This window comes from Protopterus annectens, chromosome 5.part1 (assembly GCF_019279795.1).
Source record: "Protopterus annectens isolate FY-2018-M chromosome 5.part1, PAN1.0, whole genome shotgun sequence".
NCBI classification, from domain to species: domain Eukaryota; kingdom Metazoa; phylum Chordata; order Ceratodontiformes; family Protopteridae; genus Protopterus; species Protopterus annectens.
This window is the reverse complement of record NC_056736.1, coordinates 745642268-745786446: the sequence shown is the minus strand read 5'-3', so window position 1 is coordinate 745786446 and position 144179 is coordinate 745642268.

Sequence of the window (144179 nt, the reverse complement as noted above, 5' to 3'; positions counted from 1 at the left end):
TGAAAGAACAAAACTTAAGAAGAAATCTAGGTGAAAAACCCTGGGTTTTAGCATCTCAGGTTATGGTCTGGATATGTGTATTTATTACCATATTTCTATAATGTGTGTGTGAACTTAACTCACACAGACCTGTTTGCATATAGATAATATATGTAAATATGTAGAGATTAATATAACTGTAGATTCAAACTCTGCAGTCGCTATAATTGAGAAAAGTTTCAGCCATGAAATATAAAGAAAAATGTTTATTCAACATCTTTTACAAGGCAGATTTATCTGATAAATGATTTATTATAAAGCTGTGTGGTGTATGATGTGGAAAATCAGTATGTCACTTCATGCAGCAGTTTCCCATCTCAGTAACTTGAACAGTCCTGCTTTTATTTTATTAAACCTGAACTGGGATTGAAAGGACATGTAGCAAGTAAGTAGTTGCAAGAGTAATGATTGTATGTGCATGTTGCAGCATACCTTACTGATTACAGAAGTGAAATCTGTCATTAAAAATGCTGAATACAATATTTTTTTTTCCAAAAGGACCATTGAATGCATCTATAATTGTCCCAGTGAAGAGAAAATATCTTCCATGTATCGCCTGTTATCTCAGTTGAGTTCCTGTCTGGGTTGTTTACCTCAAAAGCTGTACAAAGGTCACAGAGGGTGAAACCAGTTCTAACCAGTTTCAGCCGCTGTGCTCTGTCCATGTTGAAGCTTGTCTGAGTGACAGCAGCTTCTGAATACATTCACTTGTAATAGCAGCTTTGCAGTGTGGATCACTGAGCAATTGCCTTGTTGAATTTTATCGCTAGCCCCACTGAAATAATGCGTGTAAAAGTACTGTTCAAGTGGAACGTGGTGCAGTAAAAGTTTTTATTTAGCAAAACAGACTGGAGATGACAGTTGTGATAACAGACATGCACCACCCCCATGCTGCCACTGTGGTTCATCTTGACATCATGAAAGTCAGCATATCTGCATTCGTGTCAGGGGTACTGCTTCCTTTACACGCATGGTCAGACAACAGCAGCAGGGACTTAGATGTGTCTTTTGGTCTTGTCTTGAAATGCATCCAGGCAGCATTTCACCCGCTGTTCTGCTGATGCCTAGCGTTTTGAGTTGGTGGTTATAATTTAAGTTGACTGTGAATGAAGCTCTACATAATGCTGACTTCTCACATCTCTCTCACTCATAAGATGTGACCATGAACAGTGCTGTATGTCTGCACTTACAAGATTTCTAAGAAGAGACTAGCTTTGGCTCAGTATGTGTACTGAGCAAGATTTCTAAAACAAAACCTACAGTGCAAGTTAACAGCCTTTAGAAGCTTTTTTATTGTTTATACAGTGGCTAGAAAAAGTGTACTCACCCCTGTTAAAATGCCAGGTTTTTGTGATATAAAAAAATGAGACCACAATAAATAATTTCAAAACTTTTCCCACCTTTAATCTGACCTCTAACCTGTACAATTCTATTGAAAAGCAAATCTGTTAGGGGAAAAAAGATAAAAAAAAAAAAAGTACAATAAGCTGGTTGCATAAGTGTGCACACCCTTAAATTAATACTTTTTTGAAGCACCTTTTGATTTAATTACAGCATTCAGCGGACCGGAGTTCCGGAGTTCCTCTGTGGCGACCCCTAACCGGGAAAAGCCAAAAAGACAAACAAGTCTTCTTGGGTAGGAGTCTATCAACATAGCACATCTTGACTTGGCAATATTTACCACTCTTCCTTGCAAATGCACTCCAAATCTGTCAGATTGTGAGGGCATCCCTTGTGCACAGCCCTCTTCAGGTCAGCTCACAGATTTTCTATTTTCTTGTGGTGAAGCCATTCTTTTGTTGATTTGGATATATGCTTGGGGTCATTGTCATGTTGGAAGGTGTAATTCATCTTCAGCTTTCTATCAGAGGCCTGATGGTTTTGGGCCAAAAGTGACTGGTATTTGGAACTGTTCATAATTCCTCCCACCTTGACTAAAGCCCCAGTTCCAAAAGCAACCCCAAAGCATGATACTGCCACCACCATGCTTCACCTTGGGGATGGTGTTCTTTTGGTGATGCAAAGTGTTGTTTTTGCCCCAAACGTACCTTTTGGAATTGTGGCTGGAAAGTTCAACCTTGGTCTCATCAGACTGTAACACATTCTCCCACATGCTATTGGGAGCTTGATGTATTGCTTTGCAAATTTTAGCCGGGCCTGGATGTTTTTCTGTGTAAGAAAAGGCTTTCATCTTGCAACCCTACCCCATAGTCCAGATATATGGAGAATACAGGAGATTGTTGTCACATGTACACAACCAGTACTTGCCAGAATTTCCTGCAGCTCCTTCAGTGTTGCTGTAGATCTCTTGGCAGCCTCCCTGACCAGATTTCATCTAGTCTTTTCATCAATTTTGGAGAGACATCCAGTTCTTTGCGACTGTTGTCCCATATTTTCTCCACTTTTTGATGACAGTCTTCACTGTGTTCCATGGTATATCCAATGCTGTGGAAATTATGATACCTTTCAACAATGAAATCCCTTTGATGCTTTGTAAGCTGTCTGCTGTAGCAGGCAACTGATTAAATGTCAGGAAAATCCTACTAGGACAGCTGAACTTTATTTGAGGTTAATCAGAGACTCTTTAATTGATGGCAGATGTGTACCCAAGAAGAATGAATGTTGTAATTAAATCAAAAGGTGCTTCAACAAAGTATTAGTTTAAGGGTGTACACAATTATGTAACCAGCTTTTTGTACATTTTTTATTTTTTATATTTTTTTCTTCTAACAGATTTGTTTGTTTTGCAATTGGATTGTACAGGTTATAGGTCACATTAAAGGTGAGAAAAGTTTGCAAATGAAATAAATAGGTTCAGAGATTGCTACTAGGCTAATTGCTCTTGTGGGACATTTTAGGCCTAGCCAGTTTACCCCATATGAGAATCAAACTTTGTACCTTATGTCTTTAAGATTGTTGTTGTTGTGTCTTTTGGCTTTTCCCGGTTAGGGGTCGCTACAGCGGAACTCCGGTCTGCTAATGATTGGCAGTAGATTTTTACATGCCGAGTTGCCAGCACTGACGCACAACCTTCAACGAAGGTACGCCCATTCACGCATGTCTACACACAGAAGACACTCTAGCTGAGAATCGAACAGGACGTCTTACTGTGAGGCGACAATGCTACCGCAGCACCACTATGTCTTTAAGGTAAACACCTTAATCATTATGTCAACCTCCCTACAAAAATGCATTGAAGCTTCCTTGACCGGGATTCAAACCAGGGCCATGGTGGTGAGAGCACTGAATCCTAACCAGTAGACCACCAGGGACTCCTTTATTATATTACAAAAACCTGGCATTTTAACAGGGGTGTGTACACTTTTTATATCCACTGTATGTAGCTTATTGGTACCACTGTGAGATATGTTTCATGTGTGCCATTCGTGACTGGTACCACTGTCAGATATGTTTCATGTGTGCCATTCACGACTGGTACCACTGTGAGATATGTTTCATGTGTCCCATTTGTGATTGTTACCACTGTCAGATATGTTTAATGTGTGCCATTCATGACTGGTACCACTGTCAGATATGTTTCATGTGTGCCATTCATGGCTGGTACCACTGTGGGATATGTTTCATGTGTGCCATTCATAGGATCATAGGAGGTTACTAGGCTAACGACCCCCAGGTCCCTTACAAGCCTAGCCAATTTCAGCCATGTTCCCAAGGGTTCTGGTTCAAGCAGACACTAAAATCAGCACCTGTTGCTCCTATCCAAGAGGGACACAGCTGGAATCCCTGGGGTAAATTTCTGGTTACCCATCCAGTCATCCAAATTACGCTTAAATAGGGCCAACAATGGGCTTTGTTTAACATGAATAGGAAGTTTGTTCCAAAGTTGGGGCAACTTCTGTGATTTCATTCTGTCTCTCCAGCATGTTCTGTTGATGTCACATATCAGGTTAAGGTCCTTTGAGTGAGTGACCCCATGTGCCATTTGACTTGCGAATGTGCAGCATTTCCATTAAAGCTGGGTCAGAGATTGTTCTGTATGTAAGCCACAGGTCGCCTCTGAGCAGTCTCTGCAACACAGAGTAAAGTGACAATGATTTCAGTCTGTTTGCATAAGACGGATCTCGAAGACCCTGAATTTTCTTTGTAAGGAGCCTTTGTGGTCTCTCCAGTTGCTGCAAGTGTTTGGAAAGGAACATACCAAAGGGAGAGTTGTACTCTGTTATTGGCCAGATGAGGGAATGTTTTTTTCTGGAGGCAATGCCGTTACTTTTGAGATCAGCAATATAAAATGCCCTTCATGTGAGAGTGTTCAATCTCGCCGTTTGTTCTTACACACGGGTTCGGAGCCGATCCTCGAATCCGAGTCGGCTGCATAGCAAAGCTCTGCATCTTAGAGAAGCTCGAGACCAGGCTATATCCCACAATCCTCCCTGCCATTACTCTGATCTAGTTTGCCGCTGCAACGGGTCACATCGATAAGAGAGCTCGGACCAGAGAAAACTTGTTATTGACAGATAAGATAGTTATTGTTTTGTTTAAAAGTTCTTATAGTTCTTATAGTTATTGAGAATTTAGTTTCTGACCTTACTACTAGTGTGTGTGTGTGTGTGTGTGTGTGTGTGTGTGTGTGTGTGTGTGTGTGTGTGTGTGTAGTGTAGTTAGTTCCTTTATAGGTTTCCCTTTGGGGCCTACCTTTCTATAACCTATAGCTCTATATTATATATATATATATATATATATATATATATATATATATATATATATATATTTTTTTTTTTCCTCTTAATTATAGCTAGTGTTTAAATTTTCTCTTTTTTACAGTAAAAGTGTTTTTTGCTTATTATGTCTGAGAAAGCCAAGTCTGGTTTTAAAAGGTGTCAGTGTGGGCAGAAAATGTCCATCACTGACAACCACACTTCCTGCGTCTACTGTCTTGGCCCTCTCCACTTGCAAGAGGATTGCTCCATATGCCATTCCTTCAGTGGGAGGGTCATGACAGATAGACGCAGGAAACTTATAGACAGGGGACTTCTTAAGCCTGCTTTCCAGGAGGCCTTGGACAAGTCTGACCAGGCTTCTAAGTCCTCGAAGGGGTTGAAGATGTCAGAGCCCATGTCATCGGCTCTGAGTTCATCTTCTAAAGTTCGTTCACTGGTTCCACAGACTTCGGGGCCGAGCGTCGAACGTTTATCTTTCACTGAGCCCCAGGTCTTGGAACCGGTGTCGGAGCTACCGCCACCTTCCATTCTTCGGTCGGTGCCATCTTCGGCCCCTTCGACCCGATCTTCCAGACCGTTATCCGATACTGATGTGGATCGTGTCGTGCAGAAACTTATGGAGAACACTGCCCTTTCCAAGTTGATTGCAGTTTCCTCCCAATTGGTGTCGAAACTAGAAGGCCTTCCCTTATCTCCAACAGGTCCTCCTTCGAGACTCATCCAGTCTTTGGAGCCGGAAGAGGGTGAGCCGATGATAGTGGAGCCCTCGGTGCCGAAACCTTCCATTGCACGATCGACACCATTGACCTCGACTCCTTCGGAACCTATAGGTGAGTCGCGGAGTCGACGATCTCTCCTTGGTTCCGGGACCGAGAGTCGTACCGATCTTTCGGTGCCGACTCTCCCTCTCGGGGCCTCGGCACAGAATGGCTCAGCTCCATCCTCGGGGACGAGACCCATGGGCCCCGTGTCTGGGATTCTTCCATGTTCTTCGGAACCGGGGGAGTCCTCGACTCGAGGTTCAGTGGTTTTTGACCTTATGAGGAAGGTTTTGTCTACACAGACAACCACTTCATCGGAGGCGTCTTCTCCCTCCCCTAAGGAGCCGCTCTCTGTTTTTGTTCCCACGACACATCCAAAGCGTGGAGCACCATTGTCTCAGCCACCCCCAGAGGGTGCCTCCTGTTCCTCGGAGGCCTCACCGGAATCCCCCTCCGATGAGGTTCCGAGGAAAAGATTGTGCAAGAGGAGGCACTTAGATTCCCCACAGGAATCTCTAACTTCTGACACTGACTTGGATGAGTCAGAGGGGTCCCCAAAATCCCCCTCCGAGGATGTCTCATTTGCGGACATCTTGGAAATTTTAAAACAGAGGGGTGATTGGCAGTCCCTAGCCCCCACTGAGGACAAGTCGGTGTTGCTGAAGGCTTTTGATGCTCAACCTTCTACCTCCTGGGTTACTCCGTCCTTCGATGAGTTAATGGATTTGATTGCTCGAAGGGCATGGGAGACACCGGACACAGCGGAACTGGTCCCTCGAAAACCAAGCAAATTTATTACCGCTCCCCAGGACAAGACTTATTTCACCAAAGGAGTCCCGGTTGACGCTATGGTGGTGGCTGCAGCCACTAAAAAGGAGATGTCTGAGTCTTCGTCTTCTGTTCATCCTCCTAATAAGGATTCTAGGACTATGGACAGATACGGGAAGCACGTTTTTAGTTCAGCGACTTTTTCCATGCGTTCCCTAAACTATTTGACACATTTTACACGTCTACAGAGGGATCTCATCAAGGAGCTGGGAGATACCCTCCAGGGTAACACAGATGCTGCTGTTTCAGATAAGGTAACAGCACAGCTTAACACCCTTACCTCCATAGTGAACTCGTCCATGAGGCTCATCTCGTGTGCAGCTGAAGGGTCGAGTAGAGCCGCAGCTTCAGTGATTGCTCTACGAAGACAATCCTGGATGCGGCTGTGCTCATTTGCGGAAGCCTTCAAGTCTTCCTTCGCCAACGCCCCCTTTAATGGTGCCACTCTTTTTGGGCCCAAGTGAAAGAGACATTAACTCGGTGTGAGCAAGAAGGAAAGACTCTGCTGTCGGAGTCCGTTTTTCCATTCCATCTAGACCGTACCCCAAAGGGCAATGAGGCGGAAAAATGTGGTTCCGTAAAACTCAGGGATCTTTCCAGGCCACACAGAGTGACCCCCCCCCCAGAGGCAGAGGGGGGGGGCAGACATGGAAGATGTCGCCCCGGCGGCAGAGGGGGTCCGCAGAACCTAGGCGACAGGGATCCTATCCCTGGTAAGCCTTTCCAGCACTCCTGAATGGGGGCCTGACTGTCCTGCTCTGGAGGCAGTTGGGGGTCGCTTGGCTTTATACCCACAGGCCTGGCTAACTCTCACCTCAGACTCCTGGGTAAAAAGCATTGTAACCAGAGGATACAAAATCCCCTTTATGTCATCTCCACCCCAACAAAGAAGGTTTCCAGATGTGCCACCCCATCTGCGAGGCCCAGCAGCAATAGAAATTTCAAAGCTGCTCAAAAAAAGAGTCATTCAGCCAGTCCCGGCGGACCAAAAAGGATCCGGAACTTACTCAAGGTTCTTTTTAGTTCCAAAAAAGACAGGGGACTGGAGATCCATTTTGGATCTCAGCAATCTCAATACCTTCGTGAAGAAGGAAAAGTTCCGGATGGTCACGCTTCAGTCGATCCTTCCATTTTTGCAGAAGGACGACTGGATGTGCTCGATAGATCTCAAGGACGCGTACTACCACATCAAGATGGCCAGACTATCTAGCGATCACCTGCGCTTCTGGCTGGGAGCCAGTCATTTTCAATTTCGAGCCCTGCCCTTTGGGCTCACCTCAGCCCCCAGGGTATTCACCAAATGCATGGCAGTGGTAGTGTCTCACTTGAGATGTCTAGGATTCCGGGTGTTTCCCCATCTGGACGACTGGCTCCTCACTGCCACCACCGAGTGTCGCCTCATACAAGCCAGAGACTATACAGTCAACCTTTGTTCCCACCTAGGGATTTCCATAAACTTTGAAAAATCTGCCTTAATGCCCTCACAGCATATTTCATTCATCGGAGCAGATCTAGATACGCGCTTAACACTGGTAAAGCTCCCTCAAGTAAGGGCTTCATCCCTCAAGGAACAGGTTCTTCTTCTACTGCAATGCAGGAAAGCCCCAGCCAAATTGGTGTGGAAGGCTTTAGGACTCATGGCAGCGTCCCTGATTGCAGTTCCTATGAGGAGATTGCACATGAGGCTCCTCCAATGGCTGCTGTTCACACAGTGGTCGTTCCAGCAGTTACCCCTAATGCACGAGATTCTGATAACAGATTCTTGCAAGCGAGACCTCTCATGGTGGGTGTTCAGTCAGGATCTCACTATGGGTCGTCCATTTGTTCTACCGAATCCGACGGCCACGATAACCATGGACGCTTCTCTGATAGGGTGGGGGGGACTTTTTCAGGGAAGAACAGTCCAATGGTCCAACATGGAGTACAACCTGCACATAAATGTTCTGGAAATGAGGGCGGTGTTCTTGGCGTTGCAACACTTTCAAACCCTCCTACCTCTAGGAACAGTAGCAGTTCAGACAGACAACATGTCTGTAGTCTGGTACATAAACAAGGGGGAACCAGATCTTACCCATTATGCAGAGAGGCCATGAGAATTTGGCAATGGGCAGAGTCCACGGGTCGCTTTCTGATAGCAATGCACATCCCGGGGTCATCCAACGTCATTGCGGACAGGTTGAGCAGAACCATCCTGTTACCTCATGAGTGGTCCCTCAAACTACAGGTGGCGGAAAGAATTTTCCGCAAATGGGGCCAGCCTTGCTGCGATCTATTCGCCTCCCCGATGAATACCAAATGCAGAAGCTATTTTGCCCTTCTACCCCCTCCAGGGATGTCCCCAGGACGCATTGATACACGATTGGCCCCGGGTCTCCTATATGCATTTCCACCTACCCCTTGATTCCCAAATTTCTTCAGAAAGCCATGAACCTGGAAAGGACAATTATACTCATAGCCCCATTCTGGCCTCGACAGATATGGTTCCCCTTTCTTCGAGCCCATCAAACAGAGGAACCGTGGATCCTGGACCCAGTACCAGATCTACTGACACATTCGTCAGGAGTTCCTCACCCGTCTCTTCTATCCCTCAAACTAGCAGCTTGGCTGCTCCACTTCCCCGCCTAGGCAGGTCTGATATACTTTCTCCGGCAGTTCAACGCATTTTGATTGCCTCTCATAAGGCTTCCACTACAAAACTCTATAGGAGTAAATGGAAACGCTTTGTGTACTGGGCATCTAGCCAACACTTGGACCCCCTGGTTGCTCCTTTACATAAAGTTCTAGAATTTCTATCCATCCTTTTCCACGAAGGAGCCTCTACTTCCACATTAAGAGTACAGTTGCCGGCCATATCCAACTTCCATGTTGGTGAGGACGGTTCTTCTATTATGTCCCACAGGCTTTGTAAGGCTTTTATGAAAGGTTCCTTCCATCTTCGACCGCCCGTCAGAGACCCTTTATTCCCATGGAATTTAAATTTGTTATTGTCGCAACTAATGTTGCCACCCTTCGAACCAGCCTCTTCTTGCCTCCTGAAGTTTTTGTCGTGGAAGACTCTTTTTCTTGTAGCGGTTACTTCAGCTCGGAGAGTGTCAGAGCTGCAAGCACTATCAATTAAACCACCTTACTTAATTTTCCACCCAGATAGTTTCCTTACAAACAAACCCGTCTTTCCTTCCTAAGGTATGTTCTGTCATAAATATTAATCAGTCCATTGAACTCCCTACTTTCTTCAAAAACCATACCAGCAAGTTGGAATATATGCTGCACAAGTTAGATGTCCACAGACAGCTAAGATTTTATTTGGACAGGACTAAGGATTACAGAAAAACAGATCAACTTTTTGTTGCATTTGCAGACAATAAAAAGGGCATGGCAGTTACAAAACATACGCTTTCTAAATGGCTTACTGATTGTATAGCTTTTGTGTATTCTAAGTCAAATCAGGCCTTGCCCACCAAACCTAAGGGCCATTCTACTAGATCCGTTTCCACTTCCTTGGCTCATGCAGCTCGCCTGCCTTTGGACACGATTTGTGCAGCAGCCACATGGTCTAAACCACATACTTTCATTGCTCATTATAGAGTTGACAAAGCCTCCAAAGACAGGACATCTTTTGGTTCCACTGTGCTCAGGAATGTTCTTCCATGAGTCACTCAGGGTGATGGAGCTAGGGACGCTACCCGTGTGTAAGAACAAACGGCGAGATTGAACACTCTCACATAAAGAAGTTATGTTCTTACCATAACGTTCCATGTGGAGTGTTCATCTCGCCTTTGTTCTTACATTCCCCCCCTTCCCTCCCTCACGTGTTTGGAAGAACGAGTAGGACTAGAGTCTGGTCCACATGTCTTTACCTCTTCCAGGTATATTGCCTCTTACCTCATGGGGTATATTTCGTTACCCTTTAGTTAATTTATCAGTGAGATAGTGTCTCTGAATTTTTGTGGCGGTATGTAGCCTTCGCACCTCAGGTTTATTGTTAGTCTGGTTTGCTTGCAAACTAGATCTGAGTAATGGCAGGGAGGATTGTGGGATATAGCCTGGTCTCGAGCTTCTCTAAGATGCAGAGCTTTGCTATGCGGCCGACCCGTGTGTAAGAACAAAGGCGAGATGAACACTCCACATGGAACGTTATGGTAAGAACATAACTTCTTTTTATAGGATCATAGGAAGTTACTTGGCCTTTGGCCCTGAGGCCCTTATAAGCCTAGCCAAGAGTTTAGTCCATGTTTAGACAAGTCAGCACCCAAAGCCCCTGTCCATCAGGGACACAGGTGGAATCCTAGGGGTGTATTTTCTGTTTACCATCCAGTTATCCAGGTTGCGCTTAAAAAGGGATGATGAGGTACTCTGCTTCACATGAAGAAGGGAGTCTAATCCACAGATGGGGGAGTCTCTGGGACACAAATCTGTCGTGCCAATAAGTCCTATTGATGCCTCAGACCAGGTTGAGGTCGCGCATGCCGGTTACTCAAGTGGAGTTTGACTTGCTGATATGCAGCAGTCCCATGAAGGTGGGGTCTGAGATTGCTTTGTATGCCAGACAGAAGTCACCTCTGAGGAGTCTGTATGCAACTAAATAGAGGGACAGGGTTTTTAGCCTATATGTGTAGGGTAGATGATTGAGGCCCTGGATTCTCCTGGTGAAGTACCTTTGTGGTCTTCCCAACTGCTGCATGTGCTTTGTGAGGTACATGCCAAAAGGGAATTGTACTCAATAATTGGCCTTATAAGGGAAGAATACAGGGATGTTATGAACTCCTTATCCCTGGATGAGATACCCTTACTTATGAGGTGGGCCATGTAGAAAGCTGTCCGTACAATGGAAGCAACATTGTGGTCATAAGTCAGGTTGCTATCAACCTGGGTGCCCAAATCCCTCACGACTGATTGAGTGCTTAGGACGTTATTAATGTGATAATATATGGGGACGTCACTCTCCCCAAAGGGGATGATGATGCATTTTGTGGCATTCAGCTTGAGGCCATGTTTCTGGCACCAGTCATTTGTTTGGGTGAGACCCTCTTGGAGGACGTCCACATCAATTGGGGAATTGTTGAGTGTGCCCAACTTGCAGTCATCTGCAAACTTGGTCAGCCATAGCCCACTGGTTTTGGCCTGCACCTCAGAGAAGTATATCCTGAATAATAGAGGCCCCATGACCGATCCCTGGGGTATGCCACTCGTTACAGGTCTACTGCTTGAGGTGGCTTCCCCTTTTTTGATTAGGTGGGTTCTATCAGTGAGCCAGTTTGCCACCCATCTGGTAACATATGGATTGATGCCAAGTTGAGAGAATCTATCTATTATGCCCAAGAGGGGAATAGTGTCAAAGGCTTTGGGCCAGGTCAAGGTAGGCGGTGTGCACTGTCTTCCCCTTGTCCATGGCTAGGGTGACTGTCTCAAAGACGTCGACCAGATTTAAGAGACATGACCTCCCCTTGACAAAGCCAAACTGTGTAAGGTTGAGTGTTTGGAGGTTGCCAGTGTCCACCACTGTGCAGACATGGTGATCGATGTTAAGGTTTCTGTCGACCTGTGTGCCCAGATCTTTCACCAGTGACTCTGTGCTTAGGGTATTGCTGTTGATGTGGTAGTTTGTAGGAACATCATCCTTGCCAAAGGGGATGGTGATACATTTTTTTGCATTGTTGAAGACCATGACTTTGGCACGAGTCATTAGTCTGTGTAAGACCTTCATAGAGTATGTTGACATTGCTAGGGGTTTCAGTGATCTCTCCAAGTTTGCAGTCATTAGCAAATTTTGTCAGCCTCAGTCCTTTAGTGTTACTCTGCACTTCAGAGAAGTAGGTTCTGAACAGTAGGGGTCCCAGAACCAGCCCTTGTGGAACACTACTGGTTATGGGACTGCTTGAGGAGGTGGAGTCCCCTATTTTGACCATATGAGTTCTATCAGTGAGCCAGTTTGTAACTCACCTGACAATATATGGGTTGATTCCCAGCTGGGTGAGTTTATCAGTGATACCTGAGTGGGGTATGGTGTCAGGCCTTGGCTAAGTCAAGGTAGGCCGTACACACAGATTTGCTGTCATCTAGGGTTTTGGTAACTGTCTCAAAGAAGTCCACCATGTTTAACAGGCATGATTTCCCCTTGACAAAGCCAAACTGGATGGGGTCGAGCATTTGGAGATTACCTACATCTTTGATAAGGCCCATGATGATTCGTTCCATGGCCTTGCAGATAAGGCTGATTAGGCCAATGGGTCTATAGTTCCTGGGGTTCGGGGATACACCCCCACCTTTGTGCAAAGGGATGACGGTAGCTGTTTTCCATTCCGCTGGGATGACACCAGTGCTTAGGCTGTGATTGAAAAGCGTGCCCAATGGTGATGCTAATTCCTGTTTTAACTCGTGTAGAAAACAGCCCGGGATGTTGTCTGGTCCCGTGGAGGCTGTATTTTTGGCCTTGCAGATGGCGTTTAAGACCTGCTCCTTGGAGACACTAGGTGGGGTCAGATGTTAGGGGATGCTTTGGGGTATATGTGGCGGAGACAGTGGAGTGAAGTTTTCACTGAACTTGTCACCTAGCAGGTTTGTTATATCCACACGTTCTGTATATGTAGTACCATTAACTGAGTTCAGCACAAATCTGGGCCTTACCTTTGAGGTTATGGATGTAACTAAAGAATGTCTTGTTGTTATCCTTGGTTAGGGAAGCTAATCTGGATTCATAGTTAGCTTTGAAGGACTTCATTAGGAGTCTTATTTGCTTGTTTAAGTTGAGGAGGTAGTGTTTCCAGTTTTGAGACCATTCCTTACTACTCTTAGACAGCAATTTCTTTCTCGTATTGTATAGCGAATTAATGGCAGTTGTCCACCAGGCAGGTTTGTTTTTCCTTGAAGATCTTGCTTTGGTTCTGTCAGGTACGACAGAGTCAATATAGGTGTCTGTTCCATCAGTGGGGGGAGGAGTTATAAAGCTATTTATGCTGTCACATAAGAGTTTGTAATTGGCCTTGGAGAAGTTTTTTTAGTTTAGTTGTTAGTAAGAAGTGGGGTCTTGTGTTATAGTTACTTCTAGAGAGACTGATTTGTGGTCAGATCTCATCAGGGATGGCCATGCACTGGGGGGGGGGGGTGCAGCTGTCCCCCATGTTGGTAAGTACCAGATGCAGGATGTTTGAGCCCCTTTTGGGTGTTTCAACCATCTGGCCCAGGGCATTGGAGTTAATGAAGTCCAAGAACCTTTGCGCAAGTGAGTTAGAACACTTATAACTTACCCGGTCAGTGGATGGTAAATTAGTCATCCAAAACCTGGGTGTTTGGTTGTGTCTTAACCAAAAGATACATTCATGATTGGTACCACTATCAGATATGTTTCATGTGTGCCATTTGTGATTGGTACCACTGTGAGATATGTTTCATGTATCCCATTTGTGATTGTACCACTGTGAGATATGTTTCAGGTCTGTCATTCATTTGTGGTAAAACTGAGAGGTATGTTTCAGGTCTTCCATTCATGAGTGGTACCACTGTGAGATATGTTTCACGTGTGCCATTCGTGAGTGGTACCACTATGAGATATGTTTCACGTGTGCCATTCATAAGTGGTACCACTGTGAGATATGTTTCACGTGTGCCATTTGTGAGTGGTACCACTATGAGATATGTTTCACGTGTGCCATTCATGAGTGGTACCACTGTGTGATATGTTTCACGTGTGCCATTCATGAGTGATACCACTGTGAAATATGTTTCACGTGTGCCATTCATGAGTGGTACCACTGTGAGATATGTTTCACGTGTGCCATTCGTGAGTGGTACCACTATGAGATGTTTCACGTGTGCCATTCGTGAGTGGTACCACTATGAGATATGTTTCACGTGTGCCATTCGTGTGTGGTACCACTATGAGATATGTTTCATATGTGCCATTTGTGAAGTATGATAAATTAGTTCAATTCCATCCTCCCCCTTTCCCCACAACACCCCCACTCCATGGCAGGGCATATATGGGTTTGTCTCATTTCCAAAGGTCAGTCTTTCCTCTCTCTTGGGAGTGTTCATGGGCATTAATTGATGTAATTATAAAAGCTAAATTTAAAATCTTTTTCATTTTGGGGCAAACTCACTGTGTTCTGTAAATGTGTGTTAAAGCAGATCTTCAAAGAAACAAAGATAAAAGTGATCTGGACTCTTGTTTTAAAGACATTTTAATAGCCCTAATTCAGTATCATAGGCACTGTCCCCCTGCTGTAGGACCCCCATGTAAGGATGTAAGACAAAAGGTGGTCATGTGCCAGCGGTGTTAATGGTGAGACGATTCAGAAAGGACAACATCACAGTACGTATTTCTGGAAGGACAGGAGGGAGAGAGGGCATGAGAGACATATACAAGTACTTTAACTACAACAGTGGAGAAGGGTTTAACTGCACAAGAATGAACCATGTAATACTGACAACCAGAAATCTGAGATTGAAAACCACTAAGGTACAATACTTAATGGGGAATGGCCTTCGAAAGGAAAGATCATGAACAGTGGCCCATATGCCCACTACAGTAGCTTTGATTTTGTTACAGGTGTGCTAATCATTTTCAAAGGAGCATAAGTGCTGCAGTACAAGATTTTTTCATCTCAAAATGTGAGTAAATAAATGGTAGGGTATGTGAGGATGCGCCCCCTGCAGATGAGGTATTGTGAAGCAGCTGTGTTTTTCACAGCTGTGTTCTGAGGGTCTGCGTTGGTCTTTTGCTGTAGTTGTTTTCAGTTCTTCATTATTGCATAGCAAAGCTTGATTGTGTCTTGTGTAGTGAATCCACAACAGGTTACATGACGATGTTTTTTAATTAAAACTATTCATGGGCCATAGATCATAAGATGAAGTTGGTGAAGTTTAAATTGCGTGAAACAGTATTTCTCCACATAATTGCTGTTGCACAAGTGTTTAAGTCTAAAACAATGGTGGAATTTAAGAATGGCAACTTGTACCTGCTTCAGTTCACCATGTTTACATACAGACTTGTGTCAGCACCTCCCATGTTTGCTTCCTTGAATACTAGTTACTCTGATACATAGTTCCTGAGAAACAAGCAACGAGATTAGTAACAACGAGCACCTGGTAACCCCATATTTCACTGTTTTCATAGCCATATTCTCTTGTTTTCAGTATAAACTAAAAATGTGCATTCATTGCATACATCTGTTTTTGTACTTCATCAGATTCAATCCAAATTCATTTATTTTATTTATTTACATTTGTTAATCAGAATACTCTGACTAAGCAAAATCCACTTTTTATCAGTCTTTGGGAGAAAAGCTCCACAGTTAGCGTTACAGTAAATTATATTGTGTTGTATGGTGAGGTGAAAGAGTATACAGCATTTTTGTTTAACCATATCAGTGTATCAGAGAGTGAGAATTAGTAAGGTATTGTTATTGTAACAGAATTGGGGAGGTGGGATAGAGAGAAAGGTGCAATATGTACTAGGTGGTGAAAGAGACTTATGACATGACAAAGAAAGTGTGAAGGATTGCAGTCTAGAGAATCAGGTTTAAGGGCCGGGCCACTTGGAGGTTAAGTAAGTTTTTAATTTTTATTTTTGATTAAGATTGTGTTTAGTTGTTGGGGGGTAGAGTTCCATAATTTGGCTATGTAAACAGAGTAGAGTTAGAAAGTAAAACTACAATAAACTACTATTTCCATGTGAATTGTGTAGGATGAATTAGAACCAACTAATTTCTCTCACCATAGCCTTGCTTCAGTCCCTTTATAGTTTCATAGTTCATACAGAGCTTATGGCTAAAGGGTCATCTAAAATCCTATCCATAATATCCCTTGGTATTTACAGTATCTTAGGTACCCACTTATAAGAATATTTTTTTCCACATACCCCAGTCATGAATTCATGGTCTACAGTCCAATTAGCAGGTCTGGTTTTGAAAGCCGATGGGGAGTTACTGTGTTTGACATGCCGAGGAAGTATTTCAAGCCTACTATGCGGGCTTAGTCTGTGCTTCAGTCAATGTGGGTGAACCTGCATTGGCCTTTTGTTGTTATTCAGACCACTCAACTCCCCGACATCCTTTGGTGTTGTCCTGTCAGCCACCACAATCCAGAGTTAGAAACATCCTCTTCAGCTGTTCTAGTATCTTGACCAGGCAATGGAGAACCACCTGTACTGGGACATGGAGTGTTAATGGTGGTTACCACTGGATGTGTCCAGGGGGATGAGACCTGTTGTAGAAGCACAGAGTCCTCCTGCAGCTGGTCTCAGAAGATACCGGTTAAGATAAAACAAATGGTTAAACATTGTACACCTGAAGACATAATATCAATAGGTAAAGATGATTTTCTTACCTTAGCTAAGAAATGTTCACAGACAGTCATTTCTAGTAAACAGCCTTTCACTTATACTCTTTTTTTTACAGAGGCACTAATGGTTGCTCCCTCTATATTGAGAAGATTTTTTGATGTTTTGCAAATGTTTTGCCTCATTCTGCACATTTCCTTCCTCTGATGTGAGGAGGGGGGCATGCTATATTACCTGTAAGAATTCTGATTCATGATCTTTAGTTGCCATAGAAGCAGAAGGTTTTACAAAGTTTCATAAACTAGTGAGCATGTCTTTCTTTAGTTCCATCGAAGCAGAAGGCTTTACAAAGTTTCTTAAACTAGCGAGCATTTCTTTCTTTAGTTCCATCAAAGCAGAAGGCTGTACAAAGTTTCTTAAAGTAGCGAGCATGTCTTTCTTTAGTTCCATCGAAGCAGAAGGCTTTGCAAAATTTCTTAAACTAGCGAGCATTTCTTTCTTTAGTTCCATCGAAGCAGAAGGCTTTACAAAGTTTCTTAAACTAGTGAGCATTTCTTTCTTTAGTTCCATCGAAGCAGAAGGCTTTACAAAGTTTCTTAAACTAGCGGGCATTTCTTTCTTTAGTTCCATCGAAGCAGAAGGCTTTACAAAGTTTCTTAAACTAGCGAGCATTTCTTTCTTTAGTTCCATCGAAGCAGAAGGCTTTACAAAGTTTCTTAAACTAGTGAGCATTTCTTTCTTTAGTTCCATCGAAGCAGAAGGCTTTGCAAAATTTCTTAAACTAGCGAACATGTCTTTCTTTAGTTCCTTCCTCTGTGCATTTCTAAGGGTAGGTTTGGGTACAGACTTGATATTCCAATTTTTTTTATTCTTCCACCTGGGCATGTAGAATTCTTAACTATTAGTCCCTTATCTGGATGTTCACAGCTCTATCTTATAGATTTTGCCATGTCTGTAGTATCTAAATATGTCTCTTGCAGGTATTGTATATAGGGACTCTGCTTATGCTACTGTTTGTACAAATTCAGATGTTTCTGTTTTAAAGACTTCAGGATTTTCTAATTCTGCTTTAGAGAAAAGGGTTTTATTTGGGCCATTGCTGCTCAGGTCCTATAGCATTTTTTTTTACTCAAATTATTTTTATTTTGATGAAATAACACAATTTAATACAGTCATAACATTCAATAATTATTTACAGTATTTACATTCAGCCTCTCAAAAAGGATTCAGATAAAAACATTTGTAATTAAATAAGTTAATATATAAACTATGATAGGAGGAGTTTGTTTCCATCTGTAGGGTATCAGTCAAATTCAAAACTTTCCTCCACAGACTATTAACCAATGGCTTAGGAAAACTTATTAACTCTTTAGTTCTTTTCTCCATTAGTATGCATTTCTTCAGTGATGATAGGAATTCCTCCATTGTGGGTGCTACATTAGATTTCCATCTTCTAGTTATACATTTTCTGGCTATTGCTAACATTGTCCACAACAAATACAGGTCATCTTTCTTCATATTATTATTATTATTATTATTAACAACATTCAATAAAATTAAAGACTTTGTCAAGACAAATATAGATAGCTTAAAGAAACGTATTAATCTCATTCCAATATGGTTCAGTATTAGGACAGTCATAAAAAGTGAGACCAGTCAGCATTGTTGGACAGATGACATCTCCAACATAGCTTGTTGTTTGATGGGTTCATTTCTGAGAGTTTCTCAAGTGTCAAAAAGGATCTGTGTAGAAATTTTCAATGAAAACTCCTCCAGAATTGTGAGTAAGAAGTTAGTTTAACTGAAAATAAAATGTTTGTTTTATCTTCCATTGATAATGATACTTGAAACCCTTTAGTTAGGTATTGCCAGTAAGAATCTTTAGGAGCTGTCTAGGTCCTCCAGCAATTTGATGAAAGAGGGAAATTAGTTTAAGGAATTTCTAAGATTTTTCAGGTCCCCCTTTCAAATCTCCCTAATTCTCTGTCATGCGTAAGAAACAAACAGAGATGAAAGAAACGGAACAATAACAAACTGGAATCTTTATGATAAAGGGACAGTATTCAACTTCAGGATAGCTGTGCTTCATGCCCCCCTTCCCCTACTGCCAGAATTTTTTTAAAATCTGTCCTAACAGCTGGTTTTGTTCATTCACTTGGGCAGCAAATTGTGACAGACTTATGAATGTTAAAGGTAGTTCGGGAGAGATGCTGTTAGCACTGGATAAAAAAAATACTCCTTTCAGGGGAGTTCCTCACCTCCCACTGAACCAAACAGAATTTCTTTCTCAGATTCTTCAGCTCTGCTCGCCCTAGAAGTCATAAAACCAGTGTCATTTATTCAAGAGACAAAGGCTTCTAACCCAGAATGTGTCTGGTACCTAAGAAAGAGCCTACTTGGAGACCAGTTATACACATTTCCTTCCTGTTTCAATGCCTCTGCATTACCATTTGGCTTATCTGTTTCAAACATGTTTGTAAAGTTTTAGTTCCAGCCTTAGCTTGTAGTAGGCTGAATGTCACTCATGTTTTCTTCCTTATTTGGATGACTTACTTTTCTTTGCAGAGACTTCTTCCAAATATTAAAAGTCCCTAACATGGGTTTCAACTCTTCTGATCAATGCAGGATTCCAGATAACCTTTCCGGGATCTTCCTTGATCTTTTCCCACCAGATTGTCTTTTATAGTGTGATAGGCACTGATATTTTTGACAGGAAGAAAACCTTCCTGAGTTTGCAGGGTTCTGGGCTTCACGACATCCATGTTTCTCATGATTCCTCTCTCTAGGTTGCACATGAGAAAGAACTTATGGTATCTAAAAAACACATGGAGCCATCTCTTGCATCCTTCAGATATCCATCTTGTGCTTTCTATTAATGGAACTCCACTGGTGTAGGCTGTGATGATTTGAGCAAGTGCCAACATAGCCAGTTGGAGTTTTGTAAAGAATTCTATGTCCTGTGAAAACCAAACTGATTTATACAAGATGCTTGTGTTACAAATGTATTAGAACTGTATGTCATTTGTATATCAAACTGATTTATACAGATGCTTGTGCTGAAAATGTATTTGTGAGGTTTGCTTGTGTTAAAATGTATCAACAGTCAGTGCACCCTGCTGAAATGAAAAGAAATGTATGTGCATTATTGCAACTGAATTATGTTTTATTAGAGGACACTGGGACAGCAAAGGTTAACTTTAAGAAAAAAAGGGAAATATAAATGAGCTGTTAAACCATTAAAAGGCACCCCACAGTGAGTAATAGGACCGGAGATGCTGGGTCTGGGAAAGAACCTTTGTCCATTAGCTCAGTGAAAAAAGAGGAGGCCCCAGGGACTGCCATAAACATTTGGATGTGTGTTGTGGCCATCTGTGCTAAATTCCTGTCTGTACTTCAAAGGGGAATACTGTGAGAACCTAGAGTCAGGTGACCAGATGAGGTCTTTCTGCAGCCCCCTTGGAAATCATATGTTAGATATGTAAAAGAAAAATCTCAAAAGTATTGAGTATTCTGTTTGGGAAGCCTGACTAGAAAGACCCTCACCCACAGCATCTTGATTTGCAGTAGTAAGTAACTTAACTAGGGAACAGTAATTATTTTAGATTATGTCAGATATATAGTGAAGCTTAGGTTAGAGAGTATTTTTCTTTATTTGCGCAAGTCTGTCCATCAGTGTTAATATCTTTATTTTCTGTGATTTGAACTCTGTGCTTTACAGTAACTATATATTCCGTATTTTCATGCTCTTTTAATTATTAAATATATTTAAACTTTTATTGTGGCTGGTCCTTGTAGAAAGTATCTAACCTTTGAGAGTACTGTATTTATTTGGTGACATTGTGTTGGCCACTCTAGAAGGCCTATCCATGTTGGTGAACTACTACCATTTGTATTAGTATTAATATTACACAGTATAATTGGACATTCTTTATTAAGGGCCTTTGATTAGCTGATTGAGGAGTGTCTGGTGACGTTGATAACTACCTTATAGTCTGGATAGAAGAGGGCATAGCTAGTAAACCTGTGCCAGCCTTTCCCAGGTGTGTGTGTGTGTGTGTGTGTGTGTGTGTGTGTGTGTGTTTGTCTGTGTGTGTGTGTGCAAATCAAATCTCTCAGATTGTGTGTGTGTGTGTGTGTGTGTGTGTGTGTGTGTGTGTGTGTGTGTGTGTGTGTCAGGTAATGGGGCAGAGGTATGAAGCACTGGGTTTACAGAGAGGGGGCTGAATGACTTGGCTTGGACACTCAGCTGAGAACCTAACCTTATAGCTGTATCAGTGGGGAGTCTTACTGGGGACCTGAAGGGAGACAGATATAGAGACATTCAGACCCAGGGCTGAGTTTGCTCCCGGTGTGCTCTTAAGGGAAATTGTGAAATACTGAGTGAATCCATTTGTATTCTAAATGCACATCCCTCTCCAGTGTCAGTGGTGAGGATTCAGGCTCCTTGATTACTGACCTAGTGTGGGGGTGACACATATTGGTGACCATCACATATTTGTAGCAGTGGTGAGCATCACATAGGCTACAAATACTATTACATTTACCTCCCCTTCCTCCACACTCTCCAAGTTAATCTTTATCTGCGCTACTAAATCTAATCCGACACAAATAAAGCTATACTTGTCACTACGTATCTCTTCACCATGCTTCTTTATGGTGCCACCGTCCTTACTGACCTTCAGGCATTACAAAACTTAAACCCTGAACAGTAGTATAACAATATTACTAAATCTGCATCAAATATCCCACTCAAAACACACCACTGTATAGCACTAAAAAGCATAACTTGCTTAGAACTATCCTATCAACTAACATATATACAGGTTCTTACCATCTATAAAATTATTCAGAATCCATGGGCTTGTCCAGCACTAAGTAATATTTTGCACAACTATGTTCCTAGTCAGATATTACGATCCAGTGACCAAATTTTCCTACCTATCCACAAACCTATCAAATCTGCTGGGCATTGTCGGTACTCAAACCATGTTGATATGGCCTGGAACTCCTTACCTGTGTTCATCAGGTCAGTGCCCTCCCTATCATCCTTTAAAACCTTTCAGAAAGACTTCCTAGCCAAACGTTGGTTCTCAACGCCAGGATAAACTATAACCGTAAATGTGGACAGATACCTGTTCATACCTCACATCTCCTTACTCTCCCTTCTTCACTTGTATCAGTTTCTGTCCCCTGGCTTTCCCTCTAAATATACCATAAGCCTGCTTTTCTCTCACTTCATATAGGAAATTCCAGTTTGTAGTATACTAATTTACCTTTAATTTCTCTATAAACTGGCTAAAGGTTCTCTAAATATTAATTCTGTCATATAACTTTTATCTATTAACCAGTGTTTTCATGTTATGCCTAATTTGGTATAATTATTTAAACTGTATTTGTTTTTGTATTATTTTTAATACTTTGGAGCTTTTCTCCCCGACCTCCATTGAAAATGGGCTCCTACCCAGTTGGACTTTCCTGGTTATCAAATGTCAATAAATAAATAAGTATACGCACTCATCAGAATTTCCTTGAAGGAAAGTTCCTATTAGGATAAAGGTGTAATGCCTGTTGGATTCTTCAGGCAGACCAAAGCATGTCAGTTTTGAAAGAGATGCTGGCTGTGGGTCATGCCTTTTAATCTCTGCATTATCTAGTTTGAGGGTTAGTTCCTCTGCATTTTAACCCCCCCCCAAAAAAGCATATTATATTTTCTGTCACAGCATATAGTGACAGACAAACTAAGCAGGACCAGGACAGACCCTCAAGAATGCTATTTGAAGGAGGGGATCTTTCAGTTTTATTGATTTAGTTCTGTGGAGCAGACCTCCTTTCAAAACTTTATGCATGCTTTTTTTTCATTCCCTGCAGAAGAATATTTCTTTATGTATTTCCACTGATGTCCGGGGCGATCTTGACTATTCAGAGGGGCTGTTCAGAAATATTTGCCAGACCCCCTTGTGGTACAGGCAGTGTTGATTCTTCCTTTTTTATAGAATTGGCCAAGGACAATTGCTATAAGTTTCATCAGTATCTGGATCTACTTAAACAACACATGGGGAGTTTGATAGATCTAAAATATCTTAAATTATCTGTCTGGACTCTGACACCTTTTAGGCACCTATGTTTAGGGGCATGCAGCAGATACTAAAGGAAACAAGAAGTTATGCTACTAGAAAGTCTTATATTGACAAATAACCAGGGGCCATATTTGGGATGGTACCACTGGTGCTCAAATATTGGCGAGAGTTATTCACCTCTGGCCTAAGTTCTACTTTGTCGAGGTACATTTTGCCGCCACCTTATTATGTGTGCCCATGGCTCTTTCTCTCTTTTCAATGTTTTTCTTAATAAAACAGTTCCTGATTGGAGTGTTTCACCTGAGATCACCTTGCAAACAGGTTCTCCTTCCTGGGATCTTAAACTTCTGGTGGTAAAGTTAACCACACCTCCATCTAAAGCTGTGCATCAGGCACATTTAAGATTCACTTTCTGGAAAACTATTCTCGTCTTTGCTCTGACATGTACAAGACGAGTCTCATGACTTGCTGGCTCTCTTGATGAGTTACCTCTCTCTGGTCCCCTTTTAGGATAGAGCATCAGTAAGAACAAATCCACTTATTCATGCCCAAGGTTATGTAAGAGATACTTTGAATCAGGCCATCAATCTCCCAGTGTTCTGTCTTAACTCAGAACCAGGGAGAAAACATATTCATACTCTGCAAATGCACACGGAGTTCAGGTTATATCTTGACATAACCAAGTCCTTTAGAAAAGCCATCTGGCTATGTATTTCTTATTTTAAGACAAAGAATGGACACCTCATGCCAGACAGGCTGTTTCCAGTTGATTGTTCTCAGTTATTGGCATTTGTTTATGATAAAACCACTTCCAGGCAGTGTTAAGGCACACTTTCCCAGGGCCTTGTATTCTTTGATGGTATACAACAAAGGCAGTGGCAATCTCCAAAGGCAAACGTTTATGTTAGCGCTTACATTGACAAACAATACATCGACTTCATCAGACATAAATTGAGTGGCAGATTCCCCAACAACCGTCGGCAAAAATGCAACAACAAGCGGAGGAGATAAATATTCAGGTTGCTAGCAATTCTGGAGTTATTACTGCTGCTGACATACCGATGCTAATGTACAGATTTTAACAAACCCTACAGGTGACTTCAAAATTTATAATTATTCAGATTTTGAATCATCTCCAGTCCTGATTGATTTATTATCTAAAGGGTTGACCTATGTGCCAACTTGTAGGGCTGATTTAGCTACCACTTTGCTGGACTTAAAAGATTTTTACTCGCAGTACCTGCACCCACCCACCACCCTCCTAGTGGTTCAGAGTATGTTGCACTTACTCATAGCTGCAGATGGTGCAGCAGTAGCTGCACCCACCCCCCACCCTCCTAGTGGTTCAGAGTATGTTGCACTTACTCATAGCTGCAGATGGTGCAGCAGTAGCTGCACCCACCCCCCACCCTCCTAGTGGTTCAGAGTATGTTGCACTTATTCATAGCTGCAGATGGTGCAGCAGTAGCTGCACCCACCCACCACCCTCTTAGTGGTTCAGAGTATGTTGCACTTACTCATAGCTGCAGATGGTGCAGCAGTAGCTGCACCCACCCCCCACCCTCCTAGTGGTTCAGAGTATGTTGCACTTACTCATAGCTGCAGATGGTGCAGCAGTAGCTGCACCCACCCCCCACCCTCCTAGTGGTTCAGAGTATGTTGCACTTACTCATAGCTGCAGATGGTGCAGCAGTAGCTGCACCCACCCCCCACCCTCCTAGTGGTTCAGAGTATGTTGCACTTACTCATAGCTGCAGATGGTGCAGCAGTAGCTGCACCCACCCCCCACCCTCCTAGTGGTTCAGAGTATGTTGCACTTATTCATAGCTGCAGATGGTGCAGCAGTAGCTGCACCCACCCACCACCCTCTTAGTGGTTCAGAGTATGTTGCACTTACTCATAGCTGCACCCACCCCCCACCCTCCTAGTGGTTCAGAGTATGTTGCACTTACTCATAGCTGCAGATGGTGCAGCAGTAGCTGCACCCACCCCCCACCCTCCTAGTGGTTTATAAGGTTATTTATTGTTTAGTTCTGGATGAGTACTTAACTTTTAGGCAAGAAAGTCCTGAAGGTTTTCCACTCTGACTGATGATTTTCCTCCTCAGGACTGACCAGTCAACAGTCAGAGTAGAAGTGTGGGAGGGAATGATATTTTAGAAGCAGGCGATTTTTGTGTCTTTCACAAGACACAACCTGTGTCGCATAACTACTGCAGCAGTGAAGAATGCAGGGCTGAGTCTTCAGTAGAAGCTTCCTTTGGGGAAATAATTCTAAATATGATGAAACCTTTTCAGTGGGAGTCCTAATAGATTTCAGAGATGTAGAAAAGACTCTACAGTCTTTTAGAAATGAGCACCCCAACTCCTTCATGTGTCCTCCCTGTCCTTGAAGCCTTTTTGAATACTTTTCAGTCCACTTCGGTTGCCCCTGGTTCCCACCCTCCAGCTCCCAAAAGACCAGGCAGGTTTTTTTTAAAGCCCCTGCTTACCTTAAGTTTCTGTTTAAGAATCCTGTGGCGAACCCCTCTGCAGTTACCCTCTCATCTGCTGAAACTTCAAACCTTCTGTATAATGTTAATGCCCTGCCTTCAGACAAGGGTAGCAGGGATATGGATAGGTGGGGTAAAAAGGTTTACACCTCCTCTGCCTTGGCTTTTAGGGCTACTAATTACAAACCCAGATGACGAAGTGTTTGATTTCCCTTTTCAGTTCTGTACAAAAGGTCATGGTGGAGCTGCAGGACACTAACCGTAAACAACAAATGTGATCCCTACTTAATCAGGCTACTCAAGTGACCAGATGCAACATTAAATGCAGTTATGCCGTAGTCATCTTGTCCAGAACAGCTGCTAGTGGCTCAGTAATATGCAGGTATGTATTGCTACATACTCTGCCTGTTCCTGAGGACCGGAAAGCAAAAATAGCAGACTCCCCTTTAGAGAGAAATCTCTTGTTTGGACCCCAAGTGGCCATCCTTTTCAAAACCCTTCAAGAGCAGGCTAAAACTATGAAGGACTGCAGACAATTTCTGTTAATATCTGTACCTAGATACAAGGCAATTGCCCAGCCAAACGTATCTCTTTTGTCAGAAAGGACCCTAGGCCTACCCCTGACAAAAAAACTGACCTAATATATCCCCACCTGGGAGAAGATCACCACAGACAAATGGGCACTGTCTGCTATATGCCATCTCTTGGGTTCAAATTACTTCTCTAAACTGCATAGCCCCCCTCCACACAATCAGATTCATCTTCTCCCACCTATTTTACAAGAGCTACAAACACAAGGCACAGTAGAGCCAGCACCAGACCAATTTGGGGGAAAGGGGGTTTATTCCAGACTTTTTCTTGTGCCAAGGAAAGAAGCCCAGTGTTGATCCGTACTGGATCTCTCCGTACTAAATACTTTCTTAAAAAAAGTGTCCTCTTTCAGAATGCACCCCATACACACGCACGTGCCTTTAATTCTGCCCAAGGCTTTTCTAGTGTCTCTATTTCTGAAGGAAGCGTACCTCCATATACCACTTTGGTCCCCCTGCAGGAGATTCCTCAAGTTTTGTACTGTCTAATCTGATAATCACTTAACTGCTTTGCATTTTTGGGTTTTCCACAGATCCAAGAGTTTTCACAAAGTGTCTGGCACCAGTGCTCACTTTCTGCCTTACCCAGGGAATTCAGATTTTTCCCTATTTAGACAACCTGTTAATTAAGGTTACTTCTCAAATTATCCAACAATACCTCCACTTCACCATCTTCCTTTAAACTCAGTTGGGTTTCACCATCAACAACAAGAAGTGCCCCCTGCAGCCATATCAGGATCTAGTTTTTCTGGGGCTGCAGGCTGGACACACAGAGAACTTATGCCTTCTTTTATTTTTTTTTTAATTTTTATTTATTTAACATTTGTTAACCGGGAAAGTCCGACTTGGAACGAAGCCAATTTTCAGCGGAGGCCCAGGGAGAAATGCTCCAGAAGGCACAGAGCCTTTCAAAATGTCTCTACAACCTTGCCTACCTCAAACATTGCTCAAAAAGAGAGATCCTAAGGGCTCTGGAGTTTATGGCGGCCACTATCCCAATGCTCTCCATACCCAGACTTCATATGAGGAAAATCCAGTATTACCTGAAAACTATTTGGTCTCAGTACGCACACCTTTTGGACACAGTAATCCATCTTTTAATATGTCCCAGACAGGAGCTTCACTGCTGGAAGCAACATGGTAATCTCAACCTTCCCTCTTCCAGTCCCAGTTCAGGAAATGCACACGGATGCCTCGGACAAGGCATGGGGCACTTGGACAGGCAACCAAAGAGTGCAAGGCAGGTGGCAGCCATATAAGAACACATCAGCATGATAGAAATGAGGACAGTCATCCAGGCTCTTCGGGTCTTTTCATACCTGTGGAAACCATATAGCCTACAAGTGTTCACAGACAGCACAACTGTAATGTGGTACATAAGCAAGGAGTGACCAAGTATTATCAGTTATGCAGATTGGCTCAGGAAGCCTGGGACCTTGCAACCCAGAAAAACGAGGAGCTCACAGCCACATACATCCCTTCACGGGACAATGACTTGGCAGACTCTTTAAGCAGGTACTCAGAGAATCCTCATGAATAGACCCTGAGCAGTAAGAGTTTCCAAGGCATCTCCAATGTTGGACCCCCCCCCCCCCCCCCAGGTAGACCTGTTTGCCTCTAAGACCAACAGATAGCTCCTTCTATTTTGCACCAAGGACCCTTACCCCTTAATTTGGAGGACAGGTCCTTCTCTTTCAGTGGACAATGAAGTTCCTTTATGCCTTCCCTCTGTTATCTCTTATCCCAAGATTTCTTCTAAAGACCCAGAAAGACCATGCAAAACTTTTGTTAGAGATTTAATTCTGGCCAAGACTGCATTGGTTCCCTGTCTGCTTTCTTCTAGTACAAATTTCCACAACAAGCTGATCTCTTCACTCAACAAATAGAAGTTACTACTGCACCCCAATCTGTCATTCCTAAACCTAACTCGTTTGATGATAGGGTTTGTTTCCTTACAGGAACCATTTCTGTGAGGATGTCATTAAGGTTCTCCAAGAAGCTAGAGAACCACCAGTTGAAAGTCATACTTAGCAAAATGGAAGCGGTTCTTCTACTGGTGCCAAACAAATGGACAGGAACCCAACCAGTCAGAGGTACCTTTCATTCTAAAAGATCTATGTGAGCTACTACATATAGGTCTGGTCTACTGTTCCAATAAAGCCCACTTGTTAACCATCTATCTCTGCTTGCTTGCCTCTCACTCCACCACTTAAGTCCAGATCTGAGGTAAAGCTATTCCTTAAAATGATACTGCATCTGGAACCACCTAGAAAGCCCATTACCCCTACTTGGGACCTCACCTTAACTCCTTTTTATCTGGCAACATCAGCAAATGTCAGATTCTTTTTACCCTCATCTCAGCTAGGAGAGTTTGAGCTTCAGGCTGTCATGCCAGTTCCTCCTTCCTTATTTTTTATAAAGACAGGGTCACCCTCAGGACGAAACCTTAATTTATGCCCAAGGTAGTGAATGAACTGTTGCTTAATCAGGCCATTAATGTATTTAAGTATTTTATTCTAGCAGTTCACTTGGCTTCTCCCTGTCATAACAGCTCTGTTTGGTGGCATTGAGCCAAAAGGTGAAGCTTGGTACTGTGTTCTTGGACTTTTCCAAGGCTTGTGATACTGTTCACCACGCAGCTGTCATTAACAAGCTGGCACAGATTGGACAGCTTTGTTTCGATTCATTTATTAGTCATGTTGGGGCAAAAAGCTCTATGTCAACTTTGAACATTATAAAATCTCCAGCTTTGTTTACTAATCGGTTTCCACAGGAATCAATGATTAGTTACCTCCTCCTTTTTTCCGTATATGTTAATGATATGTGAAGACTTAGCAAGGATAACCTTATTCAGTATGCGGATTATTCAATGCAAATTTGTTCAGGGGATTCTGTAACTTTTGTATAATGGAAAATTTAAGATGTCTTTGCCTTGTTGGGGAGTTGACTTTCTTCCACTGCTGTATTCCTTAACATCAAAAAGAAAAAGTAGTGGTGTTTCTTTCTGTCACACCAGATCCAAGTGAAGCCTTTTGTATCTGTTAGAAGTTTGTATTTATTGCTTTTTATTGACAGGGTAAGCCCACTGGACGTGCATCCCATTTCAACTGTCTGTTAAATGACTTGTTCAGTCACAGAGTGGCCAAAGAGGAACAAGCGGAATCAAACCTGAACTTCAGGAAGCAGCTAAAACACCAACATAGTCGATTCTTTAAAATATGTAGGATTAAAACTTGACAGTGTCATGAAATGTGATGTTCAGGTCAAAAAAGTTGTCAAAACTTTCACTCCAAACCTAGACTAAAGGTACAATACCAGATGTGCCTGTCCGGACAGACGAGGACAGGGTCAGTACTTCTGCTGCCCGACACCTGAATAGCTTATTCTTTTATTCACATCTGTCCACTAGCCGGCTAGCTATACTTGCTGGACATGTGAGAAGTGCAGAAGGGTGCAGAGATGATATATTTGCATGCACCCTTTATGGGATTTAGAATATTTTACCTCAAAACAGTAGAAAAGGCAGTAACTCCATCTTTAGGTCAGGACAAGGGCACTCTTCAGCACTGGGAATGCAGATCTAGGGTCACAAAGCTATATACTGCCAAATGTTCCCATAGGCCTCCATACCTTCACTGTCCGACTAAATTCTCAGCTTACTGCTTCTTGGTTATATTTATTATAGTAAACTTCTGAACTATGGATTTTTTCTTAATGCTCATAAAATGTGAAGTGTTACAACTGCAGCAGACTTCTGTTACGTACTTGCGTTGTTTATATACAATAATTATATGCCACTGTACTGTCATTATCAAACGTTTGCTTATCAAATAGTATTTATATACTCACTGCTGTAATTATGTACTTTGTACTGATGTTACCGAATGTAACTGTAGATGTAAACACTTCAGAGTTACAGGACAGGCAGTTCTGTTCCAAACAAAATTAAATTACTGAATAGATGGAGTCTGTTGCTGCATTTCAAACTCTTGATCTCTTGGAATAGAGTGGACAGCAGTTATTATATAGTTATTGTGTGCAAATGTAGTTTTCATATTTTCATTGGTTTCCATATTGCTACTGTGCAGCCTTGGTTGTTGCTTAGAGGGGCCTTTATGCCACTCCACCTATCTGGTTAACAAACAAAATAAAAGTAAATTGTTCACACTTTAAACTATTGTGTATTTTTTTAATTCCTTGTTATGTGTTTCATGCTATATTCTTTGCTGTGATTGTGTGTTCCTGGAATATTTATTCCAGCAGCTACTGAAAATGTCTATTTATGCCCATATGAACAATCAGAGTAATGAAATATAAATAAAAGAAATGCGTGTGCATTTTCTTCGAAGGGATATCAAACCATAAATCAGTTTGCTTTTGTCTTGTAACAACACAGGAAGAGGAAACTAAAACATGCCAAACTTGTGATGGAATCTGTACCCCATACTGTGTGCGAAAATGGAAAATGGTGCTCACAAGAAGGCCTTTTTCTTTTCCTCGCTGTGGGGTTTTCTGTAGTATGTAATCTTAATTGCCTTTTGTTGAACATAACTGGAAGGTCTTAAGAAGGTAAACAAGTTTCCGCCCTTCACCTACATTTATAACTTGTTTTTTGTCCATGTGGCACACATATGTTTAAACAGTGATATAGCATAATTTATAGCCCATTAGTTTTTAAAACACAATCTGTCTGCTATAACTTAAGACAGAAATAGAACTTCCTTATTTACTGAAAGCACAGAGGTGTTGTCTTAGACTCAGCTTTCTGTAGGCTGACAAGTGGGTGGATATGAAGTTAAAGGTTACATCTGAGACTGTAAAAACAAGTTGTTTTAATGTATCTGCCTGCATCTGCCTTTTATTGCCAGCCTTGTTTATTAGGCTAAGAAGCATGCAACATATATACAAGCATTTCAGTTTTCAAGCCAACTGAAAGTTGTTTTACATATATATATAAATGTATATATGTGTGTGTGTGTGTGTCTATATATATATTTTTTTTTATTTGTTTAACATTTGTTAACTGGGAAAGTCTGACTTGGAACAAAGCCAATTTTCAGCGGAGGCCCAGGGAGAAATGCTCCAGATGCATGTCTTTGTAATGTGGGAGGAAACCAGAGCACCCAGAGGAAACCCACACAAACGCAGGGAGGGCATGCAGACTCCACACAGAAGGCACCCCAGCCGAGAATCGAACCAGAGAACCTCTTGCTGTGAGGGGACAACGCTACCACTGCACCGTCCACTTTGGAATCTCGAAATACTGAAATGTTGAATTTCAGTATCTGGAGACCAAAGTGTCAAATCTGCAGATGCACGAAACTGCATTATATTGAACCCTGAAATGTCGAACCCACGGTACTGATGGCACATTAGGTGACTGTGTTCTTTTTTAAGGGTTTTAGGAAGGGTTTGTGAGTGTGTCGGGGAGTGTTAGGTGTGCGTTAGGGTATGTAGGTGAGAGTGTGTGTGTATCAGTGTTGAAAGAGGTGGTGGTTGTATCTGTGTGGTATGTATTTGCACGAGGGGGGTGTGGAATGTATGTTGGTGGGTTTTGTGTGTGTTGGTGTTTAGTGCAACCTCAGTTAGTATATGTAAGTAGGGGGGTGTGGGTATGTGTGTGTGTTCGGATGTGTGCGTGTGTTTGTTTTTTGAAAGTGTCAGAAGGTATGTGTATTTGTATGTGTTGTGTAGTGTGTGATGTGCTCGAGATTTTGTGTTTCGTGGTTTTGGTAATATGGATTTTAGGCTTCATGGTCTTGAGATACTGAAATTCGATATTTCAGTATTTCGAGATTGTGAAGTGAATCCATATATATATATATATATGTATGTATGTATATGTATAGATATATATATATGTAAATTTTTTTTCTCTTCCCTTCTAGGTGATTGAAGAAAAACAGTGGTTTATACCTACATATGTAAAAGCATTATAATTACATAATAAGGAAGTAATTATATCAGTTTTGCTTTTTGGACAAACTCAGGCAGTTAAGATTCTGATTTCATTATTTTAGCTGTGTTCAGTTTTCAGTGTAATTTAAATTGTGCTTCATTTTTTGGCACAGTAGTGAATATAATGTGTCACTAGACTGTTTTCAGCTGTCTTCACTAAGCCAGTATGGTGTGGCATCATGTTTTTCACTTTATTATCAGAAGCCGCCCACACTGTCTATTCCAGACATATCTGAGCTGCTATTGGGCAGGCTAACCATGAGAACTGCTTCCATATCTTACAAATTTGATAAACAACCCCCACCCTCAAAAAAGTGTTTTATCTCTATACCTGATAGCAGTACTAGAACATCTGGTGCTGAGATAACTGTTTTCTCATATTCCTCTTTCAGTTTTAAAACCATAAAGGCTATGATTTTAAAACTGAAACGAGAAGCCCCTCCCCCAGCCTGTAAACACGTAGGACTCATTATTCCATTGGTGCACACAATGATTTAACAGAATTCCTACATTAAACTTTAAAAGAAACATCCCATAATTTAATATAGAACATAGCTCTCAACCTCTTACAGCAAGAAATCTGGACAGAACCTAAACTAATGGGGGACAAGGGCCCAAAAACAGGGACAGATTTTAAAAAATGCTCTTACAAACTTAGAAACTTGCTAGAATTATAGGATTTGTGTTAGCATGTATTTTATGAAGGTTCTGAAGTCTGAAACTCAAATGTATGTCATTATTTAGTTATTTAAAGTCTCAGTGATTTGTCAGTAAACCATACATTTTATGACGAACAGACCAAAAATATGAGACAAAAATCTGGACTTGAGCTGTGATGCAGAAGTGAAACTGTAATATACTTTTTAGGATAGTGTCCCCCCCTCACTTCAGTTAGTACCAGTTTGCCCTTAGTCAAACCGTGGTCAGTTCCTGTGTGAGGTAAGCACATCAGCTGATTGGATACAGGCACTGTCGGTGTTTACCTGGTGATCTCTCATCATTTGAGAAAACAAAGCGTTTACCTGGTGATCTGTCATTTGAGAAAACAAAGCTGTTGGACCTTCTGATCTTCAGAAATTTGTTTTCTTAAACTGTATTAAAAATATTGGCACCACAAAAATAAATATGAGCAGTGTTAGTTCCAGTGCTGTGTGCAAGAGAACTGACACACGAATCACTGGACAGATTATTGGGAAGACTGCACTGCTCACAGCAATGATTGTTTTATTTTAATTATAAAGAAAGTGCCTGATAAATCAACATAAAGTGCCTGATAAATCAACATAAAATGTATGGTTTACTGACAAATCACTGAGTTTCAGACTTCAGAACCTTCATAAAATACATGCTAACACTAATTCTTGTTCGGCATTTATTTCTCAGATGTTAAAGCAAACATGGGAGGGCTGTGGCTGACAAAGTTTGCAGATGACTGCAAACTAGGCGCCACAGTCAATACACCAGCAGACACACACACATCCTACAAAAAGGCCTCACAGAAATGGAAAACTGGTGCCGGAGTCACAGCCTTAAACTAAATGCCAAAAAATGTATAGTCATCCCCTTTGGGAAAAACAAAGTACCCACAAATTATCACATAGACAGCAACCCACTGAGTACGGAAAAAGTAATCAGAGACCTAGGGACCCAAGTCGACAGCGACCTCTCATTTGACACCCACGTTGCCAAAGTGGTTAGAAAAACATTCTACCTTGCACACCTCATCATGAAGGGATTCACATCCAGATCCAAGGATGTCATTGTACCCCTATATTCCTCCCTCATCAGACCCATGATTGAGTACAATGCCCCATTTGGTATGTACCTCACCCGGCATTTGCAACAGCTGGAGAGACCACAAAGTACCTCACCAAGAGGATCAAGGGTCTCCAACATATGTCTTATTCTGCCAGACTAAAGAAACTTCAGCTCTATTCAGTAGCATACCGCCTGCTCAGAGGTGATCTCTGCCTGACGTACAAGGCCATGTCCAATCAGGATCTGATGGACATGCTCCACCTCAAAAATCCAAATCCATCAGGACCACGAGAGCTAAAGACTTAAACCTTGGCACAAGTATGAATAGGACATGCTGGAGGGATAGATTCATAATCCAGAGGCTTCCCATGCTTTGGAACAAGATCCCAGTTCGTATTAGGCAGAGCCCCTCACTGACTCTCTTCAAGAGAAATCTTGATGAGTGGATGGGAGATCGTAAGTTTACCCCAGGGGTCACATCTGTGTAACTGCTAGACAGGGGCACAGTAAACTAATTATATTATATAAGGGGACCTTCATTGTGTCACTACTAGACAGAGGCACAGTATTCTAAATTTATTCTATACATTTTTTGTACCATTTCATGGGGTGGCAAAAGCCACATCACTATGGCTAGGCTTACAAATGCCCCAGGGCAGATAGCCTAGTACTATACTATGAAACTATGAAACAGGGAGGCAGACAGTGATGCATAAAATGGTGATTTCTGTTGGAAAACAATACATTCACCCACTAAAATGGGGACATGGTCCCAGATTGTCTTGGAATGACAGTTCACCTCAATGAAGATTGTCAGAAGGCTGGAAGTACCATAGTGTTATGCAGACTGCTAGGAAGCTGAAAGTTAGAGGAAAAAGTGTGTGTGTGTGTGTATGTGTGTGTGTGTGTGTGTGTGTGTGTGTGTGTGTGTGTGTGTGTGTGTGTGTGTGTGTGTGTGTGTGTGTGTGTGTGTGTGTGTGTGTGCGTGATTGTACAAATAATTCCATTCTCTAAGTGCACCATGGCATTTCATGATGTGTGCGTGTGGGAGAGACAGACAAGCTGAAAAGCTGGTATACATTACTGTGAGCAAATTCTTTTTCAGTTGATCACAGTCAAATATTAATGTTATACCCGATGAGATAGAGATTATTGTCATGAAAGTAAAATATATAGACAGAAAAATGTATATATACAGTGTGTGTGTGTGTGTTTGTATGAGAAACAAGTTCAGCTACATTATTAATGCCAAAATTTGTTTTAGTTGGTCACAGTCAAGCGTCATAAATGTGCCCATTCAAATTATTTTTTTTTGGGAGGGATGGGTCAATTTGTTTGAGAAAGCATATGCTTCTATAATCCATTGACCACATTTACATGACAATTAGTAGTCTGGTTTTGTGTGTGTGTGTGTGTGTGTGTATTTATTGTAATATGTTTCATCTGGATCTACATAAGATCCTGGAAAGACCAAAACACTGGCACTCAAAACAGCAAGACCACATTGTTGAAATGACAGAACAGTGAATTTGAGCAATAAACCATACAAAACGTGCCTTGTGTATGTACTCCAAGATTGCACTACAGTGGGGAAGGGTAACCGTCACTGTTCCTTGACTCTCACAACCAGATACTGCCACATATTGATGTTTTATAGTTTCAACAATGTGGTCTCGCTGTGGACAGTATGATAGGGAATGGCTTCATATACTAGCAGTTCACTGTATGGCTTTAATACAAGTTTGTTTATACAGCGGGTATGAGGAGCAGTTTATATGCAGTGCAAGTTTATCAATTCAAAGATATTTCCATAAAACAGAAATACACCATTCAGGACATTCAGTTCTGAAGCCCAGCAGTCCGTGTAGTTCCTTTTCCTCGTGCTGCAACTCAGAGTAAGCACCTGTAAACTTCCTTACACATTTGCAACTTATTTTCCAAATAAATCCACGTGTAATGCCTGGAACTGGCTTCTCATAGTCCTCAGGTAGGTCTGCAACTTCTGATTATGGTATCTTCAAGAGTCTCCTTTCTTGGACTTGTAAATCCCTTTTCAGAGACAGACATCTCTTGCTTGTTTGGGGTTGCAGACCTCACTTTCCACAGTGCCGTAACAGGTGTTTTGCATTTACCTAGCTGTTATGAGTTTTCATTGCCATATTGCATAGTATAAATGTACCATAGCTAATTATAAGCTTTGACTACCATTACTGATAGTAAAAAGCACTTTTACACAAGTGAACCAAACACTTTACCACAATGACTGCTCCTCCCAGCATAGAACCCCAGTTCTGTCCTAATTGGGTTGGGTTATAGAACTAAGATAACTCATCTGTATTTGTGTTCTTTTTGCCCAGCCTATGTTTAAGAGTAAATTTAAAGACAAGATGGCTGCACACTGATCAACAGGTCAATTAGGGCTCTACAAGTTTAAAAACAGAAACTTTGGAAAGCAGCCGGCAAAACCCATTTTGGTAAAATTAATTTACTGGTCAATCATTATAATGTCTTGATGTCGGCAGGTAAGAAATTTGGAGAAAGTAAGAGAAAATCAACTACAAAAGGAGAAAAAAATCTCTATGGAAAAGAGCCGAGCAGCTGTTCATCAAACAGCAGATCAGGTTTCAGACTCCGTGCAAGAAATGGCTTCCAGTAATTTAGAGGACAAATCAAATGTATTCATAGGTATTTAAAATACGTGAGAGACTGGAGAAATCCATACAGTCAGATGACAAAAGGCTGAAAATAATTATTTGGATGAGGTGAATGAAAGACTAGATGAATGTGGGTTTCTCAAGAAGAAGTGGTTCAAAAATAGAGCTAGAAGCAGAAAACATGAGATTTTCTCCTCTACCAGGGAAACTGGAAGGAACAAACTGCATTAATTTTATTAAAATACAAATATGCAACTGGACTGGTATTCCACCACAGGATTTGTTAGTAGAAAAGGCACATTGTGTTAATGCACTAAGTTTGGCCATGAGAAAGAAACAAGACCTGTAGTAGTAAAGATGCAGTCATATCAGCAGAAGGAACTGCTTCTGACAAAATTGTAGCAGAAAAGTATTATCAACCATAGTTTGTGGAAATGATTATTCAGTGTACACTGGGCAGGCAAAGATGTAGGTTTAGCCTTCGGTCAGGGGTTGTCTAGAGGCAGGTGTGAGATTTAAGTTGTTATATCCATCTGTCTTCAGAATATTATCTTCAGTAGAAGCAAATGCATTCTCTGTTGCAGAACAGGCAAAGGAGGAAATACTTGTTTATTGATTTATTTTACATGTGTTTACCAGGAAATGTTTGACTGGGCAGGGTTGCCCGTGGAGAAAAGCTCCATATAGTAATACATAACATATTAAATAATACAGTAGTAAGTACAGAGCAAAATACAGTGATAAAATAGACAGTAAGTATACGTAGCGTATAGTATAATTCAGTAATAATGCACAGGGTACTGCAGACAGTTAGATAATACATTTGCATCTTGGGCAACATTTGTAGTTAGATGATGTTTTTGGCTAGTTTAGAACATACATTTAGCAGAAACAGTATTGAGGCTGTTGACTGGTTTATACATTTGATAAATATAGTTCAGTCTCTGTTTAATGGTGAACGTATATGATGGTGGGATCAGTAGGTAGACAGTAATGCACAGTAAACTGAGTCCGTGCTTTTTAATGGATTGGCAGTAATAGGATCTGTATGGTGGGTGAGTCTGTAGCAAATTTTGCTATTTTGTTATAGTAGATAGTTTATTTAAGTTGCCTTTGTTTAGATTGGTTAGTACTGGGGAGGCATAGAGTAGTGTGTAGAGTAGGTGGGTTCCTGCGATAGTGACTTTACTTTCAGAGGTTAGGTAATTTTTTTCATCTATACAGATTACCTAGCTTTTTGTGAACCTTTGTGATAGTTTATGCTATGTTTGTCGAATTTATTTATTTATTATTTATTCCAGTTTGATTACCGGGGAGGTCCACTGGGCGTGGGGGCCCGTTTTCAGTGAGGCCCGGGGAGAAAAGCTCCACAGGAAACAAAGTTTAATTACATGAAAATTCAAAGACAGTTTACATTACAAATAACAGGTTGCTACAAAAAAGAATAAACACTTACAATTTATATTTTTTCAGGAGGAAAAAAAAGGCATATAGCATAAAAACAAGATTTTACTATTTAGTTACCTGTGCTATCTATATTTAAAAGTGAGGTTAGGAAGGTAATGAGGTTAGCCCGGAGTGAAGGAGGAAGAGAGCTTGAGAGGTAAGGGCTGAAGAGTGCAGTTGCATTTCCTGTTTAGATAGAGGTAGGAATGAAGTTGGGTTTTGAAGTTAAGGTTGGTACATGTCCTCAGTGTGGAGGTCAGGGCATTCCATTTTTAGCTAGGGTAAAGGGTAAGAGAAGCTGACCTGCTGGGCGCTTAGGTTTTTGTACAGTGATCAGGTTTTGGTGAGAAGATCTAAGGGGGTATAAGGTTGTAGAATATTGGAAATAGCAGGGCAGTTAGGATGGGACAATAATTTCTGGGCTGTAGTGATTTGGAGAAAGTCAAGTAGATTGGGGAGTTCAAGCCAGTTTAGAGAGTGAAGGGAGGTGCAGTGATGAGAGGAGGATTTGGCATTGGTGCCAAATCTGGAGATTTTGTTGTAACATTGTTCCAATTTGGAGGTAAATGTTAATGACAAATTAGTGAGCAGAGGAGCGCCACACAGTAGAGAGGGAAGGAGGTAGGTAGAGGCAAGAGTTAGTCTGGTGGGAGGAGAGAGAAAGTGGTTGTTTCTATACAGTAAGCCAAGTTTTGTGTGTGTTTTTTTGATGTTTAGCTGGATATGAGTATTAAATTTTAGTTGGTCATCAATCGTAACACCAAGAAGTTTGGCAGAGGGTACGATATCGATAGTGGAGTTGTTAAGGCTGGTAATTTGAAATGAGTTTTTATCAAGAGAAGAGGATTTTGAGGGGGAGAAAAGAAGGATCTTAGTTTTGTTTGCATTTAGAGAGAGGTGATTTTGGAGCATCCAGTTTTCAGTGGTTGAGAAGGCACTTTGTGTCAGAGCTTGGAGCTCTGTTAGGTTAGAGGCGCAGCAGATCAAAGTGGAATCGTCAGCATATTGAACAATTTTGGTGTTATGAATGGCTTTGTGGAAGTCGTTAATAAAGATATTGAATAGTAACGGGCCAAGTATGGAACCTTGGGGTACTCCAGTAGGATTAGGAAGGAAAGTAGAGGTGGCTTGGCCCCATTTCACAGCTTGGGACCTGTTTGAAAGGTAGCTGGAGAACCAGGAAAGAGTTTTTTAGCAAAGGTTGAGATTAGAGAGATGGTTTAGAAGGTGGGTATGGGAGATGGTGTCAAAGGCTTTGGATAAGTCTAGCAGAACAGAGGATACCATATTACCGGAGTCACGTGCTGAATTGACAGAGTGTAAGAAGGAGAGAAGGGCGGTGTTAGTACTGTGTCCGGGGCGGAAGCCGTGTTGGGTAGAAGAGAGTAGTTGGTGTTTGGCAAGGAATGGCAAGAGCTGCAAGTGGATGCATTTTTCAAGGATTTTGAAGATGGGAGAGGATGGCTATGGGGCGGAAATTGGAGACATTACAATTTTTGCCACCCTTATGGAGAGGAAGAATAAAGGCAGTGTGCCATAGTTTGGGTACATAGGATTCAAGTAGAGACCTATTAATTAGGATGCTGGTAGGTAGAGCAACAGCGTCTGAGGCTATTTGTAGGAAGGAGGACGGAATGCTGTCAGGGGCATTGGAGCAAGGCTTTGGTTTATAGAGAAGTTTCTTTATTAAATCGGTGGATACAGGTTTGAGTTCGAAAGGGGGGAGAAGGGCAGGGAAGATTGAGCAGGGAGGGGAGGAGGGTTATTGTTGGTAAAGGTCTTGGTTAGCTCAGCGATGGAAGAGGTGAAGAAGGAATTGAATAGTGAGGCAATTTCAAGGTCAGATTTGCTGGTGTCAGAACAGAGGTGTTTTTTTTGTACCTGGCCTAAGGAGGGAATTAATAGAATTCCAGAATTGTTTGGGATTTCCTGCATGGTTTTCTTGTAGTTTGATGTAGTAAGACTTTTTATCTCTAATGACTTGTTTTTTGGCAAGGTTTCTCAACTGCTTATATTTAAGGAAGATTTCAGGCTGTTTGTGTTTAAGGTAGGTTTTCCATGTTTTATCCCTTTGTAGCATAATCTTTTTTGTATCATTGGTGAGCCAAGGGGTGGGTTTTGTTTTAACTCTTTTTATTCTTATAAGAGCTAAGGAGTTAAGTACAGTTATGAATGTTGAATTGAAATAGTCAATGGCTTCATCTAGTGGTAGTGTTTTAGGGGGTTCCAGTTAGTTAGCTTAAGGGAGTCAGAGAAAGAAGTAGGGTTAACATTAGATAGGTTATGAGTATGAATGTAGTGGTGAGAGTGTGGGGAGGTGGGAATAGCTCGAATGGAAAAGGCAGGGAGGTGGTCTCCTAATGAGTCAGGAGTGACACCAGGTTTTATAACTTTGTTAGGATGAGGTACTAGGATCCAGTCAATTATGGAGCCAGGGGGGTTGGTTTTGTTAGCTCTAGTAATGGTGTTAGTAAGTTGAGGGAAGTTGAACAGGTTGATTGTAATGGTGGGATTAGGGTTAATGATTTTGTCCCCAGTCAATATTTAGATCTCCCATAATGAAGGTTTCTAGCTTAATATTTGAGGGCGTCCAGGATAGGATATCTTCCAGAGTATTGGTATCATTACCAGGAAGAATATAGAGGCAAATAATGCAGATGCTTTTATGGTTGTTTATTTTTAGTATGCCAATTACAAGTTCAGCATTATTGAAAGAAGGGATGGGATTAGGGTAAGGAGTAATGGACAAGAGGTTGGAGTAGATTAAAGCAACACCACCACCTCTTCTATTAGGGCGGTCAGATTGGAGAGAATGAAATCCTGGAGGTAGGAATTCAGAGTCATTAATGTGAGGTTTTAGCCATGTTTCAGAGATGGCTGCTATTTCAGGAGAGTTGTGATTGAGCCAGGCATGGAAGAGGGTTAATTTATTTTTTAAGCTTTGGGCGTTGATACTGAGGAACTTGAGGATTTTATTAGAGGATTTGTTGTTGGTGCATGGGTGATTTGTTGGATAGAAGTTTGGTCCTGGATTGGGGTGAATGTCGCTGGCTAAGTAAAGGTAAGTGGGATGGGGGATACGTTTATTAGTTTTGTATTTTGTTAGAAGAGGCTGGTTGTGATTTGGTTTAGGTTTGTAGTTATTATTAGAGATTGAAAAAAGTTTTAATTTTAAGAGAAGAATAGGGTGGGAGGGAACTAAAGATGCTGAGGTGTTGTAGAAGTGGGATGTAACACCTTGTGCTGGGGAGCAAAAGGGGGAGAGAGTAAATGGAAATCAATATAGGAGGTGATTTGGTAGAGAGATAATAGAAGGAAGAGTAAGGATGAGAAGAAAAGGACTTTGGGAGGATGGGTGAGCATGGTAGTTGGAGTCAGAAGTGATAGAGAAGAGGGTAATGTGATATTAGGTGTGTGGGGGGAGTGGTAGTGAGACGTAGGTAGATTAGAGGAAGGGGAGGGGGAAAGGTGTGTCAGGATTGGTTGGTGGAGAGGGAGGGACTGGTAGGAGGGGAATAAATGTAGAATCACTGGGGCGGGTGGAAATTGGGGGCAGGGTAGGGGAGCGGAGTGAGCCCACAGGGCGAACAGAGCGGGAAGAGCCAAGAAGGCGGGAAGGCCCAAAAAAATAATCACTGACCTGAGGCTGGAGAAGGAGAACTACGGCAGGGGTGCAGGTATATGGTTACAAACTTTGTTTTACAGTTAATAACTTAGGACTTTTATGTTTGGTTAGTGAAAAACTCTCTAAAAGAATGTGCATAAGTGTGGGGAGGTAATTTATTGATTCCTTAGTGTAGGGCAGAGACACTTTTTATGCAGAGTAAATTAGTGGAGCAGGGCGAAGGGATTATTGCTGGTCTTTTTATCAGGAGTATGCTGCCACCTAGTGGAAAAAGGAGGGAGGTGCATTCAGAGGAGAAGACGTTCCACAGAGAAGTTAGGTTTACAGAGATTAAATAGAGGTATTGTGGTTTGAGATCTGGTAGTGCAGTTAGTAATTTGGAATGGGAAACCATGTCAAAGGCTTTGGATAGGTCTAAGAATATAGAAGAAACAAGATTACCATTGCCTTTGATTTATGGTGTTGGAGAAACTAATAAGGGCAGTAGTGGTACTGCGTTTTGGGTGGAACCCATGTTGCGTTTCAGTTGGGAGATTATTAGTTACTAAGTACTTTAGTGTTTGGTTGTGAATGCATTTCTCAAGAATTCTGGAGAGGTAGGATGGTATGGCAGTTGGATGGTAGTTACTTAAGTCAGTTGAGTTGCCACCTTTGTGAATTGGTATTATATGAGAGATTTTCCAGAGGGATGGCATATGTTGTTGAGCTATAGACCTGTTTATTAGTGTAGATACAGGATAACAGATTGTTTTGGCAGCAGTCTTGAGGAATTCACTTGGGAGTCTGTCAGCTGCTAGTGTAATGGGTTTTCATTTTGTTAGATATTTATATATATATATATATTAGTTGGAACTGGTTGTAGGGAGAAACCATTTTGGTCAAAGGTTGGTGTTTGGGGGTTTGAGTTGTAGGAGAGGTGGCATTAATCAGTTTTTGAATGGAGTTGGTAAAGTATTCACTAAATTGTGTTGCAGTGTCAGTAGTAGAGGTGTCAATATTAACGGGAGGGGTGGTTGCTTTTCTGGGTTGTAGTATTATCCTTATGGCTGCCCAGAATTTTTGAGGGTTTGTTTTGTGCTTGGTTTGTTCATCAGAGTAGTGGTTTCATTTGTCATTTCTTATTATTTTTTAGACTTGTTTTTAGCTCCAGGAAATTTTGCCTATTCTGGCTGGTTTTGTTTTGCCGCTATGTTTCCCAAGCCTTGTCTGTCTGTTTTAGGAGTTGTTGGGTAGTCTTGTAAGCCAGGTGGTGTAGTTGGACTTTGTTCTTGTAGTTCTAGTAGGGACAAGCTGGTTGATTATGTTTAGGAAAGTAGAGTTGAAGTAGTCCACTGCTTTGTCTAGGGGAGGATTAAGAGGGGTGACCAGTTACAGTGATTTAAAGCAGTTATGAGGTCCTGGGATTTTAAGTTTTTTGTATAGCGTATTTGTTGTAGGGAAGAGGTTTTTGTGTGTTTTATGTGGTGCCTTAGAGCAAAAGAAGGTTGGTGGTTGCTGAGATTGTCAGGTAGTAGTTAGGTGAGAAATAAAAACGTTTATCCAGCAAAAGAGTACGCCAGCAAATTGAAAGTGATTCTGCTTCTCATTCATCTGAGAGTGACGGTGCCCATAGATGGAACTTACCAGTAAAACCTTTTCCAGTGTTCCAAAGGTAAATGATTGAGCAACTTAAAAAAGGTCAGGAGGTAATGAGGAAAACAAGGAGGACACTGGATTTGAACCAGAGACAGATGTTAGGTAATCGAGAAGATGAAGAAGAAGAATCAGAAGGTAATGAGAAAAACAAGGAGGACATTGGATTTGAACCAGAGACTGATATTAGGAAATCGAGAAGATGAAGAAGAAGAATCAGAAGGTAATGAGAAAAACAAGGAGGACATTGGATTTGAACCAGAGACTGATGTTAGGAAATCGAGAAGATGAAGAAGAAGAATCAGAAGGTAATGAGAAAAACAAGGAGGACATTGGATTTGAACCAGAGACTGATGTTAGGTAATCGAAGATGAAGAAGAAGAATCAGAAGGTAATGAGAAAAACAAGGAGGACATTGGATTTGAACCAGAGATTAATGTTAGGTAATCAAGAAGATGAAGAAAAGCAAGACTATGAAAGCTGGAAACAAGCAGGCAAATTGTAAATGAATGTTTCTATAAGATGCAATTTGAATATGAGAATGATGCTTCTACAAGAAGTGGAGGGATGGTGAGGAGGACTGGAAGGTTGTGGATTACTTTTAAACGGGTCATGGACTATAAAGTGTTATTTTCCCATTTGTGTTTAGTGTTTAGAAGGATAATGAAAAAGTGAAGAAGAAACTGTAAGCAAAAGTTCCTTTTTTCATAGTAATATGCGTATTAACTGTAAGAAAAAATAAATGTATATAGCAAATTCATTGAAGGTAACTGCGTTATTGCATTGTAAAGTAGTTATATGCACTATGTACAAGTATTGTAAATGTGGGGTGGAGGAATCTTACAGAGACTGTTACTAATGTCAGTGATGATAAAGTAGTAATGTACTTTTTTCTATTTTTTTCCTTATCTGCCAGCAAACCTCTGCAAAAGAAACTCTACAGATGTAGGTAATAAATCAAGAAATGACTGAATCATAAACTTCAAGGTACTCTCATGAAGAACCATTAAATCAGTACTCAAAGATGTGCAGATGTAGGTAATAAATCAAGAAATGACTGAATCATAAACTTCAAGGTACTCTCATGAAGAACCATTAAATCAGTACTCAAAGATGTGCAGATGTAGGTAATAAATCAAGAAATGACTGAATCATAAACTTCAAGGTAGTCTCATGAAGAACCATTAAATCAGTACTCAAAGATGTGCAGATGTAGGTAATAAATCAAGAAATGACTGAATCATAAACTTCAAGGTACTCTCATGAAGAACCATTAAATCAGTACTCAAAGATGTGCAGATGTAGGTAATAAATCAAGACATGACTGAATCATAAACTTCAAGGTACTCTCATGAAAAACCATTAAATCAGTACTCAAAGATGTGCAGATGTAGGTAATAAATCAAGAATTGACTGAATCATAAACTTCAAGGTACTCTCATGAAGAACCATTAAATCAGTACTCAAAGATGTGCAGATGTAGGTAATAAATCAAGAAATGACTGAATCATAAACTTCAAGGTACTCTCATGAAGAACCATTAAATCAGTACTCAAAGATGTGCAGATGTAGGTAATAAATCAAGACATGACTGAATCATAAACTTCAAGGTACTCTCATGAAAAACCATTAAATCAGTACTCAAAGATGTGCAGATGTAGGTAATAAATCAAGAAATGACTGAATCGTAAACTTCAAGGTACTCTCATGAAGAACCATTAAATCAGTACTCAAAGATGTGCAGATGTAGGTAATAAATCAAGAAATGACTGAATCATAAACTTCAAGGTACTCTCATGAAGAACCATTAAATCAGTACTCAAAGATGTGTCAAGTAGCTCAGTGAGAACAAACAAAGTTTGTTAAATTTAAGAGAATACAGACAGATGCATTTTCTAGTAACAACCATGTTGTAATGGCCAGGCCTTGACAATGAAAAATCTATTCATTTAATCTTAGCAAGGGCACTTTATCTTAAGGCTGTATATGGGATTATGACAAGGTCTCTGACCATAACCAGTTTATTATGCGTTCGAGACATGAATGTCACGAAATTCACTTTATGAGTGAAGCCCTAGAAGTGATTCTTGTCACCAGTGTCACAAACACACAAAGGATTATGATCAAAGGTACAGTCATAATTCTTTGTACTGCATTGAATTTTATCTGCTCCCAGGTACTTTTAGTTGCAAAAAAAAATTTTGCTAAATGTTTTGTCAGCTTTCGAAGACATAAAGCACTTAGCGATCATTGTCAGAAAGGTAGTGTAACATGCCTTAGTGAGCTGTGCCAGAAAGACCGTGTAATATGTCTTATGTTAAGGAAAGTGAGGGACAGATTCCTGGCACAAACAGCAGGCAGAAAGAAATCTGTTTTTAATTATGTCTCTGTCATTTGGTGGCCAGTACTGGCAGGTATAACTACCTAGTGTGATACCAGATCATAACGACTGAAGCAGTGGTACTTTACCATTAAGATCAGGTCTCATGCTATAGAAGCACTTAAATGGTTTGCCTTTTGTTTGCGATATCAGAACATAGTCACTGCATTGCATGCACGACAATTCAGTTAGTATGTATGTTGTTGCTGACATTTGGGAGGGAAGTTGCGATGGAACAAGAAAGGATGTTATGGATGCAGAATGGATCCCAGGCATTAGTAGCATGATTAAACCTAAGTTTAGAATGGGAAGTCTGTGAGTGCAGCCGTCTGTCTGGGACATTTGCACAAATATGGAGAGGTGATGATCTTTTTTGGAAATTTTATATAGTTGTGTGCATTTGTTGTGAATTAAAAGTGTTGGGGTTAAAAATGAAAATGTTTATATATATTTTTTTTTAATGCTGTTATTTAAATGGAAAGTCTGTGAAAATGTGACATGGGTCTAAACAGAGACAGTAAGCTGCAGTTGCTATAAGTTCAGTCTGTTAAACACTAATGTATGCATGTAATTTCCAAGTTGGAGACACATTCAAAAATAACTGTCACATAGAATATGCAAATTAATAATATTTTATCAAAATGACTGATATCAGAGAATCTGGTTCAAAATGACTGATATCAGAATGTATTTCAAAATGACTGATATCACAGAATGTGGTTCAAAATGACTGATATCACAGAATGTGGTTCAAAATGACTGATATCACAGAATGTGGTTTGCATTGTGAGTATGAACAAGAAGCAAGTAGTACTGCAGTATATTAAGGAGTCTAGGGTATAGCAGTGAAGGAAAGGTGCAAGGAGAAACCGAGAAAGAAAAGGGGGGATAAAAGAGATGGCGGAACTGCAAAGGAAAGGTAAAGGTGCAAAGAGAAACAGAGAAATAAAAGTGAGATGACGTAAAGCCTGCAGGAATGGGGAGAGCAGAAGATATTGGAGACTCGAATCTGATTAGAAAGGTTATACTTTAGCAACACACCTAAACAAAAGAAAAAGCACTAGCAGTTAGAAGCAGGCATCAAGAAGTAGAGAGAGAGAGAGATTTTCCAAATGTAGAATGAGGTGAGGGGGACATTACAGGGGATTCTAGATATCTATAGAATGAGGTTGGGGGGACATTATAGGGGATTCTAGATAGCAATAGAATGAGATGGAGAGACATTGCAGGGGATTCTGGAAAGCTATAGAATGATGTTGTGGGGGCATTACAGGAAATTCTAGATGGCATAGGAAGATATTATAAGAACCTGTACACCAAAAGGAAAGAGGCAAGTGAAACAGAAGACGAGGGAGAAACAGGATGGAAGGTTCCAGAATTACCCAGGTTAAGAGTGGAAGAAGGTCAAGTATTGTAACACAGATTAAGCAGGAGGAGTTGAGTGTAATATGGGGCAAATGATGAAAGGATAACTACCAGGAAGTGATGGATTGCCAGTTGAATTATGGAAGTTGGTAAAAAAACATAATACTGATAATTTGGGAGCAACTATTTAATAAGATAATGTGGGGGGAGTGGCAGCCTTGTGGAAGGAGGCAGTTGATCATAGTTATTCATGAGGAATGCAGTGACCTGCTGAAACCTTCCTTGTATAGACCTATGTCAAAATTGATTCACAGTTGTAAAATGTTCCATGCTAATAATATCAGAAAGATTGTTGAAAATATTACCAAGAATAATACGTAAGAGACAGGATTTGTAGGGGAAAGAAGAGAGCTATCCCAATGTCACAGGATACACAGGTTAACAGTAAAATAAATGACCTCACTGTCATTAGATGCAGAGAAAGCATTCAGTAGGGTGAGATGGGCAGTTTTGTTTGAGCTGTTGGAGAACTGAGGGTTCCCAAAGAAATGGGTAGATAAACTAAAAAGTATATATAGAGGATCAAAGGCAAGAATCATGCTAACAGATTGGCAGCAAAGATGGACATTAGTAGGAGGACAAGACAGGGGTGCCGAATGCCCCGCCATACTGTTTGTGTTATACTTTGAACTTCTGGCAGTATTGAAAAGTAATTTGACAGTTTTGGGATATATGTGGGGAGCAAGACAGGAAACGATTCTGTCTGCAGATGAGATACTGTCATCCATTGAAAACCCAGAGTAAGATTTACAAGGAGTTTGACACTTACTGAAAAGCTTTGAGAAGTCTTCAGGCTGCAAGGTAAACTGCGAAAAATACAAGTGATACTAATAAATATAGATAGGAACAGACTACAGGAGGTCTGCCCTGAAGGAATGTGTAGGAATCACATGAAATCCTTAGGAATTTGGCTAAAAGATACATTAGATGGAGGAATGGGACTGACATATGGGAGAAAATATGAGAAAAATAAAAAGAATTGGAGAAGTGGAAGGGGGTAAGGTGGGAATTGGACCAGAAAGTGCAAATCTTGCAGTTGTTTGTTCTACAGCACTTGCTGTACATAGGCTGGACGGTCTGGAAAACTCCACTGATATCCTTTAAAAAAAAAAAAAAAAAAAAGAGAAATGCAGGAGTGACTCTTAGAAGATGAGTGGGAGCAAATGAAACTGCTCCTATGGCATTTTTTAAAAGCCAGGAGATATAGAATTTTTGCATGGCAACTTTTACATAAGTACTTTTATACCCTAGTGAGGCTTGCTAGAATGTTTCGAGGAACAGTGAATGGATGCTGGAGAATAAAACACAGGAGGTAGGGCACAGGGTTATATAGTTGTTTAGGAGTGTCAGGGGTTATTCACTTATAATGAACATGTAACATGCAAAGAAAGGATTCCAGAAAGGTTATTCAGCAAAGTAAAAGGAAAAGACAGACAAGCGTAGACATTTGGTAATAGGGGGTTATGGATAAGGAAATATTACAATGGGTAGACTTCTGGTAATTAGGGGGCTATTGATAAGGAAAGATTACAGTGGGTAGACTTCTGGTAATAAGGGGTTATGGATAAGGAAAGATTACAATAGGTAGACTTCTGGTAATATGGGGTTATGGATAAGGAATGATTGCAATGGGTAGACTTCTGGTAATAGGGGGCTATTGATAAGGAAAGATTACAGTGGGTAGACTTCTGGTAATAAGGGGTTATGGATAAGGAAAGATTACAATAGGTAGACTTCTGGTAATATGGGGTTATGGATAAGGAATGATTACAATGGGTAGACTTCTGGTAATAGGGGGTTATGGATAAGGAAAGATTACAATGGGTAGACTTCTGGTAAAAGGGGGTTATGGATAAGGAAATATTACAATGGGTAGACTTCTGGTAATAGGGGGCTATTGATAAGGAAAGATTACAGTGGGTAGACTTCTGGTAATAAGGGGTTATGGATAAGGAAAGATTACAATAGGTAGACTTCTGGTAATATGGGGTTATGGATAAGGAATGATTACAATGGGTAGACTTCTGGTAATATGGAGTTATGGATAAGGAAAGATTACAATGGGTAGACTTCTGGTAATAGGGGGTTATGGATAAGGAAAGATTACAGTGGGATGTATTTGTATTCCACTTAAAACTACTTTTAGTGAGTTTAAGAGAATTATGGAAGTGGTAATTGGCTTCTAGCAAGGAATTTTATTCTCGAGTGGGAACTGCAGTAATTAAGATGCATCAGGGGTACCTAGAAGTGTGAATGTAATAAAAGAGGATATGTTTCAAGAGAAATATATGAGAATATTTGGAATGGAATATGTAAATTCTGTATGGGTTCTTGCTAGTAATTTCAATGTTATTCTCCAAGGTATGATAACTGGGCTAGATTGGACAGAAACTATGGGCCAGATTCCAAAAGACTTGCTCTCCGTACAAGTGACTTATTCCAGAATAAGGTACTATTTCTACCTTGTTTAATCCCCAAAGCCTGGATCAAACCAGTATGTTAGGGTACCCAAAGAGCAAACACTGCCCCATGCTTCAGACATTAAAAAGTAATAAGCACCTTTATCACTGCCAGTTTCAGAACCTTCCAGAATAGTACTGGAAGTAAAGGATGGCTAATCTCGAGAGCATTTTTGTGCTGCTTGTCCAAATAAAGAGTTTTCCGTGTAACATCCACCTGTACTTTTGATTTATAAACTTTTCAGCAGGAAGCACTTTATTGTCACCCAGGAGACAGTCTGGTAGCAGCAAATGCCTGTGTTCTCTCCTCTGGACCACAGTGTGTCTTTATCTAGTAGCTAAAGATGTTAAGTCTTTCACCAGGAACCAGCAGTGGCACCAGAAGTGAAAAGGAAACGTGAAAAAAATTCTCTTCAGCAAAGATCAAGTCCCCTGAGTTCATCACCTCATATCATGAGAACTTCTCTTCATAGTCAGGTGCCTCAGTGGGCATTACATTTTCAGAAACTGTAATTTGTAAGAGAGCATTGAGAGAGATTTGTGGAAATTGTGGGTGCCAGAGTCCTAACCGAGAACCCTTCCTTTATTTAACATGTTTAGTGAACTGATTAAGACTGAATGCGTGCACTCTGCCCAGCTCTGTGGCACAGAGACATGAAGTCCTGACTGCTGCCCGGATGACCTGAGTGCGAATATTGCCTCAGGCACTGGAAGGAGCTGAGCAGAAATGTTTGAGAGTGAGTAGTCATTACTGGCTTGCCCATGCTGGGGAGGAGGGAGAGGTGACTTTTGGTCAGCTGATCACAATCATGCAAGTGTAAGCTTGTATGCCCCAGAAGAGCCATGGCAGAGGATATGAGCTTGACAGTCCAAAGATGATGATGGAATCTCATGTATATGCATAGAGAAGGAATGTGTGGGATGCCCTGAGGTGAGTTAGATGCTAATGTCATCCCCCTGGGGTGGGATTAGAAACTCATACAAGTACCATCATTGCCAGGAGTCTGTTGCAGTCATAACCTCCATGTCTGCCTGAATAACAGCCACTCTGGTCAGCTTTTATCTCCATGCTGGGAAAATCCAGTGAGCCTTGCTCAACCCCACACAAGTGAGACTGTGTGCATTGACCAAACCAAATGTATTGTAAAGCACCAAAATGTTCAGCACCATTCAGGAGGTAGACAGAGTCATAGTTTAATGTGACTAGAGCAACAAAAACAGCATACCAGTTTTGGCAAAACATACAGCCTTCTTCAGTGCATTAAATCATTTGAACATATTACACATTTGAATAATATTCAGTTAAACCATACTAGGATTGGTTTATAAAATAATTAATTTAATTCATTAAGGCCAGATTTGAACAAAGCTCCTAGCCTGACAATCCAACCATATTCCTTATTATTTAGTATAGAATGCCAACCTGCTTTGTTGGATTTATGTCCTTGAATTTTATCAGTGATGGTGAATTGAAATTTAGCAGTGACATGGGTCATTGTATATTTATAAAGTGCATTAAAAATCCTTTTAGTTCTTATATCACTAAGATGTTCACTAATCCTGTGTTTGAATGGCCTAGATTTTTGCCCTACATAAAAGGCCAAGCAAAAACAGGTGGCCAAATAGATGACCCAGCCACTGTTGCAGTTGCCAAAGCATCTAATTTCAAAAATATGTGGTGTATTGCTGCTGGTAAATTCTTTTGTTTTACATATATATGTACAAAAACTGCAGTGACCACAAGGGTTACTACCCACTAGCTTATCTCCAAATAGGGTGACCTGTTGTCTGGTAGTAGGTGAAGAGCGTTTATATTGGGTTAGATGGGAATTATTAGTACAGCCTCTTCTATATGAAAAAGACACTGTGGGGAAAGTATTCCAGCTAGTTTCTCATTTGCCAAACCAACAGACTGTCCCAATGATTATTAATCATATTTCTAAAGGCATCTGTATTTCTTCCAAATATAAATAAATATAAATATAAATGTCTGCAAGAAGCATTGCTTGTTAGTCTCTGTAGGTGGAATATAAGTTTGTAATTTTTTTATGACTTCCAGAAGCTGCACCAGATCTGAGTAATGCTCTTGTGTGTGTATTATTGACATGTAGGTGCTAAATCCTGGCAGTTTCTAACAATGGTGGGGGGTGTGCATGGTAAACAGAAGTCAGATGACCAGATGTATGTGATGTCGTCCTGTACAGAAATAATGTTTTAATATTAGGTAAGACAGAAGTTTCAGGGCAGTCTGTTTCTTGGAACCTGACATAGAAGGATCCCTCACCTACTTCATTTTGCCTTACTCTGTTAAGTAAATAGGCACAGTGCTTCTCTAGATCAGTCAGTAACCAATAGTGAGAATAGTTAAGTATTGTTTTTCTGGAACTGTGTTGTGTGAATCTTTACACCTGTGTTATTGTTTAATATTTCCTGTGATTAAAACTCTGCTATTTATTGTAAATAGGTATTCTGTATTTTCATGTTATTTTATTATTTATTTTTAAATATATTTAAAATTTTCATTGTGGCTGGTCTTTTAGAGAATATTTTAACTTTTGAGAGTACTTACATCTATTGGTGACACTGTGGCCACTCCTGAAGCCTGGCTATTTGGTCAACATTACCATTTGTATTAATATTAATTTCACTCAGTAGAATTGGGTACACTTACAAGAGCCTTAGGTAGCTGGCTTTGTAGTACATGGTGATGGTGTTACCTTATAGTCTGTGCAGAAGGGGTCAAAGGTAGGAAATTTGTGCCAGTCTTTCCCAGGTTGTGTGTGTGTGTGTGTGTGTGTGTGTGTAAATCAAATCTCAAAGAGTGTGTGTGTCAACTGCTTGGAGCAGAGGCACAAAGCACTGGTTTCACAGAGAGAATGGAACACGCAGCTGAGGTCTCAACTCTGCAGCTGTGCCAGTGAGGAGTCTTACTGGGGACATGGAGGGAGACAGAAACCCCAGACTGAGTGCGTTCTCTGTGTGCTCTTAAGGGAAATTATGCTTGATACAGATAGCTGCATCTGGAAATACTGGGCTTATTAATTTGTGGTCCAAGTGAACATCCCTCTCCACTGCCAATGGTGAGGATTCAGGCTCCTTGATTACTGGCCTAGAGTGGGGACGTCACAGTATCTATTAATGCAGTGGGGTAAACACTCCACACCACCATACTTAACTGTACCAACTACATAGTCTCCCTCAGTCCTGGGAAAAAGTGAAAATAGCAAAACACATGAATGAATTGCCAAAGCACAAATAGCAAAAAAAATCAAGCAGTGATTATGTGCAAGTAACCATAATCACCAAATGAAGCTTCCCCTTACATTTCTACTTTTGTATTACAGCACTGTTTGCAGTTTGACAAAATGGATATTCAGCCATCTGATTATTCAGATAAATGGGCTTTGAATCATTTTGATTCACTAATTTGTCATTCAACAAAATGTCTTTCACCCAAAATTCAGGGCTCCAAAAACACACACACACACACACACACACACACACACACACACACACACATATACAGTCTTTTCACTGCTGTGAAATGCATTAAGCTGATGAAAAAGTAATGCCCTTTTCTGGCCATCGTCTTATATATACTAACCGCATTCTGAAGATTACTGACTACACGTTTGTGATGTTTTGGGATTGGTAACAAATATAATTTTCTTTATGTTTCAGATTAGAAGTGGTCCTTCTGATGGAAGAATTCCTTTTTGTCGACCTAGGCGTCAAAGACCAAACTTAACCTCTGGTACTTTACCAAAGGAAGAAACCGCTAGAATCGCCAAGATATTTGCAGCACAGTTTCCCAAGAAAGAATGAAAGATGTGGCCCTGCGTAGAATCTTTGTGTTGTTTCAGATCCCAATGAAGAATAACCAACTCATCTGTTTCTTAAATTAAGGAACTAACACTATAGATGAAAATGAAAATTTGAAGCTTGCTGGATTGCAGTTGTAACCAACAACAGATTTGTTCATTCACCTGAGAGATTATGGTGGGGAAAGGGGTTAGGGATTTAAGCACAGTACCTCTCTGAGGCTACAGCTGATTTATATGCTTGAATGTTGTCAGCGGTTGGTTGAGACATTAGTACATATGACTTCATGATGCAGATAACCTGTTGAGCCATGTGCTTTCTCTTTGTGCTGACTGACCATCATCTTCCCTATTCTCAGCAGTAATTCCATTAAGCCGAATAAGGGAGATCATCATCAAGGTAGCCATGGGGGGGGGGTTCTACTTATCTTATTTTCTTGCCGCCCCAGCACCCTGAATGAGCAGTTTCCTATATTACCAGCATTGTTGGTACTTCCATGCACTTGTTCATCCCAGCTACAGCATGCAGATGTGTTGCTCGATGGGTCGTCATCCTTTCTCCTGCACCATCAAGCCTCCACTGGGTGTCAGTATTGCAACAGATCAAGCTGCCACATTCCCTAGGATGAGCGAGCCAGTGTCAGACGCTCACTCCCGGCCTTCAGAGTGTCAGATGCTCACTCCCGGCCTTCCGAGTGTCAGATGCTCACTCCCGGCCTTCCGAGTGTCAGATGCTCACTCCCGGCCTTCCGAGTGTCAGATGCTCACTCCCGGCCTTCCGAGTGTCAGATGCTCACTCCTGGCCTTCCGAGTGTCAGATGCTCACTCCCGGCCTTCCGAGTGTCAGATGCTCAGTCTCGGCCTTCCCAGTGTCAGATACTCAGTCCCGTTCTACCCAGTCGACTTTTCCAATACTTAGTATGTTGTTTAGACTCAGATTGTCTGGACTTTCCGGTGCATCAGACTATTTTATTCCAGACCTGACCCCTAAGTACTCCCAATGACTGTGCCCAAAACCACTTCCCCTTCCACTAAGGACATTTCTTCTCATTTCATTCTTAAAACGAGTTCATACGTTCTGCCAGTTATGGCTGCTTCTTCCTTACACTCTGACCATGCACCATAACATTACATTCTGCTAGATGTTCATCATGTATCACTGTTGCAGTCCTAACAAATGGGCTATCCGGACCCCGGTAGCCCTCAGTTGGCCAGAATACCAGAGATATCTGTATATGATGTCGGCTGCCGTCGGTTGTAAATGACATCAGGACATCAGATACAAAAGGAGGCAGCCAACGCCATTTCCTCAGTCTTTCTTGCAGTGAAGCCCAAAGCAGAAGCATTTTGCACGAGTGCCGGTTGGCTGCTTTGTTTTCCGACTACTAAGTTGAAGACCTCTAAAGTTAAGTACCCCGTTGGGGATCCTCTTTTTTTGCTTTAACGAATGTCAGAGAAAGTTAATAATTCTCTTGCCTGTGGAAAGAAGATTCCTCACCGGGATTTCCATTCATACTGTATCACTTGTTTAGGCCTTGAACATGACGTTCCTGTGATCTCTGTGCTTCCTTTAACCCGCTTACCATTCATCGTCGGGCTAAGTTTTTAGCTAAGCATTTTGGAGTTTGGCCTAAGTTCGTTGGTATGGCGTCTGCCGGTCTTACGACTTCCGATGTTCCTAAGAAATGTAAGGATAAAGACTGCGACAGGCTTCACAGGGTCAAATCTGCCAACAACGTTCCTGTTAAGTTGGTTGTCTGCCCAGCGATAACCAGTGAGGCACTTTTGCAGCCCTTGCAGTCCGCGGTTATTCTGCCTCAGGCCTCTGTTGAGACAATTTCGGAGTCCTCCATGCCGCAGGCTTCCACATCGTCTTCTGACCCTCTGCCTGTCTCCACCTTGGATGGGTCCATAGCCTCTATGCAGGCACCGGCTTCCGAGGCCTCTTGTCTTCATCCTGACAGCAGGCCCAAACCAACTACCTCTTCTCTGACTACAGCTGTGGCTAAGCCACCCGAGTCCTTATGTCTTGCGTGTAGATCCTCCAGCTGCAAGTCTGCACTAAAACAGGCTCCAGCTTCCTCACAAACCCCTCAGTCTCAAATGATTAAAATGGCGACCTTTTGACTCTTAATCGGGGCTCCCAGCCTCCTCCTTCCAAAAGGGGCAGAGATTTGTCCCCAGAAGTTTTGTCTTATTCTGGTTCTGATATTTCTAGCATTTCTGCTGATGAAGAGGAAGTTTCTCAGGTTTGTTCTGCTTTTGAGGATTCTGATGCAGAGGAATCTATTCCTTCTGCCTCTCCTCCAGACAATTTCTCTTTTGGGGATACTTTGAATACTCTTAGGGAACATTTTAAATGGGAAAGTCAGGACTACCCTCAATCTAAGAGAAGGATCAGGGAGTTCTTGGATTTGCCTCAGCATAAACTTCTGGCCATTCCTCCAGTGCTGGAGGTAGTTGATCATGTTTTCATGGAAAATTCTTTAACTCCAAGTTCTGTTCCTCCTGCTCCCAGGAAACCTGACCGGTATTGTAGGGTTCCTGATTCACATCAGTTTCTTTTTAGGAATCCTCCAGCTGACCCAGAGGTTATTTCTCAGGGTCCTAAAAGGGTTAAGGCCACTGTTATTAAGAATCCTGTTAACTCTGACAAGAAATCTAGGGCCTTAGATAGGTGGGGTAAGAAGGTTTATACCTCTGCCACTCTTGCTATTAGATCTACTAATTGTCTTTTTCATATGCTAAAGTTTCAACAGCATACCTTGGAAGTTTGTAAGGCAAAGATTGCAGGGGTACCTTCCCTGGCAGAGAGTAAGGATATGCAAGATTTGCTGCATTCTGCCAGTCTTGCCACTAAGCATTCATTACATTGTGGTTTTGACACTTTAGAAGCTTCTTGCAGGGCAGCAGCTACTGGATCTGTTATTAGAAGACATGCTTGGCTCAGGGAACAGTCCCTTCCAGAGCCTGTCACATCTAAGCTGTTAGATGTACCTTTGCACAAGGACAGTCTTTTTGGCAGCAAAGCTGAGGAGGTGTTGAAAAAGATGGAGGATAAGGCCAAGTCTATGCAAATGGTTAAAGGCTTTCTGCAAGTTCAACCTTCTCACTTCAGCAGGAATTCCCCCTCAAAGAATTGGACTTTTCCTGATCCCAGTAGACAGAGTCGTCCCAGGACTAGAGGTTGCAGGTCTGTTAGGGGGCATGCTGCTACCCCTCAAAGGACTAAACAATGGCATGCTTCCACTTCTAAGACAGGGAGTTCAAAGCCGACCTCCCAAACCAAGCATTTTCAATGACTCTGTCCAACCCTGCCTGTTCCTGCTTGCCCAGAGTTTCCTTTAGGGGGAAGGTTGGCCATTTTTGCAAATGTTTGGGCCACCATCACAGACGACAAATGGGTACTCAGAACTGTGTCACAGGGACACATATTATCCTTCCACACCTTTTCTGTACCCAAGGGATTCCCGGATATTCCCCCAAACCAGAAGGCAGAAGCAGAAAAAGAAATTTCTTCTCTGCTGAACCTGGGAGCAATAGAGTCAGTTCCTGCAAAGCAGGTAGGCCAGGGCTTCTACTCCAGACTTTTCTTCATTCCAAAAAAATAGGGCACCTGGTGTCCCATTCTATATCTGTCCATTCTGAACACCTTTTTGGTGATACCAAAGTTCAGAATGCTCACTCTGCAGCAGTTGCTACCAATGTTGGCCAAGGATGCCTGGCTGGTAACTGGATCTCAAAGAAGCTTATCTGTACATTCCTGTAAAGGAAAGCTGCAGGCAGTACCTTCATTCCAGAGCGGGCAAGCAGCACTTTCAGTTCTCTGCACTGCCCTTTGGCTTATCTACTGCTCCCAGAGTTTTCACGAAATGTCTGGCTCCAGTCATCGCTTTTTGCAGGCAGAGGAAAATTCAGATTTGTCCGTACTTGGACGATTACCTCATTCAAGCAAATTCTCAAGAACAGCTTTTAAAGGATTTAGAGTTTGTGAAGAATCTTCTCTCCTCCCTGGGTTACACTCTCAACGAAAAGAAATCCAAACTGGTACCCACCAAGGAGGTTACTTTCTTGGGAGCAAGTCTGAACACAGCCACCCAGATGATAGCCCTCAATCAGGAGAAACAGATGACTCTTTGAGGTTACTTCAAGGAATTGGCAAGCATGTCCCAGCTTTCTGCAAGGAAGTTCCTGCAAGCTCTGAGTTTCATGGCTTCTTGTATTCTGATGATTCCATATTCCAGACTGCATATGAGGAAATTGCAATGGTATCTCAAGAGCCTTTGGTGTCAACACACACAGGACCTGGACATGATGCTTCCTCTGATTCCATGTCTAGACACAGAGTTCCTTTTGTGGGCAGCAGCCTGTCTACAAAATAAAGGCATGCCCTTTCGTCCACCTCCTGCCGTCCAAACTCTTACCACAGACGCATCGGACTACGCTTGGGGAGCTCACCTGGATGGCAAATGCATACAGGGAAGTTGGAACAACCAACAGATTCACTTCCAGTTAAACCTGATAGAATTGATAGTGGTTCAGTCTTTTTCATATGCTAAAGTTTCAACAGCATCTGGCCTTCAAACATTTACTTTCCCCGGGACCCTGCTTATCAGGACAGACAACACCACAGTCATGTGGTACATCAACAAGCTGGGAGGGACTCACTCTTACCCTCTGCAGACCAAGTATGATACTGTGGTCCTTAGCGGCATCCTTGGGCCTACATCTGATTGCTCAGTTTTTTCCAGGGAGGCTCAACACCTTGACAGACCAGTAGAGCAGGCATACCCTGGATCCTCATGAGTGGCAATTGAACAAGACAGTCTTCTACAACATCATTCAACGTTGGGGCACCCCTCAGGTGGATGTCTTCTCATCTCCGACCAACCACCTTCTGCCAACCTTTTGCACCAGACAGCATCACAGCAAGGCCTGGAGAGTGGATGCTGTGTCCTTCCCCTGGACACTACTTTCAGTTTATGCCTTTCCTCCGCTGCCTCTTCTTGCCAAAGTACTGTTAAAGATCAGGGGCGAAACACCAAGGGCCATTGTCATAGCCCCAGACTGGCCCAGGCAGCACTGGTATCTACTGCTTTGCAGTCTGTCTCAGTTACAGCCTTGGCATCTTCCTCTGACACCAGATCTGTTGGTTCAGGAAGAGGGAAAAATTCTACATCCTCATCTTCAGACTCTGCATTTGACGGCCTGGCTCATAGCATGAATCATCCCCTCTCTACGACTCTATCCCAACAAGTGGTTAAGGTACTTCATGAGGCCAGGAGGTCTAGCACTAGGAAATCCTACTCTGACAAATGGAAAAGATTCTGTCTTTGGATGCAGGCTAGAGGGGAATCTTCTTCCCAGGCACCTCTCCCCCTGATCCTGGATTACTTGGCGGGTTTGCTTCATGGTGGCCTTTCTTTTTCCTGTATCAAGATCCATGCATCAGCTCTTTCTTCTCACTGTTCTTTTTAACAACGCATTTTTTCTCATCCCCTGATGAAACAGTTTCTCAGAGGGGCGAGCAACTTAAAACCCCCCAGAAGGGCACCTACTCCTGCCTGGGACCTTAATTTTGTTCTAGAAAAACTCACTGTGCCTCCTTTTGAGCCAGCTGCCACGGTAGATTTAAAGTTTCTATCTTGGACAACTGCCTTCCTCTTGGCTATAACATCAGCAAGAAGAGTTTCTGAGCTGCAAGCTTTGATGGCAGTGGAACCTTTTATCATCTTCCATGCAGATAGTCTCTCTTAGAACCAGTCCCTCTTTCATGCCTAAGGTGGTTTCTAGTCTGACTCTTAACCAGAAGACTATACACCTTCCTACTTTTTTTCCTAATCCACAGAATAGAGGGGAAAGGATCCTGCATTCTCTTGATGTATCCAGACAGCTCAGGTTTTACCTGGACAGGACTAAAGACCTTCGGAAGTCTGTTCAACTTTTGGTCAGTTTTACCCCTGGGGCTCAGGGCAGAGCTATTTCTAAACAGACCATTTCTAAGTGGATTGCACATTGTATACATTTCGGTTATACCTTTCATGGCAAGACTCCTCCAAAAGGGGTTAGGACCCATTCCACTAGAGCAGCTTCCACTTCTGCAGCTTTCTTAAGGGGTGTTCCTACTAAGGATATTTTGGAAGTGGCCACATGGACTTCTGTACACACTTTCACAAAGCATTATAATTTGCCTTTGTTTTCTAAATCCAGAGCAGGTTTTGCCACTGCTGTTTTGCAAGGCATTCTCTCTAACCCTTAATGCAGTTGATATTCCTCCTCCCATTTCTCTGGACATTGGCAATCAACCCATTTGTTAGGACTGCAACAGTGAAACACGAAGAACATAGTACAGTTGTGTACACTTGCCATAAATGTAGATGTTCAAGTGTATTCACTGTTGCAGTCCTGGTTCCCCCCTTCCCCCTATTTGTTTTTTCTGCTCTTTTTCCCTAAGGCACAGGCTGGATTTTGTTTATTTTATTTATCAAGGGTATATGTATCTTGGTCTAAGCCTTTTTTGGGGGGGGGCTCCTGGCTGTTAAGGCAAGAAAAACTGAGGAAATGGCATTGGCTGCCTCCTTTTGTACCTGACATCCTGACGTCTTTTACAACCGATGGCAGCCAACGTCATATACGGATTTTGGTATTCTGGCCGATTGAGGGCTACTGGGGTCAGGATAACCCATTTGTTAGGACTGCACCAGTGAATACACTCGAATATCTACACTTAGGTAAGTGTACACAACTGTACTTTATGCCTGCTCCTTTCTTACAATCTGACCATGTCCCATAACATTACATTCTGCTACTTATGCCTGCTCTTCCTTACACTCTGACCATGCCCCATAACATTATCCTTTAGAGATCTTTAGCAGTGCTCTGCATTCTGCCATTGGCTCCCAGGTAATGAGTGTCCCATCTGTCCTTCCTGTCTTTCAGACTGAGCATGTTGAAGGCCCAGAAACATTCCCTTTGAAATCCATTACCTATTTATCCTAGTCATTCTTTCCATAATCCATTTGATTGTCTCTATATGTAGCTTCCAGACTTTTACAGGGCCGCCCAGGTCTGGACCTCACTGGTGCCCACTGCAACAGAAGAATGACCACAGGTTTCCAAAATCAAACCTTCTGTCCATGCTACTAACTGTCCTATTGTCATGTCTTTCATAAGAGTTATGCATTTGGAGGAGAATTGGTAGCCTGGAGTCTTTCTGCCTCTACTCTAGACTTTTCCTAGCCATATAACAAAGAATCTAATTTTGGATAATTTCATAAAACTGAATGACTTTTCTTTTTTTGATACTGTGCTCAAAAGGTTGCTTATCAGACCTGCCAGCCAACATCATTAGGCTGCACAGAAATTTGTTAATCCTAACAGTTATTTTCCCAGTATTTATGCCAGCATTAGAGGCTCTCAGGTTCATTTTCAGAGTTAATATATTGCATAAAAATGTGTGTGTGATAAATATTCATTCACATGTACATTCATACATGATGTACACACACAGTGAAAGAAGAAGGGTCTCACTAGGAACACATACAAAGTCATCCCTTTAACCAGTATCCTCAAATGTTTTTCATAAAGATCACAGCTTTAGTATAATTCTTTATCTTGGCACTGTCAGCTTTCAGGTGTCCCCGAAGCAGGACTGACCCCACAACCCAAAACTGAGAACATAAGTCTGATACATAAAAGGGCCGAGCAGCCTGTTCCATCTTTAGTTTTTTTGTTGCAGAAAGTAACCAGTCATCAGGCTCTCTGTCCCTTTTAATCCAATTCCTGAAATTGCTAACTTTTTAACTTGTAATTATGGTTGTAACATATTTATCTCACTGCATTATATTTTGAGAGAAATAAAAATTGTGTAGATTTTATGCCAGTATACAAAATGTCCCTGGAAAAGCTAACTAATAATTAGGCCTGAAGGGGGGAGAGTAAAAAACTGCCATTTACAGAGTCTCTTCTGTACTGGGAAATTATCAGGTTTCTTTCTGCAAGCACTCACATTACTTTAAAACAAGTAAAGCCTGCTTAGTTGTACGAATAATCATCGGTTCTTCTTGGATCAGTGCTGAGGCAAGGGGCATATGCCCATTGTCTGTCAGGGGAACCATCCACTGGTGGGCTAAGGACTAACAAATCCTCAAAAGAGAAATTGCTGATCTGACCTGAGGGTCCCACAACTTAATTTACCATTTCTGTACTTGTCATAGATCCTTCAGAGTCGGTCAGTGATATTTCTACTTTCCTACTTAACTAAAGCCTCAGAAAATTTCAGCGTCTATGCCAGACATCTCTGAAAGTAATCAGTAAGATCCATGTGTTTTTTGTCTTGAAAACATGGTTCTTCTGTCAGGTGATTTTGAAAGTCTTAATCAAAGAAACCTTAGAAGGCTTCTTACTACTTCAGCCCATACTAGAAATGCCATTCAACAGCCATAAAGCAATCTAAGGCAGCAGATGTCCACCCTAAAAGTATACATACCTGTTTTAACTTCAAGAAGTTTGCAGAACATAATGGCATAGAATCATCTTCACTCTAACAGGTCAGCTGTCTGCTTCTGAGATGGTTCTGCCCACAAAGGGAAAAAGGGACCTCACTCTCCGATTATTTTTAACTCAGATTTGGATGAGACATTTGTACTTTCCCTTTGTGTTTGTCTGAGATCATGAGGATACCATTTTTTCTATCTCCGTTCTAGAAGCTGTCTAGTTTGCTGAGGGAACACTTTAAACGAGTTGTTAAGGAATTTATTGATACCAATATGAGGGACCTAAAATTTTTAGGCATGAGATACAAGATTTCCTCCAGTGATACAAGTTTTTAGGATGCTTTAATAGCACAACCTTTGAGCCTGTTCTTAATTACAGACGTCTAAAACACAGAGAATTTACAGAGTCTAAGACAATTGTAGACATGCTTACAAAAACATTGTAGCTGACCTGGCTTTAGTATTTGTCGGTGCAGTCCAAAATGAAATTGGCATCAGGAGTCAACACACTCCCCAGGGACAAGGACAGAGAAAGCAGCATGATGAATCATTTTGGGAAGAAAGTTCACACATCATCTCTTCGGATATGAGCTAGCTATTAATTGCCAAATGTAAAATCAGGTAGCCAGAAGACATCCTCAAATAAAAGACATGATCCCTGAAACTGCTGATAAAGCATTGAAAGAAAGAATATGTAAACTGACTGAAACTATAAAAGTTGGGATGTTTGCTATGAATTGTGGGTGCAAAGTTTTGATACCTGCATTAGAGGCACAACTGCAGGTACTGTGATTTGTAGGTGTGCAGTGCTTGCCAAAGGCAGTTGTTCAGTACCAAGTTAGAGTATCCTTGAACCCAGGATTTATTTAAGAATTTAGAGGATGAGGGGCAGACTATTCAATCAGAGAAACCATTATTTCATCCCCTTACCAAAACATAGCAGAAATTATCCAACCAGATATGTTCCTTTTACAGTAAGCAGGCAAGAGTGGAGTAGTTCAGGCAGAGAAAGGCCTTTAGAAAGAAGTGGGTTTAGAGAGGCAGCAGGGGTGTGTGGATCAATGTAGCAGATGCCCTCCAAGCTAAGAAGGAAACCATCAGTACTGAACCTACGCTGTCATCCCTGTCCACAACGGTTTCTTTTCCTCACATCCTAGGAAGAAGGCTATCCTAATTCAAGGAACACTGGTCCTGCCTGATCCCAGAGCTTTTTGTGAGGGGAGATAATTGCTATCAGTTTGGTTTGAGTCCTTTATTCCTTCGTTGAGCATGCTGTATACTCCAAAGCAGATAAAACTAACTCTGTTGATTTTGAAACCTGTTCTGCTATGTGAGGCCATAGATATGGCCTCCAAGCTAGAACGAGGCAAGAGATTTTGAAAGTGGGCAGTCCATGGAGGCCAGTTCTTCATTTAGCCAGGTTAAACATTTTTTGAAAATAAAAAATTTAAAATGTTGACCTTCAAAACCCTTTCACCCATGCTGTTATGTAAAACTCAGGTGTCCACACAGAAGTTCACAGAGAATTCAGTCAGTCTCTACACTTCCTAACAGGGGAAGAGCAGTGCTGCATTTATCCTACACATTTACCCTTATTTGTACAGCTGCCTAATTCATGCCTCTGAATCACCACTGCTGGAACAAGAAAACAGATCCGTACAGCAAACAATTCATTACCTGACTGGACTGTTGATTTCTTTAAATATCAGTAGGTCTGGCATAATATTGGCATCCAGTAAGACTTTATTAGGGGCAGTGCTGGATAGCAAAGTAAGCAGACTGCTTCAGGAGAATTTCTCCATTAATTTGGTTCTTCACCCAGGTGTCACAAATATTGCATCTTATGGTAAGAGCCATCTTCAGGGCACTTAACTACACATCAGCTTTCATTCTGATGTTGTCTTGCCATACACTATTGAAGAAGGTGCCAGAACACCTCAGGCACTTTTGGGAACAGTAGTACTTCCTTCTGGAGAAAGCTAAACACGTGATTCCCACAATCCCTGGTAAGTTTAGTTGGTGAACTATCCAAGTGCAAGCCAGTCCTGGAATAACCTTTTAGGTATATGCCACTGCCCACACCCTAACTGTAGACGTGTCTAACTTTGCTTTGGGGACACATGCGCTCTGTTTCATTCATGCCAGTTAAACAAGACAAACCATTGTGAGAACAAATTTCTAAGTGGTTGGCAGACTGCATTTTTTGATAAGATTCTTGTGGGGAAAAGAAAAATATAAGAACAGGTAAAGTCAGACACCTGGATAACAGCAACAGCATTAGCCTTAATGAAAACTATATTAACTTGGAGTATTTGTGAGGCATCCATCTGGACCACATTCATTATCTTCTCCATATACTAAGGATTAGACGTGCTCCGGAAGCAGGTTGGGCTTCGGCATTGTAACCTTACAGAGCATGTTTTGATGAACTTCCACATCTGGAGTCCGATACCACGCTGCTGTAGTATGCTTCCTGTTACTGTACAGCACTGATCCTTATGACAGCATCCTATTACAGTTGTGTGAGTGCATGCTGTTACAGTTGTGTGAGTGCATGCTGTTACAGTTGTGTGAGTGCATGCTGTTACAGTTGTGTGAGTGCATGCTGTTACAGTTGTGTGAGTACATGCTATTACAGTTGTGTGAGTGCATGGTATTACGGTTGTGTGAGTGCATGCTGTTACAGTTGTGTGGAGTGCATGCTGTTACAGTTGTGTGGAGTGCATGCTGTTACAGTTGTGCGAGTGCATGCTGTTACAATTGTATGAGTACATGCTGTAACAGTTGTGCGAGTGCATGCTGTCACAGTTGTGCGAGTGCATGGTATTACAGTTGTGTGAGTGCATGGTATTACAGTTGTGTGAGTGCATGGTATTACAGTTGTGTTGAGTGCATGGTATTACAGTTGTGTTGAGTGCATGCTGTTATGGTTGTGTGATTACATGTTGTTACGGTTGTGTGAGTGCATGCCATTGCAGTTGTGTGTGCATGGTATTACAGTTGTGTGAGTGCATGCTGTTACAGTTGTGTGAGTGCATGGTGTTACAGTTGTGTGAGTGCATGGTGTTACAATTGTACGAGTACATGCTGTTACAGTTGTGCGAGTGCACGGTATTACGGTTGTGCGAGTGCATGCTGTTACGGTTGTGTGAGTGCATGCTGTTACAGTTGTGTGAGTGCATGCTGTTACAGTTGTGTGAGTGCACTCACAATAGCATATGACCAAGTAACAGGATTACTGCTGCCATATATGTTACCACATACCTGTCCCTGAAGTGAGTGGAAAGAGATAACCATCTGTTTTGGAGGGAATGAAATATGGAGCCATTTTCATCTCCTTGCCTGTTTTTCCCCCTGAAAGGCTCAATCAATTCCACCCAACTCTCATAGGTAATGGGTGTCCCAGACAGGGATTTTTCCCTTACAGTGTCTTACTTCCAGGGCCTCTGGGATGGCTTGAACAATTCTCTATAGCCTGGCTAACAGCAGGGCTAAGTCCCACTTTGTTGGTCTGGGACTGCAGGACTCATTTGCTGATTGTTTCTTTCTCCAACAAACAAACAGATGATGGGCACAGACTGCTCTCCTCTGTTAGCTGGGCATTTTGCCAACATTCTAATTGTCAGGAGGAGTCTACGTCTGCCCCTGGGGATGTCTGAAAGTGTGAAAATCAGGCCAGATGGGTGGATGTCCAGCTGCAGTTAGTTTCTAAGGATAACAAATTATAATTATTATTCTAAACTACCACGGTCAACAAATTAAAAATTAAATAAATAATGCAACAGTGATCCTGCTGTTTGAATGTCTCCTGCTGTGGTGCGTAAGTGTACAAAACTGTCACTTAGGCAGTTCTTTGCCAGCCTAATCCATTGGACCCTGTATGTTTGCGTCAGTGTCTTTTTTTTTATGGAGAACAGTGCCAAAGGTGACGCATTAACTGGGTTATTTCTCTGTGTCTGCTGTTACACTTTGGTAATATTAAATTGGGTTACACTGGCAAGACCTCTGTCCACTTTGAATTTGTACTGGCTGGAGTTATATTGGTTGACTGGTCATCAGGAACTGCAATCTTGTCCTTGGAGGTAACTTCATTTTCTCTAATGAGTAAGTTGCCAGTCAGCTTATTTCCAGTGCTGTGATAGCATGTATTGCAGTGATTATTTCCAGTGCTGTGATAGCATGTATTGCAGTGATTATTTCCAGTGCTGTGAGAGCATGTATTGCAGTGATTATTTCCAGTGCTGTGGCATGTATTGCAGTGATTATAGCATGTTTTGCAGTGATTCTTTCACAAGGTTCCACAATTTATTCATTTTTTCCATTTCCCCCATTAATCCACATTAAGGTGACTGGAAAATCTGAAACCTTTCCTTGCAGTCAGTGGACGCAAGGCAGGGAAACTAATCTTTGATGGGGTCCATTGCAACACACACACGGACAGTTAGGAAGATTGCAGTTCACCTGTGGCACATCTTTAGAATGCGAGAGGAACCAAATCTGGTGACACCCCAAATGGATATGGGGTGTGCATACTGAAGCTATCACAGCCACAAACTCAACTGAAAAGCAAGCATTTACTCAGCAAGAACAGAGCAACAGTTGAACTCCTCAGATAGAACTGAAACAGCTGTGAAAAATGTTAAGTCCTTCTCATCATTAATGTCTAATGTTCTGTATAAATCTCAACCCTATTTCCTTATTAATTTGAAGTATTTGCTAGTGTTTACCCTTCTAACTCTGGTTGTTCATCCACATCCATCCATAATCCCATTTATTGCATGTGGGGGTCCACATGTGATGTCAGCATCTTATTCGTGACTTTAATATGTCACTTTCTGTTCTGGTATTCCTTCCTGTTTTGCCTCAGTCAACACCATAATAAGGGCTGCAGTGCCTTTTATAACATAACAGTAAAATGTTCACGCACATCAAGAGTCCGGGGTAATTTCCAATTAAAAAAACGTGAGTTCTATTTGTAATTGTACACTAAGTCATCTTATATGTTTTCATGTGATTACCTAGGCTATTCCGAAGGAAATTTATTATCCATTTTCTCTTATTTATAGCATTGGTATCTACAATGTTTCTGTCATGAATAGAAACACAGGAATGTCAGAGGTGAAATTGAACAGCTATAATAATTCACAAATCATATGAAATAAGTGATAATTTTAGCTAGACAATCTTGGCTGATTTTGACAAAATTAAAAAATGTATAAATATTAGAAAGCTTACTGATGTAGACTTGAGTGTCCCCTCACCTTTCTGTACTGGGCACAGACATAGCTGTGTGTGTGTATTTGTATATATACAGTGTACAGATAGTTATATATATTATTTTTTATACCACAACATTACTTTCTATATCCCTTAAGATGTGTCATTTTAAGAATCTGTTTGCGCAGTTTTTGTAGACACCTGATGTACACTAATTTTGTTACTATAATTTCAAAACAAGACATTAATTAAGTCAATGTAAAGTATTTATACTGCTTAATAAACTATTTTTGTATACATCATTTGTCAGTAAAAGATTGTCATTGTGTGGTTAGGTCTGTGTTTATTTTTACCACATTCAAGCCTCAGTGGAATGTATTGCATTCTTCTGTTCCTCACTTGATTATAAGCAGTACCCTGTACCAATGCTAGGGCAATGGCAGAACAATCCTGCAGTTTAAGGTACTGCTGTCCTTATCAGGGTCAGTTAGTGGATTCTCTGTTGCAAATTAGATAATCCATTGTAAGGATTATTTTACTTTTGGAAGAGTCACTGTAACAGTAAATCATGCTGTGTGGGTTTACTGACCAATGAAGCTGGGTCAGTCTGGCCATTTTCGACATCGTTGTCTCTGCTGTTTATGATGGTTGGTTCTGTTCTTGTATCACCAGACATACTGATAATAAATGGCATCAGGGTCCCACATAAAACTGGCTTGTGCTTCTGACTGTTGAAAAGCTGTTCGTTACTCAGCTGTGTTTTTTTCACGAGTGCAGTGAAGGTCATTCATCAGTATCTGTATAATGTTTGAAGAAAATTCATCACTATGTCTTCATCAGGAGGAAACATCTCTTCGTTCCTGCTCCATTCACATATGTGCTAGTGCTAGACAAATTGCTGACAGAGACTTTCACACAAAAATATGAGAACATGAAGATAATAGGGAAAGGTCAAGGGAAAACAGGAGCAGATAAGGAGGCAGCAGTTGTAACTCAAACAACACTGGTCATCCTTCAGTTCTTTAGAGAAAGTGGAAGTTCCAGCAGTGGCTCCAGAGCAGGGGATAGAAATCAGTTATAAAGCTGCCTGAATGGCAATTGGCAACATTGGTCTGAAAGTTTTATAAAATAAAACCTGTACTTGTGACAGAGCCATCGCATACTCAAACTTTGATCCTAGCAGAAGAACTCAGAATGCGTAACTACAGAAATTCCTAACAGATTGTCTAGACCTGTGCCTTCAAATGAAGAAACTTTGGTGGTACCAGCAAAACTGTGTGGTCAACTGTACCCCATCTACTTTGCTCCTGATTTGGCACTCCCCTTCATCACCAGTGAAGTGATTTATCATATTTTGTCATTTACCATTTATGGCAAAGTTTGGCTAATTTTCAATTCAACTTGCTAATTTTTGATGCAACTGAGTCCTTGTTTATGGGACCACTTTGAAGCTTTTCTAATTTTGTACCTTGTGAGGGAATATAAACTACTACTGTTATGGGCATTCTAATTCCTGGTGGCTTAAGCCAAACTGGATTCCAATTGGATGCTGTGTTTTCCTCCATTGCTTTATATTACTGTATTCCATATGCCATTTCACCCTCTGAACTGTGTCTGTGTGTGTGTGAGAGAGAGAGAGAGCCCTTGGCTTCTACCAGATTTAACATTTTTATCTGATTTGGTTTTCAGTCCATTCAGTGCCACAGAAGTGTATTCATTTATCTTATATTGTCATTCACCATATGCGACTGCCAATTTGTACATAACTTAGTGCTTGGGGACCATTTTGGAACTTTGCTATTTTTTACCTTGTGAAAAAGGGTAATTTCTTACTGTTTGAATGATGTTCTTCATGTTTCACTGTTGCAGTCATTACAATTGGGTAATCTGCTGGCAGGTTGCCCTAAGTCGGCCTGAATTCCAAAGTCTTGGGTCCTGCGTCGGTTGCTGTCTTCTCTTCCATGATGTCAGGTCATCAGGGGTATAAAACATGCAGCCGACGCCATTTTCTTTAGTCTTTTTTGCCACGCGGTGCCTGAAGCAGAAGCATTTTGCAAGTGCCGGTCGGCCGACTACTGAAATATTCGAGTTTGAGTTTCAGAATCGAAATCTTCACTAAAGCTAAGTACCCCGTTGGGGAAACTTTTTTCTTGCTTTTTACCAATGTCAGAAAAAGTTAATAATTCTATTACTTGTGGGAAGCAAATACCTCATAATGATTTCCATTTATACTGTATTCCTTGCCTAGGCCCTGATCAGAACGTGCCTAGCTGTCGGTTTTGGCTAGATTTAATCAACGCACTATTAAGCGTCCGTATATTTTTGCAGCTAAGTATTTTGGAAACAGATTTAACTACACAGAAATGTCATCTGATAGCAATCTGACTACCGGAGTACATAAAAAACACAAAGAAAGGGACAGAGAAAGGCAATCAAGATCCAAAACCGACAACAAAGCTTCTCCTAGGCTAGTCGCCGGTTTGCCGGTACTCAGGCGCTTTCGGACCCCCTGATACCTGCTACCTTCAAGTCGCAGGCCTCTACTGACACCCTTGTGAGGTCTGGCATGCTGCATGATACTCAAGGTATTGGACCGACGGATGTATCTCCCTTGGATGGGTCCGGAGCCGCTGAGCAGGCACCTGCTTCTGAGGGTGTATTCAGACCTCAACATTTGTATATCAAACCGATGACAGCTGCAAAATCAAAGACAAAAGCAACTTCTAAAACTAAAAAAAACGATGCCTAAGCCCACGTGCACAGGCCTCTGTGCCTAAAAAACAGATGATCAGAATGGCTGGAGACCTTATTACCTTGATCAGGGGTACCCATCCCCCTCCAGATAAGAGGCCTAGGCAAGACACTGACTATGAATCTGCAGATCGGGTCTCTATTTCTTCTGATCAGGAATTATCTTTACCTCCCTGTGAGGATTCTGATGCTGAGGAGTCTATTCCATCTGCATCTCCTCCTGAGGATTATTCATTTGGAGAAACCTTGCATACTTTGAGGGAGCATTTTCACTGGGAGAATCAAGACTTCTCAGAATCAAAAAAGAGGCTCAGGGATTTCCTCCTTCTCCCTCAGCACACGCCTTTAGCCATTCCCCCTGTTTTAGACATTGTGGATGATGTGTTTTCTGAGTCAAGCTTGACCCCTGACTCCTTATCTCCAGCTCCCAGTAAGCCTGACAGGTATTACAGGGTCCCTGACTCTCATAAATTTTTATTTAGAAACCCTGCTGCTGATTCTGAAACTATTTCACAGGGTCCAAAGGGAGTTAAGATCTCAACAGCAAAAACTCCTACCCCCTCTGAGAGAGATTCAAGGGCACTGGACAGATGGGGAAAAAAGGTTTATACATCTGCAGCCTTGGCAATCAGGGCCTTAAACTGTCAATTTCATATGCTTAAGTACCAACAACATGTTATGGGATTGCTGAAACAGAAAATGATGTTCATTTCAGAATGTGCAGAAAATAAAGAATTGCAGGAATTATTGCATGCAGCTAAACAAGTTGGAAAGCATACTTTGCAATGTGGTTTTGATTTTTTAGAGGCCTCCTGCAGGGCTGCAGTTACTGGATCTGTGATTAGGTGGCATGCCTGGTTAAAGGAACAAAATTTGCCTGATCATGTTAAAGCTGAATTGCTAGATGCACCTTTACAACATGATTCCCTGTTTGGTATAAAGGCAGAAGAGATTTTAAAGAAAATGGAAGACAAAGTTAAGTCTATGCAAACTGTTAAAGACTTCTTACAAATGCAGCCACCAAGATTCAGTAGACACTGGCCTACAAAAAATTGGTCCTTTCCAGTGTCAGACAGAGCTCAAAGAGGCAAATCCAGACGCCCTAAGGGTTCCAGATACTAGGCGTAAGACTCATACAGGTCAAAGCAATGGGGCGCATCCATCTCCAAATCTGGAGGAGATAAAGCGCAAACCTACAGAAAGCAATCCCAATGACTTCCCTCTGCCTACACCAAGCACTTATCTTTTGGCCGCACCCATAGGGGGAAAGTTAGCACTTTTTGCTCAAAATTGGCAGTTAATAACCCAGGACAAATGGGTACTAAACATCGTATCACGGGGATACATATTCCATTTCCACACTCTGCCAATGGCAAATGGTTGGCCAGATCTGCCAAAAAATCAATTGGCAGAGGCACAGAAACAGGTTACGTCCCTCATGGATATGGGGGCCATTCAGACAGTACCAGAACAGGAAAAAGAACAAGGTTTTTACTCAAGACTGTTCTTGGTACCCAGAAAGGACAAGGCCTGGTGGCCAATAACTGGATTTATCGATTTTGAACACATACCTGGACATTCCAAAATTCAGAATGCTGACGTTGCAGCAACTTCTGCCCATGCTGGGCAAGAATGCTTGGCTGGTGACTTTAGACCTAAAAGAGGCATACCTGCATGTCCCAATAAGACAGTCGTGCAGAAGATACCTCAGATTCAAGGCTGGTTTAATGCATTACCAATTCTCTGCACTGCCCTTTGGCTTATCTACTGCGTCCAGGGTCTTTACCAAGTGCCTGGCACCAGTAATTACATTTTGCAGACAAAGAAGTATACAAATATATCCTTACTTGGACGACTGTCTCATTCAGGCAGAGAACAAGGACACTCTTCTTCGACACCTGGCATTTGTGAAAAGGCTTCTAACATGCCTAGGATATACAATAAATGAAAAGAAATCACAACTGGTATCCTCTCAAAAGATAACATTCCTGGGTGCAAGCTTAAATACAACTGCCCAGATGGCTTACCTCACGCCAGACAAACAAAGGCAACTGAATACTTGCTTCAAACTGATGGCAACAAATACCCAGTCTTCTGCAAGACAAATTCTGCAGGCTCTGGGTTTCATGGCATCCTGCTTCCTACTAATTCCATATGCAAGACTGCATGTGAGGAAACTTCAGTGGTACCTAAAAAGTTTATGGAGTCAGCATTCACCCAGTCTAGAAACAATGATTCCTCTCATTCCCTGCCTGCAACAGGAGTTTGTATGGTGGACAAAGGCCTGTCACCAAGACATGGGACAGCCATTTACTCTACCCTCGGCCAGCCAAACCTTAACAACAGATGCATCAGATTATGCCTGGGGGGCCCACATGGCAGGAAAATGTATTCAGGGCATATGGGCACCAAAACAAATGCATCTACATATCAACCAGAAAGAGATGCTAGCTGTTCAAAATGCCCTAACAGCCTTCAAGGACTTACTTCATCTAGGATAACTACTGATAAAGACGGACAACACCACAGTCATGTGGTATATAAACAAGCAAGGGGGCACACACTCATATGCCCGCTTTGCAGATTATCCATGGCACTGTGGAACACAGCTTTGACCTACCAAATACATCTTCAAGCTCAATTCCTGCCAGGAAAACAAAACACCGTGGCAGACGATTTAAGCAGAAACCTTATGGATCCTCACTAGTGGAAACTACATCCACAAGTCTTCAGCATGATAATAGAGAAATGGGGGAGCCCAGACATAGACCTGTTTGCCTCTCCTCAAAATTATCAGTTGAAAAGATTCTGCACAAGGACTTATCACAGACAAGCATGGAAAGTGGACGCCCTATCCTTCAGTTGGAAAAACTTATCAGTTTACGCCTTTCCTCCTCTGCCTCGTCTACTCAAGGTCCTCCTAAAAGTCAGACAAGAGAAGCCAAAGATGATATTAATTTCCCCAGACTGGCCTCGCCAATACTGGTACCCAATCCTAAGGAACTTGTCTCAATACCCAGCTTGGACCTTGCCTCAAAGAACCCCAACTACTGTCCCAGCAAAACAATCAGATCCTGCACAATCAACTACAGACTCTGAACCTGGCAGCATGGATAATCATGTAATCATACAAACGACACCTCTCAGTGGATGTCATTTTGGAAGTCAGAAGGCCTAGTACTAGAAAATCTTATGCTGACAAATGGAAGAGATTTTGTACTTAGAATCAGGCAAAAGGAACGGATAGAGCAGAACCACATATTCCTCAGATATTACAATACTTAACTGAGATGCTTGACAAAGGCCTATCTTTCTCATCAATCAAAATCCATGCCTCTGCCATTTTGGCTCATTACAATACAGAGCCACCAATTTTTTGTCATCCTTTACTAAAGCAGTATCTTAGAGGAGCCAAAAATGTAAGGCCTCCTAGAAGATCACCATTACCTGCATGGGACCTCAATTATGTGTTGGAAAAGCTTAACCATGCCTCCATTTGAACCAGCTGCTACCGCTGATATAAAGTTCTTATCATGCAAGACAGCTCTACTACTAGCAATTACTTCAGCAAGAACAGTTTCAGAGCTACAGGCACTCATGGCTGTAGAGCCTTTTATTATATTTCACCCAGACAGTGTCTCTGCGAACAAATCCTACGTTTATGCCTAAGGTAGTTTCCAGTGTGGCTCTTAACCAAACAATTCATCTGCCAACTTTTTATCCACATCCACAGAACATAGAAGAGAGAATTCTGCAATACTTGGACATACACAGACATCTAAGATTCTACTTGAGCAGGACTAAAGCTGTAAGAAAAACTGAGCAATTACTAGTGTCATATGCTGCAGGATCAGAAGGAAATGCTATTTCAAAGTACACAATTTCAAAGTGGATAAGCCACTGCATCCGTTTCTGATACTTACACCATGGTAAACCTGTGCCCAAGGGTATTAGGTCTCATTCCACCAGAGCTGCAGCGACTTCAGCAGCCTTTCTCAGAGGAGTACCAACCAAAGACATTCTAGAGGCTGCTACTTGGAGTTCTGTTCACACCTTTACAAAGCATTACCATTTGCCTCTCTACTCTAAGTGCAGGGCAGGCTTTGCCACTGCAGTGCTGCATTGCCTTATAGCCACACCTAATGCTGTTTAGCTCCAGCCTCCCATCCATAGCTTTGGGATTCTACCTAAATGTAATGACTGCAACAGTGAAACACGGAGGACATAGTACAGTTGTGTACACTTACCATAAATGTAGATGTTGGAGTGTATTCACTGTTGCAGTCCAGGTTATCCTCCTGCCATCCCCCTGTCATTCTACAGTTTATCTTTCCTTCTCTACCTTCTACAACCTATGTGGTGTATTTGCTTGTAGATGAAGGTAATGTTTATTTTGATGCATGTGTGTGTGTGTGTATATATATATATATATATATATATATATATATATATATATATATATATATATATATATATATATATATATATATATATATATATATATATATATTTATTTATTTATTTATAATATTGCTACCTTTTTGGTGGCACCTGACATTGGGGGCAAGAAAAACTAAAGAAAATGGCGTTGGCTGCATGTTTTATACCCCTGACAACCTGACGTCATAGAAGAGAAGACAGCAACCAATGCAGGACCCAAGACTTTGGAATTCAGGCGGACTGAGGGCAACCTGCCAGCAGATTACCCAAATGTAATGACTGCAACAGTGAATACACTCAAACATCTACATTTATGGTAAGTGTACACAACTGTACTTTTTAACTAGTGCTGGCTTGAAACAATTTGTAATCTCATTGGCTGTTGTACTTTTCTGGTTTCTTTATATTGCTCTGCTTTGCATGCCATTGCACAATGCTACCCTTATACCAGTGCTGATGCATTTGCTCCTGAATTGGCACTGGTGACTGCATTTCATTTTTTTCCCTGGTGGCTACATTTCAGTTTTCTCCTCAGCGTTATTGAGCCATCTTGCATAGTGTTTAGATCATATCATGTGTGTGCTGATACAGCACTCTGCATTGCTTCAAGCTGCACAATCTTATGTGAGACTGCTACCAACCCAAAACTGATTATTCATTTCTCCTGTATTACTGTGTAGCAAATACATTTCTGCTGTGCTGTGCTGCTTCTAACTGCTCATTCTGATTTTTTGCCATTACTGTATGGCTGAGAGTTGAAAGTATTTATGTAAGTGTCTAATATAATGACAGTAATGTTTTGTTGGATGTTTTAGCTGTGCTGTTTCATTCAACTTTTGCCTACTATAGTATTTTAATATTTTGGCAAGCTGTACTATTCCCTCTGGCTCTTGGGTTAACTAGTTCTGTTCTGCCTTATCTACTACGCTTTGTTCTGCCTTTCTACCCCCACTTTAACTTGTAATTTCTTACTCAAATAGGCATTATTGTTGCTAATTCCAGTGGCTGCTAACATGATCTCTGGTCACATTTGACCTCTATCTTTAGTCTGCAATTAGAAACGTATATTTTGCACTTATCCTTACAAGATATGGACACACCTGGCTGCAGTAATAGGTGATCAGCCTGTTGGTCCTCACTTGGTACTCTTTGGCAACATGACAATGGCCTAATGCTCACAGGTACTTTATTACTTGGCACACACAAAGCAGTCTGTGAGAGGTGTATCTACACAACATGGTATTCATTCTGTTTTCAAAAAAATCTGATAATTTTTAAGGTGGCTCGATATTCTCTGTTATCATCTCAAGGCATGGGAACAGTCTTCCAAAAGCATGTCTGTTTTTTAAATAATCTGCAACAATTCAAATCCTTCCTAAAATATCACCTGACAACTAATATACTGTGTAACTGTACTACACCTACATTTCGAATTATGTAATCCTAACTCTGTCCATTATGGATACTATACAGAGGTATTAATATAGCATTTTTGATTCTACTCACAGGATCTTGAAAACATGTATTTCCTTATCTGACATGCTTTGTAAATAATGTTTGTTGACTTTTTTTTCTTTTTAATTGTCAAAAATGTATGTCTATCATTATAGGGGCCCTTCAGTCCATCACTCCACTCAAGTATGAGCATGATCCTGTGGTGGCCCACACGTGTGAGTGACATAAGGCATGATCCCATGGTGGCCCACACGTGTAAATGAAATAAGGCATGATCTTGTGGTAGCCCACATGAGTGATGCAAGGCATGATCTTGTGGGTGTGACATAAGGCATGATCTTGTGGCAGCCCACATGTGTGAATGACGTAAGGCATGATCTTGTGGTGGCCTACACGTGTGAATGACATAAGGCATGATCTTGTGGTGGCCACACATGTGAATGACATAAGGCACTCTACCCTGAGAGGAGTACAAAGAGACATGTTGGGTCTCAGTAGGCTTGAATCAAATGCAGACAAGACTATGGTGCTGTGTATAATTCTATCTTCACCTGGAATGTTACCGAAATACAAAGATAAGATAATTGGCTTCAATTGTTGGTTAAGTAGTGTGTGTCAGCATAGGATGAGATTGTCGATGGGTCTACTTGCTTCACAACGGATGGCTTGCATGTATTGTTTCATGGTTTTAACTACTGCTTATAACTCTTGCTGTCTCCACTGTACTTTTTTAAGCCAGAGTCCACCTGCTGGAATCCCATCATAACTGATAAAACTTCCAACGTGCATAACTAAATTCAGACTAAATTAAGGTAGCCCTTCCTAGTTACAGAAATTTAAATTAAAAATAAATGGTCAACCTTGAGATTCTCCTATAACTTCAGCACATCTGTATCTGTGTGGTAACTTTTACATGGTTTCATTGTAAAGGCACAACAGTTGTAATGTACCTGGATTTAGCACTACCATGGATTCATGCTTAAGGACAAGGGTGGGGGTGTTTCCATATTTGTCAGGAGATCCATGTCACATGAGATAGGTGGCCAAAAACCCTCAAACCTAACTCATTGACCTCCAGCTTATCCTGAAGAAAATAAATTATCACCTTTATTAGGTGCTGTAGGACACCATCACCAGATGACCATAAGAAATTTCTGAACATACTTCTTGAAATATCCATAATAAAAAATTGTCTGTCATTCAATTTATCCATCAATTAACAAATGTTAGATACAAAATTAAAAAATAAAGTACAGAACTACCACGGCAAAGCAAAACAGTTTACTAAAATAACAAAACTGAGAGAGTAAGAGCTTTCACGATGTTCACATCGCTTCATCAGACTAATGAATGCAGGAAGCAGAAGCATTTTAAATCCAAACACAGACAATCAGCTGCTAGACCTGAAATCATTAACAGAAAGCACTTAAAATTAAAAACTTAGTCAAATACATGAAATATATAAAAAACGTGAAATATGTAAGAAACAAAAAGGCAAATAGTGACAATATGTCAATGTTTAAGTGGACATGCTTTGAGAAATGGTTTGAGTGATCCTACACCATTTAAAGGTGCTTTATCTGCATTGAATAATAAAATCCATTTCTGTTCAGCTAACTCCATGCAATTTGTGATGTCTCCTCCTCTCATACCCACATCTAAGCTTTCAAGTACCAAAATTTGAACATATGTTCAGCTCCATGCTGCAGAACATGCTGTGCCAAAGCATTGGTTGTTCTTTTATTCTTAATGTCCCTATAATGCACAAGAATTCTTTCTTTGAGGGATATGTTTGTTTTACCTATGTAAAAGGCATAGCAAACTTGGCAACTGCTGAAGTAAACTATATTTGTGGTCTTACAGTCTGCGTAGAAGTCCAAATCAATTCTGAACTTAGCATACGGATGTATATAAACTGGGCCTTGGAGGATATACTTACAAGCTGTACACGTTCTACACATACAAGTGCCTAACTTAGTTGTTTGTAATACCTGCCTATGGCAGTGTGATTTATAGCATAGATGTTTCTTATTCCTAAAAGAAAAGCGGGGTGTATCATCTATCACTCCTCTTAGTTCTTCCACCATTCCACCATTGTTAAAATATTCCAGTTCTTAATAATGTCACAAACACTCTGGCCATGCATCAATCATCAATGAAATCATCTCATCTACTACTTTACTTTTCTCTAATCTCTCTACTCTCTCCTGTTTTACTCTCTTTGCCTTGAGTAGTTTTTTCTCTACCTCTCCTTGGTGACTTTGTTTGTATAAACTTCAAGCGTGAGCTTTTCTCCCGGGCCTCTGCTGAAAATGGAAAATGTCACAAAATTGGTTAATAGGTTCATAGGTAGGTACTAGGCTATTGGCCCTAGGGCCTATACAAGCCTAACCAAAAAGGTACTCTGGCTTTCGCCACCCAAGAAAATTATTTTCCTGTGCCCCTGTCAAGCAGAACCACAGAAGTGATCCCCGGGGTGAATTTCCTATTACCCATCCAATCATCAAGACTTTTCTTGAAGAGTGCTAATGAGGAGCTCTCTTTGACATAGCTGGGTAGTCTGTTCCAGAGTATGGGAAGTCTCTGGGACAGGAATCTATCCCTCCAGCATGTTCTGTTATTGTGGTGAGAAGGTTTAGGTCCTTAGAGTGTGTAGCTCAGAGGGATTGGGATTTCTGTAAGTGGAGCATGTCCAACAGCTCTGGGTTTGACATAGCTTTGTATGTTAGGCAGAGATTGCCTCTGAGTAGACGATGTGTGACGGAGTAAAGCTGGAGTTTTTTTGAGTCAGTCTGCATAAGGCATCTGTTTGAGGCCAGTAATCCTCTTTGTGGGGTATTTTTGTGGCTTTTCCAGTTGTTGTAGATGTCTTGTGACGTACATGCCAAAAGGGGCGTTGTACTCTATAATGGGTCTAATGAGTGATGAGTAGAGGGGAACAATGACCTCTTTTTTTCTGGATGAGAAACCTTTTGTGATGAGGTGTGCCATGTAGAAGGATTTCCTGACCACTGTGGCAATGTGATTATCAAAAGAGAGACTACTGTCCACCTGTGTCCCAAGGTCTCAACACACTTTCGGTGTTAAGTAGACTACCGCCTATGTGGTTGTTCATGGGTACAGAGTTTTTACCAAAGGGGATGACACTGCACTTTTTGGCATTGAGCTTGAGACCATGGCTTTGATGCCAGGCATCTGTCTCAGTGAGGCCCTTTTGTAGGATGTCCACATCGTTAGGTGTTTCGATTATGGCTCCTAATTTGCAGTCATCTGCGAATTTAGTTAGCCAAAGACATTCTGTGTTAGCCTGTACTTCAGAAAAGTAGATACCAAACAGGATTGGACCCAGGACTGAACCCTGTGGTACTCCACTTTTCACTCGTCTGAAGTCTGCTACTTTCACAGTGTGGGTCCTGTCAGTAAGCCAGTTGGCAACCCATCTTGTGACATAGGGATTTATACCTAGTTTAGTGGGTTTATCTATAATTCCAGAGTGGGGGATGGTGTCAAACACCTTGGCGAGTTCTAGATAGGCTGTGTGAACCACTTTTCCCTCATCTTTGGCTTTGGTGACTGCTTCAAAGAAGTCTGTCATGTTTAGGAGACATGATCTGCCTTTTACAAACCTGAACTGTGTGGAGTCCAGAGTTTAGAGAGCTCCAATGTCTTTGTTTATGAGTTCCATGATGATATGTTCCATGGCCTTGCAGACCAGGTTCGTCAGGCTAATGGGGCGGTAGCTCCCAGCGTCTGTTGTGCCCCCCCCCGTTTGTGGAGTGGGATAACTGTCGCGGTGCACCATTCAATGGGCATAAAGCCTGAGGTGAGGCTATGATTGAACATGGTACTTAGGTGGGGTTACCAGTTCATTCTGTAGTTTGTGTAGAAGGCAGCGTGGGATGTTGTCAGGCCCCATGGATGCTGTGTTCTTGGCTTTGGAGTGTGAGTTTTTTACCTGTGCAGCCGTGATTACAGGAACTTTGCATTCTTCCGGTATAAAGATGGGCCCTTTAGGAGGCGAGGGGGGGGGGGTAAAGTTAGCACTGAGCCTATCTGCTAGGATGTTGGCAATATCAGTTGGTTCTGTATATTGTGTCATTATGCTGTAACTCAGAGCAGATCTGAGTGTTGCCACTGAGATTCTTGACATAGCTATAGAATGCTTTGTGGTTGTCTTTAGAATCAGTGGCGATTTTGTTTTCATAACTAGCTTTGGAGGATTTTATGAGGGATCTCAGCTTCTTACTGAGGCTGACCAGGGAGTTCCTCCAATTGAGGGATTTTACTCTCTTTTTGCAACAGTTTCTTTCTTCTGTTGTAGAGTTTGTTTATGGCAGAAAACCACCAGATTGACTTCCTTTTTTTGGAGGATAGCATCTTGGTTCTGTTAGGGATAGCATGATCCATGCACTCGTGTAAGTGCTTATAAAATGCATTTGTGTAGGATTCAGCAGTCACACCTCTATTGTCCATCTGCATGGGTGTCGTGAAGTTTGCCACTTCTGTCTTAAGAAGCATGAAGCTGGCTTTGAAGAAATTTAAACCGTTTTTCCTAATGGGGGGTGGGAGCGGGATGTGGATGTCTAGGGTGATTAGCTTGTGGTCATATCTGACCAACGAGGAGCTGACCTCTGGTGTGGAACACTGGTCGCCCATGTTGGTGATGACCAGGTCTAGGATATTTCTGCCCCTGGTGGGGGTGTGGATAAGTTGATCCAAGACTTTGGAATTGATGATTTCCAGAAAACGTTGAGCAAAAGAGTTGGTACACGAGTAATTTTCCCAGTTAATGGTGGGGTAGTTGAAATCACCCATTATTAGGGTGTTGGGTTGTACCTTCATATTTTCCAGTGTATCAAGAAAAGTGGAGTTGGAATCCTGGGGCATGGTTGGGGGTCTGTAACAAGCTACAGTCTGGATTGCGGTTTTGCCCAGAGTTAGTTGAACTTGGATAATCTCATATGCATTATGCTGAGCAACTAGCTTGGAGGTGTGAAATATCCTTAATAAATATGGACACACCTCCACCTTTAATGTTCCAGTCCGGGTTTGGTGATCGAAAGGTGTGGTATGAATTATAGCCTGATAATGCAGGGGTGCTCTCTGGAGCTTTGAACCAGGTCTCTGTCACTGCACAGATGTCTATGTTCTCCATTTTAAGGAGTGCCTCGAGTGAGTGCATTTTGAGGTTTAGACTTCAAGCAATGAGTAGCATTACCCTCAGATTTTTCTTGCTTGTATCTGTTACGGTGGTGAATTTGTCATTTGAACCTTGCCTAGAAAAGTCACTATAGGGGTGTCAAGAGCCTTTGCCATTATCCAGAATCCCAAGGGCAACAGGTGCAGGCCATCTCTGGCAAAGCAGCGTGGTCTGTCAATCATGTCATCCCAGGCAGACTGATAACTGGATTCCCTTAGAATGCCACTGGAATATTGCAAAGACACTCTAAAAGTGTCATCTTTATCACTGATTCTAGTTCGTGCATCTAATACCACCCTTTCTGAAAAGTAGGCTCTATACTTGTGGGTATGAGAGGAGGAGACATTGCAAATTGCTCAGAGTTAACTGAACAGAAATGAATTTTATTATTCAGTGCAGGTAAAGCACCTGATTTAAATGGTGTAGGATCACTCAAACCATTTCTCAAAGCACGTCCACTTAAACATTGACATATTGTCACTATTTGCCTTTTTGTTTTTTTATATATTTCATGTATTTGACTTTAAGTTTTTAATTTTAAGAGCTTTCTGTTAATGATTTCAGGTCTAGCAGCTGATTGGCTGTATTGGGGTTTAAAATGCTTCTGTTTCTTGCATTCACTAGTCTGATGAAGCGATTTGAACATTGCAAAAGCGCTTATTCTTTTAGTTTTATTTTAATAAACTGTTTTGCTTTGCCGTGGTGGTTTGGTACTTTTTTTATTTTTTATCTGTAGTTTGCTTATTAGAACCAAACCCTTATCCTTGTCCTTACTACTTTTGCTGCTAATTAAATGTTACCTTAACAAAATTCCTGGACTACACTGATAGCTCCTTAGAGCAACTGGTAAAAGAAACCACTACAGGATATAACATTCTAGACTTTGTCCTCTACAACATATCCCTTTCTGTAACACTCCCTTAGTATATACATCACTGGTTAATCTGACCATAAACTAATAACCTTTAAGCCTCAACTCCTGCTCCACTGAACAAATCTGAACTTACGGACTTCAAGAAAGCAAATTTACTCAAACTCTATAATGAGATGTCGTAATTTATTTGTAACGCCCCTAGCCCCCATGAAGCTGGTGCTGCTAATTATGCCTTGGAGTTTTACTCCATTTGGAAAATGTGCAGAGTAAGCAGTCCCTTCAAGAACCAAATATTCTGGAAAGTTCAAAAGCAAACCACCATGGTGGTCAACTACCATAAATAAGTTCTATAACAAAAGAACAAAAAAACTAAAATCCTATAATAAAAGTAAATCCGCTGCCTAAAAGACTTTATCAAAAGATTTAACAAGCAAGTAAAATCTACCTTTAGAAGGACGAAGGCTGAACATGAACTGACACTGATATCTGGGGCCAAGGACAATGTAAGCTCAGGTCTAGCATAAATATAGTTTTTTTCAGAAAATATCCTGCATAATAAGGACCTATATCTTCATTTTGTGTTTCACATTTTTACATGCAGTTTCAGTAGAAAGAAGTGTTTCAGTAAATGATATCAGGTCAAAGCACTGATAAAGAAGTACAGAACTAGGAAACAGTTTGTTACAGACAGTCCAGAGACATTTGCAGATTAGGCATTTGTAATAGTAATGGTAAAAGGCTTGCGAACCAATGTTAATGAGATGTGTAAAACAGATGTAGGGAATTTACAGAAGTTTACTATTGACAGATACTTTCAAGACAGCAGTCCGAGCAGTACAGTTTATTTCAGTTTTGCAGTTGAAGAAAAAACAATTCTGAGTTCAGAGTTACAAAAAGAGAGTTTGATTCAGTCTTCAGAGCTACAGAAGTCTGAGTATTTAGTTTGCAATCATCAGAATTACAGAAGCTTCAGTTTAATTCAGTTTATCATCACTGCCGTGAGGCAGTTTCAGTAACAGATATCTGTCTCCACTGTATGATGTCATATTTTGCTGCTCACTACATAAACCACCTTTATTAGACGTCTAGTGAATTGACTGGATTTTTGAAGCGCAAAGAATAAAACTGCATTTTTTCTTCACAGTTATAGACATATGGTTTATTTCTTGAAATGGTGCCCAATGTTGTGCTGGGGGTGGGGGTAGAATATTAAAGTAATTCCCAGCACCCCACAACAACCTTACAAATCTATACCTGTAAGTCAGTAGAAAAGAATGGAAACAAGTATGATTTAAAATCCGTACGAGCACCTTAAAAACATTACGTCAATGCAGTTAGCAAATTATCAAAAAATGCCCTGTAAACTACCAATGTAAAGTCGGACATGGCACGGGATGCGAATCCTTGCAAAATAGAGTTCACATGACTTGCCAGTGTCTCAGCACTCTTTCAACATACCTTATATAAGCATTCATTTTTATTACAATGAATTTTATAGCTAAACAGATAACCAAAGCAAACAAACAAACGAAAAAAAATGGAAAATCCAGCAAAAAGCAGACGAGACACACTATTCCACCAATGAACAAATTTAATATCAAGCCAAATGGATTAGCGCTTTCGTCTCTGTTCATTCAGAGACTTCATCAGATCAAATAATGATGTAAGAAAACGGTATTTAAAACTGCTTTTCATAAAGAGTTGTTACAAATGTTTGATAGGCATGGCTTTGAATATGTGGAGCTTGTCATTAACCATAATGACAAGGTAATTCACTGTCTTAGTAGAGAGGCTACAGAATTGGATATGTTAATTGTAAATGACTTTTTACATGAAACTAATAAATATGACTATTTATGGGTCTTTAAAATTATTGAACAACAGTTGGTGAATATCATAAATAGGAAACTTAAAAAGATTCAAAGGGACGGGATTGACTATGATCGACTGTATACCCTGACCCTCCCCAGGTCTCAAGATTGGGGTGAGGGACAGTACCAAAAGGATACGAGTAATGACCCTGCACCGTTTTTAGATATGGAAGAGTATCCCTACCGAGACGATCCAAACGTTTGAAAGAAAGGAACCTCAGGGAGAACTAAGTTCAGGGACCACAATATTCGAACAGGGGTCAGGGGTTTGAACAACATGAGAGGGAATCTGAGAGGGTCCTATCGGGGGAGGAGATGATTCTTGGAAATAGCCTCTTGTGTGAATCAGGCACAATTTTACCATCTATGAACTATACACTTGAACTCTGAAGGGTATTTTAAAGTATTTAATTATTCATCAGTGTTTATTGATGTTTCGGATTGTGATCTCCTTGCAAGAGGACTTACATTTGTACCAGAAAATGTTTTGATATTGGGGTAACTTCAATGGATTTGAAACACTATATCAGGAAACTTAATTTGACTATTATGTTCCATGGTATGGAATCTGCAATCAATCCCCTTAATGAATCCAGTACATTTAACCCCCCAGTGCATTCTTCTTTACAGCTGTTTGATAAATTGTGTGAAACTGATATTCGTAATGTGTAAAGTGATCGAAAGGTCAACAATTTAAAAGAAGGTAAAGTTAAAAAACTTGAGTTTATGTAATACTAAAAAAAAAATTAGAATTATGAAACCAGATAAGGGGGGAGGTATTGTGATCATGAATACAAGAAATAAAGAAAGATTGTATCTTTCACATATCTCTTTATTAAAAAGTAATAGCTTATTATAAGTAAGCATCAGACATAATATCATCAATCAACCATATACAAATTTAAAACACAGATCATCAATCACTTACTCCTATTATCACTTTTTAAAGCAAAAGGTAAAATTGGTGGTGTAGGTAAGGTAGTAAACATCACAGATCTTATCTTGGTATGTCTATCATAAATTAAATTCTAACTTCTGTTCTTCTGTCTGTGTTCCCCCATCTCTGGAATGTTCATTATACAGTTTACTTTAAAGTAAAAGTCTGTGTAGGATAAAGGTGTGTAGGATGTCTCTCTATAGCAGCTAATATGCTTGCCGCTTGACATGTTCTAATATTACTAATATGTTGTAATTATTTGTCATTCCCATTGTATTTGTCATACCATAATAAACATTACATTGTTCACAATATGTACTATATGTTAAGTGTTTTGTCCTCCAAGTAGCCCTCCTTTAAATATAAGTTTGTATCATGTTCAGGTCCAGTTTATATTAATATATATTAATATATTATTGCACCTACACAGTTATATGTAGTACAATCTTGCTCTATCTAATATCTCTTCTATTTGTCTAATTCTCTAACTTATCCAACAGGTCCTTGAGATTTTTGTTTCTCCCATAATATCAAATAAAATGGTGCCACTACCACCTTAGAGACCCTTTAGACTATTTAGGTTGTTCCTGTGTTTCTGAACTATATCTTTTAATAATACTAATATACGTTAAAAAATAGTATTAGTATTTTGTTGTTCCTTCCCCCTACTACTACATAATCCTATATTTTTTGTTGCCAATAACGGGACCTTCCATCCTCATGCCTGTCTTTTGTCTTCCCATGTAATTACATTTTACTACTAACCACCTTACTATGTTCCTCCTCTCTAAGTAGCCCTAAAAAAAATGTCCACTCAGCCTAGAAAGTTCCTCATCACAATAAGTATCTTCAGAACATACCCTAGATATCCTACCCACTTGGCTCTTGACAATATAATAACAAAATGAAGGAGGTATTGATGGGTAAAGCATATGTAAAATCTTCTTTAAATGAATTAAATAGTGCCTGTAAGAAAGTGAAAGGTTATTTGCAAGATTTGTTTATTGAAGGGAGCATCTCTATTGAATACAGTTTCTTGAATGTGTCCCACCAAAGAACCCCCGTGATTTTTGGATTACCTAAAATCCATAAGGACCTCTTACATCCACCTGTGCAACCAGTTGTAGATGCAAGAGGGTCAATAACACACCCTTTGACTAAATTTCTTGATGTTAAGTTGAAAAATCTTGTAGCGAGTGAACCTAACCTATGTAGGGACTCATGGGACTTTTTGAATAGAATTAATTCAGTAGAATTTCATGATCAAGGTGTGTTTATTACAACTGATGTTAAAGATTTATACACAAATATACCTCATGGTTTAGGCAAGGAATGGTTTTGTGAATATTTATTTGAGAAAGGGCTTACACAGACCATGATTAATATGTATGAGCATTTAATGGAATTAGTATTAACTAACAACTTTATCCTTTTTCAGAAAGACTTTTTTTACAAGTAAAAGGGGTAGCTATGGGGTCAGCATGCAGAGGATTGTATGCAAATATAGTTCATAGGTAGGTACTAGGCTATTGGCCCTAGGGCATAATTAAGCCTAGCCAAAATGTTTTGGCTTTCGCCTCCCACATGGTTTAGTTACCTGCACCTCTGTTGAGTAGGGCCACAGAAGTGATTCCCAGGGTGAATTTACTGTTTCCCATCCACTCATCAAGATTCTTCTTGAAGAGCACTAATGAGGAGCTCTGCCTCACATATATGGGGACCTTATTCCAGAGCAGGGGGAGTCTCTGGGATATGAATCTGTCCCTCCAACAAGTCCTGTTTATTGTTGAGGTCAGGTTTAGGTCCCTAGCGCATGTAGCTTGGGTAGATTGGGTTTGCCTTAAGTGGAGCATGTCCATCAATTCGGGGTTTGACATAGCCTTGTATGTCAGGCAGAGATCAACTCTAAGTAACCAGTAAGCGACCGAGTACAGTTGAAGTTTTTTTAGCCTGGTGGCATAGGGCATCTGTTTAAGGCCCGTTATCCTCTTGGTGAGGTATTTCTGAGGCCTCTCCATTTGTTGCAAGTGTCTTGTAAGGTACATCCCGAACCAGGCATTGTACTCAATAACGGGTCTAATGAGTTATGAGTAGAGGGGGACAATAACTTCCTTTTTTCCTAGATGCAAATCCCTTCGTGATAAGGTGGGCCATGTAGGAGAATTTTCTAACCACTTTGGAGATGTGGTTATCGAAGGATAGGTTACTATCCACCTGGGTCCCCAGGTCTCTTATCACACTCTGTGTTAAGTGACCTGCCACCTATGTGGTAGTTCATGGGTTCTTGTTTTTTCCCAAAAGGGATGACAATGCACTTTTTGGCATTTAGCTTGAGGCCATGATTTTGGCACCATGTATCTATTTCAGTGAGACCCTTTTGAAGGATATTTACGTCAGTAGGAGTCTCAGTTATGGTACCCAGTTTGCAGTTGTCTGTGAACTTTGTTAGCCATAGTCCCTCTGTGTTTGCTTCTACCTTGGAAAAATAGATACCGAACAGGAGAGGTCCCAAGACTGAGCCCCGGGGTACTCCACTTGTCACAGGTTTGGAGTCAGAACTAACGTTTCCTATTCTCACGGTATGGGTTCTGTCCATGAGCTAGTTAGCAACCCATCTCGTAACGTAGGGGTTTATATTTAGGTTAGTGAGTTTGTCTATAATTCCCAAATGGGGAATAGTATCAAAGGCTTCCGCAAGGTCAAGGTAGGCCATATGGACTACCTTTCCCTCATCAATTGCTTTGGTAACCATCTCGAAAATGTCAACCAGATTTGGGAGACATAACCTGCCCTTTACGAAACCAAACTGGGTAGGATCTAGGGTTTGTAGGTTCCCAATGTCATAGTTTATGAGTTCCATTATGATGCACTCCATGGCTTTGCAGACGAGGCTTGTCAGGCTGATGGGGCGATAGTTCCAGGGATCAGTGGTGGCTCCTCCCTTGTGAAATGGGATAACTGTTGCTATGCTCCATTCCATGGGCACATAGCCTGAGGTGAGGCTGTGATTGAACATGGTATTTAGGTGAGGGCTTTGTTCATTTTGGAGGTCATGTAACATACAGCCTGGGATGATGTCCGGTCCCATGGATGCTGTGTTTTTTGCTTTGGAAAGGGCCAGTTTCACCTGGGTATCTATGATTTTGGGGGCAGTGCAATCCTCTGGTATAGAAATAGGCCCTTTAGGGGGTGAGGGGTGGGGTAAAGTTTGCACTGAACATATCTGCCAAGATATTGGCAATATCAGTTGGTTCCGTGAATTTTGAACCATTATGTTGTAGCTCAGAGCAAATCTGAGAGTTGCCATTTAGGATCTTGACATAGCTGAAAAATGCTTTGTGGTTGTCTTTGGTGTCCGTTGCAATTTTTCTTTCAAAGCTCGCCTTAGAGGATTTTATAAGGGATCTTAGCTTTTTTGCTGAATGTTGGTCAGAGAGCTCCTCCATTCCTGGGTTTTTACTCTTTTTTTTTTGTAATAATTTCTTCCTTCTTATGATGCAATGGGAGAAAAAATATTTATAAAGATCTTTTTTTTGGATATTGTCAGATGTATATCCAGTTTTTGGATGACATCTTTATTTATCGGAATGGCCCTGAAGGTGAAATTGACATCTTTTTGGAATACATCAACCAAACTACTTCCTCCTTACGCTTCACACATTCTTTTAGTAAGGAAGAAATCTCATATTTGGATGTAAAGCTTACAAAGGACATCACTACGAAGGCTTTTTTTATCCCAAATATATAGAAAGGAGACACACTCCAGTAGTTTTGTGCATTTTGAGAGTGCTCATCCATTTAAACAAAAGAGGGTGGTTGTCAAGGGACAATTTGTTAGAGCAGCACAAATGATGCGTTTGAGGTTTTCCTAGATGAATGTGAAGTGTTGAAGGGTATGTTCACCAAAAGTGGTTATCCATTGGCTTTGGTGAATAAAATTATGGTTGATATTAATAGACGTGAAAGAGGGCACTTTCTCCCCCTCCTGACAGGACTCCAGTCTACTTAAATAACACCGCATTACAAGAAAGCACATGCCTTAATGAAGGTTTGGGGGTGGATATCAAGCATTTTCAGTGTGCTTTTATTACAACTTTTAATAAAAAAAATAGACAGATTGCTGACATCTTGTTTAAAAATTGGGTTGTTCTTTTCAGTGATAAAGATATAAGGGACTTTGTGGGTGAAAAACCAAATATTGTTTATCGGAATGGAAGCAAAGGCATATTAGAATCTAACGATAGAGGTCAACAACAGGGAGCAATGAGAAAATGTGGAGCTTGTGCCTATTGCCCTTACATTATTAGAAGGAAATTGTGTTGAGATCAATAAAGTGGTGGTTAAGTTGAATAAAAAATGTTTTTGTTATACTGAGAGGGTAGTATATTGGGCATTATGCTCAGTTTGCCCTTGTTTTTATATAGGCAAAACTGAAAGGAAATTCAAAAATAGAGTATACAAGCATCTAAGGGACATTAAAATAAAAAAAAAAGAAACAAATGGTTTAGCTAAGCATTGTATGGAAAGACCTGGTCATTCTTTTAAATTTATTACACTGGATATCCTTGATTTAGATGTAAGAGGGGGACCGTGGACAGTTCTTTTAGAAAAATGGAAGTTACAATGTCAGATATGTTTAAATGCAGCCCAATGGCCTGGTTTAAATGACCTTTCCATTTCTTGCCTTTTAAAACTTAGAACGCTTGAGAGATGTATGTGTGTGTATATATACATTCAAACCCTTTTATAAAAAAAAAAAGTGGGGTAGGGTCTTGTATATATTAGTATGTTATTTATATTTAAGTAGATGTGTGCTTTAGAAATGTTTTTGGTTTAATTTACTTTATAATTTTCTTATATATATATATATATATATATATATATATATATATATATATATATATAGAGAGAGAGAGAGAGAGAGTAGTGTTTTTTAAGTAAGATTTATTTAAATAACTGACTCTTCGTGATAGGTTGAGCTTGGGGGTGTGTGGGCTTAAAATGTTTTAAATACTGTTTTTTACATCATTATTTGATCTGATGAAGTCTCTGAATGAACAGAGACGAAAGCGCTAATCCAGTTGGCTTGATATTAAATTTGTTCGTTAGTGGAATAGCGTGTCTCGGCTGCTTTTTCCTGAATTTTATAGCTAAGTCAACAGTAAACAAAAAAAGTTTAAAAACTTCTACAGTTAAAACATCAGTAAATGTATGGTTTGCCTTCAAAAATTAAATTAAAAAATGTTCCAGAAATTAAAATTTTAATCATATCAGTTTAAGTCCGTTAAATCTTTATAAACCTAATAGAGTTAAAATGCAAACGCAAGCTGTAGTAGGTAAGGTTAGAAAAAAAATTCCTCATAATCTACAGCAGAAGTCAGAGTTTACTGAAACAACAGTATTTTCAGCTTCTAATATCAGTACAGTTTCAAGTTTAAGTAATGCACAACCTGTAACAAATTCTGGTTTACAGTCATCAGAAATTAGTGCTAATACTATAGCACATAATATGATTCAAGATACAGTGTTAAATTGCAGTATTGCGAATACAAAGCCTGACATAAACACAACCGGTGTACATGACATACAAAACACAGAAACGTTTTTCAGTGTCTCAAGTTAATGTTATCAGTATATTTTCAAATGCAAGTCATTTTCCTAATGTAATAAATTCTACTTTATTGTTTTCAGAAGTTAGTGCAAATATTGCACCAAGGGAGATCAGAGTGCAGAGATTGATAGCAATCCTGCAGAAACAATTCAGTCTGATACAGTAAATACAAGTGTAAATGATATACGGTCTTCAGGTCAAAATAAGGAAGAAACTCATACTATAGCTCAAGTTAATGTTACTAGTTCTATAGAAAATGATTTTCAGAATATCTATAAAGTGTGTGGTAGTCTATCACCAAACCAATTGATTTATTTGACATTGTTTAAGGTAACAATGGCAGACCATATATTTCATTGTTTACAATAAATAAATTATGGAATAATGTACTGATTGATACAGACATATCAGTTTGAAGGAGATTGGAGACTATAAAGTGGTGACAGGGGAAAGTGTAGTTAGGCAGCATAGGATGGTGGTTTGTAGGATAATGATGGTGATCAAGAAGAGGAGGAGTGTGAGGGCAGCACCAAGGATCAAATGGTGGAAATTGAAAAAGGGTAATTGTGAGGTGGAGTTCAGGGAAGATTTAAGACAGTCACTGGGTGGCAGTGAAGAGTTACCGAATAGCTGGGTAACTACAGCAGAGCTAGTAAGGAGATGGCTAGAAAGGTGCTTGGTGTGACATCTGGACATAGGAAGGAGGACAAGGAGACATGGTGGTGGAATGAGGAAGTACAGGAGAGTATACAGAGAAAGAGGTTGACAAAGAAGAAATGGGATTGTCAGACAGATGAAGAAAGTAGACAGGAGTATAAGGAGATGAGGTGAATGGCAAAGAGAGAGGTGACAAAGGATAAGGCATACGAAGAGTTGTATGAAAGGTTGGACACTAAGGAGGGAGAAAAGGACCTGTACTGATTGGTTAGACAAAGGGACCGAGCTAGGAAAGATGTGCAGCAGGTAAAGGTGATAAAGGATAATGAGGGAGGAAACATACAAGCGAGGAGAGTGTGTTGAGCAGATGGAAAGAGTACTTTGAGGGGTTGATGAATGAACAGATTGAGAGGGAGAGAAGGTTGGATGATGTGGGGATAGTGAATCATGAAGTGCAATGGATTAGCAAGGAGGAAGTAAGGGTAGCTATGAAAAGGATGAAGAATGGAAAAGCTGTTGGTCCAGATTACATACCCGTAGAAGCATGGAGGTGTTTAGGTGAAATGGCAGTGGAGTTTCTAACCAGATTGTTTAATGAAATCTTAGAAAGTGAGAGGATGCCTGAGGAATGGAGAAAAAGTGTTTTGGTACCGATTTTTAAGAATAAGGGTGATGTGCAGAGCTGTAATAACTACAGAGGGATTAAATTGATCAGTCACAGCATGAAGTTATGGGAAAGAGTAGTGGAAGTTAGGTTAAGAAAGGATGTGATGATTAGTGATCAGCAGTATGGTTTCATGCCAGGAAAGAGCACTACAGATGCGATGTTTGCTCTGAGAGTGTTGATGGAGAAGTACAGAGAAGGTCAGAAGGAGTTGCATTGTGTCTTTGTAGACTTAGAGAAAGCATATGACAGGGTGCCTAGAGAGGAGTTGTATTGTATGAGGAAAGTCGGGAGTGTCAGAGAAGTATGTAAGAGTGGTACAGGATATGTATGAGGGTAGTGTGAGGTCTGCAGTGGGAGTGACGGATGCGTTTAAGGTGGAGGTGGGATTACATCAAGGATCATCTCTGAGCCCTTTCTTATTTGCAATGGTGATAGGTTGACAGATGAGATCAGACAGGAATCCTCGTGGACTATGATGTTTGCAGATGACACTGTGATCTGTAGTGGGAGTAGGGAACAGGTGGAGGAGACCCTGGAGAGGTGGAGATATGCTCTAGAGAGAAGAGGAATGAAAGACAGCAGGACTAAGACAGAATATATGTGTGTGAATGAGAGGGAGGATAGAGGAATGGTGAGGATGCAGGGAGTAGAGGTGGCAAAGGTGGATGAGTTTAAATACTTGGGATCAACAGTTCAGAGTAATGGTGAGTGTGGAAGAGAGGTGAAGAAGAGAGTACAGGCAGGATGGAGTGGGTGGAGAAGAGTGCCAGGAGTGATTTGTGACAGATGAGTACCAGTAAGAGTGAAAGGGAAGGTCTACAAGAGGGTAGTGAGACCAGCTATGTTATATAGGTTGGAGACAGTAGCATTGAAAAAAAGGCAGGAGTCAGAGCTTGACGTGGCAGAGTTGAAGATGTTAAGATTTGCACTGGGTGTGACAAGGATGGACAGGATTAGGAATAAGTATATTAGAGGGTCAGCCCAGGTTGGAAGGTTTGGAGACAAAGCCAGAGAGGTAAGATTACATTGGTTTGGACATGTGCTGAGGAGGGATGCAGAGTATATTGGAAAAAAGATGCTAAGGATGAAGCTGCCAGGTAACAGGAAAAGAGGAAAGCTTAAGATAAGGTTTATGGATGTGGTGAGAGAGGACATGCAGGCGGTTGGTGTGACAGAGCAAGATGTAGAGGGCAGGAAGAAATGGAAACAGATGATCTGCTGTGGTGACCTCTAATGGAAGCAGCTGAAAGAAGAAGATAGATATAAACTTAGAAGATATATCAGAGATATATGTGTGGGATTCCTTAAAATCATATTTATATGGAAAAAATCTTATCTTGATATACAAATAAAAAACAATGGAATAAAGATCTAGTAGACCTACAAACAAAAATTGATAAAAACTAGATTTTGAATGGGTAATAAAAACCTAACAAAAGCTCTAGGAGAGACAAATAAAAATACTTAGAGACATTACATCATGAAACCATGATAAAAGTAGACAAAATTAAAATTAATTCATATTCTGTGAATCCCAAAAATCAATGTAGATTAGTGAACAGAATGAAGAAGATTATTAAATCCAATCAAATAAAATAAATATACATTCCACACACAAAAAAGTTTCAGATTTAGAAGGAATTTTAAAAGCATTTAAAATGTACTTCAATTTTGTTAATTTAAAAAGTCCAGTAATAGAGCCACAAAGAATAATAAAATCTTTTTTAAAAAAATATATTAAAAACAAATTAATAGAAGATTAAATAAAATTAATAGATAGACCAATACTAATGTCAGAACTTAAATCACAGGAGTGACCTCAGCACAAGAGCTTGTAGTAATTGGTTGTTTTGGACCATTTCTAGCTCTTTTGAAGTTCCCCTGTTTAAAATCCACCTCTGAGCATTTTTTTCTGGCTATACTACTCAGAAACAGTTCCTCGTGGTCCTGCAGAGTGGTCCTAGCAGCAGAGAACTGAGAAAAGCGATTACTTTCCTGATTTACGTATTTTTTTGCTGTTTTTTACCTGAAATACCTTCTCTTGCTTACTTTGAACAAGCTTAAACTGTTTTTTTAACTGTTTGTTGCATTATGTATTATCTGCACTTAAAGTTTCATTTAGTCGAAAATTGGTCGAAAGTTGTTTGTTTGTTAAATTTAACTGGTGAGGCTGCCCACTAAAGTGTGCTAGCCTGTGTAACTGATTTATTACTGTTTCCTGCATTTCTGTGTGCTTTCTATCTCAAAAACAAAAAAAAAAAAATCCTTGTTTTCCTGCCTCTCCTCGACTAGTTTAGACCAGTATACAGGCTTTGCTGTATTCTGGGCTGTGGTGTAGTTCCTGTGTTGTCCATTGCCTTACTTGGATAGAAGGAAGTTTCTTTGCTCACCAGTGGGAGTGGGGAGCCTTGAGCAGCCTATCTGTCCCTGAAGGAGTGACCTCAGCACAAGAGCTTGTAGTAATTGGTTGTTTTGGACCATTTCTAGCTCTTTTGAAGTTCCCTGTTTAAAATCCACGTTTGCATGGCTTTGTGCATTTGTGCGCATAGCGCAGTGCCAGTTAAACAAGGTTAAACTTTTTCTGGCTCCGCCAAGTCTGCTCTTCAAATTTTCCCTTAAGAAAGCTCTACTCTTATAATAATCAGTCTACTCGCTTTATTATAAGCCTAGCACTTGTTCTCAAATCCTCTCTTCTAAGTAAGCACTCACTAACTAAAGTAAGCACTACATCCACCTACTACCCCTGTGAGTACCCACTTCCCTTAAAGACACAGCACTCCCTTGTAATATTCTAGCATGTCGAGTGGTAGATTACTAGCATCCTCTCCAGTTCAGCTGGTTAATCTGGGAATCTTGAGACAATGCTACAATTGTCTCATGTACACAGACAACCCTCTCCTCCTCCCAACAAACACAAATACATGTGAGAGATGCAACTATACAGGCAAACTGGAGGCTGAACTCTCTCAACTCAGGACTGGCAAGACCAGACAGGAGGAGAGGGTAACCACACACACACAAAACCCAGTCCCACATAGACCTACCACAACTGCAAACCAAACACATAATAACAGAAAGACATACTCTGAGGCTCTAACAAAAAACTTACCAAAACAACAGAGGCTCCAAAGCAGACATCCAAAAATCCACCAGTGTGTCACACACCCACAGCCCTTAAGGCCAAACACCATGCCTGATACACTTTACACTGATTAAAGAAAAGAAAAACATCCCCCCATCCTGGAAATGCACATTAATTAAAACCAAAAACAGATAAGAAAGAATGTTCTTCCTATAGACCAATATCTCTATTGAATGTTAATTATAAGATTTTTATTGCACTACATGCTGATAGAATTAAAAAGTTTGAAGGTCAGGTGGGCTTCACAATGAATAGAAACATGTGTGATAACATTAAAAGAATAATTACAATAATTGATTACATTAATAATATAAAACAAGATTTGATTATAGTTAGTCTAGACATCAACAGTGCCTTTGATTCAGTTCACTGGGACTATCTTATGCTAGCTTTAGAAGAATATGTTTTTTTTCAAATGATTTTATAAGATTAATTAGATTATTATATGTCAGTTCTTTAGCTTATGTAAAGACTGGACCATATACATCTAGATCAATTACAGTTACTATGGGGACTAAATAAGGATGCCCTTTGTCACCATTATTATTTGTTTTAATAGTAGAACCATTTGCAGAGTGCATTAGATCAAATGATAACATTAAAGGAATACATCTTAATAGTTATCTAAATTAGAAAGTACAGTTCTTTGCGGATGATATTTTATTAACTTTGAATGATTATGGAAGTTCATTAAAAGCTTTATTTAAGACAATGGAATTCTTTCAAAAAATCTGGACTTAAATTTAATGAAAATAAAACATATTACATATAAATTGGAATACAAATAATATAGATACGAACTTTTCTAAATTTATAGTTACAGAAAATATGCTTGAATATTTAGGTATTATATTATGAAATGACAATAATTCATTATACTTGCATTTTAAATAAAATGAAACATCTTATGGATAGATGGAATATTTTTTTTATACAGTGGAAGATAGATTATATCTAATTAAATGATTATTTCCCCCAAATCATATTTCTTATTCAAGCTATTTCTTTACGTCTTATGAAAGAATATATACACAAACTCAATAAACTAATGTAACACTTTCTTTGGTATGCTAAAAAAACACTAGAATTGTATTAAATGATAGTCTAAAAGATTGAACAACAGCTGGAATTGGTTTTCCAGATATAGATATGTATACCTTGTCATCAGTTAAGACAATAACTATATGGTTAAACCCTACTTATACTGCTAGGTGGAAACAATTGCAGGAATTAATTTGGTTAAAGTCAAAACACTCTTTGTTAGCTCAATGTGAGAACTGTTTTCCAATAATTTTCTTTGGTTGATAACAGAATATATTATAGAGAATAAAATATATATATATATAGGATCCAAATGTATATATAATACTTTAAATACATTTAAAAATTATATAAATAAGAATCCAGGATATACAGACTGGTTATTCCTATTGCTTCCTACAGCATGTACACAAAATAACATTAACACTTTTGAGGTCTTAAAATGACCAAATTAAGAGAAAAAAAATAATATATTGGCATCAATTAATGAATGTTGAGAAAATCTACTCTATGGAGTATATTATGAGTAAATATGACATAAATAGTGAAATATGGCTAGAAGTACAAACCTTAAGACAATTTATTAGTAATAATTTAAAATTAATGCATGCAGTTATTAAAAAGACTGCACTCAAAATTATAGAGTTTATGATTACTATGGAAAATCAAATATCAATAGGAAGAAGGCACTTACTGAAAATACATAAGGTAATAAAAACACAAAAATATAAAGAAAGCTTTTGGGATTATTATAGATTGATTAATAATTGGGCGGCCACGGTGGTGCAGTGGTTAGCATTGCCGCCTCACAGCAAGAGGTTCTCCGGTTCGATCCCCGGCTGGGGTGCCTTCTGTGCGGAGTCTGCATGTCCTCCCTGTGGTCGCGTGGGTTTCCTCCGGGTGCTCCAGTTTCCTCCCACATCCCAAAGACATGCTGCAGGTGGATTGGACACTCTAAATTGGCCCTAGTTGTGCGTGTGAGTGCGCCTTCTGTGGAAGGTTGGGAGCCGGGCTGGCAACTCAACACCATAAAACTCACTGCCAATCAATGTGCGGACAAGGTGATCCCTAAAAAAAGCCAAAAGAAGAAGAAGAAGATAGATTGATTAATAATTAAACGCCTAGTGAAAATTATAAAAAACAAATGTTAATTTCTTCAACACAAACAACATTTTCATTACAATGGATATTGTTTTCTTACAAATTTACTCATACAACATTTATTGCTCCTCACAAAATGGAATTAATATTTAAAGAAAATATTGGCTGTTCAAGATGTAAATTGAATTTAAAAGCAGACTGGCAACATATGTTCTATCAATGTAAATTGTTTAAACCATATTGGGTGTGTGTGTGTGTGTGTGTGTGTGTGTGTGTGTATATATATATATATATATATATATAGAGAGAGAGAGAGAGAGAGAGTTTCACTTCACTATCTTGAAATACTGAAATCTTAAATTTCAATAATATCTCGAGATGAAAGTATCAAAAGTGCAGTTACCCAAAACTGCACATGAGCGAATTTGGAAATGTCGAATCCACAGTTGTGGTGGTTTACTGTGTCTGTGAGGTGTGGTCTGGGATATGGATATGCCTGCCGATGTGTGGTTATAGCTGGAGATTCAGGTAACTGTGTTTTTGTAAGGGTTTTCGGTAGGGATTTGAGTGTATGTGAGTGTGTTGGGAAGTTTTAGGTGTAGGTTAGGGTAGGTAGGTATGAGTGTGAGTGTGTAAGTGTTGAAAGTGGTGGCGGTGTTTGTACATGTGTAATGTGTGTTTGTGCAACAGGAATGTAGAGTGTGTAGCAGTGAGCTTAGTGTCTTTTTCTTTTTAGTGTGACCTCGGAGTTTGTATATATAAGTAGAGGGGGTGTGGGGGCACAGCCCCCCACAAGGGGGATGCAGGTGGGCTTGCCCCCTGCTTATATGTTGATTAGGTAGGTTTGATTTGTAATTTTGTGTGTGTGTTTTGTTGGTTTGTTGTAGTGTGGGGAGGGAGATGTATGTGTGTTTGCTTGTGTGGTGGAAGGTGTAGTTTCAATCAGAGCATCACATACTGAAAGTACGATATTCTGAAGTTTCGTTATTGTGATGTTCAGTTTTATGGGGTTTCGTGATTTTGTGGTTTTGATACTTTCATCTTGAGATACTGAAATTCAAGATTTCAGTATTTTGAGATTGTAAAGTGAATCCAAATATATACATTCTGAGGAAGTTCTGATACATTAAATAGGAACGAATCTTATCACACCACTGTGGGTAGTTTTATTTTGTCTACAGTTTTTAGTTTTCTTTTATTTTGTCATCAAAGAAGTTTAAAGTGTATATATATATATATATATATATATATATATATTTATATATCTATCTATCTATCTATATATATATATATATATATATATCTATATATATATATATATATATATATATGTATATATATATAAATATATACATATATATATATATATATATATATATATATATATATATATATATATATATATATATATATACATATATATACATATATATATATATATATATATATATATATATATATATATATTTATTTAATATTTGTTGACCGGGTTTGTCCAACTGGGCTACAAATGCCCATTTTCAGAGGAGGCCCAAGGAGAAAAGCTCCAACAGAAAATAGAAATTTTACATATAGAAATACATTCATCAGTACCACAGATTACTGCATTACAGTGTCATACATTAAACTGTGGTAAGTGAAATACATATAGAAATACTATATATATATATATATATATATATATATATATATATATTTTTTTTTTTTTTTTTTTTTAACTGTTTTTAATGATAAATTTCTGTTAACTAAATCTTTGATTTTGTTTAATGTAACCCACATGTGTACCCAGATCAAAACATTCACTTCTATGGACTTTATTAGCTATTTCATGAAAAGTAATCACTATGACTTGGAAGAGTGGAACTTTCCCCTTCGTTTAAATAATTTAAGAATATTGTACTTAATGTTTCTCAACTGGAAGTATCTACAAGAAAGATGAGAAATAATAGAATCACTTCATACCATAATTACTGGATAAAAGTCACATAAATACTTGGGAAAATTGACATTAATATGACATGAAGCAGAACTGTAATTTCAATGATTAATATTTTTTTTATATAATTAGACACCAATGTAAATATATTGTTGTTTTAATTTATTGTTATGCATTGTTCTATAATTTAAACATTAATAAAAAAAATATTTGACTGAAATTGTATTTATTTATTTATTTAACATTTGTTAACTGGGAAAGTCCGACTTAGAACAAAGCCAATTTTCAGTGGAGACCTGGGGAGAAATGCTCCAAATGCATGTCTTTGTAATGTGGGAGGAAACTAAAGCACCTGGAGGAAACCCACATGAATGCAGGGAGGACATGCAGACTCCACACAAAAGGCACCCCAGCCGAAAATCGAACCGGAGAACCTCTTGCTGTGAGGCGACAATGCTACCACTGCACTATCATGTGAAATGTGCCTTACTAAACATATCAACCAGATAGAAAGACTCCAGAGGTTCCTAACTAAGAAGATAACTGGCTTAAAAACCGTAAACCACAAGAAAAAACTGAAGTGCTGTCCTTTTTATTCAGTATGTTACAGGTGTATGCCTTGCTTTCTGAGCAATTAGGGATCCATTACTACAGGATCATTTGCATCTCCATTAACCAAATAGTCCCACAAACACTAGAACCAGAACATCTTCACCAACAGATATAAGGGAACTGGATGATTCACCCCTGGCTTTACTAGACTGTCCCTCCTTGAGAAACAAGATTCAGTCGGAGGCTTAGTGCTGGCAAGGCATAACTAGTTGCAAGACTTAATTGCTTTCCATTATCTGTGCATATACAATGCACAAGGGAGCAAAGACGAGCAAAGAAATCAGACTGCATGGAGGAGTCACTCCAGCACAAGTCTCAGTAGTCACAAGTGTTCCAGGGTTAAGCAAGCTATCATGGCCACCACATGAATATTTATAGAGAGGTCACTCACATGAATATTTATGGAGAGATGTCATGACTGAACTTCAACCTTCTGAGAGAGATTTGAGAAGATGCTAGTTCCTCTTGAATTAGTAAAAAGTGTTGAGATATGGATGAGCTGTCTGACAGACAGCTGTAGGAACTATTCATACAGCTCTAAGAGTACAGAAAAATGCTCATGACGGAAAAGTTGCAAAAGTATTTAGGAAGGTGCTAGAGCTTGCTAATGAAATACCGAAGTAAAAAATATAGCTACTCATGCATGTGCTTGGTGTACAGTGATACATGAATAGCCCAGGGCAGATCATGTTTATCTTTCTATAAACAAGGAAGTGTAATACATGGTAGCATTTCTTTAAGACTTCTTCTGTTATCAGTCTTAGTAAAGGCCTCTTGGTGTCTAGTAACATATCCACAGTGTGTGTCATTTGTAAACATCCTGATAAATGTTACTCTGTGTCATTTGTGAACATCCTGATGAATGTTACAAATGTTACCTTGTGTCATTTGTGAACATCCTAATGAATGTTACAAATGTTACAATGTATCATTTATGAACATCCTGATGAATGTTACAAATGTTACAATGTATCATTTGTGAACATCCTGATGAATGTTACAAATGCTACATTTTATCACTTGTGAACTTCCTGATGAATGTTACAAATGTTTCACTGTGTCATTTGTGAACTTCCTGATGAATGTTATAAATGTTACACTGTCATTTGTGAACCTCCTGATGAATGTCACAAATGTTACACTGTCTCATTTGTAAAAAAATCATTTGTGAACATCCTGATGAATGTTACAAATGTTACAATGTGTCATTTGTGAACATCCTGATGAATGTTACAAATGTTTCACTGTGTCATTTGTGAGCATCCTGATGAATGTTACAAATGTTACACTGTGTCATTTGTAAAAAAATCATTTGTGAACATCCTGATGAATGTTACAAATGTTACACTGTCATTTGTGAACATCCTGATGAATGTTACAAATGTTACACTGTGTCATTTGTGAACATCCTGATGAATGTTACAAATGTTACATTGTGTCATTTGTGAACATCCTGATGAATTGTTACAAATGTTACTCTCTCTCATTTGTGAACATCCCGATGAATGTTACAAATGTTACATTGTGCCACTTGTGAACTTCCTGATGAGCGTTACAAATGTTTCACTGTGTCATTTGTGAACATCCTAATGAATGTTACAAATGTTACACTGTGTCATTTGTGAACTTCCTGATGAATGTTACAAATGTTACACTGTGTCATTTGTGAACTTCCTGATGAATGTTACAAATGTTACGCTGTGTAATTTGTAAAAAAATCATTTGTGAACATCCTGATGAATGTTACAAATGTTACAATGTGTCATTTGTGAACATCCTGATGAATGTTACAAATGTTACATTGTGTCATTTGTGAACTACCTGATGAATGTTACAAATGTTTCACTGTGTCATTTGTGAACATCCTGATGAATGTTACAAATGTTACCCTGTGTCATTGGTGAACATCCAAATGAATGTTACAATGTATCATTTGTGAACATCCTGATGAATGTTACAAATGTTACATTGTGTCATTTGTAAAAAAAAATCATTTCTGAACATCCTGATGAATGTTACAAATATTACAATGTGTCATTTGTGAACATCCTGATGAATGTTACAAATGTTACATTGTGTCATTTGTGAACATCCTGATGAATGTTACAAATGTTTCACTGTGTCATTTGTGAGCATCCTGATGAATGTTACAAATGTTACACTGTGTCATTTGTGAACTTCCTGATGAATGTTACAAATGTTACACTGTGTCATTTGTAAAAAAATCATTTGTGAACATCCTGATGAATGTTACAAATGTTACACTGTCATTTGTGAACATCCTGATGAATGTTACAAATGTTACACTGTGTCATTTGTGAACATCCTGATGAATGTTACAAATGTTACATTGTGTCATTTGTGAACATCCTGATGAATTGTTACAAATGTTACTCTGTCTCATTTGTGAACATCCTGATGAATGTTACAAATGTTTCACTGTCATTTGTGAACATCCTGATGAATGTTACACTGTGTCATTTGTGAACATCCTGATGAATGTTACAAATGTTACACTGTGTCATTTGTGAACTTCCTGATGAATGTTACAAATGTTACACTGTGTCATTTGTAAAAAAAATGATTTGTGAACATCCTGATGAATGTTACAAATGTTATACTGTGTCATTTGTGAACTTCCTGATGAATGTTACAAATGTTACACTGTATCATTTGTAAACATCCTGATGAATGTTACAAATGTTACACTGTGTCATTTGTGAACATCCTGATGAGTGTTACACTGTGTCATTTGTAAACATCCTGATGAATGTTACAAATGTCACTCTGTGTCATTTGTGAACATCCTGATGAATATTACAAATGTTACACTGTGTCATTTGTGAACATCCTGATGAATGTTACAAATGTTACACTGTGTCATTTGTAAACATCCTGATGAATGTTATAAATGTTACATACACAAATTGCCACTGATGACCTTCTGGTCTCAAAAATATGTAGTAAGTAATGCACAGCACACATTTGGTCTTACAGGTAATTTAGACCTTAGAGTTTGGAGTGAGAAATCTTTTCTGACCCTATCATATATGGTCCATCCATTTTCTGGACAAAGCCATAGATGCATTTCAGTACTAGTTGTTTTTTGTTACAAGAGAAGAGAAAACAGATGATTAAATGCTTTCTACAATGTATGAAGAAGGAATTAACCATGGCAGGACTCTTGTACAGCCATTCTTCTTCATGTTAGACTCCATAACAGAGTGACATAGGTTCATAGGTTGGTACTAGGCTATCGACCCTCAGGCTTATACAAGCCTAGTCATAGCAATTCCCTGGCTATTTCTTCCCACACTATTTACTTCCCTGGACCCGTCTAGCAGGTCGACTGACGTGATCCCCGAGGTGAATTTCCTTCCTCCCATCCAATCGTCAAGGTTCCTTTTGAAGAGGGCCAAGGAGGCACTCTGCTTGACATGTATGGACAGTCTATTCCAGAGTCTGGGGAGTCTCTAAGTCAGGAACCTATCCCTCCAGCATGTTTTGTTTATTGTGATGACAAGATTTATATCCCTGGAGCATGTGGTCTGAGGGATTGGGATTTCTTTAAGCGTAGCATGTCCAACAGCTCTGGGTTTGACATGGCCTTGTATGTTAAGCAGAGATCGCCTCTGAGTAGACGATATGTGGCAGAGTATAGCTGGAGTTTTTTAAGGCTGTCAACATAGGGCATCTGCTTTAGGCCTGTAATTCTTTTAGTGAGGTATTTCTGTGGCCTTTCCAGTTGTTGCAGATGTCTTGAGAGGTACATACCAAATGGGGCATTGTATTCTATAATGGGTCTAATGAGGGATGAGTACAGTGGGACAGTGACCTTGTTTTTTCTGGATGAAAAGCTGTTAATGATGAGGTGTGCCACATAGAAGGATTTCCTGACTGTTGTGGTGATGTGGTTATTGAAGGTGAGACCACTGTCCACCTGTGTCCCTAAGTCTCTTATCACACTTTTGGTGTTTAGTGTACTGCCACCTATGTGGTGATTCATGGGTACATGTTTTTTCCCAAAGGGGATAACTATACATTTCTTGGCATTGAGCTTGAGCCCATGGCTCTGGCACCAAGCATCTGTTTCTGTAAGGCCCTTTTATAGAGTATCCACATCATTTGGGGATTCAGTAATGGCTCCCAGTTTGCAGTCATTTGCGAACTTTGTTAGCCAGAGTCCCTTAGTGTTGGCCTGGACTTCAGAGTAGTAGATGTCAAACAAGAGCGGTCCCAGGACTGAACCCTGAGGTGCTCCACTTTTCACTTGTCTGGAGCTGGATTTGGAGTCAGCTACTTTTATAGTGTGGGTTCTGTCAGTAAGCCAGTTGACAACCCATCGAGTGATGTAGGGATTAATGCCCAGCTTAGTAAGTTTATCTATGATTCCAGAGTGGGGGATTGTGTCGAAGGCCTTGGCAAGGTCCAGATAGGCTGTGTGGCCTGCCTTACCCTCATCCACAGCTCTGGAGACTGATTCGAAGAAGTCAGTCAGGTTCAGGAGACAAGATTGGCCCTTCACGAACCCAAACTGCATAGGGTCCAGTGTTTGAAGGTTGCCAATATCTTTGTTTATAAGTTGCATGATAATACATTCCATGGCTTTGCAGATCAGGCTCATCAGACTGATGGGGTGGTAGTTCCCGGGATCCAAGGTGGATCCCCCCTTGTGGAGTGAGAGAACTGTAGCTGTGTGCCACTCAGTGGGCACAAAGCCTGAGGTGAGGGTATGATTAAACATGACACTTAGGTGAGGTGCCAGTTCATTTTGTAGTTCATGTAGTACACAGCCTGTGATGTCATCTGGTCTCATGGATGCTGTATTCTTAGCTTTGGAGAGTGCGTTTTTTACCTGTGTGGCCGTTATTACAGGAATTTATATTAGCATATATTAACTTGCCCTGAGCATAGTTTTAAATTTTAAGTGATAGATCAAATCCTTCAGGATGTTAGAGGTGGCCGTGCACCCCTAAAACTAGAAGAATTAGAGTTATTATGGCAGATAAGATTAAATGCCTATAGTTTCCCTGGCTTGAATGAATGCTGCTCTATCAGAAGCATTCTAAAACTTAAAAGTTTGAAGAGGTGAAGGGATTCCTACTTGCTTAAACATGAGTTCTTCAACAACTTAGTTAGAGCCCCTGAATTAATTGATGGTCTTCACTCCTTTACATCATAGTGTTTTGTTCTTCTACATATGTATGTTTATATATATATATATATATATATATATTTTTATCATATTTGTTTGGTTTTATTTATACTTGTTTTAGTAGTACCATATAGATTAAGTAAGCTGTATGAAGATGGTAGTGTGTCTTTTAGTCTTAATGACTATAATTGATTAATTAATTAAGTTTTTAAATTAAGGTGTATTTATACTTCCTGTGTGAGATGATACATTTGTCTGAAGAAGTTTGTGTATTATATCAAACGAAAAGCGCTTAACATTAAATTAATTTATTCACTCAGTTTGTTTGGGTGGCCGCTTTGTCTACATCAGATTTGTTGTGTTTTAAGTTTTTGAAGTTTAACCTTCGTTTTCAGTTTGTATTACTGGAATTTGGCAATATTCCGGCATTGAAATGGGCCCTTTAGGGGGAGAGAGGGGGTGAAGTTGGCACTGAATCGATCTTCCAGGATATTGGCAATATCCTTGGGATCAGTATATTTAATGCCATTCTGTTGTAGCTCAGAGCAGATCTGAGCATTGCCATTTAGATTCTTGAAATAGGTATAGAATGCCTTGTGGTTGTCTTTGGAATCTTTGGCAATTTTATTTTTGTAACTAGCTTTGGAGGATTTTATGAGGGATCTCAGCTTCTTACTGAGGCCGGTAAGGGAGTTTTATGTATCCTGAGATTTTCCACTTTTCTGCAACAGTTTCTTCCTTCTGTTGTAAGGTTTGTTTATGGCAGGGGAGCATCAGATTGGCTTCCTTTTTTTGGAGGAGAGCACCTTGGTTCTATTTGGGATGGCACAATTCATGCACAAGTAGATGTGCTCGTACAGTGCCTTAGTGTAGGATTCAGCAGTCAAACTTTCAGTTCCCGTCTGCATGGGTGTCACGAAGTTTGCCACTTCTGACTTGAGTAGCATGAAGTTGGCTTTGCAGAAGTTTTTTTACAGAGGTTTCCTTACTGGGGGGTGGGGGTGGGATGTACATGTCAAGGGTGATTAGCTTATGGTCAGACGTGACCAATGAGGGGGTGACCATAGGTGTGGAGCATTGATTTCCCATGTTGGTAATGACCAGGTCTAGGATATTGTAGCCCCTGGTGGGACTATGGATTAGTTGATCCAGGATGTTGGAATTTATGAATTCCAAGAACCGTTGGGCAAAGGTGTTGGTACATGAGTAGTTTTGGCAGGATATTTAAAATCACCCAGTATTAGGGTGCTTGGTTGCAGCTTAATATTTTCCAGTATGTTTAGAAAGGTGTAGTGAGAATCTTGGGGTAAGATGGGGGATCTGTAGCAAGCTACAATTTGGATTGCAGTCTTACCTTGTGTTAGTTGCACCTGGAGAATTTCAGACGCATTGTGTTGGACAACTAGCCTGGTGGTGTGAATATCCTTGGTGAATATGGACACTCCTCCACCTTTAGTGTTTCGGTCCTGGTTTTGTGTCTGAAAAGTGTGGTAAGAGTTGTAGCCTGGTATTGTAGAGGTGCTCTCTGGAGCCTTGAACCAAGTCTCAGTTACTACACAGATATCAATGCTCTCCATTTTTATGAGTGCCTCAAGAGAGTGCATTTTGAGGTTTAGACTTCTAGCATTGAGTAGCATTACCATGAGATTTTGCATGCTTGTACCTGTTATGGTGGTGGTTTTGTCCTTTGAACCTTGCCTATAAAAGGCACTATAGGGGTGACAAGAGCTTTAGCCAGTAACCTGAATCCCAGGGGCAACAGGTTCGGATCATCTCTGGCAAAGCATCGTGGTCTGTCGTTCATGTCATCCCAAGCAGATAGATACTAGATCCCCTTTGAATGACACCAGAAGCTTAGCCAATTGTTGAAGTCAATAATTTTGTCCTTATACTCTGGTATCATTTTGGGTGAAGGCAGGGTGCTACTCAGGGCTAGGGTCATACCTGCCTGGGCCACATGATCAGAGAGCTCTTCCATGTCTCTTTTCATGTAGTCCAGGGAGGTACGTCTCAAGTCATTCACTCCATCATGGACAATGACAGAGTCATATTTGTACTTGTTGTGGAGTGACTTGAGTGCATGCATTATGTGGCAGATCCTGGCACCTGACAGGCAGCTGACTGTAATTTTCTCCTTGTTCAGCCTGGTGAGTGGGACATCAGTGTGCATGACTATAGAGTCACCTATGACTAAAGTTTTGGGTACGTTGTCTTGCCTTAGGGGCTGTTGTTGGGTGGCACACTGGTGTTGTGAGCTATGTGACACTTTGGTTGTGATTGGTGTTTGTTTGCATTTTAGCTTTGGAGGTCCTAGTTGCTTGGACAGATTACTGTTAAGGGCCTCCACATATGTGGGTTTAGTGTTGCTATGTGTGGGTGTTGGTGTGGGTTTGGAAGGGCTATGTGTTGCTTGAGGTGTAGTGCAGGTGTTAACCATCTTCTCTTGACTGTCTAGCACAATCTTGGGTGGAGAGAGCTTTGCTTCCAGTTTGTCTATGTAAGTGCATCTCTCTCAGGTTGTAGTGTTGGGTGGGAGGAGGAGAGGGTTGTCTGTGTACATGAGGCAATTGCTACATTGTCCCAGTATGCCCAGATTCACCAGGTGGACAGGAGGAATCACCAGAAGCTGACCCTTGGACATGCCTGGTTTGGTGCTTTTTTTTGTAAATTACAAGAGCTGTTTTCCCTTACCTTAGCAAGGTACTGTGCAGTTATAGGCTGTTTAGTGCCTATGATTAATTTATCCTTATTAATAAGGAGAGTTGAGTGCTTGTATCAGTTTAATGCTTCCTAGTGCTTTCCAGCAGGTATTAGAGCAAGTGCTAGTCACAGGGATGCTTAAAGGTAAGATGAAAAAAGGGTTTATCCTAAACACTGCAGTGTGCACTAGAGGAGTTAGATGTGAAAGTAGGTAACTTCAGTTTTACCTGTCTAAAAAGTTAAGTTTTAGTGGAGAGTCACTATTTTTAAAACAGCAAGATAGATTGAAAGGGGGTGATCACTTTTGTATTCTGGTACTATGAAATACAGTAGGATGGCCAATACATTTAAATAGTTGAAGGGGAGTGATTTCACAAAATGATAATTTTGTGCTTACTCACACAAGCCAGTGAAAGCAGATAGGAAATGAGATATATGGTCAAATTAACATATGGGGCAGGCAAAAACTCAACAGTAACCGGGTGGGAGGGTGGCGAAAAAATTCTGCCTGACTCACAAGAGACAGAGCTGTGGTCTCTTTTCAAGTTTTAATATGCAGTTAAAAGCAGAATATAAGTAAAACACAAGGTAAAGGAACCAGATCACAGTATTCAAAATAGAAAAAAGGCAATGAAGTAATACAAAATACAACAAATAAAAAGCAAACTAACCTTTCCCTCACAGCAAAGTTTGGCCTTGTTTATGCATTGTACACTGCAACTGTGCTGTCTTTAACCCATTGCAAGGTATTCCAGCTACAAATTAATCACTTAGTAGTACTCATGTTAGACCTTCCGCCCTTTACCCCCTTAGCTCTCTCTGGCCTCGCTCCCTCAGATTCTGACAAATATAGATGGACAATTTCCTACATTTTCTCCTGCCAGTCTGGTTGATATGGGCATCCTGAGAGAGTGTAGCAACTGCCTCATGTACACGGACAACCCTGTACTACTACCACCTAGGAACACAATTTGTGAGCAATGCAATACATTAAGAACCTAGAGTCTATGCTCTCTCCCTCACATGCCAGTATAGCTGGCACGGAGAAGGTTGTCAACACAAACACCACACCTCAAACATCACCCACACCTACACAACCCAGATCCACATATGCGGAGGTCCTCAACAAAAACATACCCAAGCAAAAGAGACCTCCAAGGCAAAAACACACGTGAACTCCACAGCCCACCACACATAGTCCACACACCTGTGTGTCTCTGCCACTAAGGCCTAACCATAAACCCAACATATTAGTCATTAGCGACTCCACTGTGAAATACACAGATGTGCCCCTCACCAGGGTGGATGTGGATATGGAGAAAGTCACAGTTAGTTGTTTGTCAGGTGCCAGAATACGCCATATCACACATGCACTCAAGTCTCTCAACAATAGGTACTTTTATGACTCTGTCATAGTCCATGTTGGTGTGAATGACTTGAGACATACCTCCCTGGGCTATATGAAGAGAAACATGATCAAGCTCACTGAATATATGTCCCAGGCAGGTATGTTCCTAGCCTTAAGCAGCATTCTACCATCACCCAGAATGATGCCTCAATACAAACAAGAAATGACTGACTTTAACAATTGGCTTAGTTTCTGGTGTAATTCCAAGGAGATCCAGTACCTGACAGCCTGGGAAGACATAATCAACAGATCACGATGCTTTGCCAGAGATGGCCTGCATCTGTCTCCCTTGGGCTTCAGGCTTCTGGCAAAGGCTCCTGCCTTCCCTCATAGTGCCTTTTTAGGCAATGCCATGAGGTTTAATCTACCAACAAGAAACTTTCATCAAAACTCAAATTAAAGGTCATGCTGCTAAACATGAAACTGCACTCATCGCAAGCATTCCTAGCCCTGGAAGATGCTGACATTTGTGCAGTCTCAGAAACCTGGTTCAAAGCTAGAGAGAGCAGCTCCCCAGCCATACCAGATTACTCATCCTATCATTCATTCAGACCCCAAACTGTGGGCAGCAAAATAAAAGAAGGTGGAGTTTCAATATATATTAAAGACATACACACCTTTAGGCTGGTCAAACAGTATGACACACAGGAGACACTCCAGGTGCAGTTAACCATTGACAAGACCCCTATTCAAGTCATAGCTAGCTACAGGTCTCCAACTTTGACTCAAGATGCCCGCTCCACCTATCTGGACCTCTTTGACTCTATCAGGATTCAACCCTTTACCCTGATCCTGGACGACTTTAACTATCCAACCATAGATTGGAAGAACTACTCATGCCAAAATACAAATGCCCAGATATTCCTTGATTTTGTCAATACAAATGCCTTGGACCAGCTGGTTGACACCCCTACAAGAGGTAATAATATCTTGGACTTGGTATTAACCAACATGAGTAACCACTGCAGCATCCCTACAGTGTCATCCTCACTGGTAAGATTCGACCACAAAGTGGTCACTTTTGAAGTCACCCCCCCCCCCCCCCAGCTAGGGTCAAACAAAAAAAATTCTCCAAAGCTGATTACAACCTCCTGAGGGAAGGTGTAAACAGATTCACAGCCCCTTTCCCCTCCATAGGAACTGGCACATATGTCCAAACCTACACCAAAGTACTAAACAAGCATTCATATAGCTGCATATAATCAGGAATAACCGACAGGACAAAATCCTCCTCCTCAAGGAAGAATAAACCTTTCTGGTGGACATCTGCAATAAATAAACTCTATAATAAAAGGAAAAAAATTGCTGTCCAGACCAAGAAGGAGCTGGTGCCTAATTGGAAGCAATCTCTCCTTAGTCTGAACAAGCAAATAAGAGCACTAGTGAAATCCTCTAAAGCAAACTTCTTGACCAAACTTGCCACAGCTACTAAAGATAGTTATAAGGCCTTCTTCACATGTCTGCAATCTCAAAGGAAGCACTCAGATCTGCTTAGAACTAGCGGTCAACAACACCACATACACAAATGCCATAGATGTATCCAACCTACTGGCAGAAAACTTCACCCCTCTGTCCCCCATCAGTAAATCAGGACATCCCCAGCACCTGCCCCTCCTCCTCTTTTCTCTAGGGAGCAAGTCAACACTGCCCTCTCAATGGAAAAAAATAGAGCTTCCATGGGACCCGATAACATCCCAGGCTATATCCTACATGAACTCAGGCAGGAACATACAGCACCATTAGCCACCTTAATCAACCAAAGCCTGATTACCAACTTCATCCCAGCCAAGTGGAGGACAGCAACCATCATCCCTTTGCACAAAGGTGGAGTGTCCACCAAGTCAGGAAATTATAGACTCAGCCTAACTAACCTGCTCTACAAGGCTATGGAGAATTTTCATGGACCTCATTAACAAAGACATTGGCAAACTCCAAACACTCAATCCCACACAGTTTAGTTATGTCAAGGGGAGGTCATGCTTGTTAAACTTGGTCAACTTCTTTGAGACAGTCACCAAAGCCATGGACAAGAGGAAGATGGTGCACACCACCTACCCTGACCTGGCTAAAGCCTTTGACACTATTCCCCACTCAGGAATAATAGATAAACTCTCTCAACTAGGCATCAATCCGAATGTTACCAGATGGGCAGCAAAGTGGCTCATTGATGGAACCCACCTAGTCAAAATAGGGGAAGCCACCTCAAGCAGTAAACCTGCAATTAACTTATCTGAGGGGCAGGCCAAAAATCAGTGGGCTATGGATAACCAAGTTTGTAGATGACTGCAAGCTGGGTGCTGTCATTAATTCTAGTGATGTGGCCATCCTCCAAGATGGTCTCACCCAAACAAATGAATGGTGCCAGAAACATAGCCTCAAGCTGAATGCCACAAATGCATCATCATCTCCTTTGGGGAGAGTGATGTCCCCACAAATTATCACAGTGATAATAAGGTCCTAAGCATGCAATCAGTCGTGAGGAACTTGGGCACCCAGGTTGATAGCAACCTGACTTTTGACTGCCATATTGCCTCCATTGTATGGAAGGCTTTCTACATGGCCTACCGCATTAGGAAGGGTATCTCATCCAGGGACAAGGTGGTCATAACAGCCCTGTATTTTTCTTTTATAAGACCGCATTATTGAGTACAATGTCCCTTTCAGCATGTACCTCACAAAGCACATGCAGCAGCTGGAGAGAATACAGAGGCTCCTGACTAGGATAATTCAGGGCCTCAAACACCTACCATACACTGATAGGCTAAGGGCCCTGTCCCTCTACTCAGTCTAATACAGACTTCTCAGAGGTGTGACCTTTGTTTGGCATACAAAGTAACCTCAGATCCCACCTTGATGGGACTGCTGCATAGCCACAAGTCAAGATACACTTATGTAACCCATACTCAACCTGGTCTATGATATCAGTAGGACTTGGTAGACAGATTTGTGTCCCAGAGACTCACGTGGAATAGATTCCCTCTCCAGGTCATGCAGAGTACCTCATTATCCTTCTCCATGTCAAGCAGAGCACCTCATTATCCCTCTCCATGCCTCTCCATGTCATGCAGAGTACCTCATTATCCTTCTCCACATCAAGCAGAGCACCTCATTATCCTTCTCCACATCAAGCAGAGCACCTCATTATCCTTCTCCACATCAAGCAGAGCACCTCATTATCCCTCTCCACATCAAGCAGAGCACCTCATTATCCTTCTCCACATCAAGCAGAGCACCTCATTATCCTTCTCCACATCAAGCAGAGCACCTCATTATCCCTCTCCATGTCAAGCAGAGCACCTCATTATCCTTCTCCACATCAAGCAGAGCACCTCATTATCCTTCTCCACATCAAGCAGAGTACCTCATTATCCCTCTCCATGTCAAGCAGAGCACCTCATTATCCTTCTCCACATCAAGCAGAGCACCTCATTATCCTTCTCCACATCAAGCAGAGCACCTCATTATCCTTCTCCACATCAAGCAGAGTACCTCATTATCCTTCTCCACATCAAGCAGAGCACCTCATTATCATTCTCCATGTCAAGCAGGGTACCTCATTATCCTTCTCCATGTCAAGCAGAGCACCTCATTATCCCTCTCCACATCAAGCAGAGTACCTCATTATCCTTCTCCACATCAAGCAGAGTACCTCATTATCCTTCTCCACATCAAGCAGAGTACCTCATTATCCCTCTCCACATCAAGCAGAGCACCTCATTATCCTTCTCCACGTCAAGCAGAGTACCTCATTATCCTTCTCCACATCAAGCAGAGCACCTCATTATCCTTCTTCACATCAAGCAGAGCGTCTCATTATCCCTCTCCACATCAAGCAGAGCACCTTATTATCCCTCTCCATGTCATGCAGAGCACCTCATTATCCCTCTCCATGTCAAGCAGAGCACCTCATTATCCTTCTCCACATCAAGCAGAGTACCTCATTATCCTTCTCCACATCAAGCAGAGCACCTCATTATCCTTCTCCATGTCAAGCAGAGCACCTCATTATCCCTCTCCATGTCAAGCAGAGCACCTCATTATCCTTCTCCACATCAAGCAGAGTACCTCATTATCCTTCTCCACATCAAGCAGAGCACCTTATTATCCCTCTCCATGTCATGCAGAGCACCTCATTATCCCTCTCCATGTCAAGCAGAGCACCTCATTATCCTTCTCCATATCAAGCAGAGTACCTCATTATCCTTCTCCACATCAAGCAGAGCACCTCATTATCCTTCTCCATGTCAAGCAGAGCACCACATTATCCCTTTCCATGTCAAGCAGAGCACCTCATTATCCTTCTCCACATCAAGCAGAGTACCTCATTATCCTTCTCCACATCAAGCAGAGCACCTCATTATCCTTCTCCATGTCAAGCAGAGCACCTCATTATCCCTCTCCATGTCAAACAGAGCACCTCATTATCTTTCTCCACATCAAGCAGAACACCTCATTATCCTTCTACATATCAAGCAGAGTGCCTCGTTATCATTCTCCACATCATGCAGAGTACCTCATTATCCCTCTCCAAGTCAAGCAGAGTACCTCATTATCCCCCTCCATGTCAAGCAGAGCACCTCATTATCCTTCTCCACATCAAGCAGAGCACCTCATTATCCTTCTCCACATCAAGCAGAGCACCTCATTATCCCTCTCCATGTCAAGCAGAGCACCTCATTATCCCTCTCCACATCAAGCAGAGCACCTCATTATCCCTCTCCAGGTCATGCAGAGTACCTCATTATCCCTCTCCAGGTCATGCAGAGTACCTCATTATCCCTGTCCATGTCAAGCAGAGTACCTCATTATCCCTCTCCACATCAAGCAGAGCACCTCATTATCCCTCTCCAGGTCATGCAGAGTACCTCATTATCCCTGTCCATGTCAAGCAGAGTACCTCATTATCCCTCTCCACATCAAGCAGAGCACCTCATTATCCCTCTCCAGGTCATGCAGAGTACCTCATTATCCCTCTCCATGTCAAGCAGAGCACCTCATTATCCCTCTCCATGTCAAGCAGAGCACCTCATTATCCCTCTCCATGTCAAGCAGAGCACCTCATTATCCCTCTCCATGTCAAGCAGAGCACCTCATTATCCTTCTCCATGTCAAGCAGAGCACCTCATTATCCCTTTTTAAGTGCAACCTGGATAACTGGATGGGAAACAGAAAATACAACCATAGGATCCCACCTGTGTCCCTGCTGGACAGGGGCATCAGGTGTTGACTTGTCAGAACATGGACACATGGGCTAAATTCTTGGCTAGGCTTGTAAGGGTAACAGGGCCAATAGCCTACTAACTTCCTATGATCCTATGAGGAAAGAGTCCAACTGGACATTCCTAGACTTGGAGAAGATATATGACAAGGTCCCAAGAAGATAAATGGGGACGTTCTGTAGTGGTTTGAAGTCCCAGAAGCATTAGTAGAATTACTGCAGGCCATGTACAAGGACCCAATGACACAAATACGAACAGGGTTTTTAGTCACATGGGGTCCTCGGTGGGAGTGCATGTGCATCAGGATTCAACTCTAAACCCACTGCCGTTCATAAGGGTGATGGACTACATTAGCAAACAGGGTGGTGGAGACAGATCCAAAAAGTTGTTTTATGCTGATAATGTAACATTACAAGCAGGCCATGAACAATTACTTCAGGAAATGACCAGGGAATGCAATGGAAAGCTGAAGTCAGATGGGATGAGACTGAGTACTATAAGACAGCTGTAATGCCAGCAAATGGAGGAAATCAGAAGAAGCTGAAAACTGAGATGGAAGAGAAATAGTGGATCAGGTAAATAGCTTCAAGTAGGTAGAAGGGTTGGTTGAACAGATGGGAAGTCTGAATGAAGAGATCAAAACTAGAATCAAAGGAGATGCAGCCAACTGACACAGATGTCAGATATGGTATGTGATAGAACAATGCAAAAGAAAGTGGAAGATAAGGTATACAAAACAGTGGTGTAACCAGTGCTTCTGTATGGCACCGCAACCTGGTCAGTGAAGGCAGAGCAGCTATGAAAGCTTGATGTGAGGGAGATGAAGTATCTGAGACAGGTGGTAGGATGCACAAGTATCTGAGACAGGCAGCAGGATGCACAAGTATCTGAGACAGGCAGTAAGATGCACAGATATGTGAGACAGGTGGCAGGATGCACACTGTAACAAACATGAAGAAATAAGTGCATCAGATTTGAAGCCAAAGTTGCCCTAGTTGCAGAGAGGGTCAAGGGGAACAGATTATAGTGGTTCATTCATATGTGCAAGAAAGTAGAAAACAATTTTGTAAAAAAAGATTTGGGAGAGAAAGGAAGAAGACAAGAAGAGATGAAGACATCCAGCCAAGAGATACGTGGATTATGTGAGAAAAGCCCTGCAACAGTCAGGCATAACTGTCAAATATGGTAGGAAAGTGGCACAGAATTAGTAGAGATGGCAGCAGTGGACATAACATTCTGGCTTCATGCAGGAAATCTAAAAAAAAGGGATTTGCTGCTGCTGAATAATAGTAAATATTTTGCTGAGAAGCCTATGGTTTGAGCTGAATTCAGCTTCTGCTCTTATTTTTGCTTTGCTGGCTGCATAGAGGTTTCCCATCTCTGTCTACAAAGTATATAGTTCGTCTGACTGGTATTGAGCATGTTGTCATATCCATGAATGAAGCCTTTCATTAAGCTGTTGGAAGACTGTTTGGTATGACCAGTGAATTAAAGACAAATTCTACAGGGTTATGTCGCACTTCATGTCGTACTCCAAACTTGCCCGTTACTGAATATCAGCTTTAGCATTCCTGTCAACTATATCTAATTTCTTCTTTTCATGTTATTTCCAGAAGCTGCTGCAGGCTGTCATAAAGCTGTTTGATTTTCTGTCATGTTGGAGCTGTAACTGAGCATTGATTTTAATACTCTTTTATGAACTGATCCTTCCAGCTTTAGTATAATAATTTTTATTCCTCCAGCAGATGTCTGAACTTAGGGGTCCCTTAAGGGTCAGTACTTGGACCCCTTTTATTCTCCCTATTTTCAATGGCCTTCCCATTGAGCTCCCAAATCTTACCCTGTTTATGTAAGTAGATTCCATATGTCTCTTAAAATCTAGCTCTAGCTTTAGTGAACATGAAAGCAATCTACAAGTAGACTGCACTCACCGATGTAACTGATTCCTTTCTAATACGCTACTAATGAACCACAAAAAAACTGTCAGTCTTCTCAACCCCTGACAAAATCATTAATATTCCTAATATTCACAAAACAGATCTTAATGATAACATTTTCCCAATGTCACAGAACAAAGTTACTTAGGCCATATTACCATATTATTGACCCAGTCCTTTCCTTTTCAACACAGACACTATAATAAAATCCTCACTCAACTAAACTCTGTTATAAAGTTGCTCTTTCAAAAAGGCTGCTTATCTGTTACCAAAAATGTGTTTTTACCTAAGCTGGAATTTGATCTCCCATTCCTTGTCTTACATTCATCAAACAATACCCATAGACTACAGATGGTACAGAACAAAATATGTTGATTCGTACTCATAGCAGACCCCTTACTTCTTCACTACAAATTGCTAGGAAACTCCAAATGGCTCTCAGTTATTAATAAGGCTGTCTCCTTTTAGTGTCCTGATTTACAAGGGTCTAAAACAAGGCTACTGTCTCCCATAAAAAGGAAACTTCTTATTCAAGAAAATGTATATGTGCTGAGAAGAACACAAAAAACTCCCTCTCCTTGGCTCGTCCTCCATTAAAATCCAGACATGGTGAAATATTTTTCTCCAGACCAGGCTTTGCAATGGGGAGCCTCCTGCCCGATGTAAAAAAACAAAAACAAGAAAGAATCTGGTGAGAATTTCCAAAAAAAGTACTGAAGGAGCAGTTCATTACTGAGTTATCTTGCAACTGCTATCAGGATAACAGTTAACGATTATAGTATTAACACGCTGTTATTTTACAGTGTACTGATGCATTCAGCCTGTGTTAAGACTTGAAGTGTACCTTATCTCCTATCGATAGGTCATTGGCATGTATACTGTACCCTCAATATATTTATGCTTTGCATTTTGTACTGCAACCTGTCCTCTCAAACTAATATAAATACACATGTAATGCTGACAATTGTAACATTTGTAGAGTAATAAATTACTAACCCATTGTAAAATATTTGTAACTATTGTTAAAACTGCTTTTCTGCTGTAAAATTGTAAGTCTAGTGCTCTATAAAACCAGGATGTGAATGAAAAGGGTCAGAAAACAGGTCACTCATTGAGTCATCAAATAGTACATGAAAGGACACTCCATTTGTTCAACATTATTATCAACAGTAGAAGATCTGATGATTATCAGATATACATACGGTGACACATTGTAGTCCAGTTTAGTTTACTGATTCCCAAGATCTCAGTGTTTATTCTTATCGAAGTTAACCACTTCAGGTTTACCATACTTCTTAGATTCCAGATTTCAGTGATATAGTTCTTTGCAGTGAAACATGCTTAGTCTAATCTCTCTGCCTGGACCTGCCCGTTTCATGTGTCTCTAGTAGTAGTTCCTGACTTTACTGGGATATACACGCCCATTCATATGACAAGGTAATTGTCCCTTTATACTCATCTCTTATTATACTGCCCTTCAATGCAATGTTTTTTTTGGAATGAACCCCACAAAGCATCATGACCAACTTGAAGGGCAGGTTTCTGACCAAGAAGATACTGCACAATAACAGCTACCTCACTAGAATAAAAGCCCTGTCCATGCACTCTGACCTGTACAGACTATTTGCCTGATCTGTGCTTAGCTTTTTGAGCATTAAAAATCTCTACCCTTTTCTCCTTCCTGCACTATTGCAGAACTAATAGTTTGTCTAATACTAGCAAAGACCTCAACCTGCACCTTCTAGTTTGCCAGATTTATAGCACAACTCAGTACTGCCCTTTATTATTTTATTTTATATATGTTTGCTAGGAAAGTCCGACTGGACATAGGTCCTTTTTCAGCAGAGGCCCAGGTAGAAAAGCTCCAGTAATAATGTATGAAAATACAGTTACATATACCAAGAATAGCAGTATAAAATACAAATACATGTAAAAGGCATAGCAAATTACATAACAGGTAGTTAAGAAGCAGTAAAAAAGCTGTTACATTTTCATTAATATATGTGGGATAACAGTGATTAAGGTTAGGGATTTAAAGAGAGAGAGACACAAGTCTGTTACATGGATTTCTTAGTTAGTGAGACTGAGATGTAAAAATAATAATCTCTAGAATTGGAAGTGTCATATGAGCATTCAAAAGGAATGCATCAACCACAGTGAAATTAAGCTAGTAGAGAGAGAAAATTAGTCTAGCCAGGAGTGTTACAAGGACATAGTCAGGTGTCTTTAAAGTATGATTTAAGGAGTCTTTTAAATTGTGAAATAGAGCTGCTTGCACTTACAGGGGTGGAAGTTTATTCCATATTTTGGGAATGTAGCTGGAGAAGAGAGAATCCTCCACATGGTTGGATTTAGTGGTGTCTAAAAGGTGTAGGTACTAGAGCAGAGACAACTAGAGCTTTTGTATGGGTGAACAATATTTTGGAGAGCAGGAGTTTTTTCAGATTGGTGAAGAATTGTGTGCACAAGAGTAAACTGGTTAAAGTATATAATCTGAGGAAGTTCAAGCCAATTTAGTTGTTTAAGTGATGCACAGTGATGTGACCTGTAGGAGGCACCTGTTGCAAATTTTATTTTATTATAACAAATTTCTAGTTTGATTAAACCTGTTTTGTGGAGGTTGGTTAGTATTGGGGAAGCATAGAGGAGGGTTGATAGGAGGTGTATGTGGGCTATGGCAGCTTTTGTGTTTTTTGTTAGAAATAGTTTTTCAGTATAGGAGACCAAGTTTCTTGTGGACCTTCTTGATGGTTCAGGTTATGTGTATATCAAATTTTAGGTTTTTATCAGTTTCAACCCCAAGCAGTTTAGTATGTGGTACTGTCTTGATCACACGTTAGAATACCTATCCACTCTTAATAGCACACTTCATGATTGGACAGGAATCCATAAATTTGTAGCTGGACATGTAGACAAAATCTTCTTACCAGGGGTAACTGCTGTACTCCAAATACCTAGGGATGCCACAGACAAACGTTTTGATGGCCCTTTGACTGTTAGCTTTGTATGAATTTGTGTGCATGCCTGTATTAATGGTGAGGGCATGGGAGTTTCCTGGAGGGTCTGCCCAACAAAGAGGTTCCTTAATGGAGGCTTATGATATGTATTCATTTTATTTATTTGTATTTTTTAACCAGGGTAAAGCACCGATCCATGGCTATCCTTTTGTAAATTGGCCCAGGAGCACTTTCTGGTTAAGTGACTTAGAGTCACACGTTAGGCAAATGAAGGGATAGAAGATCAAACTCCGAATCGCAGGAAACAGCTCATTAACTGCTTATACCTGGTTATCATTAAATACTGGCAGCAATCATGCTAGTGGGGCAGGGTGGTTGAGGACTGTCACTATGGAAACAGAGCATGATGCCTGGCTATGCTCTTATTACACACTCCCCATAAGATGATGTAAGACTAACATGCAAATGAGACATAGTACTGACCCTTGAAAACATTACCCAACTTCCAGTCCTCAGCGGCAGCATTGATAATGCTATAGTTTCCTTCCTTTGATGTTATGCCTCTAATCTTCATTGACCCATCATCTACGAGGGGTGCCAGCAGCCTAGGTCAGGATGCAGAGATGTTGAGGGAATTGTGACTATTGAGGTTAGGTTATAGTGCACTGGTGGATGATGCCTCACTGCCAGGGGGAGCCAAGTGAAGCACTTCCTACCTAAAGCAAAAAAAAAAAAAAAAAAAAGCTAAACCTCTTTGTAGAATACGTGTGCGTGTTGTACCTTTATGAAGCATTTCTAAGGACTGAACATGCATATAAATAGCAAGCACATGCTACCTTCAGTGATATTTTGAGAGTGCAGCCAGAGAGTGAACATGTAGGAGAGAAATAGTCAGTCTGTATATAAGTTCATCTAACAGAATACTGAAAACGTTGAACACCCACCTGTATATGTGATAATCCAAAAGTTCAACGTTGAAACCACAGATTAACCAATGAATAAAAGTCCTGTTTAAAATCCAAACTGTTTTATTAAAATAATACACTTCTCATAACATGTTTAGCGCTTTCACCCACTATACGTGGGCTTCCTCAGAACACTAACTTAATGATTCATAGTCATTTCAATACAATTTTGGGCGACAAAACTATCATTGTATTGCGCCCTTAAAGTGATAGTACTCATATAAATATGCTAATACCATTCAATGCTGATAAAGCATTATTTCCATTAATTTGTGAGAACTAAACACTTAAAAATGAAAGTACATAAATTCTACAAAAATATACAATAATATGTATGTGCAAGTTAAAATCATCCATACATATATGCTCCTATTAAAAAACACCTTATATCAAAATTTCATATTGAAAAAATCATGTAAAAAATATATTAAAAAATAGTTATACTAATATATATATTTGCATAAAAAAAATTATGTAAATTATTTCCTCATTATTGAATTTCTAAGACTATTTTGTTCAGTAAAATGACCTCTTCCTCTATTCTCCTGTTATATTCCTGAATTGTCTTCAATAAGTGAATACAGAGGAAAATATTCCACCAATGACTTCTCACTTATTGTCTGATAGCCAATATAGGTTTGATTGATATATAATCATTCAAACCAGGCGATGTTGAGGCATCAGTAAATAATTGCCACCACACTTCCTTATATCCTAGAGTTGTCTTACAATTGCCCCCCCTCAGATTAATTTTGATATTTTCTAATATGGTCAATTTAAATTGGTGTATTATGATTAATTTGTTTATACAAATATATATGTTAGTATAAGTATTTTTTAATATATTTTTACATGCATTTTCAATATGAAATTTTGACATATTTTTTAATAGGAGCATATATGTATGGATGATTTTAACTTGCACATACATATTGTTGTATATTTTTGTAGAATTTATGTGCTTTCATTTTTAAGTGTTTAGTTCACACAAATTAATGGAAATAATGCTTTATCAGCATTGAATGGTATTAGCATATTTATATGAGAGTTATCACTTTAAGGGTGGAATATAATGATAGTTTTGGCTCCCAAAATTTTATTGAAATGGCTATGAATCATTAAGTTAGTGTTCTGAGGAAGTCCACATATAGTGGGTGAAAGCGCTAAACATGTTATGAAAAGTGTATTATTTTAATATAAGTTCATCTAAGTTAAAGTTACTAAGCCTCATTTCTGGTGTGTTTGTATATAATAAAGCTACTTGAACCAAACCCACGCATGTTCATCTATTTGATCTTGACCAGGCGAATGACATGGAGTCAGAAAAGGGATCAAAGCACTGCTTTCCAGGGCTATGAGGTGCAGAGTTAGCAGCAAAAGTAAATTAAGAAAACAAGACCAAAAAAGGGCCAGAAACGAACCAAAGGTAATGAAAACTTACATAAACTGTGTATTTATTAGAAAAGATAAAATGGAGCATTACGAGGGCACAGAATGCATTATTAAGCAAATGAGTAGCACAAAAATGTTTATTAAGAAACAACAAGCATAAAAAGGTTTATTAATTAAATGAAATATTCAAAATTAAGATATTTGATAAAACGATTATCAGAGAAGTACATAAAGGGTTCAGAGTTCCCTCGGAATTGCAAAGCGAGCATGTTTAGAGTAAAATTAGCACAAGAAAAGTACAAAGGGCATGGAAAGAGATTAAATGGACAAAATGAATATAATAAAGGGCTGAATTAGCATATTAAGCATAAATAAGGCAAGGCGACTGTATGTTTTTTGGCGAATTACATGTTTGGCATAAACAGTTATTTTGCACTGATTGAAGCTATTCAGCACATAATTAGAGTTATTTGAACTATCTCAAAGTATGTGAAAGTGCTTACAGTGTGTGCTTATTGCAGTGCATTTATTTCAAAGAGTTCACCGTGTGCAAAGTGTAACTATTTCGTGAAGTGCAGTCAAATTGCAGCCATTTTGAAAAGTTTCTTGTGCTGGGTGTGTCTACTTGCAAAACGGCTGCCATTACAGAGTGTTTCTTGCACTGTAAAGTTATTTAGCAAAGTGCAGTCATTTTGGAAGTGTTTCAGTTTGTTGTGTACTGTTTACTTGCAAAGTACAGTAACTTTGAAATGTTTCTTACTCTGAGCTTCTTCTGTCAGTTTATTTGCACAGTGCAGTTATTTGAAATGTTTCTTACACTGATAAAGGGTAGTTTCTTGAAGTACAGTGATTTTCAAAAGTATTACAGTGCCAGAAGACTTATTTTGCAAAGTATTTCACAGAGTTCAGTTATCAGAGGTTTATTGTGCTGTTGAGCATAGTTACAAGTATTGACATAAATTTCTGGCATATATGTATTTGTGCATGTTCATGTAATTACAATTGGATTTGGGTTGCATTGTATTTTACTATAGTTCATTGACATGGCAGATGGATTTCAAAAGCCATCACCACTTGTATTTGATCAAAATTTTGCAAAAAACTGGAGAATATTTTAGCAAGAGTATGATGTTTTCATTCAAGCAGCTTACTCAGATAATGATGTACATACCAGGGCATTCATTTTACTAAACCTAACTGGGTCAGAGGTTGTTGAAAGGGAGCATTCATTTGTTTATGCACCAGCAGTATATGAAGGTGAAAGTGAAAACCATCATATTGTTGTTCAGGCTGAACCAAGGGAAGATCCTGAGTGTCTGAAATGCAAATTCAGAGAAATGTGTAACCCCCAGATGAATGTTACATTAGACAGACATTTGTTTTACACAATAGAGCAAAAGCAAGGAGAAACTTTTGCAGCTTATATTACTGATCTGAGCAACAAAGCTAAAATCTGCATGTTTGGTGACTTAAAAGATGAGTTAATAAATGACAGGCTTGTGTGTGGTATTAATAGTGCTGCTGTGAGAAAGATTTTGCTTTGTGACAGTGATTTAACACTGAGAAAAGCTATTGAGATTTGTCAAATCCATGAAGTTACAGAAAGGCACACAAGTATGCTTGTGAGTGACAAGAGCATGGTTTCAGCAGGTTCCAGAGCAAATGTGGACAGTATGCAATGTGTGGCTAGCAGAAACAGGCCTAAGCACATGGCAGCTGGACTCCTGCAGGCGTGGCAGGAAGAACTTAGGTTCATAGGTAGGTACTAGGCTATCGGCCCGAGGGCCTACGGAAGCCTAGCCAACAAGGTTCCCTGGCTTATGCCACCCAAGAAAGTTATACCATAGTTTTCCAGCAAGTTCTAAGACTAGTTCAGTTAAAGGAGCATACTCAGTGCAGTACAAGGGTGAATCAGCAAAACCCAAGTCAGGCTTTATTGTTAACTGCCGCAATTGTGCCAATCATGAATCTAAAAGAGATAGATGCTTAGCATTTGGCCAACAATGCCACAAGTGTAAAAAATGGAACCCTTTTCAAAAGTATTGCAAATCAAATAAACCTCACTCATTTGCAGAGAAAGGTCACTTAAAAAGCAAGTTGATCATACAGAAAGTTGCAATTCTACTTTCTATGAAGATGGTGTATTAGTAGTCGGTGAAAAGATTAATGCAGTAGTTGTTCAAAGGGTCACAGGTTCATAGGTACGTACTAGGGTAATAGCCCTGGAGCCTTTACAAGCCTAGCCCATAGGATTACCCTGGCATCGTGCCACCCGAGCTTAGTTCTCAGTGCCTCTATCAAATAGAGCCACTGGAATGATCTCCGGGGGTGGATTTACTATTTCCCATCCACTCATCAAGATTCCTCTTGAAGAGGGTCAGTGAGGTGCTCTGTTTGACATGTATGGGAAGTCTGTTCCAGAGCATGGGCAGTCTCTGGGATTTGAACCTGTCCCTCCAGCATGTTCTGTTGATTGTGGTAATGAGTTTGAGGTCTCTGAGTGTGTGGTGTGCAGGAATTGGGATTTCTTTAGATGTAGCATTTCTAACAGAACTGGGTCAGACATGGCTTTGTAAGTCAAGCAGAGATCACCTCTAAGTAGGCAATATGTGGCAGAGTATAGTTGGATTTTTGAGTCTGTCAGCATAGGACAAGTGTTTAAGGCCTAGGATCCTTTTTGTGAGTTATTTCTGTGGCCTCTCCAGTTGTTGCAGATGTCTTGAGAGGTACATGCCAAATGGGGCATTGTATTCCATAATGGGTCTAATGAGGGAAGAGTACAGGAGACAGTGACCTCATTTTTCTGCATGAAAACCCTAAGTGATGAGATGTGCCACATAGAAGAATTTCCTGACTGTAGTGGGGAAGTGGTTATTGAAGGTGAGACCACTGACCACCTGTGAGCCTAAGTCTCTTATCACACTTTTGGTGTTCAGTGAACTACCACCTATGTGGTAATTCATGGGAACATGTTTTTCCTAAAGGATGATGACTATACATTTCTGGGCACTGAGCTTGAGCCCATGGTTCTGACACCAAGCATCTGTTTCTGTAAGACCTTTCTATAGAATATCCACATCATTTGGGAGTTAATAATGGCTCCCAGTTTGCAGTCATTTACGCTTAACTTTGTTAGCCAGAGTCCCTTAGTGTTGGCCTGGACTTCAGAGTAGTAGATGCCAAACAAGAGCGGTCCCAGGACTGAACCCTGAGGTGCTCCACTTTTCACTTGTCTGGAGCTGGATTTGGAGTCAGCTACTTTTATAGTGTGGGTTCTGTCAGTAAGCCAGTTGACAACCCACCTAGTGATGTAGGGATTAATGCCCAGCTTAGTAAGTTTATCTATGATTCCAGAGTGGGGGATGGTGTCGAAGGCCTTGGCAAGGTCCAGATAGGCTGTGTGGCCTGCCTTGCCCTCATCCACAGCTCTGGAGACTGATTTGAAGAAGTCAGTCAGGTTCAGGAGACAAGATTGGCCCTTCACGAACCCAAGCTGCATAGGGTCCAGTGTTTGAAGGTTGCCAATATCTTTGTTTATAAGTTCCATGATAATACGTTCCATGGCTTTGCAGATCAGGCTCATCAGACTGATGGGGTGGTAGTTCCCAGGATCCAAGGTGGATCCCCCCTTGTGGAGTGAGAGAACTGTAGCTGTGTGCCACTCAGTGGGCACAAAGCCTGAGGTGAGGGTATGATTAAACATGACACTTAGGTGAGGTGCCAGTTCATTTTGTAGTTCATGTAGAACACAGCCTGTCATGTCATCTGGTCTCATGGATGCTGTATTCTTAGCTTTGGACAGTGCTGTTTTAACCTGTGCAGCAGTAATAATGGAATTTATATTATATAATATTAACTTGCCCTGAGCATAGTTTTAAATTTTATTATAGATCAATTCCTTCAGATTTTGTTAGGTGTGGGCGTGCACCCTAAAAACTAGATAGAGTTATTATATAAGATTAGATAAGATTAAATGCCTATAGTTTCTGAATGAATGCTGCTGCTGCATAAGCATTCTAATTCTAAAACTTAAAAGTTTGAAGAGGTGAAGGGATTACTTGCTTAAACATGTTTTTCAACAACTTAGTTAGAGAGCCCCTGAATTAATTGGGTCTCTCCCCTTTACATCATAGTGCCTGTTAATCTTCTACATACGTATTGTGATTGGTCTTTTGGAGGGGGGAGAGAGAGGTAAAGCTGACACTGAATCTGTCAGCCAGTATATTGGCAGTATCTGTTGGCTCATATAGGAGCTACCATTGTGCAGTAGCTCAGAGCAGATCTGGGTACTGCCGTGGAGATTCTTTACGTAACTATAGAAGGCCTTGTGGCTGTCTTTAGTATGTGCTGCAGTTCTGTTTTTATAGCTAGCTTTCGAGGATTTGATGAGGGATCTCAGCTTTTTGTTAAGACTGATAAGGGAGTTTTTTTCAGTCTTGGGACTTCACCTTATTCCACATCAGTTTCCACCTTTTGTTGTAGAGTTTGTTTATGGCAGGGTACCACCAGATTTGCCTCCTTTTTTTGGAGGAGAGTTTCTTGGTTCAGTTGGGTATGGCGATATCCATGCATTTGTGTACGTGTTCATACAGTGCATTGGTGTATGATTCTGCAGTCATGCAGCAACTATTCTCCATTGGCATGGGTGCCATGAAGTTAGCCACCTTTGTTTTAGGAGCCCAAAGTTAGCTTTAGAGAAGTTTTTCATGGTGGTTACCTTTGCGGAGTGGTGGGGGTGTGGTTTCCAAGGTGATTAGTTTCTGGTCGGATCTAACCAGGGAGGAGTTGACTATTGGTGTAGAGCAATGGTTGCCCATGTTAGTAATGACCAGGTCAAGGTTGCTACCTCTAGTGAGGGTAGGAATGAGCTGGTCCAGGGCACTGGAATTAATGAATTCCAGGAAACGTTTGACAAGTGTATTGGTACATGAGTAGTTTTCCCAGTTAATGGAGGGATAGTTGAAGTTGCCCAGTATGACAGTGTTAGATTAGACTCTAATATTCTCTAGGGTGCTTAGAAATGTTGAGTGTGAGTCTTGAGACATGGTTGGGGTCCTATAGCAGGCTATGACCTGAATCGCTGTCTTACCCAATGTTAGCTGCACCTGTGGTATCTCAGATGCGTTATGTTGGGCTACCAGTCTGGATGTGTGCACATCCTTCATGAATATGGAAACACCACTGCCTTTGGAGCTTCAGTCCAAGTTCTGGGGCCGAAAGGTGTGGAATGAGTTATATAGGTAGTGCAGGGGTGCTTTCTGCTGCCTTCAACCAGGTCTCTGTTACAGCACAAATGTCAATATTCTCCATTTTAAGGAGTGCTTCGAGCGAGTGCATTTTGAGATTTAGACTTCTAGTGTTGAGCAGCATGACCCTCAGATTGCATTTGTTTGTAGCTGTTATGGTGGTAATTTGGTCTTTGGAACACCGCCTAAAAAGGTAGGGATGACAAGAGCCTTGGCCTGTATCCAGAAGCCCAAGGGTGACAGATGCAGGACATCTCTGGCAAAGCATCGAGCTCTGTCAATCATGTCATCCTGGGCAGACAGATACTGGATCCCCTTAGAATGACACCAGAAACTTAACCAGCTGTTGAAATCAATCATTTTCTGCTTGCACTGTGGTATCATTCTGGGTGATGGTAGGATGTTGCTCAGGTCTAGGTTCATACCTGCCTGGGCCACATAGTCCAAGAGCTCTTCCATGTCTCTTTTCATGTAGTCCAGGGAATTACATCTCAGGTCATTCACATCAACTTGTACAATGACAGAGTCATATTTGTACCTGATGTTAAGGGACATGAGTGCATGCATTATGTGGTGGATCCTGGCACCTGACAGGCAGCTGACCATTACTTTCTCCTTATTCAACCTAGTGAGTAGGACAGCTGTGTGCCTCAATATTGAGTCACCTATGGCTAGTTTGTTGGGTATGCTGTTTTGCCTTAGGGGCTTTGGTTGAGTGGCATACTGTTTAGGAGAGTTATGTGTCTCATGATTAGTGTTGTGTTGTGGTGGTTGAGTGAGTTTCTGCCTTGGATGGCTCTGCTGTTTGGGTAGATTTTTATTGAGAGCCTCCACGAAGGTGGGTGTGTGATTTGTGTTTTTATGTGAAGGCAGTGCAGGTGTGTGTTCTGGAGGGCTATGTGTTCCATGTGGTGTGGTGCAAGTGTTGACCTTCTCCTCTTGAGCTGCTATTCTGGTCTTGGCTGGAAAGTGTGTGGCTTCCAGTTTGAGTATATAGGTGCATCTCTCACAAGTCTGAGTGTTGGGAGGTAAGAGGAGAGGGTTGTCGGTGTACATGAGGCAGTAGCTACATTGTCTCAGGATGCCCAGGTTCACTAGGTTAATAGGAGAAAGCACAGGGAACTGACCCTTAGACATGCCTGGTGGGGTGGGTATTAATAAGTACTGGAGCTGTTTCCTTGTAGAAAGTTTAATGCTGGTAGCACTTTTGTGTGCTGCAATAATTGCTACAAGAAGTCTGGTAAAGTGCTGGACTAATAAGCTAGTAAAAGTGCCGGAGAAGAGAGAACTAGCAAATCTAAGGGAAAAATTGAAGAGCAGACTTTGGCACCACTCATAGGTTCAAAGGTTGGTACTAGACTATTGGCCCTAGGGCCTATACAAGCCTAGCCATAACAATTCCCTGGCTATTTCTTCACAGAATATTTACTTCCCTGATCCCCTGTCTAGCAGGGTGACTGATGTGATCCCCGGGGTTAATTTCCTATCTCTCATCCAACCGTCAAGGTTCCTTTTGAAGAGGGACAAAGAGGCACTCAACTTGACATGTATGGGCAGTCTATTCCAGAGTATGGGGAGTCTCTGGGTCAGGAACCTATCCTGCCAGCATGTTTTGTTCATTGTGATGACCAGGTTTAGATCCCTGGAGCATGTGACTCTGAGGGATTGGGATTAAGTGTAGCATGTCCAACAGCTCTGGGTTTGACATGGCCTTCTATGTTAAGCAGAGATCGCCTCTGAGTAGGTGATATGCGACAGAGTATAACTGAAGTTTTTTAGACAGTCAGCATAGGGCATCTGCTTTAGGCCTGTGATTCTTTCAGTGAGGTATTTCTGTGGCCTTTCCAGTTGTTGCAGATGTCTTGTGAGGTACATACCAAACGGGGCATTGTGCTCTATAATGCGTCTAATGAGGGATGAGTACAGTGGGACAATGATCTCCTTTTTTCTGGATGAAAAGCCCTTAGTGATGAGGTGTGCCACATAGAAGGATTTCATGACTGTTGTGGCTATGTGGTTATCAAAAGTGAGACCACTGTCCACCTGCGTCCCTAAGTCTCTTATCACACTTTCGGTGTTTAGTGTACTGCCACTTATGAGGTAATTCATGGGTACATGGTTTTTCCCATAGGGGATAACTATACATTTCTTGGCATTGAGCTTGAGCCCATGGCTCTGGCACCAGGCATCTGTTTCTGTAAGGCCCTTTTGTAGAATATCCACATCATTTGGGGATTCAATAATGGCTCCCAGTTTGCAGTCATCTGCAAACTTTGTTAGCCAGAGTCCCTTAGTGCTGGCCTGTACTTCAGAGAAGTAAATGCCAAACAAGAGCGGTCCCAGGACTGAAACCTAAGGTACTCCGCTTGTCACTTGTCTGGAGCTGGATTTTGAGTCGGCTACTTTTACAGTGTGGGTTCTGTCAGTAAGCCAGTTGACAACCCATCGAGTGATGTAGGGATTAATGCCCAGCTTAGTAAGTTTATCTATGATTTCAGAGTGGGAGATGGTGTCGAAGGCCTTGGCAAGATCCAGATAGTCTGTGTGAACCGCCTTATCCTCATACATGGCTTTGGAGACTGATTCGAAGAAGTCAGTCAGGTTGAGGAGACAAGATTGGCCCTTTACAAAACCAAACTGGGTGGGGTCCAGTGTTTGAAGGTTGCCAATGTCTTTGTTTATAAGTTCCATGATAATGCATTCCATGGCTTTGCAGATCAGGCTCATCAGACTGATGGGACAATAGTTCCCGGGATCCAAGGTGGATCGCCCCTTGTGGAATGGGATAACTGTGGCTGTGCGCCACTCATTGGGCACAAAGCCTGAGGTGAGGATATGATTAAACATGACACTTAGGTGAGGTTCTATTTCATTTTGTAGTTCATGTAGTACACAGCCCGGGATGTCGTCTGGTCCCATGGATGCTATAGTCTTAGCTTTGGAGAGTGCGTTTTTTACCTGTGTGGCTGTGAGTACAGGAATTTGGCAATCTTTTGGTATTGAGATGGGCCCTTTAGGAGGTGAGAGGGGGGTGAAGTTTGCACTGAATCGATCTGCCAGGATATTGGCAATATCCTTGGGATCAGTATATTTAATGTCATTCTTTGTAGCTCAGAGCAGATCTGAGCATTGCCATTTAGATTCTTGATATAACTATAGAATGCCTTGTGATTGCCCTTGGAATCTTTGGCAATTTTATTTTCATAACTAGCTTTGGAGGATTTTATTATTATTTATTTTACATTTGTTAACTGGGGCTGTCTGACTGAGCTGAAAAGGCCATTTTTCAGCAGAGGCCTGGGGAGAAAAGCTCCACATAGAAAAATTACAGACACATTTAGTTATTTAGACATGATCATTATACACACAAATTACAAGAGGCATGTTTTTACAGTGGTATGCAGCACATCAACAGTTACAGTGGAGAGAACAAAAAAAATATTAATTTAAAAATAAAGGTAATTCATAGATTTGTGGTGTACAGCTGAAATTTGGAACGTAGGTAGAATACATACATAGTACACAGGTACAGTACATACATTGTAGATTAGCCAGTGTTTGTGAGTAAGATTGAAAACTATTATCAAGTGCTCTAGATTTAGTATGTATATGTTATCTGCTTTCACTAGCCTGGGGAGCAGTCATGGCACTGCCAACTTTGCTTGAGATGTTGCCTGATGAGGTCTATAAAGGAGGCTTTGGACGATGTGTTTTGAATGCTAGTGGGGACAGAGTTCCATTTTTAGCCACTGAACTACTATATAGTGCATCTCCAAAGCTATTGTAGCTGTTGGTGACTTCTAGTAGTAGTTTGCTTGATGATCTAAGAGGCCTTTTGGCTGAGTGATGTTGTACTAGGTTTTTGAGGGCAGGACACTTATTGGGGAGGTAATAGATAGAATGACAGAGGCAGAGCTGATTATAGGTTAGGAGGTTGGGCAGTTCAAGCCAGTGGAGCTGTCTCAAAGCAGTACAGTGATGAGTTCTATATGAGCAATTTGCAGCAAAGCTGGCAATTCTGTTATAGCAGGCTTCCATTTTGCTTAGTTCAGTTTTGTTGAGATTAGTCAGAATGGGAGATGCATAGAGTAGGGTGAATAGAAGTTGGGAGCGAGCAATGGCTGATCTTGTGTTGTTGGTAAGAAATGGTTTAATACAGTAGAGTGATCCCAGTTTGGCATGTACGTTTTTAATAGTTAAGTTGATATAACTATCACATTTTAGGTGGGAGTCTATGGTTATGCCCAATAGCTTAGCCTGTGCCAAAGGAGCGATTGGAGTAGCATTTGTGGAGTAGATAGTGAATTGACTGTTATCAGTGTTTTTCTAGAACTGGTTATAGTCACAAGCTGAGTTTTCTTTGGATTGAGGATAAGTTGAGCTTTGGTAAGGTAGTTTTCAACGTCAGAGAATGCTAGTTGAGTTGTTTGCAGGAGGGTGAGTATATTTTTTGCAGCACAGATTAAGGTAGTGTCATCTGCATACTGAATGATAGATGCATGCTGTGTGGAGGTATGGAGGTAATTTGTGAAGATTGTGCATAGTAGTGGTCCTAAGATAGAACCCTGTGGGACTCCTATAGTCATGGGCAGCTGAGGATAGAGAGAATTTTTCCATTTCACAGCTTGGTACCTGTCAGTTAAGTAGCTGTGGAACCAGGTAAGAGTGGAATTTGATAGGTGATATTAATTTAGTTTGTTTAGCAGGATTTGGTGTGAGACTGTGTCAAATGCTTTGGACATATCCAAAAAAATAGTTGACACCTGTAGGCCTTCATTTTTGAGAAGCAGAGGAGGGCTGTAGTGGTACTATGGGCAGGTCTGAAACCATGCTGAGTAGGTGACAGGATGCTGCTGTCTAGGTGATATTTTAGCACCTGGGTGTGGATGCATTTTTCTAGGATTCTGCTCAGGGGGGAGAGTAAAGCAATGGGTCTGTAGTTATTAAGTTCAGTGGAGGTCCCGCCTTTATGTATGGGTGTAACATAGGATATTTTCCAGAGTTTGGACACATAGTTTTCAACAACTGATCTGTTTGTTTGAGTGGAGATTGGGATAGCAATAGCATCTGCTGTGAGTTTCAAGAAATAGCTGGGGAGTAGGTTGGCTGCTGTTGATGAGGTTTTTAGTTTGGAGAGCATGCGTTTGATTGAAGTGGTGGAAACTGTTTTGAGGGTAAAGTTTGTATTAGTGTTATTTGTGTTAGGAGGGATAGTGAGGTAGGAACTGTCCTGTGATACTATGGACAGAATGGAGTTCACAAAGTGGGAGATGAATTGTGTTTCGATGGGAACTTTAGTCAGGGTTTGAGGGTTGCCTTTTGGGTGGATTTTCATAGCTAGTTTACATTTTTCCAAAATTTTGGGGGGTTGTGTTGGTATTTAGTTTGTAATGTTGTGTAGTAGGATTTTTTGTCCAGCCTAATGCATTTTTTGCACGGTTGCGCAGTTCTTGGTACTTAGGCTTTGTGTTTCTTTGTTTTTTTTTTTTTTATAGTAAAGCCAGGCAGTGTCTCTGGACTTGAGGATTTGTTTGGTTTCTTTACTGAGCCAGGAGTTTGTAGAGGTTCTAACCTTGATTTTGCACAATGGAGCGACAGTGTCTAGGTGTTGCAGAAATGTTTTATTGAAAAATGCTACAGCCTGGTCAAGTGGGAAGGTTTTTAGGGGGGGGTCCAGTCACAGTTACACAGTAAAGTATTGTGGACCTCAGGAGATAATTTTTTTGTGTTTCTAGTGGATATATAGTTAGTGGTTTTGCATATGCTTGTTCTACTACGTATAAAGTATATTATGTTGTGGTCACTTAAGGTGTCTGGGAGACTGCCTGCATTGGGGTACAATGTGGGGATGTTAGGACCCATTCAAGGATGGATTCCCTTTTAGATTTTTTATCACATCTAGTTGGAATTTGGACTAGCTGCTGGTAGCCATGGAGATTTATTAGATTACTTGGTGGTTCTGATATGCAGGTGAACCAATCTAGGTTGAAGTCCTCCAGAATAAGGGTTTCTTGTGAGTATGTGGAAGAACACCAGGATAAGAAGTCTTCAAGGCTAGCAGGTGTATTACCAGGTGGAATATAGATCACAATTGTAGTGATGACCTTTTTAGGGTGAAGTTGAAGTTGTGAGATAAGTATGTCCCAATTATAGGGGGAGGGGTAGGAGTTTAGTAATTGACGGACAGTTAAGTTGGACTTGTACAGTAAGGCAGTTCCACCCCCTTTACGAAGTGGTCTGTCGTGTCTAATAAAAACACAAAAGGAGACACCCACAAGGGCTGAAAATCATTAAAACAAGATGAACACCACAAAGCACAATTCGAATTCCACAATATGTGTGTTTTTTCAAAAAAAGTTTTTTTTTAAAAAAAAAACGTTTTAAAATGTTAAAATATTGTTATATGAAATTCACTTTGAATAAAACTGTATGTTTATGTGTGTAAGTGGACGAAACTATTAAGGTTTACATGTATTGAGGTGTTATAAGTAAACATATATATATTAATCTATCTAATTGTTTTGTAACAACAGATAGTGTCTTTTAGAAGACATAAAATTGATATTAATTTATTGTTAATATTATTGCACATTTTTATGTATCAATATTGGTTTATATATTTTTAAATTCATGAATTATGTGGGTTATATGTGTAGGTGGGTGTGTGTTATAGGATTTGATCCAATGGGATTTGATTGTATACAATATAAGGAGCAGTTAATTGAAAAATGAATGACTCTGATGAAGCCAGATTGCTGGCGAAAGCGCTTAGTCGTGGACTATTATTGTTTTAATAAATCAATATTGCTAAAAGTCGTGGATGATTCTTGTTTCAACTATCAATGTTGCTCTATTGTGGAATTCGAATTGTGCTTTGTGGTGTTCATCTTGTTTTATCTGTCTTGTCTAATGATATTGTAGCCGGTAAGGAGAACTTCTGAGTTAGCTATGTTTTTGTTTAGCCAGGTTTCTGTTGAAGCAACTATGTCTGGGGAGTAGTGTGCTATTGTGGCCTGGAGTTCAGGTATTTTATTTTTGATACTTCTAATATTAATATTTATCTTTAAAAGATGGTTGGTTTTGCTGCTGTTGTTGATTTGCCCAGGGATGAAGATAGCGGGGGTGTTATGTTCTGACATTTGTGTTGGAGCAGTTTGTGTTGGACAGGATGGATTTGGGCCTGGGTTGTGGTGGATATCCCCACTTATAGTGAGCCTGATGTTAAAATGGTGATACAGATGTTGGAGTTTGGTGATGAGTGTGAGAAAGTATTGTGTTTTTTGGAGTAGGAATGAGAGCATATGTGTTTAGTTCTGAATTGGTCCGTTATGTAGTTCTTGAACTATTGTGGGCAGATATTATTATAATGTGTGGTGTCTGTATACGAGAGTGCATAATATAGTGTTGTGCTACTAAGTTTAGGGATATTGCTAGAGTGATTACTTGTGGTGTTATAAAGAATTATGAGAAGACAGACTAGACTTAGTTGTGTAATAGTCATGGTTATAAAGTTTAAGTTGGTTCTTGGTGGGGGTCTGGATAGGAATTATAGGGTTGCACTATATGTGGATGGGTAAGTAGTGTGGGTGATGTAAATAATGCCTAGTGGGAATGAGAGTGGTTGGGAGTATTTTGTGGTGGAGTAAGTTGGTGTGGTATAATGTGATCTGACTTGAGGAGCATTGATTGGTGGAGGTGATATGAGGGTGAGCTGTGAGTATGGCTGTGATTACTATAAATGTAGAGGTAGTGGGGGCAGGAGGAATAGGGGGCTGGGCAGGGGAGTGGAGAGAGCCCGAGCGTTAGCGAGGGTGAACGGAGCGGGGCAGAGCCCACCAGGAGAAGAGTAAAAAGTAAGTATTACTTTACAAATCTGAACACTTTAAACAAATTCTTGAGGTCTAATGGCTTACCAGCAAGCAGAATTCAATTGCTCAAGAGCACTTGTGTCCTGGTGGGAGACTAGAAATTTAAAGATGGCTCCATGCTCAGCAGGATTCTAATATAGATTTAGCATTGGGGGAGGGAGGTAGCACAAGGGGTGTAAACCAGGTGGAATGCAAAGAAACCAGCAAAACCAGAGAAGCAATCAGTGGAGATCTATCAGTGAAGGCCTCAGAGGGGGTACATAATAATTCAAACTCTATCTGTAAAGCGAAGGATTGAAGAGACAGCAAAGTTTATTAAGGTTGGGAGTGTGTCTTCACATTGACTTGCTTATTAGTCGCCAGTTTGTGCACAGATTAGAGTAGGGAGATACATTAGCAATGAAGGGGAATGTACAGAGATGCAAATAAACAGGTGGGCCTCCAAGTGATACAAACTAAGGCAGAAAGCACGGAGAGGGCTGCTTGATGGTTAATTTAGTCACAAGGATCTGAATTAAATGTATACTGACTATTGGACAGTTAGGATTACGGCACTAGCTGGGAGGGGGGAGGACACAAGGCTACAACAGTCAGTTTTATTAGCACGCTGAGAACTACTAAGGAATACTGCTAATGTTATAGCTTCACTCTCATAAAACATACAAGTAGAATGCCTGGGTGGACTGACCCTGCTCTTGAGGCTCAAAATGTATATCCTTGTTTAGTTTTGCAGTACTGATTCCTTCTTATACTGTATGGGTGGGGTGGTAGCCGCAGACTGCAGATTTGCTTGAGTGTGCTCAGCAAGCAGAATGCAATTGCTGAAGAGCACTTGTGTCCTGGTGGGAGACTAGAAATTTAAAGGATCTCTGCTTCTTACTGAGGCTAGTAAGGGAGTTTTTTGCATCCTGGGATTTTCCTCTTTTCTGCAACAGTTTCTTCCTTCTGTTATATAGTTTGTTTATGGCAGGGGACTACCAGATTGGGTTCCTTTTTTTGGAGGAGACTGTCTTACTTCTGTTTGGAATGGCATGATTCATGCACGAGTGGATGTGTTCATATAGTGCCTTAGTGTAGGATTCAGCAGTCAAACTTTCAGTTCCCGTCTGCATGGGTGTCATGACGTTTGCCACTTCTGACTTGAGTAGCATGAAGTTGGCTTTGGAGAAGTTTTTTATGGAAGTTTCCCTACTGGATGGTGGGGGTGGGATGTGGACATTAAGGGTGATTAGCTTATGGTCAGACCTGACCAACAAGGGGGTGACCACTGGTGTGGAGCATCGATTTCCCATGTTGGTAATGACCACGTCTAGGATATTTGAGCCCCTGGTGGGACTATGGATTAGTTGGTCCAGGGGGTTGGAATTTATGAATTCCAAGAACTGTTGGGCAAAGGTGTTAGTACCTGAGTAGTTTTCCCAATTAATGGCAGGGTAGTTGAAATCACCTAGTATTAGGGTGTTTGGTTGTATCTTAATATTATCTAGTGTAGTGAGAATCTTGGGGCATGGTGGGGGATCTGTAGCAAGCTACAATTTGGATTGCAGTCTTACCTAGTGTTAATTGCACCTGTAGAATTTCAGATGCATTGTGTTGGGCAACTCGCGTGGAGGTGTGAATATCCTTGGTGAATATGGACACTCCTGTGCCTTTAGTGCTTCGGTCTTGGTTTGGTGGTCAAAAAGTGTGGTAAGAGTTGTAGCTTGGTATTGCAGGGGTGCACTCTGGAGCCTTGAACCAGGTCTCAGTTACTGCAAAGATATCGATGTTCTCCATTTTTAGGAGTGCCTTGAAAGAGTGCATTTTGAGGTTTAGACTTCTAGCATTGAGCAGCATTACCTTCAGATTTTGCATGCATATATTTGTTATGGTGGTGGTTTTGTCCTTTGAGCCTTGCCTAAAAAAGGCACTACAGGAGTGGCAAGAGCCTTAGCCCATAACCTGAATCCCAGGGGAAACAGGTGCAGACCATCTCTGGCAAAGCATCGTGGTTTGTCGATCATGTCGTCCCAGGCAGACAGATATTGGATCCCCTTTGAATGACACTAAAAACTTAGCCAATTGTTGAAGTCAGTCATTTTGTCCTTATACTGTGGTATCATTCTGGGTGAAGGCAGGATACTGCTCAGGGCTAGGGTCATACCTGCCTGGGCCACATGATCCTAGAGCTCTTCCATGTCTCTTTTCATGTAGTCCAGGGAGGTACGTCTCAAGTCATTCACTCCAACATGGACAATGACAGAGTCATATTTGTGCTTGTGGAGTGACTTGAGTGCATGTGTTATGTGGCGGATCCTGGCACCCGACAGGCAGCTGATGGCATGTTAATGTTAAGGACCTCCACATAAGTGGGTTTAGTGTTACTATGTGTGGATGTTGGTGCCATGAGTTTTGAAGGGCTATGTGTTGCTTGAGGTGTAGTGTAGGTGTTAACCTTCTTCTCTTGACTGTCTAGCACAATCTTGGCTGGAGAGAGCTTTGCTTCCAGGTTGGCTATGTAAGCGCATCTCTCAATTTAGTGTTGGGTGGTAGGAGGAGAGGGTTGTCCGTGTACATGAGGCAATTGCTGCATTGCCCCAGTATGCCCAGATTCAGCAGGTGGACAGGAGAATTCAGTGGAAGCTGCCCCTTGGACATGCCTGGTTTGATGTTTCTTTTGTAAAGTACAAGAGCTGTTTTTCCTTTACCTTGGCAAGGTACTTTGCAATTATAGGCTGTTTAGTGCCTACAATTAATTTCTCTTTATTAATAAGGAGAATTGAGTGCTTGTATCATTTTAAGGCTTCCTAGTGCTTTCCAGCAGGTTTTAGAGCAAGTGCTAGTCACAGGGATTCAGATTTTAGTGCTACCACTGAGAAACCAGCTAGTTCTAAGGGAAAATTTGAAGAGCAGACTTTCTGGCATGGGCAATAGTTTAAAGTGCTAGACTAATAAGCTAATAAAAGTGCAGGAGAGCAGAGAACTAGCAAATCTAAGGGAAAAAATGAAGAGCACCGCTCTGAAGCTTACAAAATGAAGAGCACTGCTCTGAAGCTTACAAAACGAAGAGCACCACTCTGAAGCTTACAAAACGAAGAGCACCGCTCTGAAGCTTACAAAACGAAGAGCACCGCTCTGAAGCTTACAAAATGAAGAGCACCACTCTGAAGCTTACAAAAAATCCTGGATACAGCAAAACTGTAGCTGGGCTACACTAGTTCAAGGAGAGGTAGGAAACAGTTTTTTTGGCAGAAGATATAGACATAATTCAATATACAGAAGCTAAAGGGGTGGACCTTTGCTAAGTTCTCACTATTAACAGTAGAATGAGCTGATGTAATGTGACTGGGGGGGAGTGTCCAGTATCAACTTTATACTAGAGGCAGGCAACTCAAAGCCACCAAGACATAAGACCACCACAAGAACAGGGTGGGTGGATGGGAAAACCAGTTGTACAGATTACAGAGATATTAAATCAAATGTGCAGATGAAAAATGAGAATAAACACTTATCTTTTCTGAATATCACAGTAGTCAGTCTCTTAGCACAGCTTGAGTAACAGATATATCTGATTTAAGGCACAGAAGGCAGAAACAGACCTGTTATCCAGTTGCAGAAATGCCCTGCCCAGACGAAACCAGTTCTGTTCATTTTCGCTCACTAAGTAAACAGATAGGCCTTTAGACAAAGGATTTCACTACAAACTGAGGTCAACACTAACAGATATTAGCTGATATTAACTCATTAGCTTACAAACAGTCCTGGACACAGCAAATCTGTATCCGGACTAGACTAGTTACAGGAAAGGTGGAAAACAAGTGCAAATGTGGGCTTTTAAACCAGAAAGTTGAAAGAGATGGAAAAACTGCCAAATGGTCAATAAACTACAATTTCTGGGCCAGAAACCACTCCTCTTGTGGTAGGTAGGCTACCTAGTACTTACCACTCCCACTGATAAGCTAGAAGGCTTCCCTCCAACACATAATGTCTTGGGGGACTCAGAAGCTTACATACAGTCCTGGATACAGCAAATCTGTATCTGGACTAGACTAGTTACAGGAAAGGCAGGAAAAGCGCAAAAGCGGCTTTTAAACCAGAAAGTTGAAAGAGATGGAAAAACTGCAAAAACAGCTAATAAATTACAATTTCTAGGCCAGAAACCACTCCTCTTGTGGTAGATAGGCTACCTAGTGCTTACCACTCCCACTGATAAGCTAGAAGGCTTCCCTTCAATACAGGAAGGCTTGGGGGGCTCAGAAGCTTACAAACAGTCCTGGATACAGCAAATCTGTATGTGGAACAGACTAGTAACAGGAATAGCAGGAAACAAGCTTAGGATTTTTGTTTTTTTTTTTTTTTTACAGAAAAGCAGATAAAACAGCACTAAAACAATTCAAGTGCAGTGCAAGCTAGCACACTTGAGTGTGTAGCAATATTAAAGCAAATACAGTTTAAATAAATGCAATTTATTCAAACTGTATTCTGACAAAGAATGAAGTATTTTGTACTGTCCTGATCACTGGTAAACCCATCGAGCTCAAAGTGGACACTGGTTCAAAGTGTAATGTTACATAAGCAGACATATCTGCCAAAGTGAAAGCTGGTGAGCATCTTAATATAGCCAGTTGTGTGAAACTTGTTGCTTATGGAGGTGAAGAAAGTCAAGTCGAAGGCTCAGCAGTGCTTTCATGTTATTTGGCTGGGAACAGTTACAGATTGTTATTCTATGTAGTCCAAAGACCTGTGCAGTCATTATTAGGTCTCAGAGACAGTTTGAGAATGAATTTACTATCTTTTACCAAAGACGTTCATCATCTAAGCACGTGGCCCAGTTTCACTGATACTATTTATTCAGAATATGCTGATGTTTTCGATGACATGTTAGGCAAGCTTCCAGTTGTGTATTCTATGAAGTTAGAACTGGAGGTCAGTCCAGTGGTCAGACCAGCAAAAATGCATTCTAATAGCTATGCAGGACAAAGGCAAAGTTCAGTTGGATAAAATGGTACAACAAAGTGTAATTTGTCCAGTTACAGAACCTACCAAATGGGTGTCGTACATGGTAGGAGCTCATAAAAAAGGCTCAGATGAAATTAGAATATGTATTGACCCAAGAGATCTGAACAAAGCATTAAAAAACCTCATCATCCTATGCAAACAGTTGAGGAGGTCGCAGCCTTGATACCGAATGCCACTGTTTTTTCTGTCTTGGATGCAAAAAGTTCATTTTGGCAAGTGATGCTTGATCGCAAGTCTTCATCAATGACTACATTCAGTACCCATTTGGAAGATATATATTTCTCAGGATGCCATTTGGAATAAATTCTGCAAGTGAGGTCTTTCAGCGTGCAATGGAGCAAATTTGTTCGGGTTGTCCCTGTGCCATAATAGTAAATTATTTATTGGTCGGAGGCAATGATGAGGCAGAGCATGACGGAAACCTCAGGAAAGTTCTAGACAGAGCACTTGAAGTAAATTTAAAACTCAGTCCTCTGAAGTGCAAATTCAGGCTACCAGAAGTTACATACATAGGTCATTTATTTACTAGCACTGGCCTGAGACCTGATCCGTCCAAGCAAGAAGCCATTCTTGAGATGTAAGCACCAGATAATGTTCAGTCTCTACAGTGTTTTCTTGGTATGGTCAACCACTTAGGCAAGTTTCTACCAGACTTCACTGAGTTGACAGCAGCTTTAACAGAGCTGACATGCAAAAGTGTTGCATGGTCTTGGCTAGAACAGCACTAGAGAGCATTTGAAAACCTTAAGCAGAAAATTCCTACCCCACCTACATTAAGATACTATGATATCCACAAACCAGTAATTCTTTCCTGTGATGCTTCAAAATTTGGTCTGGACACAGTTATTCTTCAAGAAAACAGACCAATAACCTCTGCATCTAGAACTCTTATCCAAACTGGGATGCAGCATGTTCAAATTGAGAAAGAACTTTTGGCGATTGTATTTGCACGTTCTATATTCAGATCCCCTGGAAATACAATGGAACAGTTAGACACAGAAATTTTGACCTTGATGTCATGGAAGTGCATAATTTTTCTACCACAAGACTTGATGAGCTGAGACATCATACAAAGACTGATCCTGTTTTGCAAAAGCTAGCCAGATAGGATGGCTGTCAAAACAATCTAGTGTACCACCGGAAGTACGACCGTATTTTCCTTACAGAGATGAAATGTTGATGGAATATGACATTATTTTCAAAGGACCTAAAATTGTTGTTTCTGCTTCCTTACAACATAAATATATCCAGATTTTGCATTGTGGTCATCCAGGTTCCAAATCTACCAAAAGAAGGGTGAGAGGACTAGTATCTGACCATCTCTGGCAAAACACATTGATGAAGTACTTTCTACTTGTTCAGTATGCAATACTACTAAAACGCATCTGCAAAGAGAACCACTTCAGCTAAGTCCATTTCCTGAACTACCTTGTTCAACGGTAGCCACTGACTTCCCATACTCTGGAACAAACTACCTATCAACAAAGCTCCTCATTAGCACTCTTCAGGAAAAATCTTGATGATTGGATGGGAGATAGGAAATTCACCCCGGGGATCACTTCTGTGGCTCTGCTTGACAGGGGCATAGGAAAATAATTTTCTTGGATGGCAAAATCCAGGGTACCGTTTGGCTAGGCTTATATAGGCCCTAGGGCCAACAGCCTAGTACCTACCTATGAACAATCAGCATTATTTAGTGTTGGTAGATTCTTATTCAAATTGGTTTGAGATCGATTTACTACCTAACCTAATGTCTGCTACTGTTATTACTAAGCTGAAACGTCATTTCTCAGTACATGGAAGGGAACAGAAACTTATCTCTGACAATGGTACTCAATTTACAGGTCAATTGTTTCGGAATTTTGCAAAAGAATGGGACTTTGTACATGTTACTAGTAGTCCAGAATACTCACAGTCAAATGGTTTAGCTGAATGTGCAGTACAGAGTGCAAAGCAATTACTAGAAAAGTCAAAGCGTGATAATACAGATGTCTTCTTAAACTTACTCAGTCTCAGAAACATACCCCACAATGATATACTTGGATCACCTACTCAGAGACTTCTATCTAGACAAACCAGAACAACAGTGCCTATCAGTTCCTGTTTGATGAGGATTAAAGCTAAAAACAACAGAACAGTCAAACCCCAACTATTCAGAAAGCATTCTTTCCAAAAGTCCAGCTATGATAAATCGAGCAAATTTCTTCATTCTTTGAAAGACGGAGAGGCAGTAAGGATATAAACAGCAAAAGGTTTCGACCGAATTGATCAAGTAACAGGTATATGTACCGAGCCAAGATCCTACTTCGTAGAATCTGAGGATGTGGAGTACAGGAGAAATCACAGACATCATCTTCCTGTATCAGAACCGATATCACAGCATTGTTCCTGTGATACAGATTCTAAATCGCAGAACAATCTAGACGATGTTCCTGTTGCAGAACATGTCTTAACTCCTGCTTCTGTTCCTGATGATGTTCCTGATATCCCCAAAGTTGAACATTCAGCAGAGACTAAACCAGTTGCTATACCTAAGTCTAATTACTATGTCACACGTTTTGGTTGTATTTCCAGACCTATTGTGAAATACACAGCAACTTGGACATGAATGTATATACGTATCTAGTTCTGTATAAATAAATATCAAATAATTATTTTGTACCAATCGCATGTCAGTTAATGTCATCAATAATGGAGGACCTATTTCTCAAAGTCAGAGGATGTGGACTGTGTGTGTGTGTGTGTTGTACCTTTAAGAAGCATTTCTAAGGACTGAACATGCATATAAATAGCAAGCACTTGCTGGCCTCAGTGCCATTTTGAGAGTGCAGCTAAAGAGTGAACATGAATGAGAGAAACAGTCAGTTTGTATATGAGTTCATCTAAGTTGTATATAATAAAGCTGCCTGAACCATACCCATGCATGTTTGTCTCCTTCATCCTGACTGGATGAACGACACTCTTTACCACCTCAGAAAAGGCAAAGGTTGTCAAATTGTGCTTCACAATCTACATGTGACAGCATAAAGACCAGATGCCTTCTCCTTGTCCATGAGACCAATAGCTGTTCTATGCCTTTCTATCATATCTCTTTATGTAAAAGGTGCTTCTAACTGTAACACAGGGAAAAGCAAGCCTCATTCCCATAGTTCCTGTGATGCCCCAGCACTGACCCAGTACTCAAGGAGCCTCAATCCTCATCACTAGCACCAGTTGGGGACGTACATTCGGAGGATGACAAGCACACACACAGTATTTCCAGATGCACCTCTCTGCATAAAGTGCAACTTCCCTTAAGAGCACACAGAGACCACACTTGGGAAAGTCTGGCACAGGTTTACTAGCTATACCCCCTTATGACCAGACTATAAGGTAGTTATCACTACTACCAGAACCCCTTATCAGCTACTTTAAGGCCCTTACCAAAGGGTGACCAATTCTACTGTGTAATGTTACTATTATCCAAATGGTAAGTGTGACCAAGACTTGCAAGGCTATTAAGAAGTGGCCTGTACAGTGTCACCAAATACATATGCAAGCACTCTAAAAGCTTAAATCTGTCTCACAAATATCAGCCACAAAGATAGGTTTAAATATATTTAATAATAAGTAATAAAAGAACAAGACAATATTCAATAACTCAACAGAGTGACTTCAGAATCACAGGAAATATTTTAAAACAACATTGCAGGACAGTCTCAAATAAATACAGAAAACATCTAAACTGATCTTTACTATATTCCTATCTCTATCTAAAATATACTATGCCCTAAATAACTTGCTTACAGAGCAGCACGCAGGCAGAAGTGCTGAATGGATATTTCTATGTCCAAGACAAGATACAAAATGCACACAGTCTCTCTCTGAGAGAGTTCTTAAATTACTATCAAACATTATTACTGGGTCAGCTTGGATGACATCACTCTTAGTCACCTGCCTTCAGTTCCCAGGCTAGCAGAAATTAACATTTCTGTGTTAAAAACACATATCTCTCAGATGTTTTCAGAACTTGGAAGTCGTAAAACAATAAAATGCTTTTACATATGAAACCTTTTTTCAAGACAATGCAAAAACTTCTAGCTCTAAACATCCTGCCTCCTTGCTGCATTAACAAACTTTTATATCACATCATAAAGCACTTAACTTCAACTTATTTTCTTGAAGTTTTGCAATCTAATCTTCTATGTTCCAGCAGGATATGCTGTGGTCACATTCTTGAAGCTCAGTACATAACATGCAGTTCTGTATAAATCATATCAATATTCACAAATTACATATAATTTATTTACAAAAGTCCAGATAGCTGGGTGGGCAGTATCTCATTTTGGGACATTTCTCCCACCCCACCTCCGTTGAAGACTCAAGCTACTTTTTCAAGTGACCCTTGAGAAATATTATTTGAGAGGGTTGAGCCTATCTGGGAATACCTTACCCCATTCCCTGTCTTGAGATTCCAGATGCCTTGGCATTGCTCACCCCCAGTACAGTGCTGTACTGTCATATCATATACCTGCAATCCTAGACTCCACCATAGTATTTTGGGATTTTGCTGGCTGACACCCTGTAGTCATAGATCCCCCTCAGACTCCTACTGCCTTATACTGCAAATACTTAGCACTAGGGCCTCCTTATTATGGTAAGGTTTCATCATGTTAACATGGTACAATTTGTGCCCCTGCCTTCTGCCTAGCAGTTCTACCATGTAGTTAACATCACTGACCTTCCTTACCACTTTGAAGGGTCCCTCCCAGGCTGCCTGCAGCCTGTTGTGTTTGACAGGAATGAGAACCATTACCTGCTGCCCCACAGTATACTCTCTAGCTTGAGCATTCCTGCTATACCAGTCCTTTTTCTGCTGTTGGGGTTCTGCCAGGTTCTCCTCGACCAACCCCATGAGTTCCCTGAGCCTTTGTCCCAAGATTTAGGACATATGCCACAACCAGCTCCTTGTGGGATACACACTCACCCTCTCATTCATCAGGAATCATATCTAGAGGTCCCCTCAACCTATGCCCATACAGTAACTCAAAGGGTGTTAGACCTGTGGATTCCTGAGGAACCTCACTGAAAGCAAACAACAGATGGGACAAATATTTGTCCCACTCCCTCTTAAACTGGTCTGCAAATGCCTGTAGCATGGTCTTTAATGTAGCGTTTAACCTATCAACCAGGCCATTAGTCTGGGGATGGTAGGGGCTGGTCTTTAGGTGCTTCTCTTCAAAGCACTCCCACAGACAAGCCAGCAGGTCGGACATGAAATTGGCACCTCTGTCAGTCAATACTTCTTTTGGAAAACCTACCCTGGTGAAAATCTCTAACAAAGCATTTTCTGCCTTAATGGAGGACAGGGCCACCACTTCAGGATATCTGGTAGCATAATTTATTACCAGTAAGATATATTTTTTTTCTCTGTGGAACTTGGGGTACTC